The sequence below is a fragment of the Pagrus pagrus genome, assembly GCF_965226575.1.
Source record: "Pagrus pagrus genome assembly, chromosome: 9".
In the NCBI taxonomy this organism is placed as follows: Eukaryota; Metazoa; Chordata; class Actinopteri; order Spariformes; family Sparidae; genus Pagrus; species Pagrus pagrus.
In genome coordinates this window covers 6077120-6198543 of record NC_140193.1, presented here as the reverse complement: position 1 = coordinate 6198543, position 121424 = coordinate 6077120, and the positions used below count along the sequence as shown (strand labels likewise).

The 121424-nt window shown below is 41.0% G+C and overlaps 2 protein-coding genes across 5 annotated transcripts; both read left to right on the top strand.

The window, feature by feature from the left end:
- Positions 1-268: 268 nt before the first annotated feature.
- pcbp3 (poly(rC) binding protein 3) lies at positions 269-74592 on the top strand. 4 transcript variants are annotated; one of them, XM_084361259.1, is made up of 17 exons: positions 269-591; positions 28022-28082; positions 28253-28318; positions 31994-32099; positions 32344-32460; positions 54079-54243; positions 56803-56826; positions 56921-56953; positions 58151-58267; positions 58924-59055; positions 59843-59971; positions 62062-62136; positions 63597-63638; positions 64677-64752; positions 66061-66113; positions 66654-66823; positions 71333-74592. In XM_084361259.1, the coding sequence occupies exons 6-17, from the start codon at positions 54169-54171 to the stop codon at positions 71367-71369; spliced, it is 963 nt and encodes a 320-aa protein (XP_084217385.1). In that variant the 5' UTR covers positions 269-591; positions 28022-28082; positions 28253-28318; positions 31994-32099; positions 32344-32460; positions 54079-54168; the 3' UTR covers positions 71370-74592. The 4 variants fall into 4 exon arrangements, with proteins under 4 accessions (XP_084217385.1, XP_084217383.1, XP_084217384.1 ...); XM_084361257.1 differs by having other exon boundaries at positions 67822-74592; XM_084361258.1 differs by having other exon boundaries at positions 64674-64752.
- A 17726-nt stretch (positions 74593-92318) lies between these two features.
- Positions 92319-96328, top strand: lrrc3 (leucine rich repeat containing 3). Its single transcript, XM_084361362.1, has 2 exons — positions 92319-92739; positions 94137-96328. The coding sequence occupies exon 2, from the start codon at positions 94498-94500 to the stop codon at positions 95296-95298; it is 801 nt and encodes a 266-aa protein (XP_084217488.1). The 5' UTR covers positions 92319-92739; positions 94137-94497; the 3' UTR covers positions 95299-96328.
- The last annotated feature ends 25096 nt before the right edge of the window (positions 96329-121424 follow it).

The window sequence follows — 121424 nt, the reverse complement described above, 5'->3', positions numbered from 1 at the left end:
CCCTAAATCACACTCACTGGCTGGAGTGCAAGGGCTCGGTCTGTCCTTCAAAAGGGAGGCTTTTTTCACGACTCCTTCCATATTCTAATTATTTCAACTGGATATGAGCTATTGCACTTATTGGCTGGGGCAAGGCACCGGCTGCTGCCACTTCCATTGGCTGCCTGGACACCTCTGAGCCGCCTCCCATTGGCTGCCTGGAGGAGAGTGGGAGGAGAGCTCACCCCATCCTTCCCCTGTGGCAGAGCGTGTAAATGTAAAGACTCTTTCTCTGCCTATTATCTGAGTGACTCGGGGTTTTGGTGTCTGCCTCCGAGCTCGTGTGTGTGTGTGTGTGTGTGTATGTTGGAGGGAGAAAAGAGATAAAGAGAGAGAGAGTAAGGGAGGGAGAGGCAAGCAGCGTTTCTTCTCCCCCCTTTAGCCTCCCCGTCTCCCTGCTCCCTGTCACTCCATCCTTCCTCCCCTCTCCTGGACCACCCTCCAGCCCTGCTTCGAGCCAAGACCGAGACCCCCCTTACCACCCAGACCACCCCGGGACCCTTTGACTCTCCTCACTTCTCCGTCCCGCCAACCAAAAAAACAACTGAGCAGGTAAGACTCGGCTTATTCCAGCCTGCGCTGAGGCTTTCAAAAAGTACTTCCTGCCCTCTCCTCCTCCTCCTCCTCCTCCTCTTCTTCTTCTGCTCTTGTTTTTGTTTTCTTTACACTCACTTGTCTCTGTTCTCTCTCTCGCCTCTCCGTCTTCTCCTGCGTGCATATTTCAAAGTTTTCCCCGCAGCACTCGTGTTCCTCTCAGAAAAAGTGACACAGTTGCAGGAGATGATATCAGCGAGGTCACTGGATCTTTTTCTTCTTCCTCTGATATCCTACCCTGATATCAGCTCCCCCTCTCCCTCCTCCCGCCACGCTATCTCTTCATCTTCGTGTCTTTTGCATTCTCATACCCTCTGGCTCTCAGCATGTGCGAATTCAATATGAAAGTGAGACAAAGTCTTTTTTTATTTTTAAGTCTGCCCGGAGCACAAGTTGACAAGGACAACATGCTGTAATTTGTTTTTACGGAGGATGCATCTCTAATTGATTTCTGAAAAAAAAAGTGTTTACGTTAGTTGGTCACGGCTATTTATAGGCGCTGACGTGCCTGGCACACGTGCCTTTCGCTAGGCCACTTCCCCTAATGCCGGGACAGAACACAGGACCGTCCACTGGCTACAGAACGCATGACATTGCACAAAGTGTAATGACTTTACGAGGCAGTGACTTGCTTGATTGAATCAAGCAATCTTTCCGGCAGGAGAACTCCAATATTCACATGGCCCATAAAGCATTCCTGGCAACAGCAGAGGAGGGAAAAAAAAAAAAAAACTGCTTAGTTCTTCATCCGCACATCCTGTACTTTACCAGGAAGGGGAAGTGGAGTGTGTGTGTGCATGTGTGTGTATTTGCGAGAGAGACAGAGATACTGCTAAAGTGCTTTAGACATCAATACTGGCAGCCCGGAGTTTTTAAAGCCACTCAGTCATATCTGAAAATTGGGCCTTACAACAATGTCAACAGCTGAGGAAGCGCCTCTCCGGATGTGGTGTCTTGTTTCTTTGGAGGGTTTTTGTGAGGAGTCGTGTCTTTAAATATGGCCGACAAGGAAATATGGATATATGTTAAGAGCACGTGTTAAAGAGGTGTAACGATCCCCTTTTTCTCTTTCTTGATTATTATGATTACGTCTATATATTTCTGTTGGTTTTATGTGGTAGTTTTGTCACGATACTGGTTTTCTAACTTCGATAAAATACCTTGATGCTTGACACCGTATTCGATACCACAGGGAAAAATTGACAACATTACGGGCGTGAAATTTTCGATTTTTGTTAAAAGATAAATAAAACAATTATTGTGTTCTGGGTGTTAATCACAGCTGACTGAGTTCATTTTCTTGGAGGAGGAGGGGCTACGTAGGTACTGCAGCGGTGCATGTGTCAACTCGCTGTTAGGAGAGCAAAAAAACGCCGCTAGCATTGCAGAAATTGAGTATCGAATCCATTTCAATCAATATCTATCGATATTTATCAATATATCAATATTTTTGATAACGCTAGTGTAGGGTTACATGAGACTGTAGTAAACCACATACGAACGCATGAAAAGAGCAAAAAAATATACTAAAATGCCAGAAAATTAAAGTGATAACAGACAGTTTTCCCCCTCAGTGTTTCCATGTGATGTTATTGTTGGCAACAACACAGTTGCAAATAACATAACATGAGTTGATTCAAACATTTAGCCTGTAATAGCAATGGATCACCAGTTACCCTTCATTTCCCCGGTGTCCAGGGGCAGACAAAATAGTGATAGGAGGTTTTAAAGGGAACCAATGTAAACACTGATGGTTTCACTTTTCTATATCAGTTAAAGTGAGTAATCAACATTTACTTGATAATGATTTGCTTAAAGTGGAAAACTTGTCTGTTGCTGGTTTAAACTGTCGGTTAAGAAGGCTACAAACAAGCGTAGGAAAGCAAACTAGCATCACCTTTAATGTTGTGCTAAAACTTGAAAATATCAGGCGCAGAGCAAAATCATCAACTATTAGTAAGTAGATTTCTGTAGCTGAGTTCAAATAAATAAGAGAATTTTCAAGATCCCGACACCGACATTGAAGCGGATTGGTCTCTGGATTGGTCAGAGATGGTTATGGTTTTTTTTGTATCCGTGTCCGTTTGTTTGTTGATTGGTTCGTTTCTCAGCAGGATCACACAAAAACTCTGGATTTCCACCAAACGCAGATGGAGGATGTGTATCGGCCCTGAAAAGATCCTCATTAACTCTCGGTGCAGGTCCATATAAAGGGACGGATCCAGGATATTTCTCACTTTCTTTAACATAGCAACATTTTTTGCTAATTTCTCAGGGAATAGTGCATGGATGTTGATGAAAAGAAAATCTGAAAGAAGATCCTACATCTGGTGAGCTTAAATTATGGTTAGGCAGTTAATCATTAACTGTTAATGGGTGCTTTTAAATCTAGAGTGATACAGGGTTATAGATTTTGGATTAGGCTTGATTCAATGAAAGGGGACTGTTGGGCCTTGGCGGAGGTATGCGCTCTACTGAAGGGCCATTCTAGTTTACATTTGTGAATGAAACCTAAATTCCCCAAAATATCTGCAAATCCAAGAGTCCTCAGATAATTGGATTTAAAAACAACTTTATTCTAATCCAATCAAAAGTCGGACATCTTAATGTGCACGTTTATACTTTTTTTGCCTTTCAACTTTAAAAAACAGGCTTTCTCTATTACACACTCTGACCTTTCTTTCTGTGATGATCACGTTCTAATTTAAGACAAGAAGAAGAGCATCTGTGACGAAGCCTCCTGGGAACGACGGTCTCCCCAGTAGGGCTGTCTCGAGGGAGAGCAGCTCTCACCGTCTGTGAGGCTTTTATTCTGAAATCCTCGACTCTTTTAAATTTCATTCCCAATGCCACTTTGACTTAGCATATTTATGATGTTTCGGACCATAAATATGTCAATGCAGAGCATATTTACGATGTCGCTGGCCGCGTCCACATATTCATCCGCTCAGGTGTTGGCTTGTTAGTTTATTAGGGACGTGTAAATTGGGTGTCTTCACTTCTCGAAGGAACACGCAGCTGTTTGTGTGTGCTGCCTTTTTAGATGCTCAGCTGGCTCGAGGCGAGATGCTCAAGCAAAGTCACGACAGCTCATCCTCCACACGTTAACTCTCTCGTTTTCATGCATCATCGTCTTTATACATGAGTTTTAGAGTTTAAGAACAAACGGATGATGTATAGTCTCACGCTGAAAGTTTTTGAGATCGTTCTTTTACACTTTAAAGAAACATTTCATCGTTTGCCAGCTTCTGAAATGGACTAATACCTTTAAATCAACATAAAGTCCAGCTATGTTTAAGGATTGTCACTGTAGATATAAAACTTACTCTGAGAACTAAAGATCTATGAAAGAAAATAAATTGGCCTCGCTTTCCAAACATCTATTTTCTCCCTGCCCAGCAGCCCCTCTGCAGCCCACAGTTAATGCACTTACTGCACATCCACTCTTTCAGCGTAAGCTCTCATAAGAATGCATACGTGAAATCCCTTGTAGAACGAGATATTTATGAGCCTCGTGATGTGTTTGCACACTCCTGCATGCCTTCATAAGCCACTGCTTTAAGCTTAAGTTGAGCTGCGTGCAGTTAGTGCAGACAATGAGTGTGGCGCACCGTGTCAGAGCAGTTTTACACTCTGGCGTCACACAATGCCACAGATGTCGGTGCAAGGCACTAGGTGTTGGGGAGGTTTGGGAATTGATTTGAGCAAAACGTGGAAATGAAAGTGGCAGCACGTGAAATGTGAGCGGACCGGTTTTTTGTCTTTCAGATAAAGTTGCTGAGAGAAGATGGCACACGACTCACCGGTTGATCATGGGCGATTATCTTTATAAACTCCTTCCTCTAAATTCATTTTTAGCGTGTTCCTGTTTCCACCACTAATTTTCCAATTGGAACAAGCACACTATAAAAAGATGGATCACATGCATCCAGTACATTCAGTAAGCCCTGCTTCCTTCTATGTAAAGCCAATGCTCTGCAAGCAGCTGGCCCTTTGTGCCTTGGCCCTTTCGAGCCTTTCCGGATCTCCCGCTGGCCTGGCTCAGGGCACAGAGTGTGCCGGGAGTTGCCGGGGTAGAGACTGGATCAGTGTGAACGAGGCCATCGACACTGACTGGCTGCCGTCTTGGTGGCAGCCAGTCAGTGATGGAGGGCAAATGGACACAGACAAAAAGGGCTGCAGAGGAATCAGTGTGTTTGGGCTGTCGGATGCTGACTTCAGAGTAAATATAATGGAAAACTAACTGTGCACTGGCATCTCATTTATCCTTACAGAGGAAAAAATGGGCTCAATTAAAGTTTCATATCATCTGAATTCAAATTCATCTGAAACTGTACTTTAGGTGTACATCATTCTCACATTTATTAAACCTAAACTGTTGCACATTACAGGGTTTATCTTGAGACTGCGATGCTGCAAAATGAGACAAATGAAACTACATCACGACCACGATGTGGTGATAAATAACTTGTGTCTTGAAGAACTTGTGGCCCAAAATGTTTTGAAATATTAACACAACTCAGACAAGAACTGTATGAACTATGTGTCAATGAATAACATGATTTATACGACAAGTGAAGCTTTATGGTTTATTAGAACAACATATGGACATTAGGTTAAAGAGTCAAAACTAAAATCTACTTGGCTTTTTAATCTCTTTAAGGGAGTTTACTGTTCTGTTTGCCTTTCCAATGATTCACACAGCAATTTCTGCACAAAATAGACTGAATTATTAATACATTTGATTACATTTTTTATAATCGTTGGGTACAAGAAACTTGACTGGTTTTTTTTCTTCTCAGTTTTTAATAATTTGGAGAATTTGTCACACTTTTCTATGAGTAATTTGTCAAATACCTTCTAATAGCTGATGGAAACATTTGGTTCTGGAGCCGCTTTGAGCTGCATTTATCTAAAGTTACTCCTCCTCCCTTCTTTTAGCAAGAAACCTATTATATGAGCAAAGTAAGTCAAAGTGTTTGAAGCCAGAATCTGTCTTATGTGTACGTCTCTGAACAGTTAGTGAAGTAAAAAAAAAAAAAAAAAATCCTTCTACAGTAATGGATGCCCTTTGCTTATGAACAGAAGTGCTCCAGAAATGTTTTGTCTTTCTTTATCTGCATCTGCTGAACAGTTTAGTGCTGAGGCATCAGAGCCGGACCTATACTCGAACTCTCTTGTCCAACATTGATATTTATCGGCCAACCAACAATGATCCCCTCAAATGTGGTTATCAAGGGATATTTTACATTTTAAGAATAAACTTTATTGTTTAAAGGTTCAATTTTATAAGACAGTTAAGTATTAATCTCATTAGTCTCATTCCCAACTCAACTTGGTTGGCTGGTCGGGCCCGCCGTTGACCCCAAGTGTCGGTATTTGACGAGTTGGGAATGAGACTCAAAAATCTTCAAACTTCAAAATATCTATAAATCACTCATCTTTTTATGCAATATGTTCTTTCTTATGAATATATATGTGATACTGGTATAGCTCCAACACATCCATAGGGAAATGTCAGCTGATATTACCGGTCAGGCTCTAGTTGCAGTGCACGTTAAGACTGATATAGACATGATATGATCCTCCTAAAGTGTTTGCCAGTCTCGTTTGCATAAAACAATGTGATCACCTGATTATACAAACCACCTGACTCAAAGAGCAGCGAATAATCGCTACCAAGCTTGTGAAACAGAGAATAAATTAAAGGTCTACAACACCCACTGCCACGGCTGCATTAAGACCTCCATGCAACCCTGGTTGTTTGAGGTCAAAGTCTCCCCCGTCCCTCCCACCCTCAACAATCACACCGTCAGGAGCACAGCGACTGTTCAGCACAATAGCAGATCATTCAAATTACAGCAGTTTGTTGCCTTTAGATGTTCCTCTCTTGGCAAACTACTGTAGGTTATCAAATCTTTGAAATCTTCACTCGCACTACTGTAGCTCGCTGCGTGCACTTGTTGAAACTGTCAGCGTTTCTCGCCATCGTCCTGATCCAAAGTCCAATCTATCCGCTGGAATGATATATTCACTAGCTTGCGTTTCCTGCTAGGTGAACGCTTTCCACCTTCATTATAATGACAAATAAACTGATTACTGTAGAGTGCTCCACAGGCTCAGGAATGTAATTTCTTGTTTCTACTGCTATGCTAATTTCCACAAGCTGTGCCAATACGGACTGCTGCGCTCATTACCATCCTTATGGTTCGACCTGAAAACAGCGTGTTGTTTTTAAAAAACTCTAGTTAAGGTGAATGACTGTCGAGGGGTTTTGACTTTCGGGTTTACGGAGAAAAGTTAAAACACAGAATCAACTGGCCGCCGATCAGACACTGACACGGCAAACTGTGCGACCGCAGCCGTCGACTGTCTTTTACCTTGCGCTCCCTCCGCCCTCACTCGATTGGTAAGCAGTTCTCTGTCACCGAGCTCGGCTGTAAACTTAAAAAACAATCTATCGTGCGTCATAATTCATAGCAGAGTACGAGGTTGGGCGGGGGTAGAGGCATTGCTGGAGGCTGAAATTGAACGTGGCACATTTTTAGAAGTTGAATCTATCGGAGAGAATTATGATCTGTGAGGCCCACAGGCCTTTTTGTCTCTGTGCTAAAGCCACCGGCTGATGTAATTTAAGCTATTGGAGGGGTTTTGCGAGATCAATCCCGGGATGGAAAGTCTGAATTGAAAAAAAAACAAAAAAAACGGAAGAGGCTGTGGGTTAAGAAGGGAAAAAAAAGGTGGAGCAGGAATAGAGCTTTAGCCTTCCCTGCTGCTTTCCTAGCATCACTCTGGGTGGTGAAGCATGGTCATAAATAGGCAGCCCCTCTGCCCCCTGTGTTGGTGCTATTTTTATACCAGTTATATGGGGGGGTTTGGAGAACCGGCTCGAGTGGCGAAGTGAGGAGAAAATATTATTGTTGGCTTGGAGTTAAGAGAGCTGTGGTGATCAAAGCGCTATGCACATACCCATGGAGGAGAGCGGCTGTATTAGCCTCGTGCTGTTATTCTTTTTTATTAGATTAAAGGTCGAATGTGCTCCTTTATGAGCCAGGCTGGGATCCAGTCTGACATGCGTTGAAGCATTTGTGTAATGACTCCTTTTTCCAGGCTGTGATCGTGTTTTGGCTTTGATGTCATCGAGCTGAATCAGAGGTCAAAAGTTTGACTGAAGGTCCACATTTCTGCCTGCGTTACTTTTCCGATTGGAGAGCACGGGCAGTTTTGTACGGAGAGGTTTTTTTTTCTTTTCGCTTGGTTAAAAACAACAGGAAAGGTGTGACGGTTTCCTGTGATTTCTGTGAAAACAGCGTGGCGTTTGAGACGTGTGCTCATCGAAAATTAATTAATTGAAAGGGATTAAATGGAAGATGTGGTTTGACATTTGTTAAGCACAACGGAAAGAAGGGCTGACAGAGTTCACGTAGGGCTCCAGCAGACGTGAAATGTTATCACTGACCTCAGATGATGGGGTTGTATTTTCTACCCATGCCATGAATTATTCTGCTGTCACTTATTTTTCAACAATTTCATTGGCAAAATCTCTCTTTTAAGTAAATGAAGCTTTAAACTTTAAACCTTTTCATGTGATAAATGGAATCTGCTGTGTTTGTGACGGAGATGCATTATGCACCTGTTAGTTGTGTCTGCAACATGTAATGCAATTAATTATTTAGAGATCTGCGTGGGGCTGTTTTTAACATCCTGCACCCACCTGCGCACTCACAATTTCCGACCACTCCCACCTTCCCTGCAGAGATTCAATCCTGCAACAGTGTTTGGCAAATCTGTCTGCACCATCCTGCAGGCAGAATGAGACTCATGAGACCCCAGCAGGTTTTTTTTGTATCTCTGCATGTTTGACCTCCATCCTGCTGGAGTATAGTATGCATGTATATCATTACGTATATATCCAGTCGAGTTTTTGTTTATTTATCCATTAATTACTATCGTTTTTCTAACACGGCTTTCAAAATAAGTGCTACATGATGAATTCTAACCCCGATTCAACAGTGGGGTCCCTGTGGGTTGTGTTGTGGTCCGTCTCACTGTACTGTAGGCCAGAGGAGGAGGGTTGTCTGGGTGCTCCAGGTGTTTGTTTTTGCTTTTTTTGATAGTTGTAACAGAGACTAGGGGTTGGGTTATGCTTGTTCAGAGCCATTCATAAGACATGTTGTTCAACCTTGTCGGAAATCAAAACTGTTTGCAGCTGTTCCAAATGTAAGGTCGAGTGAAAAGCATTGTTCAAAGATTGGAGTAACGGCGCATATTTTCAGTCTATCTGGAAGACATTCATTCATTCAGTTTTGCATTTGGTTGTTCACATGAAAAGTGAAAGAAGTACTTGAAAATGGAAAGCTAGAGAGAGAGAAGTTCAAACCCTGGCTCCTTTCTGTTTTTCGTGACGTGGGTGTGAATGTCAGCTGTCTGTTTCTGAAAGTTGACAGAAATGTCCAGACACAGCCCCACTTGCCAACATCAGGGGCTCGGGAACCATTTGACTGTCCTGTGAACCGGTGCTACAGAGTGTACTGGTCCCTTCAGAGTCAACAGCCAAGCTATCATCTCTGTGACAGGGACTGAAAGGGTACATCCACCAATTTTACACATTAAAGTGTGTTAACAGGACAAGTGAGTACTACTGGATGTGAGAAAAAAAGTAGTATAAAGCCTTTTGTGGCTCCAGTGATGTCACTCAGTGTCTAAGTTGCATTGTGGGTAATGCAGTCACCAGGTTGAAAGGTGTGAAAGAGTTCTACAAACTTGTAGATCCAGTAGAGAACGGTGTTTGTGGTGACGAGCTCAGAAGACGAAATGGAAGACGAAATAGCTAAACAAATCTGTGCTGGGAGGAGGTCAGGGTTGGTGGGAAGGTTCATACATAGGACTTTCATCAGATCTTCACTCAGGCGACAAGGGTTTGGGTCCTGTGTAAAGCCAATAGTCAGTGGTGACTGTTTTATGGAAGCAGTTATAGTAGTAGTTTTGGCGCCATTATTTTGAAAATGTAACCACACATTGCTTTGCACATTGCTAACTTGAACATTGAGTGAGACTGTATTGTTTCATAGGTAGGCAAGTCCAACCGCAGTAGTGACACGATGGACTGGCAGGTGTGATACTGGGGTGCACGGTCGCAGTGATAACGTGCTGATCAGTTGGTAGGTACTCAGTAATGTTTACCATGTTCACCACCGTAGTTTGGTGGTGTGTTAGCATGTTATGTTTGCTACATTCGAAGGAGCTGCCTCCAGGATATATTTAATTGAAAAACAAAACTGTCAACTTCATGGTGGCGCTACCTGAAAAGTGAAGGAGTCGACAAAGTCTGTTTTTCTCTGAGAAAACAGACTTTGAAAATACAGACCAGAATTTGTCACATCAGACACATGTGAGTGCTGAGAATCAGCTGTAACACGGCACTGCGAGCTACGAGCTTCGTTCATTTTCTCAAACTGTCCAATTGCACATGAAGGCACCACTTGGGAAGACTTTTCAGTCGACTTCTCAACAGCACTTTCAGGCAGGTTTTTCAGTGGAATAAATGATACTTGGAAAAAATCTTTCAACTTGAATCACGGTACATGCTGTATCTGGAGAACGAGATACAGCAAGCCAGGGCTGAACAAGAATCTGACATCTTTGATTTTGTAATTAATGTCAAAATCGCACTCAAAATCTGTGACAGCTGAGCGATGCTGGCAGCTGCTGCTGACAGTAGGGACTCGCATATAGTGCAGTGGGTCATGACAACACGTAAAATGCACTGACGGCTTAATTTCCCCAAAACAATGCAGATTACACCTTCATTCACAGCGAATGTGGAATCCGTTTGTAGAATGTGCAGAGAATCGTACTATGAGTTGTTATGCTGAATGTGATGATTCACATTAAATAAAGGCGAGCTGAATATTCACCGTGTCCTCTTTAAAGAAAAAAAAAAAAACACACGCATGTCTGCAGCTTACAGTGGAGAAAACGCACGTCTGGTGATGTCAGGAGAAAGTGTAACAGATATTCTAAAGCTCATCTCTTAGCCCGGGCTCTTGGCACTCGCCACTGCCTCTCAGCGTTTTTGCTTGATTAAAAAGCGCCCAGGAGTTTGTAAGCGCGTGGTAGGTGCGAGCGCACACCCTGACAGCTTAACATACTGATTATTCAAGCCTCTTAGGCTAAGCCACGGCACTCGAGTGATGAACGTCAACTCCCCTCCCTCCCTCACACAGTCTCGATTTCTCTCTCTCTCTCTCCCTTTTATTCTTAATTTGAAAGAGTGGAAAGCCAGTGACAGCTTGCAGAAGGCAAACCTGTTGTCTGGGAAGCAGAGGGGATCAGTGACACAGTGATTCATACACTGCCGAGGCTTTATTTAGACATAATCCACCCCAACGTAGGGTCCTCGCCTGCAACTTCTGATGCGGCTGGCGAGCAGCAGCCAGGCTGTGTATTGTCCTGTGGACCACAAGGAAAGTCCCTCCAGTGGGCTTTAATGCATTAGTGTTTGTCTGATGTCCTCCTGGAGGGGTCAAAATATCACAGACGCACAAAAGTGCTGCTTTGTCATCAGCAAATTAAAACATGTTGACATGGCTACTGAATGCTTAATGCATAGGGAGCTGTCATCTAAAATACGTCTCTCGCCGCCCCTGTTCTGGCGCTGTACGTGCACTGTGTTGGCATTATAGTTTCTGCATCACTGATCCGGTTCCATTTACCGCAATAACAAAGGTTATTCTGATTTCTGTCGATTCAGGAACACAAAACTGTTTGTGTTTCCATTTAAAATGTCATTATAGATACACACAAACATTTCCATAATGGAAAACAATGAACTGTCACAAGGACGTGTTGTATATCTGTTGAGTATTACGGGTTGCACTGCAGTGTGCCGCCCCCTCTCTGTACTATCTGGGCTGTGTGCACTCCCAGCTTGCTGGCGAGGCCTTGGCTACCACCACTGAGCCACACCTGACCGACAGATTGGCCCCAGCTGGAGGCCGAGGCAGGAACAGACACAGCAGACTCTTACCAAGTGATTCAGCTGCTATTGTAGACATGTACAATGGAGTGCATAATATGCATAGATAGAGAGAAGGGACGTACATATTTTCTACCGTCGACAAATCCCATGAGAAGGTCAAAACCACAAATGCTCAATGTTCATCTCAATACTTTCCCGCCATCTCTAAAGTCCATTTGTTCCAACTAAAGATGTAAATAGGAAAATAATATAGTGTCTTTTAAAAAAAAGAAAGCTCAGCACTGTAGTTAGGCAAACAGGCGTAATTAATGTGCTATTTTCAGCCATGTATTTGGTGTGCCGGTACAAAGTATTTAAAAAGGTCCAGTGTGTAGGATTTAGGGGCAGAAATGAAACATAATATTCATAAATATGGTTTTTAATTAGTGTATAATTACCTGAAACTAAGAATCGTTGACTTTTCATTGCCTTAGAACGAGCCTTTTATATCTACAAAGGGAGTCCCCGGAGTCCGCCATGTTTCACCTCGCGCCATGTTTCTATGGTAGCCTTGAACAGACAAACCAAACACTGGCTCTAGAGAGTGCCTTTAACTTTAGGGTTCAGGGTTGTGCTATGCGTGTCTGAATTTGAGTCAGCATGTCCCCTCAGAGTTGCCATAAAACGGGGTTTGCTTATGAGCTCACCGCCGTAGACCCACTGATCTCACCCAGCAGAGAAAACTGTCTCCCCAGACTTGTGAGGGGGGTCAGATCAGATCACATCCCTACCTGGCGAGCGTCTAACATACATCCCTGTGTGGGGTTAAAAATGTCTTCATCTTCACACCACATGTTCTTAGTTAGTTAGTAAGTTAGTTTTGTTCAATCACAGAAACTTGAAATAAAGTTAGCCAGCTAGCTATACAGCAGAAGCCAAACTAAGAAAACACAAATAACAGCAGCATGATTTAAAGAAACACAACAGCATCTCTCAGCAAAGAAACAACACTACCAGCGATGTAATTAAGTTCCTACGGTGCAGGTCTGATAAGACCATAATTAATTGGACATGGAGACGTGACGTGCATTGAGCAGCAACAAACTTTAAATTTTCTCTCCCACGTCACAAACTCCTGTCTTATGACAACTCTGAGGGGACGCACCACTTTGCGCTCTCTGGTGGGCCTCCATTTAAATCACCATGTTACGATGGTACACGGCTCAGTATAGTCGATGACTGTCAGCTATCAGCAGTGGACGATGGCATTGTCTATTGGCCCAACCCGATTTTGCATTTTCACATTTTTCGTGGCCGCTGTAGGCGAGGCTGAGAGGCGGGGTATTCAGTTGGTTGCCATCTGCAACCACGTGCAACAAAATCCTATACACCTGTCCAATAAGGCAGCCGGACAATAAGTGTGTTCAGCAAATATATTTTTGTATTGGTTTTATTTGATTTTTTAACCTCAGCAAGGAACTGGAACATTATTATCCTGCAATAAAACAACATTTAAGTGTCTGTTAGATAAGAAAATCCAGAGGAGTACTACAGACAAAAGCTAAACCAAGCTATACAGAAGAATTCCTGTTGATAGGTCATTCACCACATCAGCAACACGTCTGTTAGCCCCGCTGTGAACTTCCATAATGTCTTTCTGACACGTTCAAGCTCTCTCATGTGTCTCTTCTTTCTAATCTCATCCTCCTATCTTGGAGAAGAAAGTATTGTACAGCTGTGCTTTCTGTTTCCCTGACACACTTTTACCCGACGCTGTCTTTATATTTATATATATCTTTTTTTTCTTTTTTTTTGGTGCAGCTTCCGAAGCATCCGTAGAAGAGGCTGCTAAGTCAGCGAGAACTCAGCCGAGTGTGCTTAAGCAGATGTAGAAAAGCAGGCGAGTGCTTCAGGAGCTTGAGAAAACACTTCCACGGGTTGCTGCCGCTGGCGTGTGCTCAGAGTCTTTGGTAGTGGGTTTGACGGGGGAGGGAACAGCCGTGGTGAAACAGGGCAGGTCTGAAAAAGTAGAACTTAAAATCCCATTAGCCCATGCCCACCTCTTCATATGTACAACCTAATTCATTAATCACTGAACATTTCAGAGCACCACCCCTTTTGCCTAGGGGAGACAGTTAAGAAGTCCATCATGTATTCTAATGAGCAACATCTGGATGTCTGGTGGCCTTGAAACAATGCCGAAAACGTGCGCCGACTTCTGTTAAGCTAACCGTCTGAAGAGCGTCACCGTACAGCTGTGCCTTGTTGCACTCCTTTTTCCCTGCCTTCCATTTCTCTCCACATTAGGAAAGAGGAAAATGCTCTTAACCCTCCCTTCTTCCTCTATTATTCATTTAATGGAAGACTGAAACTGTGTCAGTGCAACTGCTCAGATATTGTACCAGACCCGGTGTGCAACAGTGGCTCTCCCTCCCTCCTGCCTCCTTGTGTAGTCTTTGCTTTCTTGTGTGCACGCCATTTACCTCGTCCTCTTATCTCCTCTCTGTCATGTATTGTCACCAGATGACATTTGCAGGCCCGTTTGAGGCCGACACCATCCGTTTCAGATCAGCAGTACACAATGACAACGGTAATTGAGACAGCTAAAGCCAAGCATTCTCCCCTTTTGTTCAAAGAATCAGGTGCAGACTTGCTTTTTAATTAGCGGACACAAAACTTTTCACGATCACGTACGTTCTGCTACACGCATCCTCTGTTGCGGAGCACAATAACATCCAAGAACATCCCCTTGATTTTTTTTTCCTTCTGACACTCTGCAGAGCTCGTCGCGAGCTGAGCCGCAATCTGTTTCCCTGCAGGCGAATCCAAAGTGGAAGCAGATTATTTAACCAGCGTGGTGTGATCTCCACGCGCACAGATTTTGATGGAACTTGATCCATCGGCTAATTCGCTTTTGTCGTTCCGCAAGAGGGAGAGCCGTATGACATCACGATTACCCCCCGCAGTCACTCCACCGCACATGAGCATATTGCTGTTGTCGCGTGTAAAACCTTGTAACTCCAACTTGTTGGGGGTAATTTCACTGCATTTAACTTGATGGGATGTATTAAGCTTTGCTGGGTGAGTAAACTCTCGGGGAGCTCTTTGAAATATCCATAGATGTCAGGCTACAAAAGCATTATATACAGTATGTGTGTCTATACGTGTCTAGATGTGTATATATATATATGGGTCTGTGTGTGTTTGTGTACATTGTGCAGAGAGGGTTAAACTACAAAAACGACACTGAAATGTAGGAGATTCTTAATTTTTTTCCCCCTCCCTCTCTCTTTGGGATTAAGTGGTTAAAGACTCTGGAACATCAAAGCGTTTCAGTGTCGTCTCCATGTTAGAAAGGCTCTACGCTGAAGGTGTGAAGATGTCAAACGCTGCTTAACGATGCAGGATATTAGGCATCCCCTGACACACACACACACACACACATAACGGCTATACATCACATATGATTGGCTCTTTCAGTTAAGTGGTGTATAATTGCTCCACACTGAGTTGTTAAGACACTCGCACATTAACACACTCGATACATAACTGCAGTATTTGTAAATCTGCACATTAACCTCCTAATATCCGTTCATGGGTGCAGCGAGCAGCGTGAAGGTTTTGGGGATTTGGAGAAATTTTTACCTTTGATGTGTAGCTCCATTCATTTGCATGTACATCAGAGCACCAAACCGCTGTCATAAGGTCTTTTTAGCCGCTGACCTCATTAATGTGGTTGGATCAAACGGTCTTTTATCGTATTTTATCTACCATTTAGCAATGGGGGACCTCAGCTAAAGGGTCACAACGCCGCAGGGGGCTGCAAGACAATTTCAGAGGTCGTGCCTTTATTTATGGATTACCAAAAGTGCTTTGCATTTTCTGGGCAACATATGAAACTAAAACAACCTGAAAGGAGGAGATCATTCTGTGGGTAGATGTATATCGCCAGTATTAGCTTATCACTGTTGTACTGGTATCTGAATACATGTCTGTGTGTTAAAGGTACCATGTGGAGTTTTTGACCACTAGGAGCACCAAGGAGCAATGTTTTTACTCATGTTTCAAGTTCATATTGTGCTCAAGAACATGTGGTGACACTGGTCCTGTGGTTGGATTTCTAGTCTCACATTGCCAGAGACAGCACTGTGTCAGCACTGGAGAAAGGTCTGGCTGCACCAAATCTAAATGTGGTATAGGGTAAAATAAAAAACAACGCTGGCTTGTTTGTATTTCTTTAAATGAATCACAATGGTTGGTGCAGTTGTTAGCCCATGATAGTGACGTTTGTACCGTTAGCGACCAGGTTAAGGTTACGGGTATCTTGCCAACTCAGACGTTGTTGTTTTTAGTAGAGATGGGGATTTTGAAAACAGTAACATATAAGAGTTGTTCTACTATTTGTGCCAGTCACATGCCAAGTAATGAAAAAAATGCACCAAGAAAGCATAAACATAGATATAAGCATTGCAAGATTTTAAATTGGGCTGTACACGGTTTGTGTTGGTGAGAAATGGTTCATGTAAACAAAATTGTTTCCTTTTTTTTTTTTCAAAACAAACCACAGGGCAGCTTTAAACGGGAACGTTGGCAGTTTCCAAACAGCAGTGTCAATACAGTGTTGGTAGTGTATGCAAATGAACAATGGTAAACCTCGCTCCATTTTGACTGCAGTAAAGTCATCGCTGTACCATCGCAGTTTTGAAAACTACTTGGTTAGGGTTAGCCAAGAAAAGCACTCCATTAGGGTTAGGAAAAAACACATTACTTCTGTAACTTTGATTACTGAGGTACCTAGGTGACCAAGATATGTTGTGCATGTGATGTTACTTCACTATGTAAGTAAGTTAAAATAACTTACCACTGGTTTCACACTGGGCACGAACAGCGGTCTCCTGAGTTAAAGTGCTGTCCTTGTTTGACCGGTCTACAAATCTCGACAGCCTCCTGGAACAGAGTAGTCACTCTTCATACTGACTTCTCCTCCTCTACAGTTGTAATACCCACTACAGCTGCTAGAGGTTGCCGCCTAGCAACAAAGTAAATATGGGTCAAAATCCTGCTTGAATTTTCGACCTATACCGTTGTTTTTCAGAGGACGACAGACTCATTAAAACGTATCTTGGTCACAATTCTTTACAAACCTTATTTAAGGTGAAAATGTGTGTATATATTCTGTAACAATTAGGTCTTCGGTTGATCAAAAATACATCACAAGCTGAAAACATGGTTGTTTTGTAGCTTCTAAAAAGTTGACATTTTTGAGACACAAGATTATTATAATACACACAAGAACACAAGTTTGTTTTAAGGGATCACAAACCATATAGGTCACTCTCTAATTGATGCTCCAGTGTAATAATAGCTGCTAATGTGACTACTGTAAAATAATGGCTCCTTTGTGTGCTTCTGTTTACATGTGTGTGAGAGAATTAGAGGGCGGGAAACTGAACGGAGCTACCGGCTGCGTTCACGTGAGCTAATCCACTGAAGAAAAGAAGAAAGCTGAGTTAGTTCAACATCATTAAATGTGTAACTCGCCACCTTGGGGAGCAATCAGGCTCCATTTGCAGTATGTCTCGACGAAAAGGGAGAAAATCAGGTAATACGCCCTGTCAGAAAAATTGACTGGTCAACAGTTTGCAACTGGTAATTTATCAGATTTATTAAAGCTGGCACTTTTCATCTGCAGAAAAATTGTACCGGTAAGGGGAAAAACAGCTGTGCAATTTCCATGCACATAAGGGGGGGCTTGTCTCGTGATGCATGAAACTCATTTGGCTGACTGTGTATTTATATAGCATTGGGATGTGTTAGACAGCCTAATAAAGCACATTATAGAACTCTACTTCACTTTAATCTGAAAACTGAAATATGAATACTTAGGCTGGACATTAGTAGAGCAATGAGGAAGTTTGCTTCTTTCCTGCTGGAGACGTCTGCAGGATTAATAAGGCTCATATCCTCTATTGGAGGCATTACATTAATGTTACTCATTTGGCAATGAGCAATAAGCTTAACTATAATTAGAGTGATATAATGGGGAAAAAAACATTGATAATGTCCTTTAATGAATCGCATTAATTTGCGTCTCAGTCTTCATTGAAGACAAGAAAAACTCTCTCGAGCGCTCTATCGTCAAAGCTCATTGCTGTTGTTGTATCAGAATTCAGAAACAGATGGTTCAATGATGCAAAAACACAACAAATGATGGAAACAGAACAAATAAAAAGAAGAAATTTCAATTAAAAGTCTGTTTCGCAAACAGAGCGTCGCGCTCGCAGGATACATATTGTTCCAGTTAGAAACAGACCCGTGCCTGTAAATCTAAAAGAGGCTCATAAAATTGATTCAGCAGGCCGTGATTGACTGCCGATCTCAGAGTAAATTGGTGGGGAGACCTGATTTATTGAATGAGCTGCTTGTCACAGCTGATAACACAAAGTTCTTCTGTGCAGCTTTCGAACAACAGTAAGCTGTGGGTGACCCCCAACTGTTGGCAGAGGATACTGCAACCGCTTTCCACACTGTTAAGGTGTGATGATACATTTCCTGGGTAAAAATGTGGCTAATCGTCTTTGACCTGATTCGATAAAAGTGATTACAGGTGTGTGTCAGCGTGTCAGGAGAATACAAACAAAAGTATCTGCAGCATTTTTCGGAGAAATGTGTGATTTGTATTCAAAGCTCTGTGTCACAGAAGATGAACTGATTTGAAAGGTGATTTATTAGACACAGCAACGCAACAGCCTGTAACATTATCCTGACAGGTGTCGGTTTGCTCAAACATTGATCTCTGCATTTGTAGTTTGACTCTGAGTTTGTTCAGTGGACATTCAAGTACATATTGGCCTCTCACAGACGCTGTAACATCAGTGGAGATGTTCTACAATATGCTCTGTTTTTTTTTTTTTGCAACAATGCATTTGTAATCATTACAAGTTTATTGTATAAGCTCACAGATGTCATTTTGGACAATAAAGTCTGTTGTTAAGCTTTAATATTCTGCCACCGTTACATACATAACTTCATCAAAAGAGTTTGATAAACAGGGGTAGGATTAAACTAGTGTATACTTCTTCGTCTTTGAGGATTATTTATTGTATTGTCGTATTAGTTTGCTGTTCCTTTTATTTTACAGATTGTTTTCTTTTGTTTCAACACGTTCAGAATAAAAATGTGAGGGATAAATGCAAAAAAATATGTTTATGTATATATTATGTGTATCGATACAAAGAGTATCAGCTGATATATCAAAAGCGGCCCCAATGATCCAGTATTAGTTGGATTATAAATATTTTATGTGGTACAAAAACAAGGGTATGGCCTTTGATTTTTGAGAAGTCAAGTGGACAGAATTACAAGATTTCTATGGAAAAGGCAGGAAAATAACTTATATTACAATAAGCTACATAAAATGGGGCCCGGATCATTAGATCGATAGTGTAATAAAGTGACCGTACTTAAGTGAAGTTATGGAATGGATAAAAGAAAATGTAAAACATTCAAAGAAGAATTACAAAGGAGTAGAAGAAGTAGAAGAGGAGACAAAAATCAAAATCAAACAAAGGTCAGTAGGTTTTCAGTTATTGGATTTCCTCAAGCTGTGACAGCATTTACAGCCTATGTGACATTGTAGGTTATATTGTTTTTTCTTCAATATAAAAAGCAATATAGTCGGAGAACATTTAGTGAACACGGCTTGATGTACTGGAGGAAAGTTGTGCGATTGTGTTTCTATTTGTTAAGCTTGCATTTTAGCTCACGCTGTGTCTGCATTCTCACAATTAGGACTTCTAATGTCAGTAAATATTGAATGTCTTGTGTCAAAATCTTGCCATGTAAGATCCATTTTGGTTAAGTTGGTCTTTGTGTCTTTATACATGCTGCAGGGTAGCAGGAAGTGTTGCTCCGTCTCTGCCTCTTGCTTTTGGCACAAGTGACCCAGTCTGTTCTTGCTGGGTTGCCAGATTTTTCTGCATCCAGCAGTCTCAACGGCCAAATTGTGGTCACGCAGTCTATATGTAGTTGATGCCTTTCTCAGTTTTTTGGTCGCTCGCTGGACCAATTTACAGTAATCTGTCACTTGTTAGGGTCTGTTCAGTGCTGAATGGCATTTAAATGTTCTTGGGATCAGGATCAGCTGGCTGAGGCGACTTTTTCTCTCCATCCTCTGAATTTGGCAGGTTTGGGTTGGTGGGCGGGTCTGCAGATTTTTATTATGTCATAGAAAGTCCACATGCTGCAGCATATGCAGGATGTATATTATAATGTCTGAACCATTCATCTCATTCACATCGTGCAGCGGTATTAGGGCTGCAACTGACAGTTATTTTCACTGTTGATTAATCTGTGGATTATTATCTTGATTGATTGATCGAAATGTCAGAAAATGTAAGAATAAGTGTTGAGTGTCAGTGTTTTTTGTTGATTAAATGTCTAGTTTTGTCTACAATCCAAAGATATTCACTTAACTGTCATAGAGAAGGAAAGAAACAAGAACATATTCATATTTAATAAGTTGGAATCTTGAATCTTTGAGTTTTTCTTAAAAACAAAATACTTAAACTGACTAATTGATGATCAAAATAGTTAATGATTAATTTAACAGTCGACAACTAATCGTTTAACAGTTCCTCTAACTGGTATTTAACTGTATAATGCTAATTAAACAGATTTGAATTTCATATTTAGGACATTGAGAAGGCTCTCAGATAAGGTGCACAACAAACTGCACTGTACAGGACACGCTGGAGCACACAGGCGTACACCACATGGTATTTATGCACATGCACTAAGGTCTCGTCTTATCAACACATGCGCATCACAGAGCACAAACAGACCCTGCACACGCACAGTTCACCACCTGACAGTAGCTGTGATGAGCCGGCAGAAAGGCGAGCCTCTCTGGGCATAAATATGTCCAGTGTCAAGATATACAACTGGCAATTCCATCTCCAGCTGAAGCCTCGCCGATTGCTTTTTTGCACCTTCCCTGCAACTCATGCAGGCGTGCAGACAAAAACAAGGCCCTGCACACATGCATGCACAGCTCAGGAATATAATATACACACAGTGAGAGGGGGGTTAAAGGGTAGGGATATCTAGCTAAATGAAAATCAGGCAACCTGCAGCAACCTTCAACATTGGAAACAGTCTTTGTCATAACTTTTAATAGATATCAATTAAAATATCTCAATAAAATGTCCCTGTAAATCACACCTGAAACATTTTAATCCTGTGAAATATTTTCACAGCACGGATGAAATTAAACACATCATCTTTCAAGGCAGAACCAGTCCTAAACAGAAGTGAAGCATGATGGATGACAGGGCGGCTGTATGAATCATGCAATTTTCGATTAAAATAAAAAGGTCAGTTTCACGCTTTGTAGCTTCCTGTGTCACGGCACCTTTACATCTGATTCAATCTGAATTCGATCCATTTAGGAGTTAATGGACACGTCGAAGATGAAAGACATTGTATAATATTTGACTGGTGGGCTGACCAGATGTGTGCCCTGCTCCAGTCTGCTACAATGAAAGGATAAGTGGGTGTAAATAATGGATTTATGTATTATAGAAAGGGCCACATGTGCAACTCTCAAGTAGTCTCATAGTCATCGTTTCATTTTAAATCCAATGTCCTAGACTTGAGCCAAAACAATCAAAACACGTCCTAATGCTCTCAGACAGTGTTCAGGCAAAGTCTCACTCCTACCAGACTGTCAATACAGCATTCAGTGTGATTATGAGCCACATAAGCCAGAGAGAGGCATGAAAACAGTCTCTGGCCAGCTGTGAACTACTCATGTGCATGTTTTCTTACATTGTTTTCCTCTGAAAAATCATAAACGTATTCACTTTACATACAAAACCCATCAGTGAGTATGTTAACATGCAGAAAATATTCTGGTTTTGCTTATTATTTTTTGTTAGAGAAGAAAGATCCATCCATCCAAAGTACAGCTGGTACGGGTGTAGGAGCCAAAATGTGTATTTAGCCTGTGTTATTGTTTATTATTTGTTTTGGCTGAACGCGTCTTTTTGGCACCTGTGTGTGGTTACACATTATTTACATGTTCACTTCACAGTGGGAGTTGGACAAAGAGGGTGAATCAGGCTCCGATATTTTCCGTTGACTGTCAGGTTTTGCTTTGATTATATTATTGCTTGTCAGTCTTTACTTCAAAATGAGCAGTTAAATGAATGTGTACATCATGGATTTGTTGGAACGAGATTAGAGCCAGTTTAGCCTCTTAGTGGATTTTAAATGGATAGTAGTCGCTACAACGAGTGTATAAATACTATGGAAAGAGTACTGTGGCTGTTTTGTTGTTTTAGGGCTGGTACTGATATCGATTATTAGACATGGAGAGACGAGAGAAATCTTAGTGTCAAAATTTAGGATAACTACAGATGTAATGAACCCATGTACAAAAGTATTGTACTTAAATACAATTTTGAGGTACTTTCTCTCCTTTTTCTGCTACTTTATACTTATCTACCACTCCATATTAGAGCAGCTGAAACTCTGGAGCATTTTAAATCACTTTTAAAGACCCACCTCTTCTCACTGGCCTTCAGGGTGTACTACTCTGACACCCTGACTTGTTATTTTCATCTTTTAGTATAGCTTTTATTTGTTTTATTGTATTATTTATCTTATTGTCACTCTATGTTGATGATTTATGCTGTTTTTATCTATATCGCTTGCACTTGACGTTATGTATGTTGTGCAGCACTTTGGGCAACTAACGTTTTTAAATGTGCTATATAAATACATTTTGAGTTGAGTTGAGTTGAGTTGTGAGCATGATTTTATTATTATGTTATTTTGTTATTTTATTGCCAATCTAACAGAAAAATGCTGAATATTGGACCAAATAATTGGCCAGCCTGGTAATCTATCCATCCCTAACCTAAACCATGTAAAATATTCAGAATTGATCTGTATTGATTGAGTTTTTGGCAACACTAGTCAGGTTTACAGCACGTAGGACTTTCCCCCCTGGGAATGTGAACACACCTGTTCTTCGGTCCGGAAGATCAGGATCCAATACACTGACACACAAAACCACAACATGCATTAATAAACCATACATGTAAATGATACATTATTCATCAGTTATTACTGTGACTGGGACAGGAGATAACATTTCAAAATGGTTATACTATGTATGGAAAACAAGTGGAAAGACAAAGAAGGTCTACTCCCGTCCGTAATGTTGTCAGACACTTAGAATAACAATCTGAGCCTGCTGGAGACGAAAACAAGAGCTTCCAGCGGACGTACTTTGATGGTTAAAGATGCCCTGAAGGATCCCTTCGAAGTCACTCCAGCTGTGTTGCAGCTGCCAGCGGAGGTGATCCACTGGACCAGTTCCAATACTCTCTGTACCCATTAGTGACTTCCACTCCAATCTATGTACACACATCCTTAGGTATTTTTTTTGCTGTGCAGAGTGCAGAGCAGCATAAACTTGATGCTGTGACGCAGCAAGTACACATCAAAGTTCAAGAAGCTTTAACTCTCTGTGAAGCCTTTCTAAAGCAACTTCGCTATTGTGTAATAGTTGTGGAGTTTGCCTCATGCTGAAGTTTTCCCATGTTGTTCTCTCACAGTGTCAGTGCTCTGAGAAAAAAAAAAAAACACCTCTGAAGCAAAAATCCCTAAAACGCAGCAGTCGAGAAAGCTGATGCACACTCGCCAATAAACATAGCATGACTAATCCCTCCCCGCAAATGACAAGGCCTAGTCATCTTACACACAATGAGTGGTCTCCCTCTAAATGACTTCAAAGCAAAGCCACAACACAGACTTGAGTGATGGAGCTGCAGTTCTGTCAGGAGCACACAGGGTTAACCAAACGAGCCATTTCAGCGGCGCAGCATTCGCTAAAAAGCTTGATGGGGCCCGCTAAGCTCCTGCGATTGGCCTTTGTGTGTGAAAGTGACCACTTAAGTGCTACGCAGCCTCTCCTGAGTGTGTTTGTAGGCATAAGCATTTCCTCTGACTTTTCACCAGCTTGCACTGTGTGTTCGTGTGTGTGTGTGTGTGTGTCCTTGAGTATGTATTGGTGTGTGTGTGTGTGTCTGTGTGGGTGTGTACTTGCTCACTGGTGCATTTGTGGTTGTTTTGCTGTGTGTGCATGCGTGTGTGAGAGCGCATCTGTGTTTTTAAATGTCCTGCTTCGTGGTGCTGTGCGGCGTGTTTACAAAAACAAGGTTTCTGCAGTGAGGCATCTGGCGAAAGAGAGAATATTCACAGACTTCCTCGATCAGAATAGGGTCTGCAAATAAATTATTATTTCAGTCATTTCAATTCAAAGTGACGTGTTGTTTTTATGGTTTTAAGCTAATGCCCCCAACGACATTACACATTTACAATACTGTCAAAAAACATGACGTCATCGATCTACCTTTCCATGTTTCATGTGCACTCCAGCACTTTTAATTAGGAGGTTTTCACCTGTGTGTGTTGGTTGGTTGGCTGGTTTGTCAGCAGGATTAAACAAAACTTCTGAACAGATTTCCATGAAGCTTGGACGAAGGATGGGTCTCTGCCAAGAATAGACCCTATTAACTTTTGGTGCTGATCCGGATAAAGGGATGGATCCAGGATTTTTTTTCTGACTTTCTTAATTTAAAGTCCCATTAAACTGATAGTTATATGTTTCCTGCAGAGACGGTTAGGTAGGGTGGGAGTTGTCGAGTATATTGATTGGAGTTTATAGTCGCCAATGGCATTAGTAAAGAATGTGAGTTATGCCTCCTGCCGTGCTGCTGTATGTCAAAGTATAGCGACTCTCACTGCGTCACCAAGACTTTGCAGCAAAGAGGGACTGAGCAGGACCTAATGCCGCATCAGCTGCCAATTTAGCTAGTTAGTCAGCTAATAGCATTGCTAACTTTAGCTGCATGACTAAAATAAGCAAGCGACAGCAGCTAAACCCTGTACACCACCTTGGTACTGGATTCCCTGTTGTTGGTCTCGGAGTTTGTGTTTGGTCACGATATTTAATTTTTGTTTAATAGTCTGAAAGCTTTGTCCCCTGCAGCAGCCACAGCTGACTTTAGCATGCCTGAAGCCACTGCCGCACTGGTTCACAGAGAGCTGATCTCTCCTACATGATTGACGAAGCATCAATAACTTCATCGACATCTCTGTGTAAATAATTAGCCAGTCGGATAAGTTGTTGTTGGAGATTGTTGGGCCTTTTTCACTGTCTTGATTGACATCATCGAAGCATTTTTATAGACAGAATATCTGCTGACAAATAGTGACGAATAAGTCGATGGTTATGCACAGGGGTTTACAGCCATCTTCCTCCCACATAACTCTTCCTCATTAGTGTCTTTGACTGGGTCAGTCTTCACACACAAATGGCACAAAATGTATACTTCAATATTGTGGCTGTTGAATAAATATTGGACCTCATGTTCACATCATGACACATTTAGTCACAGTCTTTGCTGAGTGTGATGACTTTTTTCTTGTTCTGCAAGTAGTGCATACGGCCAGATTCCTGTCTGTTTCCCTGACCTGAGTAACAGCTGAACAGGCCTCGCTGAGATCCCAAACTGGTGTACAATTTCCTCCTCAGTCACAGATTTGAGAGCAGTGGCCAATAATCATTTTAAATGAATCCCCGAGCACACACAAGACACCAAAATAAACATGTGTGTAGACACAGAGGCATGCATTTGTATGCACTTGGTATAACTATAGAGATAATTGTGCAGACAAGATATTGTATGTCCATATTCCAATATATGGTCCTCTGCTGCCTCCCCTCGAACATCTTAAATGCTTCAGCACATTAATCTTTCGTGTGTGTGTGTGTGTGTGTGTGTGTGTGTGTGTGCATAGAGAGAGAGAGAGAGAGAGAGAGAGAGATGCGTTTCCCATCACTGAAGGGCGAGTCCTTCAGTAGACGGGGTCAGTGCTCTAATCTGAGGAGGTGATGATATTGTGAGGATATTTAATGAGAGGATAAAAGCAAAAGCGAGTGGGGGGGATGAGTATTAGCCTTTTTAGATATCATTAAACATTAATACTGTCAGGGGACCTCAGCACACTGGGGTCCTTTTCATTGACTTTCATGCTGCGTGCTAATAGAGTTTCACCTCTGGGGACCTCCGCCCCCTCCACCCACCAACCCAGCCAGCCCTCGGCGCAGCACTAAAGCTGCAGGAAGATCAGATCGCCACCCCGCTTCTGAGGATAAGATTAGTGGGTCTGCTCATGTGCGTGTCTTAATTGTAGATTATGTGAGGTTATGAACTCGCTCTTGCTCCCTTCCTGTCTTTTTGCTCCCGCTGTATGATATATGCATATTATATCTATTCTAAAAACTATTAAAAGGCCCTCAAGAGACTTGCATATATTAATTCAATAGTTAATCCTGAGAAGAACTTCAAATACTTTTCTACGTAATACTATTTTTGTGTGTTTTTCCAGAGTAACGCTTAAACTTCTGCTCTGTTTTAAACCTAATAATGATGTAGACTTCAGACACAAGTTGTCTCATACTTTATAATCTGAGTGGATCTGTCAGTGTTTATGCATAAACATGAATCATTATTTAGAAACGGTTAATGTCCCCTGTAATATGCAGTTGTTTTTTTTAAATTAATTAACTGCCGTTTGTTTTGATGAATTATCTCTTTAAAAAATCAGAATGTAAAAAATGCCCATCACAGTTTTCTAAAGACCAAGGTAATGTCATTAACTGCTTGTTTTCCTCAACCCACACTTCAGAGCTTAAAAATATTCAGTTTATAAAATGCTGCAAATCCTCACAATTCAGACGCTGGAACTGGGGGGTTGTTTGCATTTTTGCAAGAAAATGATTTAATTAATCAGCACATGCATATACAGTCTGTCACCACCTACTTCATGATTATCCATTCAATATTTGTCTTCGCAGTATTTGTTTACGATTTACAGAAACATTCAACTTATATAAATCATGATATGTCGTTGACCATTTGTTGACCATATATATGTATATGTGTATATATAGATATAGATATACAGTATAGCAATATTTCCTCAACATAGTATGTAAATAAGAGCCATATATGTTTATTTTCACCTCATATTGTTTAAACTCTTCTGTCCTTGTTAGCAGCATGTCTTTTTCTATTAGAAGTGTGTTTAACGTTCCAGAGCAACAAATGTGAACACATACTTTTCCAATAAAACTGTTATTCTGAATCTAATTCTGATGATTTAATACTTGCTAATTTGTTTTGTACAGTAGAGGTGGGTGGTTGGGATGAGGATGTGTTTTGTGTAAGATGAATGAATGTTCATGTCTCTCATCATGTATGAATGTGTGAATGTTTCATGTAATCCTGATAGTAGTGGTTGACCGATGTGGCTTTTTCAGGGATGATACTAGTACTGATTATCAGAAATCAATTAGACCTAATAACTGATATTTGCAGTTAAAAAGAACAATTAGTAAAGTATTGTTCTCAAGTACAATTTTGAGGTGTTTTACTTAAGTATTTCCTTTTTCTGCTGCGTTATACTTCCTTAAATAAATGTAGTTAGTTACTTTTGCAAATTTCATATTATTTTATTGTTTATAGGCTGTTAATTGTGATGTGTTACCAATCAGATAGTGTTGTGGGAGAGACATTATTCGAGAGGATGTTGCATCAGAGCCAAAGTAGCACATTTTTAAATTAGTTTATTTTATCGGCAATCTGACAGAAAAATCACCGATACTGATAATCAGAAAAATGCTGAATATGAGCCTCTGATAATCAGGCAGGCCGATAATTGGTCTACCCCTACCTGATGCCATTCTTGGATAGTATAAACTATGTTATACATTATATTTTTATATATGTATGTTGGTTAGAGATAGTGAGCTGGAGAGCCTGAAATTAAATAAACATAATTTTAAAACAAAAAAAAAAAGTTAAATTTTTTTCTGTTGAGCAACAAATGTCTTTACAAATGATTTCAGCTTTACTCTTCACAGGTTGTTAATCTTCTGTTGCACCTCTCAGAAATATATCAGCAGTAGAAACATTTGTTCAGTTTCTAAATGATCTTTTAAATTGTGTTATTTTTACATTAATCTGTTTTGAGAAGAAACACCAACAGTGACTCATAAAGCTGTTTGTCACATGAAGCACCAACAGAGGGCAGTCCTCCCCTTCTAAAGGAGGAGCGCTAACCCTGTGTGTGTGTGTGTGTGTGTGTGTGTGTGTGTGTGTGTGTGTGTGTGTGTGTGTGTGTGTGTGTGTGTGTGTGAGTGTAGGCCAGTTACTGTACAGTCGGGTGTGGCTGGGAAGCCCATGTGCTCACACTACTCAGCGGGGTCTGGCCAGATGTTGATGGAGGCTGTTTATGTACAAAAACTGAAGCCGACTGAAACCAAAATTATTATGTTAATCTCATTCACAGGAATTCCTCTCCTCTCCTCCCCTGGAGTGCTGTCTTTCTGTCAACAACTCCACTGCACAATGTAAGAAGCATTAACGCACCTGATGGATCATTTAGTCATTTTGGCTGTATTAACTAAACCCTTCATACGATCATGTACCATTTCATTTCTAACAGCAGGAGAGTGTGTGATGCGCTTTCACATTTTTTTAGTATTGCCTTTAAATGCAGTATTTTCCTTTCTCTTGACAGATCTGCTGAATCCGATCCCACAATTGATTTGATCTTAATACGCTTCTGCTGGCCAGGCGTTGCAAAGTAAGTGGTCATATTAAACCTGATGCATCTAAAACACACAGTAAATGTTTATCCTCACATCAGAAGATTACACATTTACCATCCACCAGTCATAGTTTTCGCAAATCACTTTTATGCCGCTCACAGGATGTTGAGATCCCAAGTTGCAGCTCTTAATATGTGCATATTTAAACGTAATGCACGCCCTCTGAATTATCAAGCGCATCAATCTATTATAAAGAGGTCAAGTAAGCCTCGGCCACAGATATCCACGGGCTAATTAGAATTCACGATGAGAAAGTGTATGAATTGTTACGCATCATATGGCCATTATAAACACATTAAAGTGCAATTGCTTCAATTACAGTGATATTAGATATTCTCATACGTCGCCATCAATTTAGCAGATGCGAGTGAGGCTGAATATGAATAATAGAAAGGTTTTGTTCAGGTTTTTTTCTGAGTTTGCAATGTTAATAATATAAAATGCAACAATTTGGTTTCAGCTCTTATTTTTCATGAATTGAAATAAAGCACCTAAAGCTGTTTCTGTGCACACACAAGGCTCATTTCTCTCAAATATCGCTCCAAAATGTGTTTAAATCTGTGTTTGTAAGTGCTGAGCACCGAGGGCTGCACATTTTATAGTGGCCTTTTGCTGTTGAAAGCCCCAGGAACACTTGTGTAAAAGTCTTGGTGTTTATCAGATAATCCCTCAACCTGACAGGTGTGCCATATCAAGATGATCAACAGCACGATATGCTGCATTTGTATTGTCAGTCTAGTCCAGTTTATTATTCAGGTGAACAACCAGGTACAGAGATTTCCCCATCTCATTGTCCATTCCCTGGATGTTCACTGGTATAAGAGGAGAGTGTTACAACCTGCCAAAGTCCACCACCAGCTCCTCTTTGGTTTCCCCTGCATTAATCTGGAGGCGCTTTTCCCTGAGTCATTTCCCTGTAGTCCCAGTCGTCCCAATCTGTGATGAGGCCGATGATTGCAGAGTCATCAGACAACTTTTGAAGTAGGCAGTTAGCTGAGTTGTGGTTAAAGTCTGCTGTGAAATCAGTGGAGAGGTAGGGAGCCAGGACTGTTCTCCGCTGGAGCTCTGTGCATTACATGTCAGACTCACATTCCTGTATCCTCACACACTGGTAGGTTGAGGAAGAAGTCCAGGATCCATGCTGTGAAGCGCTGGTTCATCCCTGTGAAGCATGGGCTGTATGGTAGTAAAGACAATGGAGAAATAACAAAAAATTCTCACAGTGATTGTAGCCTTTTTCTAGGTGAGAGAGGGCATTACGTAGGAGACTGATGACAGGTTGATAGGCGAGCTGAAGTGGGTCCATTGATGGGCGCTCCAGGGGGCAGAGATCAAATTGCAGGGAGGAGCGCCAGGCTCTGAACCCAAATTGACATAGGGCCAATCCACGTAATCAAAACGACCCTGGTCCAGAAATACTTTCTCCCCTGAGCTTAAATTGTGAAAGAAGCCTGGATATATGTTTTTGAGTGTCAAAACCCCAACAACAGGACTCGTCTCACTATCAGAATTTGATCCACTCAGTCGGACAACATTTGGAGAGTCCAATCGATTAATACATGTGAAGAGCTATCGATTCATGCCATCCCTATTTAAGTGGGCGAAGGGCTAAACCCTGAAGTAAACCAGCTTTAGCCAATGGGCGTCTCTAGTGCTCATGCTCCATGGGTCCTGCAATCCTGACGCTATGTGGAAGACTCAGGAAGTTCAACTTTTTTTGGCTTCATGCGCCACTGAACAACTGTCATGGGAATGAACAGGGCACACTGTCGCTGTATCAAGATTTTCCTTAATACATCCGTGGTTGAGAGTGACAAGGAGAAGCCTCTCCAGGGTCTTTGTCGGGTGTGATGTCGGCCTGTAGCTGCCGAGGTCCTTGGTGAGCGGTACCACACGGGATGGTTTCAGACCCAGGTTGAAAATCTGTGTAACTATACAACATAGCTTTGAGCTGATAACATCCGAATCCACAGCCTCTCGCTTTCATCCTCCTGAGTTCATTTCTCCCCCGGTTTGTTGTGAGGGACAGATTGGAGCAGGGAGGCTGTACGCTGGAGGTATGAGCTGAATGTTGAAGGAAGGGGTGTGGAGGTGGGGGAGGCAGTGTACACGGGGTGCCGACGATAAGGGATGCAGCAGGGAGGACAGGACGGGGGGAGGGGAATGTGACTGATCATATCTGTTGAAGAAAAAGTTCAGATCATTCAATCACTTTTGGTCCCGCGCGGGCTGGAAGTTGGGTTCCTTGTAACTAGAGATGGTTTTAAGGACTTTCCAGACTAAAACTAATCCTTCATCTTCCTCCTGACGCTGTTTTTTCCCTCCCTGGTCATCTTCGTCAGCACATTCTTCACCTCCTCCTTATTTCCTGACCAACAGGCGCTCATTTTTGACTCGAGGAGAGCTTTATGTCAGGAGTAATACAGAGTCAGGAGTAATACAGCTGATTAGCTGATGGAAAAACAACTTACAGTCCTGATGGGAAGGGCATTTTCCACACAGAAGTTTAGTCTGTTATACAGTGTGTGAGTCAATGTCCTCCCAACGAGCATCACACACTACGTCCCACACAGTTGTATTAAACAGTATTTCAAAGCCTCATCAGCTTCCTTGGATCATCTTTCCCTGAGAGATACAGCTGGCTTCCTGTGTAAAAGAGGTTTGTACACAGCCAGGTGGTGATCCAGGTTGTGATCAGATCTTCCTTAGGGGAGGAAGAGGCGATGAGTTATAGGTCTCCTTGGTGTTGGCATAAAATAAATCCAGTATTTATTCGTCTCTGGTGTAGCATGTGACATATTGAATGAATTAGGTTAGAGTGGAGGATGGGGAGGTGTGATTAAAGCCACCAGAAATAAGGAGGAGGACATGTGGGTGTATAGCCTGTTTGTAACTGCGAGGATGACATCATAGGCTGCATCAGCATTATCCGATGCAGATCGGGTTCACCCACATCATCCAGAAACTGTCCCACAGTTTCTGGATGTGGAGTTAGCACGGTTAGCTAAGTCAGTGAGTTTAGTCTCAATAAGTTTAAAAAAGTACTCAAAAAAAGAACAAAGAACAAAAGCTCAACGACGAGCAGGAGTTGCTGTATCAGGCGTTCACTTCTGTTGCGCAAGAACCACCTGGAACATCGACAATACGAATGCTGACTACAGTATCACACACTGTCAGGCGCCTACAGTGCTGGTGCTTTTTCCACTCCACAATCAGTGATTACGTTTACACCACAAAGTAAACAGAAAAAAACAATTGATTTCATAAATGTTTCTGGGACAAATGGTCGGTGCCCCGTGAATCACACGGGGCCTCTTGTGAGAATAGCACCCAGATATGTTGGTGGCAATCAAAAAGACAGCTCAAAGGTCATTAATTGTTAGATGTGTCAGATGGCAAGAAACACGACTTTAAAAGAATGCTAATGTATGAATGTGTGTGGTGGGTGTGTAACTTGATAATTTATTGTTGACATATTAGTCATAACATCGTTGTAAGCCAGGGTTGTGTGGTGGCTGTGTATCTGAAAGATAGTGGCCAATCACTACCTCTCACACCACCGCAGAAGATTTTATCCGTTAGATCCCTATAATTCTGTTGTGAAAATACCCTGTTATTTTATACAATTTACCATGTTTTCATCTGTTTAGGTGAATCAACTCCACGACCAGACACCCCTTTCTGCTGGAAGGCTGCCAGCCACAGGTCACATGACCTGGAAGAAAAAACCTAGGAGACTTTTGGGATCCCTTTTCGGTCAGACACACCTTCTTATTGTCATTGCTTGCACACACTATGAGCAGCATGAATAATGGGTTGATCTGTAGTGATTGAAAGTCTGTGGTTGAGAGGCTCGGTTTGCTTCAAAACGTATCGATCCTGTACAGAAACAGAAAGGCTTCACCGAGAAGAACAACATTTCATAATGTATACTTCGATTCTTCTTTTCCACTGTCGCAATCTCTTTTCTGTGTCTGTTATTTCTTTCGTTGGGCTTCAGCATGGGCTGGCTATCAACCTGAGGGGAAGTCCAAAGGCTGATGAACTGACTTGTGTCTGTGTGAGACCACATTGCTCTGGTGTCCTATATGCCCTGAGAACAGCAAGCGCAAACCTGGTGAGTAACGACACTCATTTGACATGTCAATGCTTAATTGATGGGCTTCACTCGTGTCCATTACAGGGAAGTTTATGCAAAAAGGTGTCCTTGATTTGAAGTTTCAGACCGGATGATGGCAGTGACATGCATTAGACCATTTTAAGTTAGCCTCGCCTTCAATCATGCAATTTGTTTCGCTGGAACGCAAAGGCTAACTACCAATAGCACAACGTGGAAGTGTATAGTTGTAATGCTCAAATGTTCAGAAGACATGTTAAATGTTTATACATGCGCATCAAATATCAAATGACTGCTCACCATTTTCTTATTTTCTCCTACATCTTCTTTATCTCCCTCTTTATAGCCCATCAGTGTCCTGTGCTGTTAGATAAAGTAACACAGCATATACTTCATCTCTTTTATGTTCCACTAGTCTCTCTGACACACAATCATTTCACACAGATCTTTAACAAAATCTCCCACAAGCTTTAGGGTTTTAGGGTTTCTCCCCCTCTGGCAGTTTTCACTTGATCTGCCCGAATGTTTAGTGATGGGAACCAGCACCACTGATAGTCTTGCTCGGGCCCAGGACAAGATGATCTCCACAGGCCCCATAGCATGTTATTTTTAAAGATAGGAAAGGCGATTGTGGAGGAATATAGTCGATTGTTGAGTCTCATTTGAGGTTGCCAAATACCGACGCTTTGTGTTGGTATTTCAAGGCCGAAAAGATGAATGTGTAGGATAAACTTCAGAAGCCAAAACAGAGAACATTCCTCAGTTTGGGTACCACCAACTTGTGACAGTAAGCAGTAAGTAAGTAAGTCTACAGCCATACAGTCAATAGCCTCTTTCGTGGCAAGCATCTTCAGTCCTCACTAGGAAACAGAAAAAGACCTTTCTACTAGTTTTCTGCCTTGACCACTGAGACTACTCCATCCTCGGAGGACATTAGGGCCTGCCACACCAAAGTGAAAGAAAGTAACTGAAGTGAGTAGCTCAGTGAGTGAGTAGCATTCATAATATCCATTCAGTTAGATTGCAGGCTGACATGGGTCCTGCAGCTAACTGTCAAACACCAGAAGACAAACAGGCTTTTCAGCCCACTCCACCACCGAAATATCCCATTATTTGAAGGCTGGATAAAAAAAACTATGTGTGTGTGAAATCAGTCACATATATAAAATTACAAAGACAGAGCTTCAAAGTCATTATTTAAAATAATGTTAGTTCATGTCCGTCAACAGACTCGGCTGATCCACTTAACCAGGATGAATTCCTGAAAGCAGATTTTACTCTTTGTCATTGTAACACCTTTTGTGATTTTACAAGCAGTCAGGGGTCTTCAAGGAAAGACACTAAGATACTTAAGACACTAAGCTGTGAAATCAACAAGAGAAACGCACGTACTTTAAATTCTCACAGAAACAAATTAATCCACATTGGTAGCGCTATCAGGTACAAACAGATTGGTGGACCGAAGGCAAGTCAGTCAGACAGTTTACCCTTGCAGAGACCAAAACTAAAAGTAACAACTCACCAAAATAAGTCAAAAATATTTACTGCCAGTTACTCTCGTTCAAACATCAACACAATAAAATACCGTGGTAAATTCCAACACTTGTACTGCTTGTACTGCTAACTTATGGGGTAGTATACATTGTGATTCATCATTGCAACAAATAATGGACGGATAGCGCACCAACGGTCAAGGGACATAAATAGGGGAATTTACCTAAACAGTTCATTGCTTTACACTAGTAATGTCATGTTTTTCCAAATTCAAGATTCTACTCAAGTTTCGAGTTTTTAAACATTTAATTTAGCACTAAACATCAACACATCATTGGTTGTATGCATTGCCAACTATCATTTGCATTTTCAATTTCTTCTTCAAAAAGACAACTTGACTTGACTTTAATCTAAATCCCACCCTTTGGGGATACAAACAATCAACAAAAGATAAAAATTCAGTTTTTAGAAAGTTTTGTTTCTCAAATCTGTCCTGAAAAAACCCTCTTCCCAAACAAATCAATCAAGGGCCTCTGAAAAAGAAAATAAACCCAACATCTCTGAAGAGTTACCTACGGTATCAGCCAGTGGATCGTCTGTGCAGGTTATTAGTAAGCTAGCTGTGTCATCTTTGAAGTTTTGTTTTGTTTCTCTTTGAACTTTCGGAAGGAGATGGGGGTGGAGATGTTTCTCTTCTGCTTTTGATTTTGAGGATCGAAAATGGAAAGCTTGTTCGATTTTAAACTCAGAATCAAGATCTCGACACCTCTACTTAACCCTGGAAATTGATTTTACTTGATCCATTTTATTTATCAATCAGCGATAAAATGTTCACATGACATTTCCCAACTTTCTGAGATGTCAATAAAGCCTGAATGCACTCCGGATTGAGGGATACCATGTATATATATGCATGTATACTTAAGCAGAAGAAAGCATTCGGTGGAGTCACTGGGTCAAGAAGTCCTTGTCAGCTGCGATGACACATTCAGCCTTGATAAATGGACTTTTAAACAGACAGCCTCTGAAGTGTAACAGTTTGTTTTTCATTTTTTCTGAGGCTCTTATCCATGCGACTTAAATGTGAAGTCAACTGATCCTCGGCAGGGATCAAAAGCCATCAGTCATTGCCATCAGCAATAACAACGGAGACCTGCTCAGCTAGCCTATAGTGCAGCTGTGTACAAAGCTGAACTCTTATACTCAAACACTGCACAAATTGTCACCCAAATCCTATTACAAACTATTAAATCCAGAGTCTCCTAGTAAATAAGAGGTATTTCTTACATTTTTCTAACTTTTATCAAGGAAGGACGGCTAAAGAGAAAATATCTGGAAAGGAGTGAAGGTCTATACGCAGGATTTACAGTACAGATACCCTTACAGAGCAGTTGGCTACTACAACCACTCTTACAGTGTTGGTCACTAAATACACCCACGAGGAAAATCTGAGAATCAGTGTCTTACTCATGAGCGATTCAGTGGTCCTCCCTTATTATTTCCCACATTACAGCGGAGCCTATATGTGTTGCTGTGACTGATACCGCCTGGCTTCAAAGTGCACAAGTTACCTTTTAAGTTTTTTTCTGTATGGATATGCTGGTCTGCCTGTTTGTATTCAAGTCCTTTGAGCATGTTTGTACATGCCTGTGCATACATGTGTGCGTGATTGACTATTCAGTTCTCGCATCAAAGCTTTATAGATTGATCCTCTGTGAGAAGATCTAAGCCTTCTGCTCGTACAGAGCACTGCTCTGGACTGATAGGACTAAGTCAGTAGATACTGGATTCCTTTTATTACCCTACAGTGGAAGAACACTGTGTCTCTGCTACCTTTGGGCATAATAGCAATAACAGTAAAAGCTGTACGGAAAGATAAATGAGACACATTGGAGATTTAATACACTTTCGCAAGATGACTTTCTTTTGAAAACCATGTAAACTCTACTGGCCGAATCAATACGCTGAGAACAAGAACATGAATGTCCACATAAAACTCAACACGTTATTCATTTGGTTGAATAACTCTGCTAATCAAAATGAAAATACATCTGAGTCTGATTTAAATATGTTAATTTCAAAGCCGATACAGTAGATTACATCTTTAATTGTCTAGTGATGAAGCTCTTTTGTGGATTTTTTCAATAGTCGGTCAAATTAGGATAATACAAAGAGGCTCACCTCAGAAAACATCCCTGTGGTGAGCACAGTAGGATCTCTGCTGGCTCTGAGATTATATCTGACCATTAATAGGATTAGTAAGAACATTTACCACTATGTCGAGGTCTTCGTGGGTCCAAAACCTACAAAGATGAGGAAATGTACTTAAACTGGACCCCTCTGAGATTTGAAAGCTGGGACCTGGGCCCATGCAGAACAGAGAAATGTCAGACCTGAACCCAGCCGGGAGACACAGACCCAATGTTTTGTTTCATAAGTTAACGTTAACTTACAAGTTGTCCTACCTAATGCAATGGCAGTAGCCTTCTCCCCACATATAATCCATCCTCCTTCCCAAGGAAGCTGAAATACCTCCAGGTTTCCTGTTATTCCTTGCTTGCTGATTGAAACAGCTCGGCTAATTCACTCATTGTTTACGCCTAAAAGTCCACTTGCTGTCACAGTGACAGATAACAAACGCGACTTATTTAGAGTCAGGTTTGCAGTTTTGTTGCATCTAGCATAATAAATACAACTTTGTCTGTTGGCCCTGTGTTAACTATAAAACCGATTGCTCCTCCGTTGCCACAGCTGCTGCTAACAATAGCATTGCTGATTTGCATTTTATGGTAATTTTATCGGCCTGGCAGATTAACAGTGCCAATATTTAGCATAATTCTGATTATTGGTATCTGTGGGGTTGTCAATTGTCTAATTGCCAATTAAATAAATTCATTTAAAAATTTGCAACTTTGGCTCTGATGCAGATCCCCCTCACCTCCCCAGTCCACTCACACAATGTCCTGCCCACAACAGTATCTGATTGGTCACATGTCACAAGTAATTTTAACCTGTTAACACTGAATAATCCATATCTGCAACTTTATCAAAAGTTATCAAATAAAAGCATATTTAATTAATAAATTTAATAAATATATGAATTAGCAGAAATACTCCAGTAATGTACCTCAAAATTGTACTTTCCATCACTGTTTGTTTCTAAATTTAAACACCAAGATTTTCAAAACCATATCGGCTAATCTAGACCTGGGATCTGCAACACAGAACGGAGACACGGATCTGAACCCATCAGGTCTCGGATCGGGTTTCTGGTCCTCAGGTTTGAGTGACATCAAACTACAGCATAGATGAATTTGCTGAGTTATACATAAAACCAAAATCAACCAGTCAGATTCATTTAAGAAGGTTCACTGGGCATATACACTCTGTCTGAGCAAATCCATGCTTCACTTTGACACACATGCTCACACTGTAATATGAACTGCCCATTACAACTCCTGCGGTCACTGTTACTTCTACTAGAACCGCTGTGGAAAACAAGGGAAAGTTTTGTGGCTCTTCATGGTGAAGAGGAGGTTTATTTATTCAGAGCATTGACTATCCTTTCCCAAACTTCTGCTCCCTGATATATGTAGGATCATTAACATTTCAATCCCATGTAGATTTCATTATAAATCAGGCATGTACATCTATAGAGTAAAAAGGATGCACACTCTTTTAAAAGATGAGAGCAATTACAAAGTGTGTAACACAAATCTCACAGAGATCTCGTGAACCTACACTCTAGATATAGTCATGTACTACAATTTAATACCGCAGCTCGATCCTCATTATTTTGCTGTTGCTTCATTCCTCTCCAGCAATTTGCCTAAACTGGCCAGGGAGGAGCACTAAATCCAACTCTGTAGAAATGCACTGCTGTCAAATATTAATGAGCTGGTGGAAATTTGCTTTCATAACATGATCCTGGAGACTCATTATTTAACTCTCAAATCTTGTAGCAGGGTTTCCCAAGCGCCAAATGCCAGCTAAACAGCCATGTAGTAGCTTCTGTCTGATTGGCTACTTGTACAACTGAGCATCTTTAAAAATTGGAGGTTTGTCAAAATGCCAGTTTCCTTGCATCGCTGCGTAGAGACAAAGTGTCCACTGAGGCCTTTCATTCAGTAATGTTGTTGTTTAAGGCAGGGTCAGGGTTAGAGGTTAAACATGATGTGTTTTGTTTCTGCTTTTAAAATGAACAGTGACATTAAACTCACACTAAATGATCAATTATCCATTTTACAAAAGCTATTTTAAACTGAAAACTTTGCAACCTTTCCAAATGAGCATATCTTAAATCTCCCAAAGCTTTGATTTACTATCCATCATCTACTAAAAGGCCAATTTAGCCTCTGATCAGACTAAAGTTCAGCCTCCACCCTTTGATGTGTTTCAAACGACGGCTCTCGCCCGGAGTGAACGTGTCATAAAGACAGAGGGAAAAGTCAAATTATGTGAGGTGCACCATTTTAGCAGGCAAATGTGATGACATTTTTTTATTTCGCTTTGTATAAAAGGTCACAGATGTCGTTGCGGATTGACACGCATCAAGATGCAGCCTGTGTGGGCTTGTGTGGAAAACAATAAATGTTGATGTTTAGACAGATGTCACGCGCTGGTGTGTGTTATCCTTAATTCTTCGCCAAAATATCTGACAAAGAGAGACGTCAGGAGGACAGTGATGCATGGCTTTGTCAAGAGACAAGTCATCAGTCAACGTAGATTTTGCATCTGACAGTACAATAACCATCTCATGAGCACAGTTTCATAGACAAACACAATTATTATTAGTGTTATTTTTAGCAGTTGCATGACCTTTAAAGGAAGGAAAATGTTTGTGAATGAACAAACAGCCAAAATCCCTCATTCCTTTATTTTTGAAAGAGAAACACAACATTAAAATAACATTACATTAATCAGAAATACAGACTAGACATTATAAATGTGGTAAATCGCTATGTGGCTAAAATTTAATGGAAGAGGATCATTTTCAGCCACCGTCACTCCTGTGGTCCAGTTGCACATTGTGTTAGTTTGTCGTAGTTGATCATCAGAACACTGTTGTGCATGTCAGCACAACTGTCATGTGCTGCTTAAAGAAGCAATAAGATTGGGTTTCCTCAGGCTAGCTGAGCATCTGACTCAGGCAGTAAACAGCAGGTGTAGAGTGAAGGCATATTGTCATTAATCGATCTTTAGTGACATTGTTTTCTCTGAAGAATATTTTTTTTAAAAAGTAAAAAAATGCGTCGCCAGATAAACATACAAGTGTGGGAAACACTGATCCAATAACTCAGGTAGAGTACTGTTTGAAAATAAACAAATAAATGAGATAAGCTGCCTACTGTGCAGGGCCACATTAAAACTTCTGTCTGTTGCAGCAATTTCTTAACCCGACAACACGGTGAGAAATTAACCTTCAACAGCAGCTGCGCAGGAGATTTTTATTCTCAGAAGCATATACATGTGGGTTCACCTTCACAAAAGGATTCAGCAGCAAATCAGAGTTTTTATATATTTTATATACATGTTTTTCATCACACAAGCAGTCCAGGTATCCAAGGTCAGCTACCTGGACTGAATGATGAGAAGCTACTGAACTAGTTTTATGTATTTCTCGCAGACAACATCCTGTTCTGAAGCAAGTACTAACATGTCCTCGTATGGCTTATGTCACAACTGCATTAATGGAGTCTGATTTATTCAAATTTCAGTAGTACTAAAGTCATTTTTTCCATAACACTGTCCCTCTGCCATGTTCTCCTCCCTCCACCATTTAAGTTATCATCCATTCTCCTGACGAATTATATTCAAAGTAGCGCAGCTGTCATTTTGAGCAGAATAAACTTTTCTTATTTGTCGTCAAGCTGTTCCTTAATCGTCATTCGCTGCTCTTTTTGTTTTCTTTGCCGTCTGAAACTGTGACCGTCAGAGCTCAGCTGTCACACTGAGACACACAATGACTGGATGTGTTGCCCCGCATCGTGTCCACGACTAGACAAAAGTCTGGACTGCTGCTGACACGTTGGTTTTAGTCAGATAAAACAGCGGACGCTCACGCAGTGTCCTGCTTTAATTAAACTAAAAGCTTTGCAGCTGGTTTCCCTTCATGTTTTTCCCTTTTCTTTTGACATTGTTACAGCTGCATGAAATGGCCACATTTGATTCAGTTCGATACTATTTTTTAATAAAAGGAAACCATGCTTAATATAGCTATTCCACGATAACCACATTACCAAAATTAAACACTCACGCTTGGGTTCATACACACAAAATGTTGGACTAAATTGAATATTTAAAGACAAACTGTCCTCTTATCAGTTGCCCGGAAATACTGCATCAAGAGAAAAAGCCTCACTTTTTGGCATCCTTCTTTCCTTCAGTCTCCTTTTATATAAAGCATCACAGACCAGTTGTACTGGCAAACATGATGTGACACGGCTCTGGATTTTGAAGCAAAGATTTTTCAAACATTTATTTGGAGCTGACAACCCAGCTTTAAAACGGATACTGAAAAGGGCAGAGGCTGTCACTTACTTCTGAGTACTTTATCGCCAAAAGCAGCATTTTTTCCCCCAATGTATCATTCGAAAAGAAAAAAAATGAAAGCAGCATCAACCCGATGCAAGCAACACTAAGATATGTTTCCTGGTGATATACCGGCCATATAAGTATATAAATATATATAGTCTAACTAAATCTCACTTAATATTCACTAAATAAAGTTACAACATGAGATGCTTTAATTCAGCATGCCCTTTAACGATGTGTGTGTGTGTAGATGGGGACAGCTCTGTGTAAAAATTGATTCATCCTGCAGTGACCGCTTTTTGCCACGAAAAATTGTGTTCTTAATGATTTGAGTAAACTTATAAATAAGTAATTAGCATATAGCAACCTCACACCCATCGTTCATCACTCACACACAGATGTTTTTTCACATATGTTGCCTCTCAAGTCTCTGTGGCCGTGTACAAACTGGACTGGGTTAACATATGCCTCACTCTAATGTTACTTTGCTGCATCTGCTAGGATTGGCATCCTCATCGGAAAAATCGACCATATAGGTTGACGATGAAAGCAGCTTATTAAGTAGGTGCCCCCTTGTGGCACTAGCAATTCTAACGGCTGCAAAGGACGAAGGGACGAGAAGTAGTATAAAAGGTTGTATAGGGAGGAGGTCAGGGATGGACAGCAGGGTTAAACAAGCACAGGACTTTCATTCAGTAGACTGCAATTCATGTCCAGTGTGAAACCAGAAATCAGGAGTGAGCTCTTTTAACTTACTAATGTCATGCAAAGTTACAGTAGTAACATAGTTATTTCAACCCAAATCCGATGTTTTCCTCCACGTAATCTAATCTGGCATCATATGCATGCTGCATAGCTCAACCTAACTTCAACCTGACGCGAGGTTCAATCTGCTGGAGTAATTAAAAAAAAAAAAAACACCTTTAAAATAACATTTTCAATGTTTAAGTTTCATTGTCTGCAGATAAGACAGGCATATACAAGAAACACAAGGCAATTAGGGCTGAACAATTCATCAAAATTAGGGATGTTACCGATTAACTACCAAGAATATTTGTTGCACCAGTTATGCATGTCAGTCTAAATGAACAGCTCTTGGTGTGCAAACATTTTCTCTAGAGAAGCAACAAAGTCAAATGTAAGTTTTGTGATGACGTTTAGAAGTAGTAGTAGCACTAAGCTCTAGCAACATTAAGAAACAAACACCAACTGCCATGTCTGATGGATCTAATCCAAAGATCATGTTGCTGCTAGAGGAAGAAGGAAGGATGAGCTAAAAGCCAGACAAGACGAGCTAGCTCTGACCACAGACTGCTCTCATAAATAAAAGCTACTTAGCAAGAAACATTATATTGCAACTGCAATATGAATCACGATTTCAGTGAATATGGTAATTTTTGCATTTTAATTTTCACTTAAAAAATATTTAAAATGTTTGAAATTTTTGCTGGGGTCTGTAGCCTGTTCCCCACGGCATCTCTGTAGCACCATAATACATTAATAATCGCGTTTGTTTTTTGGATATTTCAGGTAGCCACGTTGCGATTTTGATAGTATTTCAATTAATTGCTGAGCCCTTTTCCAAAGTCAATTATTTCTGTTTTATCTTTGTTTAACTGGAGGAAATTGCAGCACATCCAATCATTGATTTGATTAGTGCACGTAGTCAGTGCTTGTATACAACCATAGTCACCTGCTGATATCGTAAAATAAATCTGCATGTCGTCTGCATAAAGATATTTTGTTTTTTTTTAGTCTGTGCTAATGGGAGCATGTTGAAAATAATAGACCTGAGAGTCCAGACATCATTTTTGTACACTCATGTGCTACACAGACACAAGCTAGTCCATGGAAATAATACAGGTTAGACATGCATCTCCACGACAACCATGTAGCTCTGTTCAGGTTTGTTTTTCACGAAAAAAATGTTTTAAAAAGATGTCCTATCTTTGATGGTATAAAAATATCTGTTTCTTAACTAAATGTAAGGTAAAGTTGTGACTTAAAACCACCACCACCATACTTACATCTTGCTGGTGTAAAGATAAATCTGTTTGTGGCTTCGAGTTTGAGGTTAGATTTCTTTAAAAATGACATCAGATGTCTTTTTCAATTTACCAAATGTCATTCAAGATACTGCTGTCTGATGATCTTCAGGTTTCACAACACAATTTTTCTTGTCATAATATGAAAAGCAAAGATCTGAGGTGTCTCAAGTAGATGGCAGGGATATTGGATATTGTAATAAATTTGAATCAGCTAAAATAAACCCAATCAAAGTCCAAAACATTTTCTTTTGCTGAACTTCACTGTGTTTGTCCACCTCAGACTGACAGCGTTGCAGTTCACTCTCATTTACCACAGCTGGCCTCAGCATTTCGCCCTATGTGCGAGAAAAAATTGGAGTGTGCAAATGTGAAGAAGCATTTGGTCACACCAGTGATCGACCTCTATTCTGACACCTAGGTTGGAAATATACACTGATTCGCTAAGCTCTGACAGTGACGAATCTGTTACCTCTCGTCCCTCTTTCTTTTTAGCAAAGAGCTTTTGCAAGTCAAAGTTAAAAACAATCAAAATCCATGTGGATGTAACAGAATCGCTATGTCAAAGCAAAAGGTACAGACAGGAGCAGTTTGCTACCAATTGGGCCAAGGGTTTTTATTCACCGTATACACTTTCCCTTTGAGCCCACTTATATTGCTATCACATGTAAATAGCCTTCAAAACCTTCTCACTGAGGAAATAAAAAAATGTGCAGATGGCCTTAACCACATGAAAGACATGGTCACTGGAAACATTTGCAAAAGAGCTCTGTCTGACAGCCTCCCAAGAAAGGATACTCAACCATACCCTATATGTGTTGATACAGGATTTAATAGGCACAAGTCCTGCAGAGGTGGAATGTGAGAGAGTGCTGTGGGCACTTGAGTTAAGAAGGATGTTCCTCTTGGGGAAAATAATTTTAATTTGGCCTCAACAATGACGCAATGTGTTTGTCTTTGTTCTCTCTGCTGATATTATCTATTATTTGTAAACTCAACATTTGATTTTGCCGATTCATCTTTGAAAGGGCACTAATGAAAAAGTTGCTTCAATTGCGAATGAAATTAGATCCACTGCCTGAGGATAATTTGTAAGCCACTGAACAAGACCTTGCCTGTTGAGTGAATTGCCCCACTTAATTGTAAAGCCATATCACATCAGATAAAAGAACTAGACTTTAAAACTTTTATATATATATACGGATTAGGTGTTGGATCCATGTTGTTTGTTATTCAGCTACGAGTACTCAGCCACTCTATAGAAAGCTGAAGTTAAACAAGAATAATCCTTTGTCCAGGAGAAAATCATACATTTCCGATAGAGGTGGCCTCTCTGCCCTTCTTCTTACTTAAGCCTTCACACTGGCTTTCAGAAGAATACCTGGCAATATCTCACCATGATTATTACAGCACTTTTCCTCCTTTCTGAGAAGGTCAAGGTTCAGGCGGATAGTGTATTAACCCTTTTTGGAAAGATAATAACTTGGACCTGAGAGGCTATTGAAGTAGGGGCCATGAAACTCACATTAAGGACTATAGGAACATGAAGCAGTAACATATACAGGTTGTTTCTGGGTGTAACTGTGATCTGATGCCAGTTCAAGCAAAGTACAGATGTATAAAAGCCTGCTTTTTACTTACAGCATCAGGAAAATATGAATCATTGTCACTGACACCAAAGTCAAGAAATGTGAGACAGTGACCGTATTTAGTGAAGTCATAAGGGCCTGAGTCAAAGTCAAACTCAAGTCCTGTTTGCACGGGGCTAGTATCACCTGGGGATATTTACAGAGGTCTTTTGTGATATTATTCCTGTGCCAACCACATTTTGCTGAAAACACAGCCAAAGATGGCTAAAGCAAAGAGTAGGCCTATAACGAGCAAGAGTGAGCAGTTATGTCGCCCCCTATAGCTTTGAAACTTTGAATTCTTGCCATTTCTTACGTATAACACCTTTATGTTACGTACGTAACCAAAGTTACATTAGTAACACAGTTGTTTTAAACCAAACCGCAATTGTTTTCCTAAACCTGACCAAGTTGTTTCACTGCCGAAACCTAACCAAGTAGTTTTCTTTCCCTGACCCAACCACACTGTGACTGTAGGACAGAGGTCCGTTATGCCTGTCGTTGGAACGCTGCAATGGTCATGTTTTGGGAACAGTGTTTGTTAGATATGGTTATGCCTTTTAAGTAAAGCAACAATTCATATGTATTTTTCTCTCAATACCCTATTCACTGTTTGTTTCTTAGAGAGACTGCCAAGGGGCTATTATTCAAGCTCTGGTATTAGCAGTGCCAAAAAAAAACAACCTTTGAGCAAGGGCACAAATGTGTGGAAAGAGAAGCCACTTTCTGTGTTTGCATATTAATTCATTACAAATCTGCTGCCAGTAGTTTATTGAAGAGGTTGTTATTAATGAATCATGCTTACACAACACCTATTGACTAAGTGAGTTTCACATGTGGGGTCAGGTTTTCTCCATTAGTCTGTTTTGACAGACTCTTGGCCGTACAGCGTTTCAGGGAATATATAAAACACAAAGTGACCTACTTTTCTTAGACGGATCACTTCAGCCCAAACCATTTTTTGACCTTGTGATCCTTATGCAACATTGCTTTTGGATATTCATTTTTTTCCTAAAAGATCAATGTACTTATATATACAGAATATGCTAATGCTCTATGCACTTGTTATTCTGTTTCTAAGGTTTATTAAATATATTATGGTCTTGTCTGTAGACATCTTTGTTTTGGGCTTTATTCATCTTACACATGTGAATAATTATTTCTGGATCTCCCTACATTATATTGTTCTCTAGGGTTCAAGTTATACTGTTAGTGGGTTACATCTATATCATAAAAAGTACTCTTTACATTAATAAAAAATTCTATATTTGTATTTGTTTTTTTGGTAATGTATTAGAGACCGTCAGATGTATGATTTTACCACTTTTACAGGACCTCAGACTCCTCGTTGTGCAAGCTGATTCCCACTTAACTCCCTGTTGTTCTCATAACAACACTGCATTAAATACCTCCTGAACTAAACCATTTATCCATTAAATCTTAAAAATCCTGTTGGTAAAATAGTTTTGAATCTCATTCCCAATTCATCAAATACTAATGCTTTGGGTTCCCCCAACTCGTCATATACTGACACTTCCAGATGGCCGACCCGACCTACAATCATCAGTTGTTAATGAGTTGGGAAACAGGATCTTTAAATGTTACATTTTAAAAAAAATCTACTAAATTAGTTTAAACGCATACCATGCAGGACTTGTCAGTTGCCGTTTGTAAACCACCAGGTGCAGCAAGCTAGTTATAAATTGTCGAGTCTCATTCCTGGACTGTCAAATACCAACGCCTATTCGTCAAGTATCCATCTCCAGAATCGCTGACGCCCAGAAACACAGCAAAATGATGCCACACACGTCTAGTGTGTCGTACTCATGACTGAAGTGATGATTGAGAGGAACTACTTTTGTTTGATTCTATACATAGTTTGTAGGAAAATCCTGCTTAATATACCTCCTAAGTTGACCACAACCAGCATTTGGAGCAGCCCTCCAAAAATTGTAGCCATTAAAATATAAATGAGTGATTTTTACTGGACCCCACCTGGCCCGGTTACTATGGAGATCATTAAACTATAATGAAATGAAATTACAATTGATTTTGCTTCAGCCAATCTTAACTAATAAAAGAATAATATAGACTTATCATTACTGCACGCAATGACAAATGGAGTTATTTATCTCCAGCTGCAATGATAAGGTAAATTTGGAAAGGGGGTTTTGGGGGTGTTAGTGAATAAACAACACATTTTACAAAGAGAACATGTTACGTTCGTCTGTAAGGGAATGAACACTGAGCTGCAATGTCCAATTTTAGCTGCACCTGCAGTAAACTGTGGAAGCTCACAGTATTAAGGTCATGGATTATATGTTGGTAAAACTGTCATTTCATGGTTGCACTTTGGAGATACCTTTTTTGGACAGACTCACACACACACACAGACAAACACACACCCACCCCAAACAAACAACACACTATTTTGCATGCAGAGTCAGGATCCTGACGGTAACAACACAAGACATATCTATGTCTTACAGACATCGACAGGAGCGAGCGCTATCAGGATGGCGGGAAATTAATAAAACAAACATAAAAGCAGCACAATAAGATAAGAACAAGGTTTTTTTTTTTGCGAGTGTTGTTATTGACCTGGAATGTAATTGCAAATGTGTTATCGGTCAATCAACAAAACATGCTGGAGAATGTCAGGGAGTCCTCCGTAGGCAGAAACTGAATCACTTAATTTCTGAGTTGATTAGTACTCATTCTGTTGGCCTGGAGCAACACAGTCGTATAGGAATCACAGCTTTATGGTCATGTCTATGTAGCAAGGAAAAGTTACCAGACTGAGGAGGCATGACTGTTGTTTTCACTGGGTTTATCAATGAAATGTACGGAGTAACTGAACTGGGTAATGGGCGATGTTAAGGTAACGGTAATGTTTACGCGTCATACACAGACGCCGATATTAGCAACTAGACGACAGTAGCATCATGCTACCATGTTTGACGGCTTCGCTGACGTGTCGCTCAGAATATCCAGGCACCCATTTCAATTGTTTGCCACCTCCAACCCCCCCTGCTAGACCCTTAGGGGCATCCTAATCTGGGGCACCCATCACGCCCTGTGCCCGTGTAGAGACGAACACTGACCCACACACAGGTTAAAGCATGACGAAACAGCTAGACCGTCGGCAGCGCCTGTCCAAACTGGGGAATATATTCGGGGTTACACGCCAAAGGTGACGTCAACAGTTGTGATGCATCGCCCACATGACTCCACGTCTTGGCCAATGACTTGCCAGTAGTTCATCTTGTCTTGGTGTTAGGGGGATATCATATTTCAATTCCATTTTGGTAATCTTTTGTCAGCAGCTGAAGTGGTGGTCAACTGTTAGGAGCTGCATAAAGGTAAATACTTTATGAATAATTATGAATGATGTCACAGCCAAATGTTGTGATTCTCATGGTACATATGATATTTTAGGGCCCGCTTGTCGCCCGTTTGTGTGTGTAGATGCAGTGTGACATCTCAGAGGGAAAAATAATCAGAGCAGAAAAATACATTTAAAATTTTCCCTTAAATCGCCTGCCTGGATGGGATGTTTTGTCATGTTAGTGTCTGACATGTCTAATTAAAACCATTGATTCATTATTTGATAGATTAAAAAGAGACCTTAGTCTAAGTTATTACAGGTAATGGGATGCTATTATTTAATCCTTTCAGTCAAGGGGAAAGTATTTAATTACCTGCTTAAATTGGTCGTATTATGCAGGCAGTTATGTGTGCTCAGTTTTTAAGTGTGGGTGTGCTGCAGAGTGGCAGATTTACTGACTGATAGTCTTAAATTGTGTGGAACATTTCAGTGAATGATGCAACTGAATAAATGAAGCATTTCTATTTATATAGAAACAGGAAGACAGTTCAGTGTCTGCTGTGTCTGTATAATTATCTTGTGACTCAGTGGAGAGATTCCTGTCCGTCAAACAAGCATCGTCTTTGCATTTTTTTGGTCACACTGAAGAAAAGAGGAAACTGTGAGCTAGCGTGGCTTATTAGCGCACACGCATCGATAAACTACATTAGCCCCCTGGGCTAATGCTAGGAGGCAGAGGAACAATGCAAGGGGGCCGTCAGCTTGTGATTGTAATTTGGGCTGAGATCTCAACCAGGCCAGCTGATTGGAGATGACAGGTTTACAGCTCGATTTTGGGGCAAATAGGTCTGGCAGGAGGGCCGATCGCACACTGACGTGCTGCAACAAAAGGCTGCTCAGCATGTGTATCTGCGGATATGTTCAACCCTCCTTTTTCCGCTCTCCTACATCTAATTTTCCTCAAAAATCTGAGGCTGTTTGGAGCCGAGAGAACATTTTTAAATCTTAAGAGCGCTCGGCTACAGAGGGAAGTGCTAATAGGCCACAGGAGCTGGTAGCTGATGTTGAAACCCAAACAAAAGGATGACACTTCTTGTTAAAGGTTATCATCTCAAAAGCTGTTCCTGGCAAGTCAAAGCACTTAATTGGTCCTCTGCTAATTTTAGAAACATAAATGTCTCTGGTGATTTGAACTAAGCGAAGCAGAATCTTTTTTTTTTATTATTATCAAAACTGCTCTGCAAAGTAGATTTTTAAGTGTTAGTTACACACTGGTCTGAAACAGGAAGTGTCAGCAACAGAGAGAGTGGTGCAGAGACTAACATGATCAAAACCACACAGATAAGATGGAAGATTTCATTCATGATGGACGCTTTCATCCAGATGCCCGCTTCTGTATCGGTACATTAGTGACGGAGAGTCGTAATGCTGCCTTACCGTCATGTGCAGCGTTTGAATGTGCAGCATTTAAATGACAGCTGGCTCTCCATAGACAAAAAAATAAGGAACAGCAACAGATTGAATCTTTTGTGTGCTTGATGGTGCATTTTTTATGCCGCAGTTGTGTGTTTTGCAGACTGCAAATAAAATGTTCACAGTAGAGTGACATTTCATACAGTGTGGGATATTTTTAACTTATTGCTGTGCTGCAATGATTAATCGATTAGTTGTCAACTATTCATCGCCAACTCTTTTTCAAAGATTGATTAATCGGTTTGAGTGACTTAAATGTGAATATGTTCTTGTTTCTTTAATCCTCTATACTGAAAATCTTTGGGTCGTGGACAAAACAAGACATTTGAGGATGTCACGTTGGGCTTTGGGAACAATTATTAACATTTTCACCATGTTCTGCTATTCTATAGATCACTAAACAACTAAACCATCAATCAGGAAATGTATCAACAGATTAATCGACAACGAAAATATTTGGTAGTTGCAGACTGACTGTAAAAGGTCAAATGGACTAAATATTTCATGTCATTGTCATTTATTTCATTCATGATTAAAAACAAAAACGTAACTTAAAAAAATATGTTGCGGTTATCACAATTTCCTGTTGCATGTGCTGTGATTTAAATGTAAAACAGCATTTATCACAACATTTACAATCACTTATATAATACAAATTTTTTTTTTAACCTTTTTTTGTGTAACTGTTTTTCTTTATTCTTCCTGCTGCCTGACATCATTGATTCAGTGATTATGTCTTCCATGGTACTCCTTGGAAGCAAGAATGGACACTGAATGATAAACTGAACACTTAGTAAATATATTTTAAAAAGCTTTTGAAAGATATTCACATGGCATTCACAAAAGATTAATTGTGATGACATTTTTGACAGGAAGCAATATCAAACAAAGACAGCTCTGCCCCACAGTCCAAGGTGAACTTAAATGCTTCGACCAAGCCAAACATTAGTATTCGTGCAGTTTCTTACTTTTTTCTCTTCTGAAGTTTGCTGAAGTGAGCACATCCATCCATAAGTGGACACGGTCCTGATGGCTACCTGACACATTAGCTTGTTAGCACCTTGCTTGCTGCACACATCCTGCCGTCTGCCACCTTTTAACAAAGCAAGTCGGACACATACAGTATGATGAGTTGTTTTTTTGGGACAGTTCTAACAAGAGGGCGCATTAAGATTTTTCACCGTTCTCTAGGTGCTGCAAAACAAAAGGTGCAAAAAGCCTAACACCACATGCACCGAGGTGGCAGTTTTGTTTATGAGTAATTTGTTTTGACACCACATCTACCGCTTTGCAGAAACCAAACTAATTTGAATTAAATGTGAAATTAGCTGCAGGTATGGTTTCGTCTTCGACTCCTGCCAAATATCAATTGTGCACATGTTTTTATTCATTAAATGAATGCATGCCCTTGTCTATGTGCCAGTGGTTTCAGTCAATTTGGCTGATTACAATTCTCAACAAACTTTGTAAGGAATTGATAATGAACCAGGAAAGGACATCCACAGGGCTCAGACAGTCACACAGATACTTTGAACACACATCAAGGCATTGCAGGAGATCAAAATATTGACAAATGGTCAATATTCTCTGGACGGACAAAAAGTTTTGGTGAAAACTCTAACAAATGTACAAAACACGGCTGGACCTCCTGTGAGAAGATGGCATAAGAAGCTTTACATCTTATTTCCTTAATGGTTTATGTTGTCAGATGTAATACGGGAAATGGTAAAGATTCACAGTGATATAACTTGGAAGTGTTGATGTCATCAGACACCAGCTGACATTAAGATTCAGCTGTATGATCGGCGAAGCTGACTGTGTGGAGCAGTCTTGGTTCCGGCCCATTTACACCACAGATGCATGGCTAGGACGATTTGTTCTGTATGAAGGGGCAGTTAAATCAACCCTCAAACTCAATAAGCATTTTGTGAGAAAGTGTAGTCTGATGGGTCCTCTCAAATACAAACAGGAAGGCATTATCGTGCAGCACTACATCCCTACAATGTTGTCTTAATATTATATTGAAGTATTTGGTCAAAATATCATACTATTTGATTTTTTCGCCCAGTCCTAACATTTCAGAAGTCTTCAAAATATCGAGATGAAGCCTAAAAATATCACAATATTATTTTAAGGCCATACTGTCCTCCTACTACCTTCACCTTAAAATCAGGGTAAGAATCAGTGCATGTATCAAATATCCAATAAAGTACCCAAAAGTCATACTTGAATAGAAGTAAAGATACTATGTTACAATATAACTATGCTTTTCAAATAAATGTAGTGAGTAAAAAGTACAATATTTGCAGCTCAGTTTTGTGTAGTTGTTTTTCTCACCGGAAGATGTCCTGGCAGCACGGAGCCCGTTAACTGCTACACCTGTTCAGTCACCTCACTTTGTGGTTGTTTCATCTCCAACCTGCTCAGTGTGTTCAATGTTTCACACTCCTGTCACAGTTTCCTCAGCCCATTCACAGTTTCTTAGCGGGATGACAGCGGCCACATCTCGTTGATTATTTGTCAATTAATTTTGGTAAGGTTAGCATAATGGCTTCAACCATCGGGTGTTCTGCCCTCTTCCAAACCGCTGTTTTACCAAAATGATCCCTCATTCTCATTCTCAGCTTTGCTTTATTTTATAGCATTTAAATCATCAAGTGCAACAATTGCCTGAAGCCTATATTTTTAAGATACAGAACGGGTGATGTTTTTTTTTTTTTTCGTTTGAGAACAAAAACAACAATAGCCTGAGGTCGTGTCTGGCAGGAAATTAGAATTCACTTTTGCCAAACACGTCACCAAGAGTATCAGAACAGGCCAGTTTCTGTCTGCAGGGTAAAAAGACAGGTCAGAATTCACTGGAGCCTTTTCATTTCTTTGGAAACTTAAATAATAAACTTGCACATAGTGATAAAAAGCAGAAAGTCACACAGGGTGGATGAGGACAGCAGGTGGAGCATCTGTTGATAACTTGAAATTAAAATTTGGATCATGCTGTGTTTGTGAAATGACAATAGCCAAACGGTTAGAGGAAAAACATTCAGGACCCGAGGGAGAGGTTGAAAAAGAGCTAATTAAATTATGGCACAGGAATACATATGTTAGTCACAGAGATTACATATATGTAAAGACATTTGCACTTAAAGGAGACATCTTTAATCATTTCCATGTTCATACCTGTAGTTTGGGTTACTATAAGAATCATTTTACATGCTTTAATGCTCAAAAACACATTAGTTTTCTCATTCTGCAGCACTGTATTCCCCCTCCGTCTGAGACGCTCTCAGATTGGTCAGTTCACACATGCCTGAGACAGCACCGCTAACAACAACAGAGCAGCGGTGCAAAATTAAAGGTGCAATATGTAAGAATTAGCTACCTGTGAAATTCAAAACAAATATGAGACAGCATATCACAATAGTAACCGCTAATTGCTGCTACCTTTGGCTGCTAACTGTAGCTGCCAAGAGCTAGTTAGCTCAGTAAGATGTGCAGTAAGACTAAGATTGGCTTTATTTATCCCACAACGGGAAAATTCACTTGTTACAACAGCTCGAGATGCAACAGTCCAGGAAAAAGAATCAGAAAATATGCATGCAAGTTAAATAGAAAATTAATTGAAAAACACAAGATATTTACAAAAAAACAATAAGATATTTACATGATCTGAGGTAGCGCTCCTTCCACCAGCACAGGAGCTTTGGACTGGGATAAAATGTGGCTAGCTGGTTAGCATGCTAACTTCAGTAAATATCTCTGCAACGCAATGATATCAATCAATGATAATTGATGATTAATGTTTTCAACAAAAAAAATCTAATATATTGCACCTTTAATACTTAAGTGCCAAACTAGCCACTAGGCATAAATTATGCAAATGTTTGACATGGTGACGTAGTGTGATGTCACACATTTAAAGGGCGGGACTACCGATGAGGCATTTCAGGAGCACTTTTTTCTGTTGGAGAAAGGAGCTTCCCTTGGGATTTTCAACTTTCAAGACATGCACAAAAACTTATGAAGTAAAGGAAAAGAAAAAGCATAATATGTCTCCTTTAATTGTGTGCAACTTTTGTAACTAGAGTGAGAATATCTAGTATGAATATTCTCATCTCATGAATCATTTTGTGTTGACAAAATGTATTATCATGGGCAGCGTGTTATGCAATCTCTCTAATGAATGGTGAGCACCACAAAGCCCTTTATGGAGACATTGCACTATAAATAAAGGTCAGTACAACTTAGCAACCATGCAGAAACTGTCTTTGTTGGATATTACATGATTTATCTGGACTATACATAGTGTAGACATTACAATGAACAGAGCAAAGGGTCATTTCTCATAACTTATTCTACACAAGAAGTAACTTTCACGTTAATCTCTCCGCCATCCATGCATACAGACTGTCCCTGTTTGCCTTTGCTTTAGTAGCAGACGCAGAGGGGGGCAAAGTAATTTGACGAACTGTAATAGGGGCACTGAAGGAAAACTTTAATGTCTGACTCGCAGACGAGAGCCTTTTGCGGTTGAAAACGTTGCCACTAAGGATTCTGCGAGTCACAGTGCCGCACCGTCAAGTGAACATGATTACACAGAGATATTCCTTTTTCAGGAGTTTGGTCGACGCATTTATTATCCTCATTTAGTTTAATCTGGCGCAGTCCTTTGTGACATCTGAATGGTTCTGATCCTGCATTGGTTTGTAATGATTTTGTTTACATTTTTCGTGCTAAAGCTGAGCTGAATTATTCCCCCTTGTGATTTGAACTGTGCTGTCCAATTAAAAACACAATAAACTGGTTACTTTATTTACATTTTGAACATTATGAGACAACAAATAGACCTTGGGGAGGTGAATCTAATTTATTTCTTCTCTTCTCTTCAATTATGTATCATTCGTGAAGCAAGTACTGTGTGGGGACCTCATGAAAATGATGCTGCGCTGCATTAATAGAATTGGTCGCCACAAACACAGCTGGAAAAGCCTTGTTGGCCTGTAATAACGATACAACAGATGTTTGTATCATTTGCTATTTGTGTTCTGTCTGTTTAAATGTGTGGACATGTACGATATAATAGTATTAACATGTGTTTTGTGTTGTGTTGTGCTTGCAGGTGTCTGGCTGGCTGGAATACCACCCCACTCCTTCTCCTTCTGAGCACATCCCATCCCAGGACGGCGCTTTGGTCTCACTTCCCCTCGGCATGGAGCCCACCAAAGTCCAGTCAGAGGGTGGCCTCAATGTCACCCTCACCATCCGCCTCCTCATGCATGGAAAAGTAAGCAGGCTCAGACTATGATACGGGTTGACGTGGGTCATTTGTTTCTTGAAATTGAATGGGATCTTATTTATGACCTCTCACAGTCCAAGCTTATCTTCTCTTTTACAAGTCTCTGACAACCCCTCCTCCACCCCCAGACCTATTATCCATTTGCAGTTCAGTAGCCTCACTACTTAAAGGGTCACTCCGCTAAGTTTATATAAGCCTATTCAGAGACTGTGTGAAAGCAGACTGTATAATGTCTTCTGGCTCTCAAGGATCTTTGTCGAATCATCAAGATTATCACAGCTTGGACTTGGACCAACTGATTTTTAACCGACGATATAAACTGGTGGCAATGAGCTTGAAAGACGTTTGCCCTTCTGAGACAGGGAGGGTTTAATCAAAATATACTGTTTGTGGTATCAGGGGAAGCGTATGGATGCATCCGTTTTTTAAGTTTGACTCAAAGTAGAGAGTAAAAGTCAGGATATCTCAGCCTGTAATCACCAAAGTTCCTTTTAAACTTTAAACATCTGTGTAGATTAATCTCAGCCGCAGTCAGAATTAACTCAAAATGATTGTAATATGGCAACAACAGTCCATGAAATTGGTTTTACTAACAGATCCATACTCACATCAGAGACTCAATAATCAAAAACTCCATCAGCGACAGCGACGTCCACCTGGGAACAAAACGTGACTGTTAAGACTGAAAATGCTGAAGATGCTGAACTCTCTGGCTTTCAGCTCTGCTTGCACACATACGTGTTGGACAGAATTGATCCAGATTGAACTTGTGGCTCTGCTCTTCCATCGATTGTCGTTTCTCTGCGTTGTCATCTCGCTGGCTGGAGGCAGGCCGACCGCTGTCTTTCATCATCCAACGCCCTGTCAAGGTCTCCCCACCAGCTTGACATCAGACCCGAGTCGCTGGAATCGAGATGGTTGATTAAGCCTTACAAGTAGAAACTCTCAGTGTGTCTTGTCGATCCCGTTAACAGGTTTCCCAGGACACCATCCACATCACTTCTGTGGATGGTGCTCTCCCTCCCCTCTTCTCCCCTTCTGCTCTGTAAGAAGTGCTCAGAGTTGGTGTGTGCGTGCCGGCCAGCTTGTGTAAAATGATTCATGCTTGGTTAACGTGGCCTTTGCTGCCCTGTCCATGCTGCAGCGAGGCGTCCACAAGTTATGGTCCGTGATAACGGCATGCAACTGGATTCACTTCAGCTCTGTTTGGTAAAGGCCAACGTCTATGAGTGAAGTAGAATCAAGGATATGTAACAGTAACTTTGTGATAAGACCCACACACCATATCCCCACTGTGCTCACCATGTTGGTGGGGTGTGTGCTACAAAGACCAGAGCCAAAAACTTTCTCCTTTTGTGTGCCAAGCAGTCTCCAAAAACTCACATGGCTGCTCATGCAGGAGCTCCAGACACCAGTGACCCGGTGATAGTTTCAATAACCCTGCAGCCAGACAGGCCCAGTCAGGCCCCAGAGCCTGCCAGAAGATGTATGACTGCAGCAGGGGGACTTTGGCAGCATGACCCAGGTCTGGCTCTGCTGCCCACAGCAGAACAGAGGGTCTTTCCTACAGTGTTGGAGAGCTTTGTCATCGTGGACTTTCAGGTTCTGGTACACCATCTGCTCAGAGGCTGTCAGCCAGGTCATCTCAGAGACTTGATCCATATGCCGCTGACAGTGGGGTATGTAGTGTCCCGGATGCCCCAGCTCTGGGCTGGTTAGCAGGAATGTGTCGATTCTTTAGTTTTCAAGTTGTTTTCTCAGATTTCGTTTATAAAGCATTACGTCAGCAGTCAATATGTGCATCTGATTGGCTTCATTGTAATAAAGGCTTTAGCGTTGGTCTGTGAGATGTGAGTGATGCCTCATTGTTTAAAAAGCTGAAACAACCCTTGTAATAAAGCTGCTGAATGCACGGAAAGAGACGTGTCATTTGTGAGTGATGGGCTTACACAGTCGCTTGCCATAATACGATCAAATAAATCACGGCCGATTAAATAAAGTAGAGAATGTGGTAGGCAAATTAATAGTTTGTAGAAAATGACAAAAGGGTATTGATGGAAATGCTTGGTAGCAGGAGTAAAAGTGTCAATTATATCTTCAACATGTAGTGAAGTGAAAGTTAGAGTGAAAGAAAGAGAGGCACTTGAATGAAAAGATTATTTGAGAGCAAAAACACAGTATTTCACTGTTTGACTGTTTGATAATGTTTGATGGATATAAATGAATTCAGAGGGAAAAACCTGACACTGCGCAGACACTGGCCTGCAGCGTTAACGTCACAAAGGACGTAAACCTCGCCGTCACCGAGGAGAGGTCAGGGAGTGTTGACGCTCGCAGCCAGCGCTGCCCCTCTGCCCTCTCCCCAGCGTGACACACCAAACTCATGAAGAGTGATTACATGCATACCGAAAGTGCCGCCCTCGACACCTCCGCGCAACTGTGCAACCTCTGCATCCCTCTGTTTGTCCGGGAAAAACAACAAGAAGCAGTTTCAGCTCTGTTGAAAGAATCTTTTAAAAAAACATGTTCTTTGTTTATTTATTGCAGGAGGTTGGAAGTATTATTGGAAAGGTATGTTGTTTTCATTAAATCACACATGGTTGATCTTGGAAGAAAAATATACAATAAACTTTGTTCTGAATGATTATTTTTTACTTTTTTACAGAAAGGGGAAACAGTAAAAAAGATGCGAGAAGAGGTGGGTTACAAACTAAAAAAAAAGCACATTTTAAAGGTGCACTATGTAAGAATTTTAGTTGAAAACATTGATTATGTAACTAAAATTCTTATTTATTTATTTATTTTTATTACACCTTATTTGAGTAGGTGGTGTATTCTTACATATTGCACCTTTAAATATTCAAATATGTACAATTCTCCCGTGCAAGTCACAACTCAAAGCACCTTCAACGTTGAAAATCACTGGAAATGCCATGTTACGCTTTATATTGTCTTCACTTTAGAAGTTGTGAATAGTTTACTATATTGATTAAGTACAGCCCAGTTGTCACAATACAATGTTGGCATTGTACGTTTCTGCAAACCACAGATATGTTAAATTTGTACGTTTCATATGTATCATATCAACATTTCTACAATACATGTTATATGACATTCAGATAACATATGGATGATTGACTTTCTCATGTCAGGAGGTCGAAGGGATGGTGATGGCGTGACAGTTTAGCAAGAGACCGTCGTTTAAGATGGCGATTCGTTAGCGCCAAGCGACCGGATATTTTTGGCGAGATGTCAAGGTATTTTCCAGCCATGACTGAAGCCAAAACAAGTTTTCCTTACCCTAACTACCCTAAGTGTTTTTTGTGCCTAAACCTAACCAGACTCCGCATGGCTACACAACACAATGGCCTTAATGTTGCAACTTTATGTTGCTTTTCAATTTCATATTGTGACAACGCTGTGCTTACGCTCTGGTTAAGTTTTGACACTTGGTAAGGGAAAGGAAAAGATCATAATTTTGGCTTAAGATACCTGCTTTGGTTGCCACAAACATGGTGAAGATGTCCTGACTTCTCAGCACAAACAACCATCCTGTGGTGTCAGCTTTGTTGTTTAACTTAACTCCACCAGCATCCCCTCCATCTCCTGATATGAAAGTCAGGTCACAAACAGCATGATACGACATGTATTGTACAACTACATATATGGTACGTATGACACGGACATATGCGAATAAATCAGTGGTCTGCAGAAACGTTAACTGCCAACATTTTATTCATGCGACTGTTACAACATGAAATTGAAAAGTGAAATGTAAAGACGTCTCAACTATATGATGAAATACATATTTAACACATCCATTCTTTGCAGAAAGGTACAGCGCCGACATTTATTCTTGTGGTTTGGGTTCGCTGTGTACGTGTTGTTTTTCCAGAGCGGAGCACGGATCAATATTTCTGAGGGCAACTGTCCAGAGAGGATCGTCACCATCACTGGACCAACAGACACCATCTTCAAGGCTTTTGCCATGATTGCCTACAAATTCGAGGAGGTATGTATGATTAGATGGTGCCATGGTGTCTTTTCTTCTGAGACATGTGTGATTGTGTGATTTCTTTAAACTAAAATGTGCACAGCTCACTGAGCACAAAGTCCAGTGGGAGTTCTCGTCCATTTGCCCACTTCATGTTCACACAAAGCACCTGTCTGTCTGTCTGTCCGTCTGTCTGTTTTACCAATGTATTGTTTTTTATAATACTGAATACAGGCGATAAAGATTTTGTGTTCTCGATCGAGATAACGATCGAACACAGACTCTTCCCATACATACAGTCGATGTACACAAGGCACACGATCCGTCATTGCGGTAGATATTTATATCTCACGGCTACGATGGGTGATCTCGACTCGTCTCCTCTCCGCTATCTCTTCCTCTGATCCTGTCTTTGATGTCACTCATCTAATTGATATACTCGAGCACTGTGACTGGAACTTACAGCGTAAGAGGACACCCGCCGCGGTCACTGAGGACAAAGAGCAGTCCTCACTCACCACACGATTAAAAAAAGATTAAAAAGAATGATTGAAACATATGTATCTCTGCAGCTCTTCTGTCCTGACTTTTATGTTTTAAACTGATTTATATGAGTAGTTGTTAAACAGAAAATATTACCACTCTAAGATGAGATGTGGTCTTTGTTTTTCTAGGACATAATCAATTCCATGAGCAACAGCCCAGCGACCAGCAAGCCCCCCGTCACCTTAAGGCTCGTAGTGCCAGCCAGCCAGTGTGGCTCCCTCATAGGAAAAGGAGGCTCCAAAATCAAAGAAATGAGAGAGGTATGATATTTATTTTTCATGATTATGTCAAAAATTGCCACTCAGATTCAGTCACATCCTTAAAAATGTGAAGCAGCTAAATTGGTTTGTCTGCGCTTGTGTCGTGAGTTTATATTCTGGAGTTTGAGAGATATGAAAATGGATTCAGTGTTTAATTAAAATGTTTTTTTGTTTTTTACTTCCCCAATTATCTTTCACTTCTGTTTTCATTTGATTATGCAGAATGTAGAGCCCCGTAACAGGACTTTCCGTTCAGCTAAAGGGCAGCACATTGAACTTTTTACATTTATTGTTCAAAAAACAGAGCAGCCAAAGACAGTTGGCTGTAGCAAAGCTTCAGTGTTGGTGATCAGCGTCTGCCTTCGGGTTGAAATCCGGATGAAGTTTGGAAGTTAAAACTGCAGCAGAAGGTCCAAACGTTGAGGCATATTCCTGTGGTTCTGAAGGCAGATGGACCTTTATATGCAGCGTGGCACATGTCATAGCTGAGGGCAGAACAGCAGCATTACATCAAAGAAGAGGCCGAGCTCGACATCTTATTTATCGTGCTCCTCTTTCAAATGTTGATACAGGGGCAGAGTACAAACTCCATTAAAACAGCCTGCACCAGGTGGGACCGGTTGATAAAGGATGATTGGCAGAACAAGTGAAAATAAATTTTAGTGTGCTGCACTACAGAAGCGAGCGCATGTAAAACCCTTCAGAGCGCTGCACAGCCTTGTGTGACACACAACTGAAATCTTGTCGACATTGTCCAAGTCCCTCAAAGTCCCTTACTCTACTCCAGTCCACAGGGGCCCAGGTCCAGGTGGCAGGGGACATGCTGCCCAACTCCACAGAACGTGCAGTGACAATCTCTGGGACCCCAGAAGCCATCATCCAGTGTGTGAAACAGATCTGTGTGGTCATGCTGGAGGTAGAGTATGTTGAGAGTGAATTTTTTTTATGTTATTGGGGAACTTAAGAAAAGCCAGTGTTGAATAGTTCGAGGCTATTCTGGCTAGAAACCAACGCACCAAGCCTCTGTAAATAGATTCACTGCTTTTGGTGGTGAAACACAAATTCTGGATTCTGGAGAAAGACACCAGTTTGAATTTGAACCGATCCAAAAGCTTCATTATTTGACGATGCAGGAATGAGACTCAACAATCAACTATCTCTCTCAAGAATCGCCTTCTTTACCTATAATTTTTTAACAGGACTCAGTGTATTTATTTGCTATGCCACCATGAAATACAAGTAACCTGACTAAGTAAACCTGACAAGCAATCCGCTTCCATAATCAAGGACAGTTTATGTCTAACTACAGTATGTACTTTCCACTTTTAAGCATGTAACTCAGGCATTATTTATAGGCTTAGATTTATGATTAAAATCGTCTCATTACAGTCTACTTGAGACAGTTTGTAATCACAGCTTGGCCACTGTAGTGTACGACTATCCAGCTGAACTGTCAGGAAGCTGAACTGCCTGTTTATGCAACTTGAGGAACACTGTTTCTTCTTGCTACTGAATTTAAAGTGCACACCTAAGTGGATACTCCTCCCTCCACAGCGCAGCAGCTACTTAGGAAATCTGATTAAGCCCTCTCCACTGTCTTGAGCAGCCTTGCCGCTGCGGCGCAGCATGAATCAATAACTGTGTCATTATAGTAAGTTTGCAATCTGGACCTGTCCTGCCTTTCTCATCGAAGCCGCCTCGCTGCTGTCTCGGAAGAAAGGAAAGAATAAAGAGCTGGTTTGATTCTGTGATCATCAGGTTTTTATACATGCCAGGGATCTGATTTTTATAATCTTCATTCTTGTTTTCAGGAACAATACACTGTAGGCTATATTGGTTAATGATAAATTGAAGCATTTTTTTATAGTAAGAATACAGAATTACCTTGACCCGATATTGCCTCAGAGAGGTGTCAGCTTCTGCCTTGAGAAATGTGACTACCTTGGAATATAAATACATGTTATATACGAAGTGAATGAATGAATAATTTATTTTACTTACCCCAGGAATAGTTGAATAATCATGGTGCTCAACATACACTAAATGACACAGAGTTATTATATTAAAGAAATGTATCACCATTTAGGAGAAAATGTTTATTAGCTTTCTTGTTCAGAGTAACGTGAGAAGATCAATACCATTTTCATACCCCTTCATTAAATTGGAAGCAGACTTTAATGAACAAATACGACCACCCCCACCACCTCTCACCGTTTCCAAGTGTTATTATTGTTACCACCTGTCACAAAGACAACCAGATCACTTTCCGTTTTCCTCAGAGTAGCAACAACCAACATCACAGGACAAAACACGAGTTTATTCACTCATTTAGTCGATGATTGAGACATTAAATCAGATAGAAATGGTGCCAGGTGACAATTGCCAGACAGACTTCATTTTCCCCGTGGCAGACAAAATTGCACAGTAAAAGCGACATTTACAGGGAAGCAATCTAAGCGCTAATGGTGTCATTATTCTATAGCCATTACATTGTGCAATCAACATTAATCTCATGATATGAAAAAGCAAAAAAAAAAATATGCTGCTGGTTAGCTTAGCATAAAGACTCGAAATCAGAGGAAAAAAAACTAGCCTGGCGCTCTCTAAAGGTATGAAAATCTGCCAGTCAGCACCTCTAAAGTTCTGAAGTCACGGCCTCCAGACATGAAATAATCCACCACTAAATCACAAACCTAAAGCTCCTGTTGGTAAGATAGTAATACTGACGCCTTGGGATTGAAGGTCAGGTCGTTCGCCATCCCAAAAAGTGTTGACGAGTTGGAAATGAGACTCAAAAATCAACTTCCTTACTAACAGGAGCTTTAAGCTAAGCTAACATATTTGGTATACACATGTGAAAGTGGTATGGATCTTCTAACCCAACTCTAGGCGATAAGCATGTTTCTCAAAATGTTAAACTTTTCCTTTAAATAGGGAATAGTTAGCTAAATTTCAAAGGTACGAACCTGCTGACTGTGTTTCTTCTTTGTCTCCCTTCTCTCTTAGTCTCCACCAAAAGGTGCCACCATCCCTTATCGCCCAAAGCCCGCCTCCACCCCAGTCATTTTTTCTGGTGGCCAGGTAAGAGCTGAGCTAGCGTTAGCTTGTTAGTTTGTGCCTAAAGCTGACCTGAGACTTTTACTGCAGCATCAGCCACTGCTTGTTTCTGCAGGCCTTTTTTACTTTCATATCCACACTGGAATACCAGCACTACAACCCTTTTTACAAATGAGGCTGTCCTCATTAGCAAAATTACACCATCAACTGTTTGTTCAAACACTAGGATGAGTTGTGTTTACATTTTCCTGACGCGCGACCTCTTGCAGTCGTGCAAATATGCCTGTCCACTCTCTTGGAAAAGTACTGTGACATTATTGATCTGCAAAAACACCAGCCGTTCTTAAGTTGATGTGTGTGCAAAACCATGTGGGCACACAGGAAAGTGAGGGAGGGAGGGTGAGGTGTAGGTTGCATCATAATGATTGCTTCAACAATGACATTAGTGTCAGCAGGAATGCACAGCATGTAGGCTGCTAATGTCCATCCGGCTAATGCGTATGTGGGCTAAAAGCTGTTGGACGCATTCGAAAAGAAGTTCAGGAACAAAAGAGATAAAAGTGAGACACACAGCACATAACTACTTGTGATGACTGTTTCAGGGGCTTTTGTCCCGAAATTGTGCCCAGTGGAGGTTAAATGGAACGCACGTAAGACACAATTAAAGCTTTTGGACAACATAATTCATGAGCCTGCACACAAGGTTACACAAAATAAATACTACCTTTGTGAAGATTATTGTGCTCGGTTTTGTTGAGACAGTGATCAATGTGTTGATTCACTGTCATGGTTATTTTTAAAACTCGATGGCGTCACTTCGGCTTTGGTTGCATCACGTTGTGCGTATGTTTTTCCGCCCACTGATCTGAAATCTGAGACGTCAGAGAGTAAGATCCAAGAAGGAAAAAAAGTCATGAAACAGCTCTTCCTGCTGCTGGTCTTGAGACAGCTGGTGGCAAACCAATTACTGTGAACATTATGAAATATTTGCACTCCGTGACTGAATAACAATTCTGGGACAGCTGTGGCTAAAGAGTTAGAGCGGGTCATCTACCTGCTATCGAAGGGTTGGTGGCTCAATCCTCACTTCCTCCTGTTGAAGTCTGTTGCTTTCCCCAAGCCAATGGGAATGCAAAAACCTGCACATACCTAACTGCTGTTCCCAAGACCGGATAAATAGGAGGGAGTTTTGCATTAGGCAGGGCATCCATCCTAGGAAAACATCATGTTTGGGCTTAAAATACATATTTTGGTCGCCACAAACACAGCTGGAAATGTCCAAAGGTGAAAGTCAGTTAATAAACATGTATTGTGAACACGATATAACACACTTTGTACAAATGTCAGCATTGTACGTAGCCTATGCCACGTAAAACTTGGATGTATCTGTGGTTTGCAGAAACATTCAATCCCGGCGATAAGGCTGCTTGTATTGTTAATGAGATGCTAAAATCTGCTATCTGTTATGTTTCTCATCTTTCCAGGCCTACACAATTCAGGGACAATACGCCATACCGCACCCAGATGTGAGTTCTAAGTTTCTTTCTAATTAAATCAAGCATTTTACTTGTTTATGAATCATATATTATCAAAATCAGTGGCAGTAGTTGATTCATAAGGACACGCCAGCTCTTTGAAGTTATTTTGAGGCAAGTCATCAGTCACTACTTCCATGTTCTGCCCTTGTGGTTTGAAGGTGGACTACAGTCCAACCACTGGAAAGAGCTCTTACCCAATCTGGTTGAAAACAAAACAGTGATTACTGTTGATAATGAAAAAGGCAAAGACAGTAATGGCAGTTTTGATGTCGACACCCTTTTAATTCTAGTGAACCCTATAGTCTCCATTAATAATCTTCCTTCATCTGTCCTTGTCGTAAGAGCATCTGAAGAGCTACCTTGTGTCAGATCCACTAATTCAAAGTTGGGCAGTGATTGATGCCACTGGAGGTGGTGGTTGACGGTACAATCACTCAAATACAGGCTTGACACCCTCTTCCACCCTCATTAAAACTCCTCTTAAAAGGGAAAGAAGGCTTGAAAGCATCCGTCTTCCCCCGCTCCCGATGGAAATGATCCACAGCAGGGGATGGACATCCTGCGACCATGTCGGGGAGGGGAGAGCGGCTGCTCTGACAAGCATGTAAAACCAAAGGTTTTCTGGTTCTGAGTTATAAGTGGCAACTAGAAGGACACATGGTAATTGAAGGGGCAAATGGAAATGACATTTTTTCATGCATTCGGTCAATGTGCTCAAAGAGCGGAGTTGTCCGCATCTCCCTTTTGCAAATTGGCGAAAAATACATTGGAGTATGTGAAAATTACAAGAAAAATAGGTCAAAGAAGAAATAGTATCAAATGACTGAGCAATTTCCAACTCCATGACAGACAATCATCCTCTCTCAGTATCTCTTTTTCTCTTACTTTTTTGTCCTCCACCACCCTGTGTCATGGCCTCCTTCTCCTCACTGTTTCTTCACTCTAGTTTTGGTTGACTTCATTTCTCGGTGTGACCTGTGTAACAGTAACCTCTTAGTTCTACTTTCCCTCCTAACCCTTCAGCAGTTGACCAAGCTCCACCAGTTGGCTATGCAGCAAACCCCCTTTACCCCTCTCGGACAGACCACCCCTGCTTTCCCTGGTACGTACCCACGAGGCCCTTTAGAAAGTTCCTTCTCTTTGCATCCAGAGAAACATTTTTTCTCTTTCCCTACCTTCCACCTTATCTCTCTTTTTGGCACAGCATGACTCGGCCCCTGTGGTTTCTCTCCTTCTTTGATTTTTTCATGTATATATTTTCTCTTGGCTCTGTCTGATATTATGCCAGTGAAAGGCAAAAAAAAACAACAACACATGGCTTGACTTTAAAATTCTGTATTCAAACTGGCATTATCACTTGGCAACAGGATACATCCTTTCTCTAACACATTTTTAGGTTGTTTTACTTTCCAAGAAAGTTGAAAAGCTCCCGTGAAACAGGTTGGTCACATTGTACTTGTAATAACCAACTGAATCTACCACAACATCTGAACTGAACTGTTTCACATGGACCTGAAGATCTCATGAATAATACAGTAATGTTTTTGATTCTTTTTTTCCAACAATTTCATCTAAAAGGATGTGACAGTTACCATCTCACATGAGGAATGATTTATCAACTCAATGCAGGCTCTTCAAAAAGATGTGCAGTCATTTTTCACATCATATCGAATCAAACACGTAATTTAGTAAGGAAAACAGTACAAGCTACAGTAAAGTGTTTTATTGGGAAATAGGATAAGCTTAAATGTTTAAATTGAAATTTTTGACATTTTGGGAAATGCACAATCACTTCTTGACAAGCGTTTAAAGAGAAGATCAATTCCACTCCAATGCCAGTTAGCTTAGCTTAACAAAAAGGCTGGAAACAGTTAGAAAATAGCTTTCCCTGCAAGCTGTAAAATCTGCCTAATGAGAGTTACTGTAGCTGAATAGGTTGCTTCCACTGTAATGTCAGTTAGCATACCTTAACAAAAAGACTGGAAAAAGCGGGCAATTGGCTTTTCTGGCTGACTATAAAATCTGCATACCAAGACTTAGCTGAGTAGATCGTTAGCTATCGCTTTAGCACAATAAGAAGAAAAACTATCGTTGCTAGTTATAAAATGTGCGTACCAAGAGTTAGCTGAGTGGCTCAATAGCCAATAGCCTAAGAGTTAGCCACGCTAACTTTGTCCAGCTAATTACAGTCTTTGTGCTAAGCTAAGTTAATGGTCTGCTGGCTTTACCTTTACATCAGATTAAGATGTATCAAAGTTTAATTTAAATCATAGCCACAAAAAAACAAAAAACAAAAGTAAATGAGCCTGCTTCACAAAATGCTTAAATATTCCTTCAAAAGGTTTCAGCTCTGTTAAAGTGATCATTTAAAGTCAGATTACCTGTTTTATCCTGTTGCTCCCCAATTCAGGTTTGGATGCCAGTCCACCAGCCAGCACCCATGAACTCACCATTCCTAACGATGTGAGTAATGCTTTCTTGAGACAGATGACTGAGTGATATATGTTTCAAAACTCTGTACTTTTCAAATAATATGTTGTTGAGAAGACAGCAGTTGTGCAAAAAAAAAAAAAATAGGTAGTTTATGTCATAGTGTACCTACGATTTTTCAGACTTTAGTCATAGATCAAACTGATTTAATGAACTGAAATTGAGAACGGGTGGCAGCTTTAATTGTCAATTAGACTACACTGAGGAAAAATCATGTTCTTTCAAATAAATCAATGTTTTAAGAATAAATGATATGACAACATCACCAACAATGATCCTGCAAAGTTAAAGTCTCACTGTTGGCTCAGCAGACAGCCCCAATGAGCTGATCTATTGAGCATGCTATCATTAATCAGACTTCATTTCCTGAATGATGGAATTTAATTGAAACCCAGTCCCATTTCATAACCCATTAAACTTCCTGTTGGACGTCAAGTGTGTTAAATATAAATGTATTAAAACAACACAGACAGTTTCTTGCTTCAGGTTCAAAGACTTCTGCTTTTATTCCAGCTAATAGGCTGTATTATTGGACGCCAGGGAACCAAAATAAATGAGATACGACAGATGTCTGGGGCGCAGATCAAAATTGCCAACGCCATGGAAGGCTCGTCAGAGCGCCAGATCACTATCACAGGGACCCCTGCAAACATCAGCCTGGCCCAGTATCTCATCAATGCCAGGTAACCTTTTAACTCCTAACAGCTGGGCTCCGGCACAATCTACAGGATAAAAGCAACACCTGATTCACCGTGCGCGTAGGAAAAGATCTTGAGGAAATATATCTTTTGCTTGTTTAGTTCCGACATTGACGACACCGTTACTTTTGATGAGTTGCTGGAAAATGCTTGATATCTGTCAGGGTTTGACAGGAGGGAGATAAGGCCATGAATAATTTGGCTATTCATGGTATGTTCTCGGTTGTTCCTTTCTACTTTTTGTTCCTTATTTCCATCCAAGTGTAGACATTAAAATTCATTAAGTTTCAGCCGGTACACTCTTTGCAAGTAAGTGGCTCACGGGAGCGATGCCAACTCCTGATACAAGTAAGATGTGTCTCTGAACAGAACCTGCAAATTAGTAAATTGGATGATGAATAAATGAACCATCAAATATTCAATGCCTACCTCCGTTTGGAAAATTAATGGCCAAAGTCGTCATGACAAACATGTTTACAGAAAGGTATACAGCTTTCACAAGCCTAATAAAGCAGATATAACTGAGATTTAACACTGGTGTATTTGCACTTAAGTCATTTACATGATTAAATTATAGGGAGCTTACTCCAAGACAAAATCTGTTTAGCCCTGAGACTAAATAAACAGCGGCTGGATGGTCAGATACTGTACACACCAGTAAAGAAGTGAGGAACATGTTTTTCATTTGAATTTTCCTGCCATGCTCCACTACCCCTGTCTCTGTTTCCCCTCTCTCCACTGAAACCTCTAATTCATTATCAACAGAGAAAATAAATGTATTTTTTCCACAACTCTGAGAGAACTGAACCTCACTGATGTCCACAGGCTACCTGCACCTCAAAGCCAAATGTTATCAGCGTTAGAGCAGGAGAACCCACATACTCGACAAACAGGACTTTATTTCTCCGACTTCTTAAGGGGATTTCAGACAGCAGTCCGCTGAGAAACTAATGGCTATTGCTTTCCCACAACTCCAATGGCAGGTTCAGGGACGTGGCTGCCATGTGGAATGACCCCTCATCCATGACTACATCCTGAAGTCACCCCAAATCTGGTTCTGTTTGCAGAAGCTTACATCAAAACCACCGCTTCACAATTAACCTCAATGTGTTATCCCATGGGACTTCCCTTAGACCCCCCCCCCCCCCTGGTTTTGCATAACACTTAAGCATTAGCCTGTGGGACACCTATAGTGAAAGTCAGACTAATCAAAACTGGGATTTGTTTTTTTAATTGTATGTAGCCAGTGTATCCTTAATGGAATAGTTTGACATCTTGGGGAATATCTTATTTCATTTTTATTTTCAAAGTAAGATAAGATAATTAATAATACTCTTATCTCTATCAGTTGAACAGAGACGGTTAGCTTAGCTTAGGCTAGCAACAAGTTAACCTGCTTCTGCCCAAATGTAACAACATCTGCATTCAGCACCTCTAAAGCTCACTAACAACCTCAACCTCACGTTGACAACAAGAATTCAGGAAGTGACTGCACCGTTCAAAGGCATAGTTAGACTGTGGTGGCTGTAGCTTTGGCAGCAGAGCGGGTCGTCTGAGTAGTCTGTAGATTACAACGGCAGTCAATTTACCAAAAGACTGCAACTTCAATAACTTCAATATTCATGTGAATTAAGCAAAAAAGCACTGATGTGTCAGTTAGGGAGCTTTAAAGCTGCTACTCGGCACTAGGGTTGCCATGATGACAGAATATTCCCATTGACGAATAAACTTCTGACGACCCCGGCAGCCCCCGATACACCGGCTTTTTACAAGATAAGATATTTACTGCTAATGCAAAAGGAGCATTTCCTACTGCTGCAGCTTCACATTTAAATGTCGGTTGACTTTTATTTTGAAGAAGGCTAGACACAGGAAATGTAATGTGTTCAGTGAGATTAGCATCGTTCATCAGAGTCTCCAGAGCAAAACGACAGTTACTTTGCCTGCTCGTTGACAGCAGATACGCTTAAATATGTCAGAGAGTAGTTTCATTGCACACCAACTTGTGTGTCTACTTTTCCTATTAGCACTGGGTTTAAATCTGAACTATTGTAAAATAGGCGCTTTTGCCTTTCACTTTGACCACACGTCCTCCACCATCGTCTTATCAGTGAACTGTCCTCACTCTTGTCACGCCAAAAGTGAAATGTGACTGTCACTTTGCTACATTCAGAGAGAGCTAGGTTAGCTGTTGCTAGTCTTTATGCTATGCTAAGCTAAGCTACATGTAAATATCTCCTAGAATTAAGATACAGTTATGAGAGAGTGGTATTGAGCTTCCTGTCTTACTTTCAGCAAGAAAGTGAATACGTCTATCCCCCAAAATGTCAAACTATTCCTCTAAGTATTTATTTAGCATGCCTCGATCCAAGAATAATATTGTATTTTTTTGTTTCATAGACTATTATTAGATAAATTTGCCTATTAAGTCCTATTGTGTCATTGTCTGGAAAGAGTAAAATGAATAAAAAATGTAAAATGAACAAAAAATCTCAGAAAAAAGAACACATGACTGCCACTTGAGCAATGCTGTTGGAAAGAAGAGTGATGTGATGCCTCTGTCAGGGAATATTTCATGATACCGCCATTGTTTTTCTGTCCACTGCATGGCTTCATGAGGGGGTTGGTAGGCTACTGCATGATTACGTTACCATATTTTTTAGAAGTTAAGATGTTTTATGTGAAAGGGTACAATGAAAATATGGTATCAGATTTGTATATATATTTAAAAAAAAAAAAAAAAAATAGGTGCCAGGAAAAAAATAATCGAGCACAAGGGCAGCCATTACAGCTCACAGGTATTGAGTACACTCCTACATCAGACTCTCCATCATGTTTTTTTCTTGCGCACTGGCACATCAAGCTGCCAGCACTGTTTTTCTGCCCTCTCCACATCATCAGGTTCTCCGGGGCAGTTCATAAAGGCCCTAAATAAACTGTATTACTCAGGGGGCACTACGTGGCGCCCACCTGCTCCTGTCCTTGCCTGCTTTCGGGTGGCTAGTCTATGTTACGTTAACTTGACCATAATGTTGGCCTGGCTCATACGGGGCACCAAGACAATGCAAACAAAGTCAGCATTGACACAAAAGAGCCTTGACAATGAACCAAGGGCATCTCGACCTGATAACTTACGCTGCATTCACATGGATTCAAGCAGACGGCAGACGGACAATGCCCTGTGGTCAGAGGTATGGCAGGAGGGCAAAATGAAACTTATAATAATAATAATAATATTTTAATATAATAAAATATATTAAATACATTAATTTGGTGTCATTGATGTAATCATTCAAGTAATAGCTTCTTCTTGGTAGAAGGGGAGCAATGAAACATCTGGCTCTTAATTTGACGGCAAATTGTTAAAATATTTTAATTTTAGCCTAAAATTTAGCCTTTTTTTGCAGTGATAGTGTTGCATTATGCTATTACAAAAATAAAAAGGGTTACTGCAGTCAAACATGATTTTTGACTCTATTGGCAATGCAAGGGAATATATATTCAGAAAAAAAAAAAAATTTAAAGCAAAAGGTATACGTTTATTGCCTTCAAATAACAATACAAATGAGGTATAGGCCTGCACGTGTTTTGGAAGGAGTAGCCTGCCAGATAATGTAGGTTAAATAGTAAAAGTCAGACTCGAGTCACAAATTTGAGGACTTGAGACTTGCTTGACTATTACTTATGACAGACTTGACTTGGTATTCATCACGTGAGACTTGAATCGAAAGGACTTTTAAAATATGAACTTTTTGCATTTTTCTAGATAATGATAAGCTATGTTTTGTTTTTGAAACATGATGATTTCTAGTGAAATGTGAGCAGGATCTTTCGTGTGACGTTATCATCACAGTTTCCCGATAAATACTTAAATATTTGAGCCATACATTAGTCCCAGAACGTGCTAACGCTAAATTGCAGATTGAGCCTACGGCACTTGCTAAACTTACAGCTCAAAAGTTCAAACTCGAGAACGATCCATTGTTGAGCTTGAACTCTTGAATCCTTGAACATTGTTGGCACTTGTTGAGAAAGCAATGATGGTATCGCAAAATCTATGTCGTAGCAGAACGAGACACCATTGATGATGTCGAAACTGATGTACCGCCGAGCCCTTCTCTGGACGGCAGTGCTGTCTGTCTGTCTGTGATATCCGGATTGCGGTTTCGTCTACCGTCTGCCTGAATCCATGTGAATGCTGCTTTGATTGTACATAATTATTTTCTACGATAATAACTCCAAGTGTTTGTTGTGAACATCAGCGATATCTCCAATTATGTTTTATTCATTAAATCAGAATGTAACACTCAATGACTTATAGCGTGAACGCGGGGGAGTACTGGCACTTATTTTTTTCCCCACTTCAGACACTGAGCATGACTTTCACTCTCAAGCGAAAGTTCTTCTTTCACAGCTGTTTTATTTTCTCTGTTTACCCCCCTCTGCTCCTCCTCCTCCTCCTCCTCCCTCCTGCCTTCCCCTGAACTGTTCTAGGCTGACGTCTGAAGTCACTGGAATGGGCACACTCTAATTTCTACCCATCTTCCCTCAGTGCATCACATGACCCTTGAGCAAATGGCATTGCACCTATAGTTTATTTATTTCTCTGTATTTGAACTGTCCTTATATTTGAGTGACTTTAACTTTTTTATAATTTCTAGTATTTACTGTAAACGTGTGTATCGGCACTGTTACTAGGACTCCTCACATCTACCCGAGAACCCTGTTGTTTCTGTTTCTGAAAGGTCGCTTTTACTTTTTTGACACTCTAGTACCTTTCATGGCATCTCACGCACTGCACCGCTTTTGTTTTACCTCATGTTTTAACACGTCACTGTACCTTTTTTTTATCTTTTGCACTGCAGGCACCTGAAAGTCAATGCAAAGTAAACCTAAAGATTTATATATCAATATAAACCAAGGTCGTCCTTCCTCCACCCTCACATTTTAATATATTGACACATTTGTTCTTCCATATTTAGACCGCTACAGTACCTGTGTCAATGCTTTACTAAACACAAAAGCTCAATAAGCAACCGGAGTTCACTTTACGCTAATTCACGATCGATGAAATCAGTGATTTACCGCGTGCCTGTTTGTCTTAGTGTTGTGTGTACACTACAGATTGATATGCATGACACACACTGCGTTTCCAGTTTGTCTAAAGAGGAAGACTGAATGGTAGAAGGGAACGGGAACAAGCCGTTATGATCTGGATGTATTACTCCAATTTGAAATGACCCCATGGTTACAGGCCAATAAACAGCCACGGTAATACACAAATATCAGTCTTTCCGAGGTTTCATGCGAGACGTGCCTCAAAGGTCGGGTTGAGAAATGAATATAGGGCAGGTAAATGACTGCAGCGGAGAGTGAATTCCAAATGCATGCTATAAATAAACCTCCACCGTATTCACCTATACTCCACAAACACGTAGGCTATTCATGTTATTCCTGCTGCCATCTCATAACAGCTACGTATAAGAGGCCGTATAGGGAGGTCTGAGAACTGCCTATTGTATGTTTGCACTCACATGTAGCTCATTTAAGTTTTCCAGTGTATGTCATAAGGGCTGAAAAGCTCCTGGGAAGCGAGTCTCTGTCAATAATGTCTGTTTTCCAGCTCCTTCCTCACACATGCCCGGGAGGCAACATGCCACTCCACATACAGAAAAGGTTAGCGCGTGTGGCACACTGGAGACATGCTTTATTAACGTATGGGTCTACAGTGAACCAGTTGTTGGTTTTGCAGGTAATGTCAGCAAATCAAGCTACAAAGAAGCCTTACATATACATGTATGTACGAGTGTCTCTGCAGTTGCTACCTAATATCTCCTTGATTCCACCAAGTTGTGTATCTGTTTCGGCTGTTAGCTCGTCTTTACTTCAAAGTTCACGCACACCCAACGTGTGTATGTGTTCAAACTAAAGCTGAATGTATTTCAAAATATGTTTTAAGTGCAACCCAATCAGCAGAATAATAATGTTGGCAATGTATGTTTCCGCAAACCAGGGATATGTTGAAGCTTTACATTTCTTTATGTTCAGTATTCAGTGTCATCTTGTTACAGTGCTTTTCTCTAACGCCACTTGTTATGGGTCAGGACAAGAACTCGTTTTGGCTTAAAATACCTGTTGTGGCTGCCACAAACACAGCTGGAGACGTCCCAGATAGCAAGATTGTTCACACGTTCATCCCACTCAATGATGGCCACAGTTCATTTCTCTTCTGTTGGGCTGGATCAGGTTTATTCAGTTCAGTTCGCAATGATGTGCGGCCTGTTTGTGGCTCAGGATTGGCAAACAAGACTAGACCGCCCAAGCGCCATCATTCAGAACGGTATGTGGGACAGATGAACATGTCTGGTAAGGTCATAGAAATGTAATGTGAACGTGATATGACACCTTTCGTAGAAATGTCAGTATAGTACGAAGCCTGTGATACGTTTAAGTGTAAACATATCAGTGCTTTGCAGAAACGTTAACTGCCAACATTTTATCCCGGCGACTGGGCTGCTAACATTTACATGTCATACTCGATTTAAAACACCTTTAACTGAGGCTGATGAATACAAAGTAGAAAGTAGAAATGGTTATTTATCAAAAGTCTTTAGGTGGGGAAGGTTTCTCTCAAAAAAATTATAATTTACAGTTTATTACACAGGTTACATGCAAAGTCATGTGATGTGATTGTTTCCTATTATGCTAAATATTAAAACAAACAGGTTTTTTCTGCAAACATATGAATGGATGGCCTTTTTAATATCCGCAGCTCTCATTCAAAATGGAGGCTATAAGATAAAGGATATATCTACATCTATCACTCCACAGTGAAACATTACACTCCGGCAGGTATTAATATGTAACCTAATGCCTGTTTGTTACTGACTGCAGGTGGCTACTATTTTTAATCCACTTTACCTTTATACAATGACACATTTTAATCCCAAAGCCTGGATATGCATTAGTCCAGCAATAATAATAGAAATGACGTTCGGGGGAATATTATTTGCGTCATTGCACTTTGGGCTCAGGTAAATTGGCTTTTGGTTAGAAGTGATTAAAACACACTTACGTAGAGTATGTAAGAGTCGGTGTGAGTCAGTAATACAAGGCTGCTTCATGTAATGCATTTACATTTTTCATTGTTTCACATTTACATTGCGAATGTAAATTTGTGCATTAGCGCTCATCTGGCTGCATCCAGATGTGTCTCATATGAACAAACTGAGGAACAGGTGATCGAGGGCTAAAAACGTTTTTATTGTGCCATTTATAAAGCGTCTCCATCATCCACAGCATCTCATTATCAACTCAGTTATTTTAATATTTTCTCTAAAGTGCACATTCACGGTTGTGTTAGGGTTCAAGGTGTCTGCCGATTGTGTGCAGGCGGGCTCACAGCGATGCAATCATGACACTTTACAAAACATCTCAGTTGCCTTTTTTCTATCTTTCATAAACACGGCATCGCTCATGTGCTCATTATTCTGCAATGCCGTTGCAAGGCCAACACCTCCTGTTCTGTTGCTTTTGTCATATTACTGATCAACATGTATTTTTTTTTGTTTCTGTGCTAGAGCAGCAAAAAATTAAAGGTTAGCACTGTACGATGCTGTCTGAGGGAATGTGTCATGTTTATGTTTGATCATTTGCTTCTTGAAGGTCTGTATTGGATTTATTATTTATTGAGGTTGATTCTGAAATGTTTTGTAAAAAGAAGAGAATAAAAAGTTTGTGTTTTTTCCCTTGAAGTGGAGTTTCGTGTTTGATTTGTGTCTTATTTTATAAACGACAAAATCTTGTTTTATTCAGTTCGTTAGTGGGGCGCTAACACCCCTCGCCCGAACAAGTAAGTTAAAGATTACATTTGAGGTATTGCATGTGCAGAAATGTTCAGCTTCACGACACGTTATTTCACAAAATAAAAGTGAAATATTTATCGATATACATGGTGTCATATTTCAAAATAAAGTTGAAACATTTGAGGGAATCAAATCTTCTTCCCCGCCAGTAGAGGGTAGGTTGAGTCGACCTGAGATTACTTGTAGTGCAACGTCGTCCAAGGTGACTCTAAATCAGACACAAGTGTATAGATGCTCACACACACACACACACACACACACACACACAGGCAGAATGCAACAACAATTAAGGTTACTAGTTTCAAATACAAGTAAACTGAACAATTAACAAGCTGGTAAAACTAGAAATGACCAGACTACAGCTAAAGAATGATCCAATTTAAATGTGTAGAGCAGGGGGTCTACAGATTTCGAGGTTGGCAGGTTGACCCCCAACTCCTTCAAGCCACAAGTAGAAATGTCCTTGGGTAAGACCCCGACTTGCTCCCCAGCCACTGAGGAAACACGAGCCAATCCATTCCTGATTGCTGGCCAGAAAGATGGCCAGCAATTTGGAAGGCAATCAACAGATGATCCACTCGGGCATGCCCTGAAAGAGCAGCCAAAAGGAGAAGGCAACTGCAGACAAGTGACAAATGAAAGAAAAAGTCTGAATTAATATGTGGAGAAACACGACGGTGGCTCAGTTATACAGAGGGGGGCATTTTTGTTCTGACCTTTATCCACGATAAAACATTTCCATACTGATTCTTCCATGATGACAATGCCCCGTAACCCACAGAGCAAGAGCGGTCGCTGAATGACGTGGTGAGTGTGAAAATGATGATCATATGCTATGGCCCTTCACAGTCACCAGAACTGTAAGAGCTTCAATTTTCCACATCACACTTGTGTCAGTTGATTATTTGGTCAGGGTTGTAAAAAAAAGCCTCAGTGCCAAGCTTCTGAAAAACGCTTTGAATCATTCATATTTGTCTGAATCCATTATGTCTTTGATGGTGTTTTGAAAAAGGAGGCAGGGGAAGCAATCACTGCACACAGTTACCCAAAGCTTTTTATTCCCCGAAACTCATCTAAATGTAGTTTGAGTGGTGGAAAAATGTGTTCTTGTGGATGTTCTGCACCTGCTGTATATGTTTAAACTTTGGAGTAGCTGCTATTTTTTTCATGCTGGAATAAAGTGCCCAATAATCTTGTATCTCTTGTATCAAAGAGGAGCGAGCTGCACATGTCCAACTTAACGTGAGCCAATGCGGGAAGATTTTTGCACCCTGGGCCAGAAATATGTCACATATCGCTAACTTTAGACGACGTGGAACATTTTTAATCCATGTTTTAATGCAGATTATACATTTTACTATTATGGATTATAAAGTCATTTGAGTCTTCGGCTTTGGATTGTATTGCTCAACACATCCTCATGCTTAAATGACTGAATAAGTCGTTTTGGGAGACGCTGACAAATGACATATTCAGTTATTTAAGTATGATGACTGCAGCATAACAGTGATTGGGCAAGAAATTCCTTGGTTAGGTTTGGGAAAACAGAATGGCTTGGGCTTTTTCTGTAACTTGTTTTACCAATGCACCTACGTTATCTTGCATTATGTTATGGACGTAACATTACTTCACTATGCTTGTAAGATTAAAGAATCCTCCGTTGACTACACTGGACACGAACAATGATCTTCTGAATGAAAATCCTCAACTACATGCAGACATGGAGTTGTCGCTGTTTATACCATTTCTCCTCACTTCCTCCTCTGTAACTGTGATAATTACTACAGCTGCTAGAGGTCGCCACCTAACAACAAATATAAATATAGGTCGTAATGACGTGCTTGATTTTTTTAACCTATATGGTCTATAAGGCTCAGGCTCATATTACTAGATGAAATCTGATGTAACTCCTCAGTTTTACATCACTCTCTGAGCTGTTTTTTTTTTACTAAATGACAGTTGCTGTCACAGATTGATCAGAGGATGTGAAAAGTGTGTTGCAATTTTCCAGTTCTGGATGTTGTAAAAGCATCTACAAAGACTTCAGTGTCCTTGTAGAAGAGGGGGGATTTGGCACGGATCACGATGTGTGCCTAAAAAGCCGGAGAGGGATCAACACCCTCTTTCCAAAGTCTTGACTGAGTTAACTTTCAAATCTACTCAGGTCTAATGCAGTGATATGTGATTCACTCTGATTCCCGCTGCTTTTCTCCTTCCCCCACCACAGGGAGGTTCACATTCAGCCACAGAGCAGTGCCCTTGTGTCTTGCTTAAGGACACTTCAGCAGGAAAACATCACATGGGAGGATTTAAGCATGAATCCCGTCCTGCCTCCCGATGCGTAGATCTTGAAGGTATTCCCAATGAGATAACCCTGCATGAGGTCAGTGAGTTGATACTCATGCACAACTTAATGACCGTAAAGTGGAGAAAATCTCTGAAATGAAAGTTAAAAACAAGCTTTCTGGCAATTAGAAAGGCTCCCTTAAATTATCTGTAATTGACTCAGCAGCTGTTTCCCACAGTGCCAAATGCTCACAGCACATTCTCACTATGAAAGTCAGTTAAAACTGATGGGGAAGGTAGTTTTTTTTTGTATTCTCGTAAGGCTTCACAGTATAATTGTGGGGCTAATAAGGGGTTTTGGTTTGTGCTCCTTCGGTGCACCAATTTGGCCACTGTTTTTATACCAAAAGCTCGCCTGCTCGTCTGGATTTGTTTTCATTTTCAAACGCCAGAATCTCTAACAGGAACAGGAACATGCAGCGGGTGGACAAAATACCAGGAACAGCTTGCAAATTGATGCAATCGATCGCAACCTCCCAGCAAAGAATGTTGGGTTTTTCTTGTGACTGTCAGGGAGGTTTTTGTTCATCTTTATGCAAATTTTTGAGGTATGTTCAGTTGAAGCACATGCTAATCTAGGCTGTAGAGTGTAACAGACGATATAACCCAGTTAACTGGTTATAATCCAAATGGTAATAATAGCTTTGACCTTAAACACAATCACGAGTTCCACTTTTCTCTGCTTTCCCCTTGACTTCCTTAAGAGACTCTAATTTGAGCCAGCTGCTGAAAATGAAAACAATTCTCAAAGCATACCACTGTTTAATCCAAAATGGATGCAAGACTAAAAAGACTCCCCCCCACGGTAAGTGTTTGCTTCATCTAAAAGAGTCACTGCCGTTAATTGGACGTAGCTATATGGTCTGACATTCAGCCGGAGTGTGTGCACAAGAGACCGAGCCACGGGGGACGCCTTTGTCCACAGGCATGTTGCAAATTAACATTGTCGCTCTTCAGGGGCGACAAAGGGTCACCTTGTATACAGCTCGACCATCAGTCCGCACCAAATCTTTCATGGCTGTTAAATACAGCCAGTTTCAAGCAGCTCCTGATTGCCCACAGTCCCTGATTGCATTTAGTTGCACATTCACCAAGTCTAAATTAGGAGAGATAATCCCTGCTCTAAACAAGTGACAACCTTGTCAGGAATAGTGGAAGCTGCAAATTAAATGTGGGAAGCTCAGTGTGAGTTTGCACCATCAGACAACATCATCATGACTCCTTTGTCATTTTCTGTCGAGGAGGAAATTGTTGCTCACATTTAGCTGAACTGTCCTTTTTAAGATTCCTTAACACATTCAAGGTAAGGTATGAAATAACAAAACTATAATAAATCAATCATCTGCTATAAACCCCACATATCTTGTAATGAAAGCAGGTTATGAGCAATTAGGCCGTGCATGTCTGCATCCAGTTAATTGGACTTTGGTTTGTTTACCCCTTTGGTGGAATTCGTTTGGGCAACACAGTAATCGGGTGTGGGCATAAACAACTGCAACAACACCCTCGAGAGGAGTTGGTGTCAGTCCAGTCCCAAACAAACTCTGGAGTGGTTCATTTGTGGAGGGACAGATCTGACCTTTATCCAAACTACGATACCAGTTTACATGTTCAGCTTAGCCTCCTTGTTCTGCTTACTGATCTAAAGGCAGCACGTCTGTGAGGCAGTATGGTATTCTCAAGGAGTTTCCTCGAAGTGCAATCAGCACTCGGCTGGTATAGTTTTGCCTTGTACTGTATTTCACTCAGACATTTACCACAGTAATGAGCAAATGGCAACTGTGCTGTTGCTCCGTGTGAAATTGCATAGCAATCTCTCACAGAAACATACACCACAAGTTTGCCCCAGTAGCTCTATTGGTAGACCGTGTGCTCCATGTACAGATGTTGTGTGCTTGACCAGGTTATATTCACATCTGTGACCCTTTGCTGCATGTCATCCCCTCTGTTGCTCACCGTTTCCTGTCGCTCTTTGCTTGTCCTGTCAAATAAAACCACGAAAGGCAAACAAATAAAATACATACATGAACTGGTGGAGAACTTTTTCCGATATTTATTTCCTCGGTCCCACCCCAAACACATCTGACCAATAAGTGGAGTGGACGTTTGTGGTTTGTCGTGATGCCGTTTGGTTTGCTTGTGTATTTCATCTGTGTGAAAAGAAACTGAACCAAGCTGAAAGTTTACAAACTCATCAACGGATTTGGACCTGAGTAAACTAATTACAGGAGTGAAAATGCCCTAAAAACGTTTGCAAATTTTACACTTTGTATACATAAAACTGAAAAAAAAAAAAGTTTTTAAATAAATAAATGTTGCAAAAGTCATCAGACGAGTCAAAATATAACTGGCTACATCAATAAATACTATTGTTAGCTAATAAGTCAAATGGAAGCTAAAAGAAAACATAACGCCTCATATTTTTCTTTTTCAAATGTTAGGCTAGGTTTGTTGGATGTTCGACAGGAGTTTATACAGTGATGGTGAAGCAGTATACAACATAATGAATGCCATTACATGTACTTGCTGGTGTAGCTTTATGAAAACAATAACTTCAGCTAAGTATCTAGCTGAAAAGGCTAACTCCATGTGTTAAGCCCATTAAGGAAACTAGATATTTTGTCCAAGCTGGCGCCACATTACCTTCCTGTGAAAGTTTCTAACACAGTTCAAACACTGATAGAGTTCAGGCTTTAATGTATCAGAAAAAAAAAAACAAGCTTGAACCCAAAAGCACACCACAAAGACAGTCTTAGAAAGCTAAAGTTCACATTTTAGTTGAAAGCAGATAAACAGTCAAAAACAAGCACACTTACCCAGATGGGAGTTGGCAATAGGTCAGCAGGCAGAAACGAATGCTGGGTGGATGCAATCTTGACAATTTGGCAAGGAGGAAGTGGAGACGTGCCAGTATGTTAGCAACTCGGCCGATCAGGGAGGTAAGGAACAGGTGAGTGGGAGGCTGCTACACGTCAGGTGGTGGACTGGCGGGAGAGGGGTTACTGCAGGGCGGGAGGGGGAGTCTGAATTAACAGGATACTCAGTGGATGGCTGGAAAAGCAGAGCAGACCACAAAATTAACCAGGACCTATCTGACACCTATGGGTGATTGAGCCCGTACACTTGAGTCATTCTCCAGCTGAGCCAGAATCCTTGTATTTTTTTTTTTTACACATAAGTTTAGTTGTTATAAATAATTCAACACAGTGTGTGTCAGCAGTCTGGTGGTTAAGAAGGAATGTACTTCACCAGAAACCTATAATTGAGATTTATTTGTGACTTTAATATATTCTGTAGATAACAGCTATTTGACACAATCTGCTTCGCTCTGGTGTTTTGGGTCTCATCCATCTGGTACGCGATCTGGGATAAATACAGTCTCTGGTTGAGATTTTACGGCTTAGTGAAATCAGACGGTCTCGTGTTTGGTTGGAATGAAAACCATCATAATCTTGGCTATGCGCTGGCTATTGTTTAAAAAAAAAAACAATAATTTCTGTCACTGCTGACAGGCTACAGATAAACACTGGAAACCTCTGTCAACTCATATCAGTGCTGAAGCAGAAGTAACGCTGGTAACTTTAATTTTAATAAAGATTATTATGGTGCTCTGCTTTCATGGATGAATTCTCATAACTGCGTTGTCCTTGGGGCAAGTGCTCCCCTGCCCCCTCAATAAACACAAACTCGCCATTAAAAACGCTCTCACAGAGCCCTGTTAAATTCTGAAAAACACTGACTTTTTTAAGTGTTCCTCTATCCGGTGGTAGAAGTAACAGAATTGGGCCTCGACTGAATTATTCATTATTTATTTAGTGACAATAGCATTTAACTTTAGCATTACAAATACTCACTCTACTTTTAGCTCTGTTTGGTGTTCCCTATCTCTTGAGGAAAACATCTAGTTCTTTATCTGCTAAATGCTCCTTATGTTCACTAGCTAATTGTTGACATTGACATGACACCCCCACACCACCAACCAGAACACACCCCCACTCCATAGAGGATATGCTACAACACCAATACATCTTAATCCTAAGCAACTGAATAGGTCGTTTGTCACGTCACCCAAAATGACAAATATCATCGCTCCCAAAACAACATGACTGTTACAGCGTAACAGTGACGTATGCACTGGCCTTCGACGCACCATCGCAGTTTGGTGAGGTTTTGGCAAGATTACTACTTGGTTAGGTTTAGGGACAAAAGTACTAAGTTAGGTTTAGGCAAGAAAATTACTTTGTTAGGTTTAGGCAGAACATATACCCAGTTAGGTTTGAGCAAGAAAAATAATTGCCTAGGTTAAGGAAAGAAAAGTACTTGGTTAGGTTTAGGCAACAAAAGTACTTGGTTAGGTTTAGGCAACAAAAGCACTTGGCTAGGTTTAGGCCGAACATATACCCAGCTAGGTTTGAGCAAGAAAAATAATTGCCTAGGTTTAGGAGAGAAAAGTACTTGGTTAGGTTTAGGAAAGAAAAGTACTTGGTTAGGTTAAAGGAGAAAAAGTACTTGATTAGGTTTAGCAACAAAAGTGCTTGATTAGGTTTAGCAACAAAAGTACTTGGTTAGGTTTAGCAAGAAAAAGTACATGGTTAGGTTTAGGAACAAAAAGTACTTGGTTAAGTTAAGGCAGAAAAAGTACTTGGTTAGGTTAAGGCAGAAAAAGTACGTGGTTAGGTTTAGGAACAAAAAGTACTTGGTTAAGTTTAGCAACAAAAGTACTTGGTTAGGTTAAGGCAGAAAAAGTACTTGGTTAGGTTTAGGCAACAAAAGTTCTTGGTTAGGTTTAGAAAAGAAAAGTACTTGGTTGGATTAGGTTAGGTTAGGAAAAGATCATGGTTTAGGCTTGAATCGCTACATACTCTGTAACTTCCATTACAAACATACCTACACTAATTAAGTAACTGAAGTTACGCTATGTATACGTTACTTTGCTATGGTAGTAAGTTAAAAGACCTCACCGTTGACTTCCTCTTCCTCCCTTACAGCTGTGATAATCAGCAAAGCCACTGGCGCTTGCCGCCTCACAACAAACGTAAATGTCGGTCGGGATGTTCTGCTTGATTTTTGGATCTATAAGATGCAATAACAAATCTGTCTGCTACTTCAGCACCACAGACGGCACCATGGGTTGATAAATCCACAGAACAGTTGGCACTGATACTTCAGAGCCATGGTTCGGGTCACAGATTCTAACTTTCACAACCCAAAGTCAGATAAAAAATCAATAAGTCAAGCAGAGTAGACGAACATTCAACTAAGCAACCCCCTGCCCCAGCAGTCTCTGCTTCTCGGGGGATGGAGTGAGGTGATGGCAGGTTAACAAGGAGGGACACAGGTGGTCATGTTGCTAACAAGGGGGACGGCATCCCCTCTCATATCGCCCACTGAATAACAGTCTGTATTCGGTTCTATAAGTTCACACAGGTTTCAAATGCAACCTGTTTTCTCAATAAGCACCTATACATGTTTGAGTGAGACTTAAACATTAATGCTCTCATTATACGAGTCCCCCTGAGCATTTGAACACGTCCGCCAATTTCCATTGACATTTGCTGGCTTTTTTTCCCGACTCACTATAATTAAAAACACACACTGAAATCAATGGCTTAGCTTGAAGGCCTTTGACGGGTACTGTGAATGGACGCTTCCTCACTGGTGGGCGTCAATACAGCAACAGGTCAGAGAGAAGGCGAGATTAGCCTGTCGTCAGATAGAGGATGACGCCGAGGAGGGAAGTTATTTTTAATTCCTTATGCAAACTAAAAAAAGACATCAGGGTGTCAGAAATCTGTCACATGGGTGAATGCGAGTCTGTGGTCATTATTCAGAGGATGTCAGGGTCAAACAGAGGAATTACGCCTCTCATTACAACAGTATTTCTTCCATCACATTGCATTTTTTTTTTCTTTGCCATCTGCCTCCTGACCCTTTATGAGAGACACAGCTCTCCTGAGTAGCCTCAGAGCAAAATTGCGAGGCATGCTGGGTTGGGAAATGAAACCACCCTTGGGTTTGGATTAGTTGGATTTCTTAAAATTGTATGTATGGAAGGCAATTAGGTAATTTACCTTATGAATAATTCATGCTCTTACACGAGGCTTTGGAACGACAGAAGTCTGTTTACAGACTGTTTTCGCTGTGCATGGTGTGAATGCTGAGGCTTCGAGATGCAAACATAATTATACTTCATCTAACCTGAACACATACTGGCATTTAAGGTCTATTTCTAGCTGAGTGACAGTTGTGAAAACCTGTAAATTAGTCCTGACAAACAATGTGCAATCATTTAACATTATTCAAGAGTAAAAATACATATTTTTTAAATTGTTTCTACAGTGTATAAAGGCAGTTTGAGACAATATTCATCAGAAGATATCCACCCTATTCTGAGAGAAAGTGGTTTCAGCTACACTTGCAGTCATGAAGCCTCTAGTCACTGTCCAAAGACACTGGAATAACCTTGACATCCATGTGGGAGTCATTTTGATTGGCAACACTTTCAGCCCACACAAATGATGCTCTAATTTTCGAGGACTGACTGGGCATCTTGGTGCCGACGTCAGTCCAAGCTTCTGTTACTCAGCCTTGTTTCGCCTCCAGTCTATCTTTGGGGAAACAGTCTGACAAGAGCATTTGTCTCTTTTTGCGCGATAATAACATAAAAATCTGTCTGATGAAAATCAAAATCATCATTTAACTACCAACTCTATCAAAGGTATAATGCGCAGAAAGAAATGTGACAGAAACATATTAAAGGAAGCATTGAAAAGAAAATTCTGCCTGCATCTTAATGTGTGTTTTGTGATTCCAACAGTTAAGTTATTTATTTGTCCTTATAATCTTGAAAGCTTTGGTTTTACATTACAATGTCTTGCTAAGATCTTTCTTCAGATGCCATCTGCTGAAGAGAAACGAGTGACATTCATTTACAACTGAGAAGCTAAAAGATACTGTGGAAATGGAGCTTTGTGGCACAAAGACACTGGCTATATCAGGTCATGTCAACACTGACATTAATTAAAAAGGATGATTCATTGTTAGTTCCGGGCGTTTGTTGATAATATTAAGAAAGCCATATCTTTAAAATTGACTTTTTTTTCCAGCCATGAAATTGTTGTCCTGAGGAGGAAGGACGATGTCCGCAAAGATGTAGAGACTGGCTTCCAGGCTTCGCCGTCGATTAGCAGCGGTGTGCAGGAAAGATGTTTCATGTTTTATCACTGGTAGCGGTATTATTCCAGTAAACCCGGGCCCTATATGGACATGTTTGGGTGCAGTGGCGGACTCAGGATATTTGAGGGGCATGGGCGAAAAAATTAAAAAGGGCACCAGCACACAGAGAGTCATGATTAGAGGGCACTTCACCATGTTTTAGCCACTGGAGGAGCACCCTAGAGGGCACGTTATCATGTTTTGTCCACCATATGGGCATCCAAGAGGGCCCCACCAGTGTTTGGGAGTATAGATGATTTATACGTACCAAGAGTTCGGGAATTGGTCCAGCAGATCACCTCAGCTGACATGGCTGCAACATAACCCTTTGAATCTAAATTAAACTGCAATTTCTATATCAAGGCAAAACCCCTTTAGAACAGTTAAGGCTAGTTCTTTCTGAATAAGGTATTGTTTTTTAATTGTGAAGTCCTGAAAAAGCACGCTTTATTCAAATATATGAACAAGGTTACATCACAACACAATATTGTGATGTTACCTCGTTCATATTTGAATTCTAAACAGTTTATCCTTCGTCCGCATGCATAATTTGAAGAGCATTCATCTCCATTCATGATCAAACATAGTAGAATAAAAACAGGAGTTGAAATTGAGGTGTGAAAAAAAAAAAACAGTTTATCCACTGTGCTAAAACTCTGCTGCTTTCCTTGTAAACATGTTACTTCGACTGTGACTCGTGTGACTCACATTGGACATGTTATGCAACAGGAATACAGTTTAAAAACAACACAAGGCCAAATGCAAAGTGACTATTGAAGCACGAGTTACTCAGCAAACAAGTAATGACCTCACAGCTTCACTGGGCCGATGACTCCTAGGAACCGGCATTTACCTCGTTAATTAAAAGTTTGATATGTCATGTAACAAACAATAAAAAACAGATCTGATCATTCATCCGATCACACTGGCCTTTAAATAATGGCTCTATATTGTGACTTCATTGTGAGTGATGGGAGACAAAATCCACAAGTCCTTGTTCTGTGCAAAAATCTATAATCCAGTGTTGATCTGAAGCTTAGACAGTATGAGGCTTCGAGTGTTTGAGTCAGACAAGTGGCTCTCATCCAGCACGATAGTGTTTTTTTATGTCCCCTTTGAGTAACTGAGTTACTTTCCCTCAGCTGCAGTTTAGAAAGGAAACAGTGTGAAAACACAACAAGGGGACTTTGTACTGAAAGGACGTAGATTTGGGAGATTTCCAAACTCAGACGGTTGAAGCTTCATAATAACTAACTCTTGAATTTACTTTCACACCTAATGAGGATTGTTGAGATTGTCCCCCATCATTCATGCTAGAAGTGTTTTTAATTGCTAGAGGAATCATTATTTTGGAAGCAAGCGCAACATGGTTCATTTGAACAAAAAGATGTGAAGCTATCCTTCACTTTGTCAACAAGATATTATCATAATCGACAATACCTGCTGGGCAAAACTATGAAAATAAGATCAGCCTATTTTGGGGCTTCATTAAAAATCATTGTGTTTTTTGGTGTTATGGAAACAGGGTTCGTAACTGCATTTAGGACTGAAGGATTTCCTGAATTACAAATCCTGAGTTGGGATGGCATGGAGCTTGTCCTGAAGCTAATGTTGCTTACATGGATGTTGGCCTGTTGGAGAAGCTAACACAGATGTTATTCTGATGGAGACGGAGACAGGACTTGATATTTAGTTCAGGACAAGCAGTCAGGAAGATTTTCTGTGATAACATCCTGCATGTTCAGAAAAAAGAAAAGTGATCCGATATTTTAAAGTGGCCCAGTACCGACATTACCCAGCACCTCACACTGTACATACATGTATGTATGATATAAGGTATAGGCTGGAAAATATATGTGCAGGATCATGATAACAAATTAAAAAAACAAAAAACACGTGCAATGTCTGATGATAAATCATATTCTGCCAATTTACTTTGTGTCACGCATCACTACCCTCTGTGTTTTATTACAAGTCAACCTGTCACACACTCAAGCAGCTCTAGATGTATTGCAGCAGCTAATCAGACAGTTACACCCCCACCTCCCCGCATTGTGGATGCTATTAGCCGCTGATGCTCTGCTCCCTCGGATACTGCTACAGTAAGTAGGTAATTGTGATGAATTGTTTCAAACGAAAGGCACCACTCATCACTTCCTTGACCCCCTTCAAAAGAGATGAATTTACTTTGTCAAAGCAAATCCGAAGTGATACACTTGGCTAAGTAAGTAGGCGACAGGAGGTTGGATTGACTGGAGGCGGCGGACGTGGGTAATTTATCTCTCCTAGAGCATTTGGAGATCCATTAAGGGGCAGGTGAACAGGAAGACGAGGGGAAAAGGCCTCCTAGTGACAACTGGACCTGTGGTTTTTTGTAAATTCGACCATGCCAGCGCTCACATACACACTCACGCACCCACATATCAGTCCTTTATCTTCAGTGTCACAACCAAACCGGTCGTACATCAGCTGCGCCTCCTCGCTGGCTCTTGGCGGAGAGTTGGATGAATGTGTTTTGCGGTTCGCCGCCGTTATTAGTCGTCCCAGGGGCAATTACAGGCAGGGACTAGTCGAATTTGTCCTAAACTGCGCATAATGCAAATAGATGGTGATCATTAGAAGCACTTCACCAGGATGTTAATCACTAGACTAATGTGGAATAATGCTGTCTTATTCACAGTATCCCTCTAATACCATCAAAAAAACACTTTTATTTTTTTTTTGCAAGGAAAAAAAAAATCCTGACATAGAGGAAATTCTTCTGTGGCCACATTAATCACGATAAATTGATATGGAGGTAAACCGAGCGCCGTTGTTCATCTAGATGAATAGCCACTTACTCGCACATCCTCCAGCCCCCGTGTTTCTCTGCCTGCTTCCTTAAAAGTGATCGAGGAAGGTTAGCCCCAAGTCGCTGACGTGGTAAACCTGCTGCATCTCCTCTGGCAGCGAATGCGTGGTATTTGTGCTGCTGATGAAACAGCTGTGCTCCAAATATCCTGACCTTGGCTTTCTTTTTATCTGAATGCCACAGTCCTCCCCCGTATTCTCTCTCAGGAAAGTGTGTGTCTTTGGCACAATGAAACCTACTGGTGAGCCCCGTTGTGACCCCTTTATATCCGGCCAGACAAAAGGGGTGAAATGTGCGCGTCAATGTCGAGAAACCATCGAGCTCAGCAGATGTAGCTCAAGATAAAAAAAATCCCTCCTCCAGCTTGCATGTGTTGTCTCCCCTGGCTTATTCCCCCCTAATTCAACATATTTATAGCCGCTGGAGTCTTTCTTTTGTCGGGGACTAAGTGAATGACAGAGCGGTGATGATTAGCGATCGTGTGCAGTATATAAAGGAGGAACCAGAACCAATAATGCTGTGTGCCAGTCAGAGCCAGTTAACTGTGGATGTAAGTGATTTAGCCAGACTGACACTTGGAATTGCTCTTTCTGCCCGGAGCTGCCCCGTCTCCCAGCATGACGACTCCTTATTTAGCCTCCCTCCAGTCACGGGGTGTTGTTATTGGTCTAGGCAAGCACCTGAAGTGGTTTTACAGCCTTACTTAACTATGCATCTTTATTTATGGACCCTATGGCTAATAGGTTTTACCCTCTTTACCTCTGCATGGTCACGGGGATGATGCATCACAGGTAGAAATGATAATAAAAAGGGTGTTTAGGGTCTACAAAGTCGCTTCGGTGCCAGGCTACCTGTGCGTTCTCTGCCCATAAAACTGCCTGTGAGGTGTCGCATGAATCTCGGGGAACTTAATTATCCAAGCAGGGAAATTCATTTTGCACACTGCATGACAAGCAGGGCTTACCTGGGCTGTATACAGCAGATAGGTCGCATTTACAAATGAACAGCCTTATCTAAAAAAAAGAAAAGGGGGCATTCTCACTCCGACAACATGACTTCCACAACGAAATGCAAAGAATGGGGAAGAAGACGGTATCTCACTTCAGACTCGTCTTTGTCACTGGCTTTTTTATTCATTTCGATGTCCTGCTCCTCATCTGAAACTTACTTTTTTTTTTTGAAAAATGCCCAAAAATCTAATTAAAAGGGAAGATAACATCATCAGAGCTCATATCTCAGTCTTGATCTGTGTCTTTCAGTTATTTGTCTTTTCTTTGCTCGATGTCTTTTACATTTGGACGTCATTTGCGCAGAACCTCAAGTGGACTTCCCCAGATAACAGCTGTCACACCCTGATATTGGATTGGCAGGGTTAAGACCTACCGTCAGTGTTTTATGGTGCAATTGTAAAGCTGCGTTTTTCTGTTTTTTTTTTCTCCACCTGCCTCCTCAGCTAATAGAATTTCCCAGACGAAGACAGTAAATCATGGAGCTGTTCAAACCTGACCCAAAACCCCTCGCCTGCTTATTTATTATGGGACAATCAGACAAAAACTAATAGTAAAAGTTCACGGGGTGACGTTGGAGTGTTGATGCCGACTTTTTAAAGTCGACAAAGAAGAAGTTGGGCACAAACGCTGATTCTCTGAGGGCCTATTAATGTCTGCAAGGTGTTTTCTTCCCTCAGAAGAGCTCATCTATATTTAATGCTCAGAACTACTGAGGGCCTGTATAGAGCAAATCACAAAGGCAGACAGGATGTTGGGTTTCTAACAATGTGTGTTTTTTCCTCCTATTAACTCTGCATTAAAGGAACAGTTCACCCATAAGAGAAAATTCAGTAATTATCATAATAATGGACAAGTTTCATAGTCCACAAAATATTCTTGTGTTAGTTGAGTCTCCACCAGCCTGGAGGAACATCTCACTCTTTAGCTAAATGCTCCACTACGTTCACCAGTCAAGACGCTCACTGTGTCCATCTTCTTCTTGCTGAAAACAGCTGTGTGCTGTGGGGTTGAAACATGGTTATGAGAGTTGTGAGCAAGGGGGGGATCTGAGAGGAAATGAGGGGGGATGTCATCCTCTTTTTTAGCAGAGTGACCAAAATGAATCCCTCCTTGTTTACCTGCCGTCCCCTTTTTTCTCCGTCCGCTGTAACAGAGAAATTGCAGCGGCTGAGAGGCTGTTTATTTTGAATATGTTATCTGAATCTGCCTGACTCATTGATCCTTCATCTGACGGCAAGTTAAAATCTATGACGCCAAAAATGGCTGTGAAATATAATGGCAGTAACCGTGCTGCGTATTGATAAATCCATGGTGCTGTCTGAGGTACTGAAGCACCAGACGGATACGTAATTGCACCTTTATCTTTTAGTTCCACCCATCTGTCAGTTTCATCTAAGATATATAATGCTCTTAAAACTGTTAATAATAAAAAGTAGTGTGTTGTGAAAGACATGATAAAAACCCTGCCTGAATAAAATGCATAAAATTTAAAAGGTGTGTCACTCGTTACTTTAATACATGGCAATAGAAAAAGACAATTTTAGAAGAGAGAGAAGGAAGAAAAACTGAATTAAATGAAATTGTTGGATTTTTCACAGTTATGGTTAAGACGTCCTGCATCATCGTCTCGTCTGAGGAGCACATGGGTGTTAGTCGGTGGTGTCAGTCTCCCAAAGTCTTCTTACAAATATCCAGCGGTTTCAAACGTACAAATGTCGAAACACAGTCTCAAACTCTGGTCACTGGCTTGGCAGCCTTCTCGTCCATCCCCTCCTCCTAAGTCAGGTCATGAATGTAATGTAAATGAAATATTACATGCATTGTAGATAAAAACATCTCTACAGCATGTTGTTTACAGTCATTTCACACATTGCTTATAATAAAAATGTGGATTGCTGCTAGTTTGACCATGAGATATAGATTCTCAAAGTGAATATATTACATGACCACATATCCCCAATGCATTACAGCTCGCAATTCTCACATCAAGTACAGGAACTCAGTTGTTCATATAGCACAATCCATCATGCCAGCTGGCACAAAACACAAGGCAGGACTGGCCCCTTGAAAAAAAACCTGCCCTCCTCCGCAGCTCAAGCGACACCAGGAACAACGGGACCGGCTGACCTACATTCGAATCACATGAGGGAGCTCGAATGGAGTCGAAGTGGTCGGTTAAACTCGATTTTCCTAACACCGTATTTGCAGACTTCTTTTCGCTCAAGGTTATCTGGAAGTGTGGTGTGACACTGTGTAACTGCGACTGTCACATTCAGGTGTATTGTAACTGCTGTGTAAGCTGCCTCGACCCCGGTTTGAGCTCCGGTAATGACATAAATTACAAAAAAAACAAACAACGCTGAATGCTCCATTGCATGTGCTGTCATGTACAAGCAATCTGTTGAAGGTCACATGGGATCTGAACCTATTTACCACACTGATTGTACTCATTGTTGTGTTGACACTCCTCCAGCAAGAGGTGGGAAACATGTTTGCCTCTATAATAAGTACAGAAGAAGATGTTGCAGAAGACATTTTTTGGATTAAACGCCACTAATTCATCTATTAGTAGGTGATACAGACATGCATGGCGGTTGATTCGATCCCAGAAAGTCATGTAGGGGTTAAGTAAGAGACAAACCAAAAACAGAAAGTCTACCTTTCATGCTGTGGAAGAAGCCTCCACGGTTTGAAAAGGGTAATTGCCGCCAGAATGCGGCGCAGAACTCAAAGCTGACATCTTGATCCACTGCTGCGCGGCCTAAATCTCTAACATCCCGGCTCTTTGATAGTCTGTTTGATTTGGCTCCTGGGTTGATTAAAATAATCAATACATCACAGCTCGTGTGACGTGGAGATGAGCTGTTTTACATGAGAATTGATGCCAGAATCACTTTTTAATTAGCATTTTGTCGCCGCATTTTTAAAACACTTGATGCTAAAAGTAATAGTTTGAAGATTTTATTAAGAACGAAGCTGATTCAGGTGTCAAACATAATCTTGATTTAAAGGATAAGTTCACAGAATATTGGACACATCTAACAATTTGTAAGTTCTCACCATTAAGCCTGCATTAAAAGGAACACTTCACCCAAAAATGAAAATTCAGTCATTATCTACTCGTCCCTCATGCGGATAGAAAGTCGTACAACTGAGGTAGATGGAGTCGTAAAAAATATACAAATGTAAAAAAATGACCCAAACTGATTTGAAAAAATGTTTCATCCTCAACACATAGTGGGTGCTAACACTTTTAGCTTAACAGCTTCAGTGAAGATTTTGGCTTGAATAAGGATGTAAATAACATATTTTCAAATTAATTGTGGATCTCGGGGGCCAAACTTTATTGAGCAATTTTCTTTTTTTTTTCAAGTCCGCATCTACTTGATTTGTATAGGAGAATGCTGCAATTGCTGATTGCTGATTAACGGGATTATGTAATCAGGATACAAGAAAAAGACGAGTGTATTCTCGTAAGGTTACAGAAAAGAAGATGTAATAATTAGATGTTATTAAGATGAATTTAAAAGTAATTGCTCTGATATTTCTTTTCTCTGGTATTTATTTGTTTATGTTCGAGGTTATGAGGTAATCGAGCGTAGCGGAAAGTGCATGTTACATTGGAAGAAAGAAATTCCAACTAAAACTTTTACAATATTAATGAGTTAGTAATACTAATAATAGTAGTATTAATATTTATTTTTTCCATAACTGAATAAACAAGCTGTTCTCAGAGGAAAACAAGGTCATGAAAACAAGGAGAGTGTGTTTGTTTAGGCATTTCCTCCATAAATATACACAGATTATTACATTATTGATATTGGAATGCATTTTTAAAGAAGCCCTCCCAATGCTGACGATGAGTACATTTAAATTCTGGGGTGAAAAAGTCATTTTAAAAGTCATTCTCATGATAAATGTCTTCTCCTTGTTTTGCAATCAGGGTTCATTTTCAGATTTAGTTTTGTTATTTGTCAGAAGAGCTCAGAGCAGAGGGGAGGCGCAGGGAGGACGACAGACAGACAGACAGGCAGACAGACAGACAGGCAGGCAGGCAGACAGACAGGCAGACAGACAGACAGACAGGCAGGCAGGCGGGGAAACCGGAGTACGAGGAGAGCTGCCAGCAGAACAGCAGCCCAATCCACGCGCAGCCGGGACTCCTTCTGGCACCATGCGCGCGCGGTTCGGACATAGAGGCGCGTGATGAGTCTGACCGGTGCGTCTCCTCGAGACCTGAGCGGAACACCACCACCACCATCATCATCATCATCATCTTCATCATCATCATCCTCATCAACAAGTGTTGAGGACACACACGGAGCCACATTTGGAGATATGAACCGTCTCGGTCGGAGATTTAAGAACTTCCCCGCGCACCGCTGAGGAAGTTTACCGCTGTCTTCTCTCATCGCAGCGCGGAAATGTGGACGCGTTGAAGCAGCTGAGTGGACTTTTTTGTTGTTGTTTTTTAAAGAATGTTTTATTCTCAGAGAGGTTTAACCCTCTTTCGACGGTGATACAGATGTGATATGACAGTGTCTCCGCTCCACTGCCACAGAGGATGGATAAAAAAAAATGAAATTACGCACTCCAGATTCAAAGTGTTTCCCGGTAAGTGCCTCTACAAGAAGTAAACCCGTTAATTGACTTATTAGCACATGTGTATTTTTGGGTGCAGGTGTGATATTTTAACCACAGAGCTGCGTGTTAATGTGATTAAAATCCACAATATTACAAAACCATAGGTGTGTTTACTCTGCATCCAGGCGTCATTACCCGGATTAAATGTAAATCTCTGCCTAAGGTTTCCCTGCCACCTGAACCTTATTTAGGCTCCAAAAAAAATTTCACTTTTCTATTTTTTATGTTAGTTTTTGAACTGAAACGACACATTTTTCCTTGCAAGAACTGTGGAAAAAACATGTAGGAGCCAAAAGAAATTAAGCCTAAAATGTGTTTTAAAACGTCACTCCAGAGGAGCTGCAGTAGCCTCCAACATGCATGTGTGAGTCTGACTATAAAACCTAATGATATAGTGGTGTCACAACATAACCGCAGGCTGTTTTTAGCCGCCCTTGCGAGTGTAGATGCCACATCTTTTCCACACCTCCTGCTGCGCTCGGACCGATGAGAACGTGCGGGGCTTATTTAAGACTGTAGCCTGTGTGTGTGTGTGTGTGTGCGTGTGTGTGTGTGGCCTTAAGCTTTGAAGCCCTTGCCAAAGCTTAAAGAGAAAAAAAAAAGAAAAGAAAAAAAAGAAATGGGAGGAAGACATGGCTCCATGGGGCGGATGACCTCGAGCACAGCAAGGGGTTCATTGTGTGATCAATTTAGCCCACCAGAGGGTGCGCAGTCCTAAAGTGATGATCCTCCTGCAGGACAGATGGAGTAATTTTTAGAGCCCACAGCTATTCTTACCATGCTCCGGTGAATGAGAGGCAGCAGCAGCAGTAGCAGCAGCAGCAGTCCTTGAAATGAGGGGAGTTGTGCACACACACACACACATACACACAAAGCCTTTCCTCATTGGTGGAGTCAAACTGAGATGAGCCTGTCTCATTGTTGTCCTCTTCTTCTATGAAATCATGTAATTAATATTGATATGTGCTGCGGCGTCAGCGAATAATTCCATGTAACGTTTCGCAGAAGACAATGCAGAACAATATTAGGTTTTTCCCTAACTGAATCAGAAAAATGCTGGCGATGACCCCGTGAGTGTGCCCGCCGGTTTATGAGATTTGCTAAAGTGAAATGGATTTCTCCTCTATAATCACATTATACGTTTGTATGCATTGTGGGGACGGCGTTCGCTCGGCTCAATTTGGGAAGACAAAGGCGAGCTGTCTGTGCACTTAGAAAATGACTTATCTTCGCAAGAGTCGCTGTCGGGATGAGTTTGATTCATCATGCGAACACTGACAGCAACCTTGCGCCATCTCCCGCCGCGCCAAAGGACTTGAATATTTGTTTGTCTGCTCGAGAATAACACTGTTCTTTGTTTCTTTCAGTGCACGACATGACATGTTGATTCCAGTGTCGCTCACCCCGCTGCTCCCAACTCTCTGAGGCTGTCAACGTGCTCACAATAAACCTTGAGATTACAGTTCCCCGCTGGAATACGCTCAGCGAGCAGCTCAATTTTGTGGATGAGCTCCTTTTGAAATCTATTTCAAAAGATTACGGGAAAGTCTATCAAATCAATTTTGAAGGATTCTCTCAAGATAAGCCCTTGTGTTGGTGCGAATAAACGTGTAATTTCAGCATTTTGGAAGGCTAATGAAGCTGCAATCGGAACAATTTAATGCCAAGAAACTGCTGAAACTATGATTGTTTTGACCTGACAGGACTTGTGGGAGGTTGCTGCTGAATATGCAGGACATATCTGGGCCTGCTATGCCCAGGAAAACCCCTATCTTTGATTGCTTTGCCCTCGTATGGGGCTTGCTCTTTGGATTATTCTTGACAAATACACCAGTGATGGCTTGTCCGACGAGTTGTCACTGTATAGAGAAGAGTGGCATGACCGTGGTCCAATGTATGTCTCGCAACTTGGAGAAGATCCCATCGGATCTTCCAAGAGATACTGTCGTCCTGCTTTTGGCGTCCAACCACATCACCCACATCCCAAACCACGCCTTCAAAGAGCTGCACTACCTTCAGGAGCTGGACCTGTCTAACAACGACATTGAAACCATGGACGTGGGTGCGTTTCAAGGTGTTTCCGACAGCCTCCTCGTCCTGGATCTATCAAACAATCGCATCCAAAGTGTCCCCAAAGAGGCGTTCGCCCGCCTCCGGGCAAAAATCAGCCTCTCAAACAACCCGTGGCACTGTGAGTGTACGCTGCAGGAGGTCCTGAGGGAGCTGCGCCTCGACCCCGAGACGGTGAACGAGGTGATCTGCCACACGGCGGTGCAGGAGGAGTATGCAGGCAAGCCGGTAATCCAGGTGCTGGACTCAGGGATCAACTTCTGCAACTTTCACCACAAGACCACCGATGTAGCCATGTTCGTCACCATGTTCGGGTGGTTCACCATGGTGATCGCGTACGTCATCTACTATGTGAGACACAATCAGGAGGACGCTAGGAGGCACCTGGAGTACCTCAAGTCACTGCCCAGCAGCTCTCAGATCAGCAAGGACTTCGACACCATCAGCACTGTTCTCTAGCAGGGCTCAGACGGAGTTGTGTGTGTGTGCGTGTGTGTCTGTAAATACGTGAGTAAAAGTGTGGTTATGTACAGAATGACTTAAAAGCTGTTGCAACACATAATCACCAGTGTTTGTTGAGCACATTATCTGGAGGTCTTTCGGTGATTAAAGTAGGGTCATTTTCATTTTTTCAGCCTCACAAATGAGATCTTTTGTAAAACTCAACATCATTTATTTTGATCTTATTAAAAATGACTTGGAACCAGACAGGGCAACAGTAATAGCACAAAGTAAACAAAAAATACTCACATTCAACAGACAGACAGATGAAAGATCTAGACTGGAGAGATAAATGTTCCCACTCTGCTGTCGATCCACAGTGTGATTGAATTTGGACGGAGATGAATGAGGGGGACGCCTGCCGCTCACACTTACTTTGTATAGACTGATTCATGTTCATGTCACACTGTCAAGGTAAAGGGCATTTTAAAGAGACTTTGGCTAATATATGATGTAAGCAAAGGCGTTAACATTCAGTTTGCATAACACATCAGTAACAGCCCTGCCTCCAGTAAACCTTACACAACTACTGACCCAGGAAATACGATTACTCTGCGCAACCACCGTGTCCTGCCACCGCAAAGTGTAGACTAAGGAGGACTAGTTGCCATACACTTTTTGCAGTCAGTGAATCTAAAAGTTGATTGAAACAAGAATTTTAGCATCTGATGCCAAGAATGTTAAAGCACAAGTTCACCCAAAAATGAAAAGTCAGTCTTCATTCTACTCGCTGCTCACCATTTCAAGAGCCTCACAGCAAAACAGCGCCACAGCATTCTCCTTAACAGCTGAAGTAGATGGGGACTTACGGTTAATTTATGCTTCTGCGTTGAATCTTTGGCGTACCTACTGCATAACTTATGCATAGATGCATGCCCTACGCCGTAGCCTGACATGCAACTCCCCAGGAAAATGTAACTGCACGTCACTGTGACCCGGACGACGGATTGGTCCACTTATTTCCCCAGTAAAGACATTGCCCTCTTTGGCTGATCCCTTTCCCTTATAACTGGTCGACTGCTGCTCTTCTTAGGGTTTACTCCTCATCCAGAGCTACTTTTTGCTGCCGGAGTGTCTCTGGGCTAGAGAGAGCGAACAGGCCGGATGTCCAAAGTCCTGGTGGCAAATGCCAGCTTGCTGAAACCAAGTCGTTCAAGCTTTGTGTGTATGGACGGGCAGCCTTCACTGCAGACACTTGGCCTGTCAAATCTGAATAGCCTGGAGACAACTGTGACTCACAGCCGCCAGCAACACAGACACACCAGCACGCATGTATAAATCCTCACAACGGCAAAGCCCACTTGCATAGGTTACGGCATAGGCTCTGTGTAGAGCCTACGTGCAACCATAAATCAGCTTTTAATGTTAAAAACATCCCCCATAAAACATGAGATGGCTCCATACAAAAATACCTTATTTACACCCTGTCACTAAGGCTGCTAAGCTCAGAGTGTCTGTCTGAACTGGGTACACAAGCTTGACCATGCGTCAAGGGCATAGATAACACCTTTTCAAATCAATTTGCGATCTCAGGACTTCAGGAGACTTGGATTATGCTGGACGAGCTGTAAGGAGCCATTTCTTGGTCTTTTTTTAGTTGTAAAGTTTTAAAACAAGTCCCCATCTACTCCAGTTTTTTCGGAGAATGCTTCTGCTGTTTTGCTGTAACGCACCAGAAATGTTTTGTGGACTACAAAATTTCACCCTGTTTTCCATCTGCATGGGGCTGAGAAGATAATGACTACATTTACATTTTTGGCTGAACTTTTCCTCTAACATGTCTGAGATCTGCATACTATAATATGTGATGACGTTAAATTAGGGGTGGATATGATATAGTAAACTTTGTTTTTTCACAATTTGGCACCGTAAAAATGGTTACTTCTTTGACTATATGAACTTGGTTAATGTCCGCAAAGTATTTAGATTTTTGGACGTACAGTATCATTGCCATATAAATGTGCCATGGTTAATACTTTTAACAAACAATTGCCTGTTTACAGCAGCAAAATGATCATTTATGTGTTCACCTGATGTTTGTAAATTGTCCCTGCTGCTGCTGGTAAAGGTGTTGGATCAGAACAGTGAGGCTAAACCACACAGTTAATCTGCAATTATGCGTCTCTGAAAATACACTGAACAAGCAGGAAAAGGTGTTATTGTAACATCAGTCAGAGGTGAGGAGCCCTGTCGCACACCTCCCGAATCTCAACAACTTACAAGTGGACCTGTGCGTCAAGCAAGTTGATTTGTTCAGTTGAGTCACCTCAGCCTCAATATGGGGGCCGTAAAAAACAACTTAATGAGCTTAAAAAGAGACTAAAGAGCTCATAGTTGAGTGACAACTCTCTGTGACCCCTTTTACATCAAACAGTCTCTTGATTCAATATCAAAGCCCTGTGTGATAACCTGAAAAAATAGACTGCAGTCTCTCTTGAATTTCTTTGTGGTTTGAGAAACACATGCAAAAATGTATAAGGTCACTACTTTATTGGTCATTATAAACAAAAAAATGCACCGTTTACTGTGTAGGAATACAATTTTGCACTGGAGTCTCACCTACTACACCACAGACAGAAGTTCAGATCATGGTTTTCAACATCTTGGAGGCGTCAACTAAGGCACAGGTGAAATAAAAGTTATCACAAAGAACTTTTTGAGGTCTAAATTTACTGTATGTATGAATGTATTTATGTTTATTGTCAACATTCAGCATAGTTTATGTTTTCATGAGCCGTAACAGCAAACCACAAATAGCTGAATTAACACGCCATAACTGATCTGATTGTAGCATTACGCTGTTTGTTTGGACGCAAACTGAACATGTTTTTTAATTGCTCATGGGTTACCTTTCTGGTCAGAAGTTGATTGTGTCCAAGTGCCTACTCTCGGGGACTTCTACACCATAGCACTGTGCACTAATCTGGACAAACTGAGTGTCGAGTCCTCTCCCTGTCCACCTCCGCCATCGCAGAACTCAGTGTCAAGTTATAACGAATGCCTCGCCCGTTTCTGTGCCGGGCTGCGGATCCTGAGTCATAAACGTGTTAATGAATAATTTCCCAGGATGGGTGGATTTTTCCAGAGAAGGACAAGAACGAGTGCCAGGAGACAATGACAGAAAAGTTTCTGAAAAGTTAAAGTTACACGCTTTTCTGTGATTGACAACTTCCTGTACCTGTCCTCATGTGGTGATTCCCACTCATCTCTTAGTTCAAGCAGGTTAAAATAAACACAAATGATTATTTGCAACTAATACTTGACCGACTCTAGTTAGAGACTTGTTTTTTTGTCTTTTATACAACTGTAGGTTTGTTTGTTTGTTACAGAAGTGTCTATCTGTGAAGTTTTGAGCTGTCATCTTCGTGCTGGCCAGTGTGTATTTTACAACCTAAAGGAATGCACATGCCTTCTGTGCTGTTCTTTTGTAGGATGTCTTTAGCTGAACCCATATCAAAGTGTTTGGATGTCTTTAAGAGCTTGTAATCGGTCAATGTCTTTTTCTTCTTCACCTATAGAAGAACTGGTCTGTGAGCTGTGTATTTCTGTGATGGAAATCGAAAGGGCTCCAATGACTTTGTTTGTAATAATTATTACAATTTTCTATCTGTTTCAGTCATTAACTGTCTGTTTGTTTCGTTCTCTGGATTTCAATGGACACCTTACCAGCATTTGAAAATAAAAGTTCTTTTCCAAGGCAGATCAGTCTCCGCCAGATTTTTGCATTTTGGCTCCACGTAAAATAAATTAAGCTGATATTTTGCGAAGAATGCCAGGTTTTGTCATCATTCATGTATTAGTTGGATACTCATTCTTTCAGGTTTTCTCAGTTAATTAATTGACACATCATGGTTTCAATAGTTTAGCTGCCGACCAAAACGAAGCAAATTTATATCTGTTTTGATAACAGGTTTTCACTCCTACTCTTGTTTTTCGACCAGCCTGCCTCCTTTGTGTCTGCATGTGGGTCCTCACCTTCAATGAAGAGAAGCTGTAAATCCAAATTGCAAGTAACAAAAAGGGCTGAAGTAATCAGAGAACAAAAATGAATGAAAGTACAAATCAGGATAACACAAGGACACAAGCAATGAACGCAGGTAAAACAAGAGGACAAAAGTGGTCCAGGGAACAGACGAGAACCAAAAGAGACACAAGAACAAAATGGATGAACTGACAAAGACTGAAGGTACATGTCCACAGGGGCGTCGTTTGATGCTAGGCCACACAACACTTCCCAGCTTTGCATAGACCGTTTGACAACCACGCAAAAACTTACATGGGTGAACACCACTCATGGACTGCTGTTCCAGGATTTCAAACAAGACCAACACAATGGCTTGTTTGGAGACTTTTTCTCACACCAACAGCTCAGCAAAATGTGTTTCCGAAGACATTTTAGGTGAGAAATAAGTCATCCACTGCATGACTTATTTCTCACCTAAAATGTCTTCGGAAACACATTTTGGTTTCACAGTCTGTCCTCATTTCAACTCGACAATGATTAATCTTCTGAAGTGTTTCATGAGTTTCCAGAGGCGTGGTGGAGCATTGTGCCGGACGCTATTGATTTGCTTAAAGTAGCCAGAATCCAACTTAATGCAAATAAAGACTGGCGGCGCCCTGTCTCGTCTAGCTTGCCGCTCCACCTCTAGCATAGCATTCTAGCTAGCATCTTCGTGCTTCCAATGAATTGGAACTTAAGAGAAAACCTACCTTAAGGGAAAAATAAACAGGGGCTGATTAACAAATGAAACACGGGTATACACAGGAAAAGGTTGGGAAAGAGACAAAGACAGGAAGTGGAAAGTCACAACAGCACACATATGGATGAAAACTACAAAATAAAACAGGAAACATATAAACAAAACAAAACCATGACACCATCTTGATGTAAAATGTCACTAACGAGAAATAAAAAAAAATTACCAATGGAACATAAAGTATGAACAAAACAAACAAAATCAAACACAGAACTTCATTTGTTGTTGGTGTTCAGCTAATTTCTTTGCTGTGATCAGGTTTCCTGATGGAGCAGAGTGAGCTGACATTGCCTCGATAAATAAAGGATTTTTAATCCTCAAAGAAATTGCACCTCACAGCGCAGGTTGTCCAGACAAGCCCTTCTATTATGAGTATGGCGAGCTTTTGGCTTATCCAGACAGAAGTTTGAGTGCACAGTGTCGGAGATCAATACAAGACTCATTACTAAAAGAAACTTGTGTCTGCTGCAGCGGTTTTAAAAGGCCAATGTCACTAAAGCTCTGTGACACTGGAGCAATTATTTGAAGTGGTGTTTCCTAAACCTTTAGCACAGCATTGTTTTGTGTTGACAGTGTTGAAACACTTTATGTCCAACTATTCAGAGCAGTAACTGTATCACAACAGGGATGAATGGGTGCTCTGCCTGGATCTGAAATAACAGTTAAACTTTCAAGCAGTGACTCAACAAAAGGGACCAATCCATTTAGCCTTCTGATGATGTTATCGCAGAGCTGCCCTTAGTCATCTCGATTTATTTTGAATTGACAATCTGCGAATGCAGACACAAAATTTGACTATCCACCCATCTATCCACCTTCATCCACTTATCAGTTCCCTGGTCACTGCTGCAGCAGCCTAGGTACAACAGCTGAGGTGTCCCTCTCCCCAGTACAAATTCTTCAAGATCCTTCTTCTGCCAACTGTATCACCAGAGAGGAATTTCAATGTTGGATGACACAGCAAAATCCTGGATTATGTCCAAAAATGTTAAAAGTTCTTGATTCCTATCTATGAACGGCAGCTTGTGACGATCAAAGTTATTTTGAAGTCATGGAAGCCAAAAAGAAAGTGAAGGTTTGGTTAAAGTTATGAAACTTTTCATGAAGTCAAATCCTTTTTTGTTTTTATTTATGGTCAACATTGTTTAAATTCAGTAATTATCTCTAATCTAAAATTCTCCATCTTTACTGGAGGGGTCCGCCATTTCCACACTGAAAAGTGAAGCCAATGCAGAAGTGCCTTGAAACTGCATGGCCAGGACTGTACTGGTTTCAAAAAGAAGCCAATTTTATATACGCTTATGAGAAAATTAGACGACTTCCCACTTGATTTATTACCTCAGTAAACAGTTTACTAGTTGGGTTTATGGTCACAATTGCTAGTTTCAAGTCTTCTTCAATACAGCATGATTTTTGTGAATTATGGTCCCATTTAGAGTAAAATAGATGATAAAGCGGTGAATGCTTTAGGGCATGTATACCTTGTGATTGACAAGACGCTATCACGGCATGTCCTCATGTTCTCAGTCAGATCTAAATCAGGATATCCTCCCCAGCTCCATTTCTGGCTCCAAGGAACCAAGATGGTGAAGCCCATAATGCCCATTTCAGGTCAGTGGTCCATAAACCAATGGGTGACAAGACAGTGGGTTTATGCTTAGGATTCACAAGAAACTGTCCACAGCTTCCAACTGTCAACATGGGGTGGCCTTTATTGTCTTTTATTGTTGTTATCAACAATAACTAATTCATGTTAGCTAGCTAGCTAGTTAGCTACCGAGGTAACTAATACCGATTGTTTTTTGCTTGTTTTAAAAAAAAATTTCATAATACATTGAAAGAACAGAAAGTTATCATAATCGCGCCTTAAACTCCCAGGTGTAGGGTAGGGTTATGGAGGTAGGGCAAGGGGTGTTTTAAACTCCATCATACTCTACATCAGCAAGACAAGAGGCAGCAACAGCCCCATGGCTCCGGTTTTGAAGATGTTGATCCTGAACCGACCTCGGGCTTGTTTAGTGCCATTCAGGTTTTTCTATATTGCTTTTGTCTCAATCATCTCCCTGATTATTTTCTTGGCTCGCCTCATCACACTCCTGTTTTGTTGCCCCCATTGAAAACATAATCTATTGTTCTCTTGCGGCGATTAACATGTAGAGCGACACTCGGAGCTGGAATAGGACCAGCTCGTTCGGCCTCCTGTGTTTGTTCAGCCCGACTGTTTGCCCTTTGCACCATCTGTTCATTGAAATAAGATTAACATTTTAATGAAAGACCCTGACTTTTCATATGAGGAAGACAAAAGGAAGTAGATGTCATTCCTCCTTGCTTGGAAGCCATTGTGTGTAGCTGCAAAAACCCAATATTCATACCCAAATAGTATTAAAGTCGTCTTAAAAGTCTTAAATTCTCAATTTACACTTTACAATCCATTTTGTAGACACAAATTACACAAGTCTTCTTTTGTTTCTTTTACTTTCTATTTAAAATATGGTAAAATGAGAGTTGTTTGACCACATATTGTGTCTACCAGAAAACCTAGAGGGAACAGGATTGGTTGTGGGATGTGAGAACAAAAGGCTTTGAAAAGCAATGAGAAGCCTCAAGAGACTTTCAAACAACCAAGAAAGCAAAGAAAAACATTTTAAAGTATAAAACCTCCCTGACCCACTGTTGGGGCACCGAGTACTAATGCTGTGCAGCCAGACTTGGATCAAAGTCACATGCATTTCTTTGAAGTCCCATTCGAAATCCCAAAGTTTTGAAATATGTCTACTAAATTGGAGAAAAATGTGAATGAACTTAAACACAACAGAGTTTACATAATGCGGTGACTGTTGCTCAGGAGGTAGAGTGGATAATCGTTGGTTAATCTGAAGGTCGGTGGTTGGATCCCCTGATTGCATATCAATGAATCCTTGGGGAGGATCCTGAACTGCTTCAGCTGGCTGTTCAATTGGTGTGTGTGTGTTTGTGTGTGTGAATGGCTGAGCATATAACACTGTGCAGGTCGGCACCTTGCAGGGGCAGCCTCTGCTATCAGTGTATGAATGGGTGAATGTGACAAGTGTTATAAAGTGCTTTTAGTAGTTGATGTATTAGAAAAGCAATACAGAAATGTGTCCATTTACCTTTTAGTATAATAATACCATACGGTGTTGAATAATATGGTTCTAATAATCTTAAAGCTACTTACTGACCGTTACTTACTGAAAATGGCCATACAAAGAATATATATCCACATTTAACTGCATATAGAAAAACTAAACTCATGAAAACCTTTTACCGTGAGAGCCATCAATGTAGAGTTTCTCAGAAGAGATTCTGCTTTTGAATTTTTCAGAAGCAATTTTTCACTGCTCTGAGCACCATAAACATATTATATTCATATTCATATATTCACCTCCATTAAATTGGAATTGAGGCATCTGAGAGATTGCTTGGAGATGGATATCTTAAAATCTGGGGAGGCAAAATTCAAAAACTATCTGCAAGACTGATAACCACAAGAGGTAGGAGTGAAAGGAGAAAATATGTTTTTTGTATTTCGGTGACTTGAAATTTTGAGGATTTGTGGTGTTACTGGAATAACCAAGGTCCCAAACTCTTAGGGTCCCCTAAAGCACCAGGTTCACTGTGTGCTAATTGTTTGATTGTAATTTGATTCACCACATTAACACCATATAATCTCAAAAGAATACCAGCATACAGTAAATGTTGGCAATCTTGTCTTGTGACAATGCTGTGTTAATGCTCTGGTTAGGTTTAGGCACAGACCCCACTTGGTCAGGGTTAGGAAAACATCGTTGTTTTGGGTTGAAATACCTCTTTTGGTCGTCACAAACACGGCTGGAGATCTCCTGAGGTATCAATAAAAATATCCGGCTTTTGCTGCCACAAACAGTTTCACACTTCACACCATCCCATCCATCTCCTTTATGGAAGTCAGGCCATAAACATTTTGTAGAAACCAACGTCAGTTTTGTTTTTGTCATTATCTTTATAATGGCATCTCAAAAACCCAAATGTAATTCCATCTCCTGACAGTAATCACTCTGTTATCACTTCAGATGGATTTTTTAATAGGTACAGTATGTCTCAATTATGACAAGATGTCAAAAATGTGTTTTTATAAGAGCTAAATTTACTTTACGTTTGGCTTTGTGCAATAATATACTACTCTGCTAATATTCCAGATGGATAAATGTGCCGTGCTAGAGTCGCTGAAAGGACACTCGATATAACAGAATAAAGATTGGTAACCCGACATTACAACAACCATAAATAATAGTTGAAAGGCAGTAAAAGCATTGAAGGGTGCTCATAAAATCAATCTGGACTATACAAAGAGATTCATGTACATTGATACTAAATTCAGTTAATTGCAATACTCGAAAAGATAAGTTAGTTGTTTTTTTTGGCCAAGTGGTGATCAAAAATGGAGGGTGTGGTGGATTTATTAGAGTTTTGATGGAAACAGCTGCTTGCTGTGTCTAAGCAAGGTTGATGAGAGCAGTAAATTTGCTTCAGAGAGCTGAACTGCAGAGCTGAGTGATAAAATTCTCTGTGGGTTTATCATTACCAGTGTCCATTTGATAAATTGCTCAAATAAAAATCTTGATTGCTGAGGCTTTAATGACATGGTCAGACTAGTTTAAATCCTAAAAATGTAACTCCTGAGGGAGAACCCAGACTTCAATCAGTTTAAAGTAAAAAACCATGAGAGCATTCAGTTTTCAAGCATCCATCTTATATGTTCAAATAAGGTACGTAGCCTCTAACATGTACAAATTGTGTCATAAAACCTTCACATGACGTGTTTACAACCTCAGGAGGTGAGGGGGTGGTGATTGAGTTAGAGACGGGAAACGCTGCCAAGCCAGTGACCGCAGTTCAGGACTGCGTTTCTACATTTGTAAGTGTCAAACCACTGAATGTTTTTAAGGAGACCTGGGACAATTTACGGCTGATGTTGTTGGTGCCAAAAAATATATATTTTTCACAAGAAGTCGGAACTTCTCCGGCTGTGATTGTGGCGACAGAACAGGTTTTTCAAGCCAAAACATGAACCTTAAGTTGCAGGCAGACTCCTGCACACTGTCTAACTTGCAAAAATAAATGTGTTTGCGGTCTCGTTACAAGATCTGCATAAGACAAATAGCTTGTTACAGTGAGAAGCCATCTTAAATAGGGAGTGGCTCCAGGCCTGCAACCACTCACATTCCCAACAAGAAGTACAAAGTGATATTTGTGCCTAAACCTAATGCGACAATCAGCACAGCGTTGTCACAGCAAAACAGAAAATTGGGACTTGAAAATACTCAAAAAAGAAAAAAACATGGTAGGCACTGGTGAATCATTTTTATTTAAAGGGCGGTGCAGCAAATCAATTAAGCAATGTCAAAATCTTAACTGTTAATTTGAGATAGCTTCTGGCTTCCTGCACTTGATGAAAAAAAGAAACTCCCGTGCAACTCTCTGTGCTGAAAAACCTTTCTGTAGGGCAAAAACTTTACTCTGGCCTTGGATGACAAAACCATTTATGACATATGACAGTTCGGGTCGTCCTGAATCATTTCTAGCTGTAACCCCTCCCTGCAGTTCAAACTCTATAGTCTCATGGATATGGACAGTTTGGGCCATTTGGAGGGCACGGGTAGCAGGTGGCAGAGAGACTGCCAAGGAAGGTCACGGTTTGAATCTCTGAAATGGAGAAACGTGTGAAGCCGCATCAAAGTGTCCTTGAGCAAGGCGATAACCATCCCCATGCTCTGTAACAGCTCTCTATAACTTCATGGATTGGGTTGTGCTGAATCATTTCATCAACTCTGTGATGATTTTAGTGAATTATGCCGCCTTGACAATTGATAGATGATGAAAGCTTCAGGAGACTTGGCATTTTAACTTCATTTCAGGGCTCAGGTTTCTAAGAAAAAAAACATCCTAACTACAGTCATCTGCTTTTTAATGAGATCTTCTGACACCACACCGATCAACGGGTTACCCCGAAGAGAGATTGTTTTTCATTAATCACATTTACATGAGCAGGCACTTTGCGTTCCCACAGGATCGGGAGCAGTTCGTCATTACACCATCTCAGAAAGCTACAATCATCATCTCAATTCCACAGGTGCCGGTAGGAGAATATGTTCAATTAACCCCCCACCATATTTCACAGCCTGCACGGTGCCCACCGCCTGCTCTGGTTCAGGCTCACGATCAGACAGACAGTCACCCTCACTCACCATCATTTACACTTCTGTGGGTGGTAGTTTGTAAGTAAGCAGGCGCCTTAAAGCCATTTCTGACTTGATTACACCCGACTTCATGGGAAGTGATATTCCTATTTGTGAGTAGTAATGACTTTTGAATAGTGCATATGTGTTTCCAGCTGCATGAAGGGTATTGATTTGTATACGGAGTGGCTTTTAATGCCAAGCCTGGCAATCTCTACGCAGAAGGAAGACAGAAAGAAGATTGCACACACAAATTATTTACTTGTGCGCTCTCAAAAGGCTCCAAACACTCACTTTCCTTCTCCGAGCAGAGATTAATGGCAGGCGTGTAAAGGTTATCCATACATGACTCTGGGATTTGGAGGACATCGGACTCAAATCAATACCAGACTTTCAATAACATGATGTCAGAAACTGACAAGCATAGCAGCTTGGTAAATCAGATTTTCAGTGTAGCCAATAAAGGAGGTGACCTGCTTCGGAGCGGTGTTAAGTTAATGGGTTTTTAAAAATGGGGACATCCAGAGACGTGGCTGATGCCAGGCCAGGAGACATGTGGTGCGATCACAGTATATAGGTCTAGCGGCTGAAGGGGCATCAATCACTGCCCCACAGCAAACCCACAAAGCATGTTTATGTTAATGTAATTATCGCTGGGAAATTCTTTATGAAGCAATAAGAAATGTGTAATTTGTACGTGTCATATGAACCATATCAAGATTTCTACAACATGAAGTTTACATGTATATGAACTGACTCTCACGTTGTAAGTCAGAGGGGATGGTGGTGTCAAGCCAAAGACCACTGTTCAAGAGTGGTCTTTTTTTTTGTGGTTTTGCCGCTAAAAAACTAAATTCACTGATTCATTTTCTTGTGGAGAGTGAGATGAGAACTCTCATTTTTTGTATGTTAAATAGAGCACAAGAAAACTGAAAAATACTAAATAAAAGGGATAATTACTGACTGATACTATTTATGCTCAGCAGTCTCTTCTGCAACGGCCATTCAGTGTATTTACAAAGGTTTGATTTCATGTAAATTTTCAGGATTATAACCTTACTATTCTCTACAACATCAAACATTCATGACTAAATAAGCTACAGTCAAACTGAAAGTTGGGAAAAAAACATCTTAAGTTATTCTTTTTTAAGAGTTCATTCAGCTTTTAACTTCTTGCTGTATCATCACTGCACTCAGTATTATGAACAAATAATAAAATCAAATAAACTTTTTAATAAGAGAGCACAGAGGACTGAAACTAATTCCATTTGCAGCTGAGCGTTGTCACATTAAACCGTTTCACCAATCTGACTGATTATCTGCTTTAACAATAGCATGATAAAAAGGTTTTACGTGTTTTCATCTGCTGGGACAAAGTTTGTCTCGAGGGATGCAAAGAGAACACACAGCTTGACAGACAAGATTTGGGCTGACAGATAAGATTGCACCTTACTGAGACTCAGGGTTGCTCAAGGCACGCTCTTATTATTCTTGGGATGACATTGCACCACCTCATCCATGACACAAGAATGTATCTTTTCCCTCAGTTACGTATTTCTGTCCACCCCGGGGGCAATTTGTGGGAGGGGATCGGTCCGAAACTGCCAGAATGTGACAGACGTATGTCCCTGTTTCAAGATGTTGGGATATTAACTTAACAATTATGGCCTTCACTGTGGAAGAACACCTTTACTGTGGCACTAAAACTGTATTGCTATACACAGAGGATATATTTAGGACTTCGCATTCATGTCCCATTTCCTCCTCACCTCTCAGTCTGGAAGATAACTCCCAGTAATGAGAAATAAATTGTTTATCGCAGGCTCCTTAAAGCTGTTTTTGTATGCATGGTCAGGACCCGGCCATAACTTTGCAACAAGTTGCTCGAGGAAATATACTTAGGAAGCTTTTAACAGAAACCTCATTTCCATAGACCTTTATTTGTTATTGCTTTCGAATTTCACAACTTTTGTTGTTTTCCAGTTTTGTTGATTTGTCCGTTGGGAGTCCGCTGTGCTCTAGTTTCCAAACTTCGTAGCGTCCGGGGGCCCTCTGAGTGCACTTCAGCTTTGATAGAACTGCACAGAGAAGACAAACCAGTCTAAAGCATATTTCTTTGTCATCTTCTGAAATGATGAGACCCACTAATAGATGAAAAAGAATAAACTGTAGTGTTATGATAATATTTCCCTCTTTTGTCTTTGTGCCATTTCTGCAGCTGAATGAGCCGAATGTAAACGAGACGCCGCACAGCTATCGATCACACACCCAAAGCTTATGTCTTCTACCTTGGTCATCTTAGCACCATGGCAACATGTCGCTCCGCACATCCATCAAGCATTTGTGATTGCCTTTACCATGTGGTATGTTTCAACATATAATTAGCACTGGAGAAGGGTATGTGGTGTTCAAAGGATGTATGGATCTATAGGGGTCTGAGGTAATGGCGTTCGCTTTTTCTCAGATGTCATAGTCTGTAATCAAGGCCTCAAAAGCTCCAAGACACCAATTTGCTTGCAATTCTGCTTACTTAATGTCCTCCTTTAATGTGAATCAGTCTCAGGATGCTCTTTTTTTTTTTTTTGCGTAAAACAAGGTCAAAGGACATATCACCAGCAACAATCAGTATCTGTCTCTGTGGAAGTGTCCTTGTGCAAAACATCTGCCCGGCCAGCTGGGAAACCATTTGACTGAATCACGGTCAGGCATAATGAAGAGCTGCAGCTCAGAGAAGTGTTTCTCGTCCTTCTTTGCAGAGTTGGGAGGCGCATCTGAAACTCTTCTGCTGAGGAAATAACAAATCTTAGAAATAGTGATGCGTTCTCGGTTTTGAGGTGGTGCACCATCGTGAGAAAGTTGGATTCACTTTAGGAAAGGTCCTATTTGTAAGAAAAGTTGAGTCTCATTACCAACTTGTGAATTAACGACACTCTGAGTCTCCCAACATTTCAAAAACCGAAGCTTTGGGATTGTAGGACGGGCCGGTCGCCATCCCATAATGTCAGTTTCTGACGAGTTGTCACATTTTCTTACAAAAAGGATCTTAAAAATCTCTGTTGTCTCTTTGGTGCCCTTTAGTGCTTGTTCAGACAGCAGCCAAATCAGATTTGTTTTTCAAATCAAATGTTTAAGACGGACTGTCCGCACTGTTATTTGTACGTTATCAGATCGTATTTTTGAGTCCAGACATCACCCATCTATCTGCATGGGTTGCTGCGGTGACAACGTAGGCATCAGTCATTACATACACTGGGGATGCAGCTTTCCTCCACAGAAGCGTGATGAATAGGGACAAAAGTACTTTTAGGCAAGTCTTGCGATTTGGCAGCCATCTTGGCAACATCCCCAGGCAGTTATTTCTAGCTAACAAGACCAGGACCCTCTCCAAATAAATTGGGAGACGGCCAGAACCTCACCTTCAATGGTCACCAGGACACAAAAAATGCGTGTATACTGTAGAATCAGCAGTGTAATCTGAGAAAAAATGCTGAAAAAGTTCAGTAACTTTTCCCAAAAATAAGGTTTCAGATGTCTTTATTGAATGCCAACTATGCATGACCATCAATGCACCAACGCAATTAGCCGATATCTTTCTTGGTTCTTTCCCCGTGCTGTGATAAATGTGTCAAACAACCGCCATCTCTGGTGTTTTCCATTCAAAACGCTTCAAGTGGTTTGTCTCCGCTCTGATAGTGTCTCTGATCGAGGTCCATCATCTTCCCCCTGAGACGATCACTCTGTCAAGTTGCCGAGCAGACAGTTTATTTCAGCAGGACTGTCCGGGGACTGTTGTTTCTTGTGCTGTCTTCCAAAGCACTTCCACAAGTGTTGTTGGAATCACATTTCAAACCACCTCCAAAAAAAATAATGAATGGTGGTTTGGATCCAATTTGCAAAAATTGCCTTTCATGTGATTTTTTTGGAGGTCCAGACTTCAAAAAGAAAATCAATCTGAATATAATCTGGATATGCTAAAAAACGCAGATTTGGGCTGGCAGTACGAACATTGCCTCAAATGCTTGGCATCCTTAAAAGTCTGTGTTTTAGAGAGATATTTTCATGGTTCCTATGCCCTATGGTTCCTACAAGGGTATGAGATGAGGCGAGAAGACTATGGTTAAACAGGCTCAGAAAATGATGGCTGACCTCTCCTGTGTCCTGTATTCAGAACAGGAGCTGCTCCCGTCAGGACGACACTGCAGGGTTCCAGATAAATACAGGAAAAGACACCTGAATCGGTCCATTAACTCTTTTACCCCTCTGTCAGTAAATCTGCCAGACTCAGGACATAAGGAGAGTGTGAAATGACGGGCAGTGTTGCATGTACTCGGATGTACTCATGGCAGCCGTTATGTGCAAGATAAATTTCCCTGGGGACAGAGAAGATAATCTTGAAGCTTCTTGAGGTATCACGATACATCAGAAGCACATAAGGCATCACAACACTGAAATCACTCAAAGTTGGGCCTGGAGGAAAGGTCATGTTAAAATCCTTGAAAGCGGTAAAGTACTTCTCCATAAATATTAATGACTATATAAGCAACGATCAAGGTTAAAGCTTGGAAAAAAACATCAGCGTTTCATCAGTCGAGTGTTTTTCAGTCGTCCATCTCCTGGCAGATTCTATTTTAATCAATACAGCTGTCTAAACAGGCAACTTGCATAACAGCTTGCACATCACCTGTGTGTGTGACCCCGAAATGTATTTTTAACTCCTCAAGTTTCTTTCTGTTCTTTTTCTTTTCTTGTGTATTGGGCTCTGAACACTGTCAAGTGCAGGTGAAGCCGGGGCCACTTCCAACCATTGGGAAAAGCAAGAAACCAGAAACACAAACCCAAAAACCTCCGAAGTGAATTTAACAAAAGGTGTTCAACTTTGGCAGGAAATACTGAACACTCTTACAGTAGGAAACTGGTTGAGGAAATGTTCTGATGGCCTTTAATCCAAAGATTTTATCTCCTGAAATCTCAGACTCAGCTCAGTTTTTATCAGTCAAGCAGTGCTCCTTTTTTTTTCTAAGTCTCAATGCACTTTATCTGCTACAGCTGCACTTAAGGCGTCAGTATGCTTCAGTCAAAGTTCTTGTCAGATAGTCGAACAGTGAAATCGGCACTGGGAGGTCCGCATCTTACAGAACAGACAATCCAACATTTTCATCTGCTTCACATAGTGATCTGCCAGGTGTGCTGAGAGACGGTAGGGTTACTCTTCTCGCTCACGATCTTTACATAATTACTTAAGTTATCAAAGATGACAGCTCCGTCCTCCACTTTGACGGCCTTTCGACATCTTTGCAGTTTGAGCTGAAAGCTAATAATAGTGCAATACAGGCGGTAAACTCACATTTAAACTGTCAGATTGTCATGGTAACATTCTTACAGTTTGTTGGTATGCTGGCATATCAGCATGCACTAAATGCAAAGTACAGCTGAGGCATTCATGAGTTTGATATCCTGTCAGGAACTGAGCGCTGAGCGGGTGGACATTTTAATCCGTCCGGGGCACCGAAATAATCCAACCACTAGTTGTCGAAATCCCCAAAATGAACATCATATTAGCTGTTTTGTTACAAGGTGAAGCCAAATGCAGAACCCGACCCGAGAATGAGGTGGATAAACGAAGTCCAGCGATGAAGGCAGTGGGGAGCTGTGAGGCTGAGCAGAGGCGAAGGCGTTGGAAAAGTGTTGATCCTTGGTTTCAGGAAAACAAGACGAAAGCGAGGCAAAAAAAAAAAACACAACACAAAACATAACACGGATGCAAAATTCAAGGAGGCCGAGACGTTCTACTATCACTGGCTGACGCAACAAGCTGGTGCTGAGTGTGGTGAAGCACCGGAGCTTACGTACTGCAGGGCCGATGAGTGGATTAAGTGCAGGTGTGCAGAGAGTCCCAATCAGGCAGCTGAGAGCGAGGAGCCCCACACCCACTGGAAGAGAGGCAGGAGGCACAAGGGAAACACAAGGACAAAACAAACAGTACCGCCACATCCATGACATGTTTCACACTTTAGATTTTACTTAATAACCATCATGAGGAGCAAATCACAAAGACGTATCCGTAGCAGTGTCTTGCAAAGCAAAGTGTCAGTTTATTCACTGAAGTTTTGACAATAGGCGATTTAAGGCGGTAATGGGATGCATCCCCCCTCTCCATCCCCTAGGGGCAGAGGGGTTGTTGGTTGAATACGTTAGTCTACTCAGACTCATTGAGCCTTTACCTGACTGAGGTTTGTGCAAGTGTGAGAATCTATGGAGCGACCGTGGCTTGGAAGTGCCCGACTGTGCTGTGCATTGATAAATCCATGGCTGCTGTTGGCGATTTGTAATTATATCTTTTTTCTTTCAGTCCCACCCTTCTGTCAGTTTCATCTTGCCTCTATTATATTCTCTAAACGTTATATTATAAATACTACGACAGTATATTGCAGCCTATATGCTCTACGGCGTGGTGCAGTCACGGAGGAGTGAGTGGATCATTATACGATTATATTCCTATGTATTTTATGAACATTTAGCAGCTTCGGTGCTGCTGAGAATATAACCTTGTAAAGAAAAGCTGCTGTTGAGTTTTTCACCTGTAATTTCAAATGATATTCCATTCACCTCAATTTTATTAGTGTGGACACAGAAATCTCAGAGATAGCCTAGATATCTCAAGACCTCAGGAGAATTTAATGACGGCGCGCTGCGGTTCAACAAAACATGGATACATCTAAATGTGTTCGTGTCTAACGTGTCATGTCAGGCTCACGTATGAGCTCACTTTCATGTCAGGGGGATGAGAGGATGACGGTGGTGCGACAGCCGGGCGATGCAGCTGCCAAAAAGATAACAATCTGAGGTGGTGCTCCAACATTTGTAAGCATGAAACTGCTGGGGACATTTTCCAGCTGTGTTTGTGGCAACAAGACTGGATATTCTTTGTTGAGACATTGGGAGAATTTCCAGGTTTTATGGCCAGTTAGGTTTCAACATATGGTTTGCAGAAAAGTACACTGCCAACAGTTATCCTGGGGATTGGGTTGCATACGGGCAGAGCAGAATACCGCCGTAGGTGATAAAGATAATGTTTTACCTTTGAGTGAAATTAACCTTTAAAACACACATTTATCTACTGTTTTACATTGTCAGCTCGTTCAGTGTTGAGGGATCTGTGCATGTGGTCCCTACTGACGGTGAAGTTAAACCGGTTGAGTGACTAACCCGGGCCAGACAATGTTCTGTTTCATAATCGAATTACCGCCTGATTGCAATCTCTCCAAACAGCTGTCGGCCTCTTAGAGGTGGCCTTGAGAATGTGAACGGCACTGCGCCTGCTTTGCATCACGCCAGTGTTCATCAAATTAGGGCCATGGCAGACCTCGCATCCCACTCCCCTCCACTGCCGACACACTTTGTTAGTGGTAGATCATAGTCAAAGCAGTGTCGGGAAATTACATTTGAGGGGGACGTCTGGTCACCTGCTATCTGTGTAGTCCATTCTCAGTCAAGCGTATTTTATTATACTGTGGCCAGCTGAAGACACCCTTTATGAAAGAGAATTGATTAGAAGCTTTCGCTTCCATGCTCTTCAACACAGGTTGTGATTTTAAAAGATGTCATCGCAGCATTAGATTATCCTGTGTCCGTATGCAAATGTGGAAATGAAAAACAGTTGAAGAGGAGAAGATTACATGAGCTGAGACCGTTCTGTTCATCGGAGCATGTGTGTTTCTTAAAGCACTAAAAGATAATGCTCTCCAACTCTAGTGTCTCCAATGTTAATTACTTGAGAGGTAGCTGGATTTGAATCCCTTTACAAACCACCTGCAAACCATCTTCATGCTGATATTTTAAGTTTGTTTAGGTTCAATTTTCTATTTCTGTTTTGTCACAACGCTGTGTCGATGCTCTGCTTAGGGTTAGGCACAGTGGCGGATTTAAGAAATTTGGGGCCCAAGGCAAAGGCAGGCATGGGGCCCTCTGAAATGAGAAGACAACACACAAAACAACAGGTCAATTATACAGATACATACATTTTAACAGAATACACATGTATTATTTGTTTTACCTTTTGTCCCTCTCTTCCTGTCCCTTGTTCACGTTGTCTCTCTCCCTCATTCTGAACACAAACACACACAAAACACAGTGTAAGGCTCTGACCCAGTGGTGAAGTGTAAGTATATTTACTCAAGTGCTGACGTAGACATTTTAGGATTTCATGCAACTCCAATTTTGTCTGCTCCGCTGTATCTCAGAGGCAAATACTGCACTTTCTACTCCACATCATTTACGTTGCTGGTTACATATTTCAAACCCTTCCTGCCCAGTGAAAACCATGTACCCTCAAATGATGATTTATTGCTAATATTTGTGATAAACTGAAAGAGTCTTCCTTTGTGGGGCGACTTCTTCAGCCAAAACTCTTTAAAAAATCGTCTTGGGCCAGCTGGAAAATACATCATGACAAGACTTCAGTGAAGTTAGTTTTAAGTTGGATATTCGACATTCGCAAGCCACTCCAACATTTCAAGTGCACCCGTAATGCAGACTTTACAGTAAACACACGGAGAAGACGGCTACAGCGTGTACCGACTTCCTGTTTTCAAAATAAAAATGTGGGATATTTAAAGCAGAGATACTGTGTTTAAAGCTATTGAGAAGCTATTGAGCTAACATGCTAATATTTACATATAGCCTAAAAATTTATAAAAAACTATGAACAGATGTAAAATGAAAAAACAAGAGGCGTATCTCATGTAGCCAGTGTAGTTACATGATCCCAACATGATTTTGAGTCAATTGATCACATGACCTGGAAGCTATTGAGCGAAAATGCTAATATTTGCTAAAATATTTGCTATTAAAAATTAGTAAAAAATATTTTGAGATGTAAAACGTGAAAACAAGAGGCGTATCTCATGCAGCCAGTGTAGTTACATGATCCCACACTGATTTTGAGTCAATTGATCACATGACCTGGAAGCTATTGAGCTAAAATGCTAATATTTACATATAAAAATGAATAAAAATTATGAACAGAAGTAAAATGTAAAAAAAAAAAATGTGTTTAAAAAATACTTGGTTTTGTCACCACGAAAACAGATGGCGATGGTTCAACTTCCCATGTAAAATAGCCAACTTTTTGTCACCACAAAAACAGATGGCGATGGTCTAACTTTTCAGCGTAAAATAGCAGGCTTTGGTTGCCACAAAAACGGCTGAAAAAAAATGGTTAGAGATGGTTCAACTTCTGCAGAAAAATAGTCGGTTTTGGTCTCCACAAAAATGGCTGGAAGTGTCCCCAGGTCTCCTTTAAAAAAACACTTTTATTTTGCCACAAAACGGATGGAGATGGTCCAACTTCCCGTGTAAAATAGCGACCTTTGTTCACCACAAAAACAGCTGGAGATGGTCCGCCTTCCAATGAAAAAAGCTGGAAATCTCCACACAGCTGTCAAACGCTTGGCAGCCTTGTGACCTGTAATAATGTCACCACCATCCCCTTCACCTAGTGAGTCAGCTAATAAGCATATACAGTAATGTGAATGTGATATGCCACGTGTGGTACGAATATCAACCCCCGGATGTATCTGCGCTTTGCAGAAACATTGGCTCTGGTTGTTGAGATCTTTGTGATGCCTTTCCTTTGTTTCTTATTATCAGTTGAAACAATATCAAAGCCCAGAGTCGCGTACACACCCTCTTCAATTCCTCACTGTATCGAACCAGTTGGTCAACGAAGAGGACGATGCTCCTCAGAGAAAAATGATAAAGATTAGGTCTTCCTGCTTCTCAGTGACCGGGGTGATCACTCCTAAGTGTTGCTGTGACGGTGGTATCGATTCGCCCTGATATCCATCATCCAATCACCTCTGTGCCTCGTGTGAGCTGGACCAGCTCAACTCCTTTAAGGATGTTAACAAAGCAGAGAGAGGAGCTATTTTTAGACAATCCTGCTTGCATAGCTAAAGGGCATCTAAAGGACGTACGGCTCAATTTTAAGATTCATTTTGTCGATCCAGTTTCCATTTTTTTGCACTTTAAAACTCACTCGAGAGCTTTTTATTTCACATAATATTCCTCATAAAAGTCCACATAATCCAACAGGATTCCTCTATTGGCGACTGTGAGAAATATGTCCACAGCAATGAGGCCATGGAGCAGAAAATTGAAAGCAAAGTGCAAAATAAGACATGTAGCGCAACAGAGCACAAGCACAATATGATCACACGTAATGTTTGTCACATCATGTACCAGGGCTGCAATCTATGGAGCAATGACCACCCAGACAGCAAGCTACAATGTGATTGTAAATTTCCAATACTGCTAACCGTCCATACTTACCATAAACCCGACTCTGCTGGTGACTGTCAGCTCGGGGGAAGCTGCTGCTCGCTAGACGCTCGAAATCTTATTACCAGGAAGGAGTGCACTTGAAATACTGATTGAATCTGTAATCCCACCTCTGATATCACGTCTAGGAGCTCTACGGCATATATTGAAAACAGAGGTATACAATTGTTGCTTAAATCACACACAGGACAAAAAAGACTTCAGAGCGGTGCAGTGTTTCGAGACGTGGCTCATGAAAAAATAATGATGAGGGCGCATATCAGCAAGAATATCAACTGCAGTGCAGAGTGGATGACTGTCGGCTTGTTGGGACAACTTAAAGGACTTGCCTTTGCATAGCATGGATACCTTTGTGCAGTATTCATTTTAAAGGATGAGGCTGCTGATACTGTATATTGAATTTATTAACAATAATGAAAGTATTGCATGTGTAGCCAAAGCCTGATGAGATCATTCTTCATGTTGTCACTCTTTTCCAAAAACACATCAGTAAGCCATAATGTTGCACAGGTGACATGTTGCCATTACCATGAACACTTGAAACTGCAGTTTAGATTACTTAATAATCTAACATACATCACCATGTTGCAGTAAATACTCAGTAGCTCTATAAGCAGTGTTGGGGGGAAGACTGCAATTCAAGTTATCTGCACAACAATAAAATAAAATCCCTGAAGCGTTTGCTCTGTTTCTGTTCCTCTGCTGCTGCTCAGCAGGTGGCTGCGTGCCAGCAGAGGGTAAACCTACAGTTGTGTCAGTGCGCATGTTAATTCAATATAGCGAGGTGGCAGCGTCAACTCTGTGGAAATACTCACATTGTCTTAAATTTTTGGAGGCGAAAAGGACAACACACCGTCTGGACAATATAACCAACATGCTCAGTGAGTCACAGATGGGTTTTACCGTCATTTTTGGTAACTCTATAGTACTCTGTGCTGCTTTTCTCAGTAGATAACGCAGTCATGTAACAAGTTACTTTTCAATGGCAGTAATCGTGTAACGTAATGAGTTACTTTTAAAAGTGACATTACCCAACACTGTCTATCAGTGAGTTATAAGCTGCAATGATGAACCCACTGAGAAACCCAGTCTGCTTTTTGGTATCTTTCAGCTCAATGTTTTGGTTTGCTGGTCTGACACTTTCAACCCAATCACCAGAACAAACGTTAGCTAACAACATCTCTTTATTTTGCAACTTTACATTCGTTTCGGTCGAATTTTCTATGTCTTTCTCGTCACAATGCTGTGCTTATGCTCTGCTTAGGTTTAGGTGCAAAAACCACTTGGTTAGGGTTAGGAGAACATCATGGTTTGGCTTAAAAAATCTATCTGTTTTGGTCGCCAAGATCATGGGTGAAGATGAACTTCCATTAAAAAAAAAGCCAGTTTTCTTTGCTGCAAAAACTGCTGCAAATGTTGGCAGGTCTCCTTAGAAAAAACACCCCGATTAGATGAGACAGAACGGACGGAAATGTCCGCAGGTGTCCTTAGAAATATCCAGTGGTGTGACTCAAACTGGCAGCCTTGTGGCTTGTAATAGCTCCTTTTGTCTAACTTGACATGAGCTATTGCAGACCGCTCTCTTTAGCAATAAATCTCTTATAAACGGACTGTAATTGCCTCTAATTAGACACTAGGTGGTAAACACAGTGGCAGCTATAGGGGACAGACATTTAGAGCCGAACGGAGAGTGATTATTGGACTATTGGACATCATGTCGCCAGAAACATGACTTTAGATGAATGCTGATGTTTCTTTCACCACAACAACTTTATAAGGTTTTTACTAATTCTGTTTTAAAATGTGGCACCTTCATATAAAGTTCACCAAAGCAATCAGGGGGGAAAAAGTGTAAACATCTCGCTGTTGACGAATGTTAAAATGGTCTGAATTCTTTAGTTTAGAAAATCACATTTGCGACAGGAAAATCACATGTTGCACATGTGCGGTCCTGCAGACAGGCTGGAAGACACTGAGTGCACTACGAAGACAGATAGTCAATGTAATTTGGGAATGCCTTTCACATCAGATGTTAAAATCATGATGTGTGAACCATCTGTGCTGAAAAAACTGGAACAAAAAAGGTCCTTTGGGCTGTATTTGTGTATCCATTCTGTGCCATAGCTGTCAGCTGATGTAATACGACCCCATGTTAGCCACAACAGGAGTGAAAACACATATTTTAATGACAGCGTGTCCACTCACTTTGCAATCTAATTAAAGCATGCGATGCATAACGAGGGGCTCGTCGGTTTGGAACGGCCTCATCATGTGCAGCACCTGCAGATGACCTGTTTCTCTGCCCCATTTGGCGCGTCGCCTATCGTTTCAAAAGAGGGAGACCGAGAGATTTGTGTCACAACAAAAACTGCTGCGGTGTTTCCTGATAAAAGGAAGATCAATCTTGTAATACACACAGGAGGATTTATCGAGCCGGCCCCCTCAGCCTTGAAGTGATAAACAGAGGGACGTGCACTCACCTCGTGCCAAGTTGTAACCAATAAAGAACTGAGGCACGATAGAGGAGCCGCGTCTGAGCCGCCCCGTTTTCCCTCTGGGAAAGATGAGCAGCTTGTGATACCTGCATATGTCAGCTACTGGCCCCTGCTGCGTCTGTGCAGATTGTTCAGCGCTGAGTGGAATTAATCACACCTACAGTATCTGACTCTGCCTCTATTTTGGGACACGAGAGCCAAAAAAAGAGAAGAGAACCTAAGAATTTGTTCGTTTCACTTACTTTGTGGAAAAGATTAAGAGTATGAGAGGAACTTTTCAGGATGTTTCACCTTTATAAGTCCATATTGTTGCGGTGGGTAAGCCTCTTTGCACCGTCCAAATATAGGAAACAGAGCCTCTGGATTACTGAGTGCTGTACAATGCATTGTGAAATACCTTCTGAACACAATCTATTTCCAAATAAGGTGAACATATCGGAGTAAATACTGCTGACTGTGGAGGCAACATGACTCGTCGGAAAAGCATAAAACTTCCATTATCAAAATGTTTCCGGCTTATTGTCCCTTTTGTATCTGCCCTGGAAAAATATACACACTCAGTCTCTTGTCCTGGTTACTGAATTGCGGAGTCGATGCTATAAACAGCACAATATCCGAGTGGAATTATTTATAGTGGTCGTTGAACCGCCTTCATGGCTCCCGGTCACTCTCTGTGTTAACTGATGATGTTGTCTGATCAAACTAGTGACATAACGGCAACATCTTCGCTTCATCAAAACCAGAGTGCTTCTCTCTCACTGGATAAAGACCAAATTACAAATTATGATAATTATCGAAACTCACTTAAAAGAAATGCGTTCTCGAGGGTTCAGTCGATTGTTATTTGCGGCATCAATAGTCTTAATTACCCAAATGAAGCGGGGCTGCCTCTTGCTGAGCTGTGGCAGGGGAACACTTCCTCAAAAACAAACTGGCAGTAATGTGACAAGCGGGACAAACACTTGATTTTGTTGACTCAGACTGCTGACACCTTATATTAGCTTCAGCTGTGATCAGTTTGTATTGAATGGATGGATTTTGTCCCCCTCGTCTTACGGTTTACTATGAAGGAATCACTTTATGGCCAAAAAGGACAAGATGAATGATTAAAGGTGGGGTTGGTAAGACTGTAGAAACCAGCAAGGGCACGCAAAATTTTGAAAGTATCCAACCAAAAAAAACACACATCCTACACAAAATCACATCCCCTCTCTTCAGGCGTCCCTCCAGAGCCACTCGACACGACTACTCGGAAAGTCGGACGAGATTTTGGTGCACGATTTGCCGAGTTGACGCTGCAATGTGCCGGACGAAAGTAAACATTGGGTTGCTGGTAAGAAACTTTCACCAATCATGTATTGTCATTTAATCGTTTCCTTTGCTCTTCCTTGTCACATGAACACACCAAAGTTGGATAAAAGACTTCCCAATCATGATCATGGTCATGAGTGCACGGGCGGAGTGCACGCAGGTAGGCAGACAGGTCGGCTAATAAGAAATCTCTTTTTCTTTTTTCTTAATGAATAAAACCTCTAAAACTACTTAGCAGCCCTAGCTTCAAAATGAGCCGCAGCAGTAGTTTTGATGTGACATTGTGTTCCCTTTGCTTTGTCTTTTAAGGGATTTAAGTGTAATGCAAAAATAAAGCATCATTCTGAATAGAGGTCAAATTAAATTAGACGGATGAAACAGTTTCACAACCTATTAGGATTAAAAATAGTGCTGACGAGGGAGTGAAAGTGGAATGAGCTCAATGCTGATGTTTGAGGAATAATGCCAAATCAAAAAGGGAACATGAGAGAGAGAGTAAATGTATGTGTTCACAACACATGTTTATGACCTGACTTTCATATCAGGAGGTGGAGAGGATAGAGGAAACAGCCTCGTTTGTGGCAACAAAAAACACATATTTGGGTTTGTGGTGACCAAAACAGGCCAAAACATGATCTTCTCCTCACACTAATTGGGTACATTTTGTGCCAAAACCTAACCAGAGCATAAGCACAACATTGTCACAGCATAGAGTAGAAAGTTTAACCTAAGGAAGCGTAAAGTTGCAACATAAAGAAATGTTCACTTTAGACAAATCCACGGTTTGTACAGAGCAGGGCAGCATCCGATGAAACCTCTGTAGGTTTTATACTCTGCTAAGTGCTGAGTGGGAATGTAGAGCTTGCTGCTATTTTAGAAAGGAGGCTAAGAAAAGCTGGATTTTAAGAGAATATCCAAATACTGCATCCATCCATCCTCTGAAC

Excerpts from the sequence above, each read along its gene's own strand:
- lrrc3 (XM_084361362.1), top strand. The coding sequence starts at position 94,498 with ATGCAGGACATATCTGGGCCTGCTATGCCCAGGAAAACCCCTATCTTT.
- pcbp3 (XM_084361256.1), top strand. The coding sequence starts at position 54,169 with ATGGAGCCCACCAAAGTCCAGTCAGAGGGTGGCCTCAATGTCACCCTC. Across the intron at positions 56,954-58,150 it reads TAAAAAAGATGCGAGAAGAG|AGCGGAGCACGGATCAATAT; the intron begins GTGGGTTACAAA and ends TTGTTTTTCCAG. Across the intron at positions 66,824-67,821 it reads CAGTATCTCATCAATGCCAG|GTTCAGGGACGTGGCTGCCA; the intron begins GTAACCTTTTAA and ends CTCCAATGGCAG.